We start from the raw sequence: 127,225 nt of genomic DNA on the forward strand, positions 1-127,225 counted from the left end.
TAAACACGTAGTGTAATATAACAAATAATTGAAGTGTTGCTATATACTTGAATGAAACTGTAATTTATGTAAAAAGAAAACAGCTGTTTCTATAAAGACAAATGCATTCTATTAAAAATCAAAACATTTCCAGTCTGTGTGGTTGGTTTCACTTCTGTTTGAGTCATGAAGAATCCTTCTGTGTTGTCGTCTTGTGCCCTCCTCTTGTAAGGGATCCAGTGTTTTCATGTTGCTGATCATGCTCACATACCAGGTTAGCAATTACCAGTTCACTCACTTGCCCCCTGCTCTTTCTGCTAATCTTATTAGAACCTTTGATCAGTTTCCTATGTTTATTTCAGGTTTTCTTGCAGTTACTTCCATGTTTAATAAGAGCATCTTGCTGTACCTTTTCCAAATCAATTCAGGAGTTTACTCAAATAATATGCTTTACACACATCTTACTTCTCAGGAATGTATATCCAGTGTCCCTGTACTATATCTGGTACCATTTTTATATATATTGCAACACATTATTCTGCCACACTGAGTCCCCAGTCTTGCTAATCCCTCTATGAAGACTGCTCTTAATATCTTCCCTTCTCAAATTCCACTTACTCTGCAAAGATATATACAGCATATCATTTTGTGTGTTGGTGCAAACTAACAGAAAAGTTAACACAAGTTGCACAAAAACCAAATATTACCCTTTCAAAAAAAAAAAAAATTACTGATCTACACTGAGTGGAGGGTAAATTTAGACCAAATTAAACACAAAAGTATTTGGACTCTTGCACATCATTCCTGTATTGAGCTTGTTTATGTCATTGCAAAACAATGGGCAGTAGTGTATGTTCCCTTAGGCCACTCCAGCCAACAAACACTTTGTGCACAGAGATCTCAGACTTTGTGCACAGCTGCTTGGACATAGAAAGCCATTTCAGAAAGCTCTCAACACAAAGTTCTTGTGCTGATGTTACTTCCAGAGGCAGTTTGTAACTGCAGTGAGGGATAAAACGGAGGATATGTGATTTCTGCATGCTCTGTGCTTCAGTACTTAACAGCCTGTGAGTTTGCATTGCCTACAGTTTCATGGCAGAACTATTGCAGCTCCTAGATGCATCCTCACAGTACCGCTTAGTCCACCAGAGCAGAAATTTCACAAACTGGAATGTGGCAGTGGTGTAATCCTATGTCCGTGGCATGTTTGAATTCTCTGAGGTCTTCAGTACAACTAATTCTACTGTCAATGTTTGTATATGCAACTTGCATGGCTATGTGCCTGATTTTAAACATCTGTTAGTAATTGGTGTGGCTGAAAAACCTGAACTCAATAATTAGGAGTGTACATATACTTTTGACCAGGCATTAATCATAGTAATAAATAGTGTAAAATAACAGATTGAAACATGGATTAGTTATTCAATAGCAATTAGTAATTAAAACATTGCTTTATACTTGTGGAAATTGAAGGCCATCACACCCACAACCCTATATTTATGGGTAGCTGAATTTAGAAAATCATAGATATTATTGTATGGAACTATGTAATGTTATGTCATATTATGGTAATGATTATGTTGTACGTACGTGTATAGTACGCTAGAGCTGCTCTGGAACGTCTTACTTCCCAATTTGACATCTGTACATTGCATCTCTTATCCACTCGGTGGCGATGTGATACTGTATTGAACCCATGCTGGTAGTAAAGCTGTTTCTTATGGTGTTTTGACGAATGTAGCCTAGTAAAAACAGACCGCATGTTAAAACAATAATTTACATGAACTGGAAACATTATGTGGATTCAAATCTGTATAACACTGTAGTCTAAGTAACTAAGTATTTCTTAGTTTACTCATAATTAGTCTTAAAAACACCTCCACTTTTTTAAAAACCATTTCTTTGATTAATTAAAGGGCTGTAAAATATCTCGCAAATGTCAGCAACCAATATATCCGCAATGGCTTTCCAAAGTCGTTCGCAGCCTGCTCCCAGGAGAGGAGGGACTAAGTATCACAGGGCTCGGCCATGTGCCGTTCACATGATCCAGAGAGGGAACGGAGGGGTTTGAACCTCAGGCTAGAGTGCGTCAGCTCCCTGCCTGTCTATTGTATCCCTCCACAGACAGCCCTCTGTCTGCGCCGTTGGGCTACGTGCCTTTCATTTGGCCAGGCATGTCAACGGGTGGCCTTGGTGATGCCGAGATTCCGACGTTGTGTTTTTTTTTTTTAATGTACCGCATGCTGATGTGAGGTTATGGGATGTATTATCCTCGCGGAGCTCATCCCCAGACAATCCCGTCATGGAGTTTTTTGTTTTTTTTCTCCTCCAGTTTGTTTAAAGGACACCAGTAAGGTCAAGGAACTTGGCACGAGTTCGTATACGCATGTATGTTTATGATTGTTCAGAATAATCCAGTCCATATATTTAATGAAAATCCGTGGCTTCTCCCCAGAGAGAACCATTTTATCTAAGCCCGTGGTCGATGAGTCACATGATGAGAAATTATTTTAGAGCTTGAAAAGCAGCCGGTAAGCACACGTCCCTCTGAAGAACAGATTTATCATCTAATCTTCGAATCATTTCCACATTTCCTGTGGCCTTAATTTGCATACATTAATGTGCTGTGCCGACGGAGGCAACAGCACGTCTTGTCTTGCGGGAGACGCCTCTAATTGCGCCGGTATTTTTGAACTGACCTTGAGAACGTCACGGTGAACAGTCGCTCGCGTAACCACTACCCCCGGGCCTACGTCTCCCACGGGTCCCATAAAAATAATGACTCCAGCTTTTCAGGTGTGGGTCAGTCAATCACGCTGGCCTGTCGCCGTGGCAACAGGAGCTCGAAAAATCACAGCTTCCGCCTTTCTATGTGTGTGTGTGTGTGTGTGTGTGTGTGTGTGTGTGTGTGTGTGTGTGTGTGTGGTCAGTTTCTGTAGTTCTTAATACAGCACATCGGAATTTTAGTTGCTGCTGGTACACTCGATGCCACAGATCATGGTTTCCCAGCACTTTGCATTCATATTCTTCTCTTTGTCTGCTCTGTTCTACAGAATCTTTGCAGTCTCTCAATGACTGTGAGGAGTCTGAAACATGGACAAATGTCAGCCTGTCTTGCCTAGTGGGAAAAGCTAAGTTTGTGTGTGTGTGTGTGTGTTGTGCTCTGAAGCACAACCTGAAGATACAGTGTCCTTTCTTTTCTGCACCATTGGGCTGTCAGGTGTCTGTGGCAGAATGAGGCCACAACACAAACACTCACGTACTCAAAGCATCACAGTGTTCATGACTGTAGATTATAGTTTTCTGCACTGGGGTATCAGTGCAACCAAAGTAGGGTTTGCCATTACACTTTGGGTTAATTATTGTGAGGACCCTCACCCCCCACCCCTCTCCATAATAACTGTCATACATAATCCATGTTGACCCATTTTAGTCCTGTTGTGTGAGGGAGAGAAGAAGTGCATGGGCTTAATTTAATAGAAGTCTGGTAGACGTTAACTGCAGAGTCTTTCAGGCTTTGGGGAAGATTAATTTTAATCACAACATTTATTATCATTTAATCCTTCCATTACCACATTTTATTCATAGATTCCTTAACTCCAGGACACCAGACCACTTTCTTTGTTATAACTTTGTTAAGAAACATATAAATATGTTGCATTCAAACTTACTGGGTTTGATCTGTGCAGATGTTCATGTTATGAAGGAGCAAGAATATCTGAATGTAAGAGATTAATTCATGTAAGAGGTAATTCAATCACTCTAGTTAACGGAATGGTTTGTATGAGGTATATGCCCAGAAGTGAGAGAGAGCTGCAATGATTCACTTTGGAACAGGGTACAACCTGATTGGCTGAGGTAAGCTTTATGAAAAATGTTTGAGTGACAGCACAATGTTTCAGTGTGTGCTCATGGATTTAGTGTCACCTCTTTGTAGATAAATGATTTGTTAGATGGACTAACAAGCTGAAAGGGAGGTCTAAGGCCAGTTAGGACATGCATTAAACAAAACTGGGGTTAGGAGATGTTCGCCTGCTTCTTCTCTGGGAGCAATTTATTTCCCTAAAAAACCCAACCCAGCAAATCTTTCTGCTGAAGAGATCCTCCTGACTAAATTCTAGACTGAGCTCCTGGGCACCTCCTTCTCACAGTTTTAGAGGTGAATTCATTTTCCTCTCTAACTTTTAATTAAAGTGTCTTCACATCAGATGTGCCTGGAGGGCAAGGCCCATGAGCGTTGTGTGGAACAGTGGGGGGACGCTTGTCTCTTTCAGTTCCTCTGATGTGAGAATGAGTCTTCCTTTTAATTACAGACCAAAAAGCCATTACAACACCTTCACTGTTCCTAAAGATTAAAAAAACAAAACAAATTTCAGCTACTCTTGCTGGTCCCAGTTCAGTTGTCTCCTCTTCCCTGCACAGCAGTTCAAGTAAGGATGTGGGGAACTGCACAATCTGTCCTGCACATGGCAGTTTAGCTCTGAATGGTGGCCATAACCTGGAGACAGACCCATAAGCTTTGAATGGTGGCCATAACCTGGAGATAGACCCATAAGCTCCAGGGCAGAGGATCAGCCTCTCGTTTGTGTCATGGAAGAGTGCGCTGGAGGTGCACAGGCAACCCACAATGACCTTACTGGAGATGATGACTCAGTGCGCAGTGCAATACTGGAGCCATTATCCCAGGCCACGACTCTGCCGATGTGTCCAGTATAGCAAGCAGCTCTTCCTCCAGATACTTTGGTCACGTCCGCAAGCAGTTGTATTTTTGTCACTGTGCGTGGAGGGGGTGAGGGTCAGGACAGTTGAAGGGTTAAAATGCTAAGATGCCATCCTAACCGGCAATACTGTGGATGGTTGATGATACATTCAGTGGCTTTTTTATTTAAAATAAATAAATTTAAAAAAATAAGCCGCTCTTACAGACAGCCGGTGTTGCTGACTAAAATAGCAGCTACTGCTGTGTGATGAGCTGGGACAGCCATGTTGAGTCAAACTCTTTTTCCATCAGAAGACCGAAGTGAATTTGCAGTGAGGTGAACACCGTGCTCTTACCTTTATGACTGTTTTCTGAACTATTTTCACTGTATTTTAAGAAATAAAGGAAGTGCCTTTCTTGTTACCGTTCACAGGGTTTTCCACCCCGAAATGAACTGTTGGAATTGTTCAGCTGAAATGAAATTGCTCCTCACAGAACCACGTTACCAAGCTCCGTTCAGGACTTTTTTTTCACCTGAAAACTTTTACACAATTTTCAGTCTCTGCATCGATCACAGTCCTTGTCATGGTGCTGACTTTGGATAAGCACAGATGGAAGCATAAAAGCTCTTTTGGGGTTCAAATGCATGCTATATGCATCTAGAATGAGGTCTACATTCAGCTGTCGCTGTTCTTGATTAAGTCGAGTCCATTGAGAGGCCACTCATATGCCTATTTCTAATGTCCCACTTATGTAGGCAATAGGAAAAAAAACTCATTAGCTTCCTGTAAAAGGCACTAGACTAACTCTTCAAAGATGAAGAGTTTGCTATTTTGACATTTAAATCATAATACTTATGGAGATGCTGTACCTTTTTATCTTAACACTAGTTTTAATATATTAATATATGTCTGGGAAGGTTTTTTTTTTATTGTTTCAGTGTTCAGTCCATTTACTCTCACTTGATGCATCAGCCCAACACAATCAATCTAAAGCTTTTATTTTGGAGCTAGTGACTAATTACTGCACCACATGGCTTGCAATCACACCCAGACTATGTTTCGCGCAGTACGCCGAAGAATCTGCTGAAATCGGTCCACATTAGTATTAGCAGCCCTTGACCACAGTGCCAAGTGTTCTTATTGGACTGTGAAATCCAGCTGGGAGCCACACTAATCCACGACTCTGGCTGTGCACAGCCAGTCTAAGCCAGTCACAACCCTCAGCCCGCTACCTAATCGCCTTTACTTTCTTTTTTTACCCAAATCCAATGTATTGTCAACTGAGCCTGCAAGAGAAACTGAAGGAAAAACCATATGAAAACATACGGAACCCTCTGAATATATGCTGAACCTTAAACCAATCACATGCCTCAGAGCTGTGTTCTAGAATTGGGACATATTTCAAAGGCTTTGGCTGGGTGTGATGGAGAATATAGGAAGAGTCTCGCTTGGAGCTTCTCTGACTGGACTGTGCTGTTAATGACAGCAAGATCATTTGGCAACATATTCAAAACATGAAATTGAAAAGAATAAATCTGTCCTATCATTAGTAATGATGCATAGCACAACCTCTGATAGATTTAGCACTCCTGTGCAGTGTTTCTCCAGGCTTAAACACAGACCAATGGGGCATTCATTCAAAAATCCCAATGAATGCCTTTTTAAAAGCATTCAAAGCATGTTCTGAATAAAAACCATGAAGATGTGTGACTATACTGTACGTTTCCCATATTACTGAAAGGAGATTTATTGAGGGGTTTGAAGTCTTAAATTATTCCCCAACTGGAATGTGCTTAAGTCCAGTGAGAAGCTGCACCAGAGCGCTAAATTCTATGTGTAAATATAAATATAAATGTTACTAATCAATAGTTTTAATGAAGTGTAGGTTGAAAAATAGCTAAACTTTTCCTTCTAAGGCAAACCCCTGCCATCGTATGAATGAAGCAGAATTCCCAATCTCTAGAAGTTCACTTCTTCATTCTCAGCTACAGAACAGAGGCATGTGGGATTAAACCTACTCACAGAAGGTTAACCTACGCTACATAGTGATTTGTGCTTAAAGCACTCATATAAATGCTGGCGTGTTCAATCCGCAGTTGGATTACTGAGTATCCATTCTTGAGCCCTCACAGATTCAGTTAAGTGGCATGGCCCAGAGCATTGACTCTGGATGGCAGGAGTGCTTTATTAGCTCGGACTTTAAAAGAGTGAAGAAGTCCAAAGGTCTTTTTTAATCCAACACTGTCATGGAGTCTTACTGGGTTATGTGTTCTCTCTACTTTAGTGTGCAGCATTACAAATGGCCTAGGAAGATAATAAACAAAGAAAGATTTGAATAAACCAAGTGACACTTGGAGAGAAAGGACAAATAATGTCCTTATTATTTTCTAAGACATGCTGGTTTCTCCATCTATATGAACACAGGTTCGTGATGGCATGAATCACTTTCTTGCTTTTGGCGGTAAAGTTGTTTGCTACCTTTAATGGCTCTCATCATAGGATGTGGTGGGCAATGATTTGCTCCACTGCTGTGCAAGAATTTCTTTTCTGCGGCACATTTAGTGTGTTTCTGCACTTTTGTGCATTGCATTTCCATTCCACGTATTGTCCTGAAGATAGGTGGCGCTAGTGAAAGTTCACAAAGGGTCTTTGAAAGAGGAGGAGTGTGTCTGCTGGCGATGTGGGAACATTTGGTGAGTGCAGTTGTACGAATATGTGCGCCTGTGCAGCACTAGCAGACGATGGTCAAAGTGTGTTTGTGTATGTGGATATGTAGGACATGCTGTGATTTTAATGCATATATGCAGACCAAGAAACACTAGTGTGCAAAACCTTGGTTGATCTAATAAACAGTACTGTGTTCTCACCATACACTCAGGCCACAGAGAGGAGAGTACCAAAAGCAGTATCCTATTTTGTAGCAGTGGATAAAGAGGTGGAAGTGGTGTAAGAGGTGTGTGTCTGTGTGTGTCTGTGTGAAAGTACGAGAGAGGAAGAGAAAGAGAATAAGGGAGGCTTGAGAATATTTCTGTGCCTCTATATCTGTGTGTAGTGTAGGTGGATGTGATCAGTTCCGTCTGTGTGTGTGTGTGTGTGTGTGTGTGTGTGTGTGTGTGTATGTAGATGTCTTTCTGTGGCAGGCAATGTGGGTGCTTCTGTGTGGGTGGTACTCTCTAGCAAAGATAATGCGAAGTGTTAAGGGGAGCTGAAGGGAGGCAAATCATTGTTGGTTTTTTTTTTTCCCTGCAACATATGTACCTGTGCAAGTCTCAAACTGTCATTCTATCAACACACACTGTTTCTGTAGCAGCCCAGATGGGGAGCTGGCTATTGTGAAATTAAGGGTGAACAGCTGCATGTAAATAAACATCATCACATAATCCAACCATTCCAAGAAAGAGAAAAAATTCACAGTGAAAAAAACATCAGAATCTCAGAAACATACAAACCTCTTTCACCACATTTCCCAGACTCCCCTATGCTTTAAGGTCTCACACTTCACAGCATGATGCAAGTAGTTACTTCCTTACTGTCATTCAATTATTATTCACTAATTTGTTTAAGGTAGTTATGTGGAAAGAGGGTGCAAATGAAAAGTGAGAGTTTCTTTGTTCATAATATGAGGGAGATTTTAACAAATCTTTTGTCTGTTGTCCTGATGAAGCTGATGTAATAGTTGGAATGAGTTGGAATCTGCTTAGTGTGTCTCCTGTCAGAAGTTCTAAATCAGGACGACCTTCTACATGCTGGGTGTGTACTCTAGCTGTCACTGCTCCCTCAGTAATTGCATCATTTAGTGTCCAAATATAGAAACGAAACGATCCTCTTAATACAGAAGAAAGGCTTGAAAACGATGGCTCTGGGACTTTTTGCATCAGGGTGTGAACACTTGGAAAATGGTGCAATTTATCATACATCAACAAATGCTTGTGTGCATGCTTTTTTCCTCTGAGATTCTTTAAATCCCTTTGCTCATGTTTCTGTCCTCTGTTATGTGCTTCTGCACACACTAAAGGGGTTTGTAAGACTGGCAGCAGGTCCAGGACCAGTTGTTTACAGACAACCTGCTTGCCAAAGCCAAATCGTTATTTCTTGACAAAAGTCATGTGGACTATAATGTGACACTAAGGAGCTCTAACTAGGCAACCTCAGCCATAAAGTGTCTCAGAAGACAATTTAGACTTAAGAACATTTCCTATCGATCATAAGTGTGGCATGAGTGCTGTCTCAGGGTTGCAGAAATCAACCAACATTATGATTCAGTATAGCCGCAACCTACACCTATGTGACTGATGCTAGTGGTTGACTGAATTCATTATAACTTAGCCAAAGTTCGGTCTCTTTTAATTCCAGGTGACCAGTGACACCAAGGATCAGGAACATACTCAGCTTGACAAAAGACCGTGCAGATCTTGCACGAGCTGCAACTTTTATAGAAACAAGCTTTTGTTCTTCCCTGTTCAGCAGTTGTCATGGAGATACCAGAAGACTTGGTCTGAATATGAGTAATATGCTAAAATGCCGCACAAGTCCACCAACATACTGTTGACTCTTCTCCTAGACAGGAGCGCTGGCTTTCCTTCCCTCCAGAGCAGTCCTGCTTATGTTGACATGCAGCACAAACTCGGCATCTTCCTCTGCTGCATAACTCCACACTTCCACACTCCAGGAGTTTTTAAAGCTAAGTGACAATTAACAAGGATCTTCATTATCAGTGCATATTAAGTATACCAGTGCATGGGTTTTAGAGTGGGGAAAAAAGACAGCAAATAAACTCTGAACTAATGGGCATCCTAAATTATGCTGGCTACATGCTACATATAATGTTTCACTCTCTATGATCTAAAAGGCTCTAAAGGGGAGCTGAAAAGCGCTACCGCCATGTCAATAACAAGAAGTCATTTGCTTCTAAATACCTCTCCGACTGTAGCTGATGCAGTCATGAACCATGATTAGAATCTGTCAGTATAACACAATGGCACAGATACTAGGATAAAAAATCCGAGACATATTTCTTGTTAATAGGGAACTGCTTAATTATTGAGTTCAAACAGCAAAACTGTATGCACATTACAAACATGCAATATTAATAAACAGTGTCTTATTAGCTTATTAAATGGTTCATAAAATCTTCAGTTAATTCTGTGAGGGCCTCACAGGTCGGGCCACATTTAGCCCAAAGCATCCAAATATAAAATACACTTTATACATTGTAACATTTCTTTTCACATTTATAGCCATGTAACACATTACACTGATTATTGCTTTTGCTCGCCAAAATTCTACAGGACATTTGGCGTAATGTGCTTCCTAATTATATAACACCTCCCACACAGACAATAACAGGCAAATGCTAAATAAAAGTGCAACGTGTTGGCGCCCAGTAGCCTCCAAAAAGGAACTTAGATCAATATCCATGTTAAAATGTCTGAACAAAGTAAGTGCTTTCTTGGGAGATTTATATAATTTCTGTGAGTCAGGCAGTGAATCACTGCAGAGGGTGGAGAGAGAGAGAGAGAGAGAGAGAGAGAGAGAGAGAGAGAGAGAGAGAGAGAGAGAGAGAGAGAGAGAGAGAGAGAGAGAGAGATGGAAAAGACAGAAAGTAGATGGAAAAGGGGCTGAGAGACACACAGAAACAGTGGGAGGACAGTGCATTGATCAGGATTGGAGATTAAGTCAACTACATTTACTCACATTTTTTATGACATTAGTTTTAATCTATTTTTTTCCCCACTGAGATTAAAACCTTTTCTAACCGTCTACAGTATCTTGGATAGACCTTACACAAATTTAAAAAGTTTGAATTTCTAAAAATATTTAAGTAACCAATTGTTTTAGAGTATGGATCAGGCTGTTTTATAATCTATAATAAAATACCTGTATAAATATTGCCATGTTTACATCCCTCGAAATGATTCTCTCAAGCTAGAAATAAATATTCCTGGCATCAGAACTTGCCTCTCGGTGTAGTTAACAATATACTGAATGTGCCAACTTTACACTTTTGTTGCATATAAATAACCAAAGAACACTGAAATCTCCCAAAGTACCGCCACATATATAACTGGGTTCCTGTTTTTAGTTCCATTCACACATGAACACACATGCACACCCAAAATTTTGCACACTCATCTTTTTTTGAGGCTTGTAAAGAAACACTTCTGTTAAGGGGACACTGAAGTGAATCCCTCGTTCCTTCCTCCTCACTCATCTGCAGAGGCTGAAGGTGTCTGTTCTCCAAGGCCGTGTCCCTCCGTTAGGGCTTGAAACAGCCAAAACAGCTCATCTCATTGGTCGGAGTCAGCTGGGGCGAGATGGTATCGGGGGTCACTGATTTGAGGATGTCACTCTCACTGGCAATTATGTGTTTGACCAGGAAGTTTGCTGCTTCGTTGATGTTGATGTTTTCCTACAACGAGAGGGTTTTTTTCTTGAGGTCTTATATGTTTGCTTGCTTGCTTGTATTATGGGTGTGGTGGTCTTGTTTATTTAGCCACAAAGTGAGACCAAATATTCTCACCACCTTTGCTAATCATATGTGCTAACTCTGCAATAAGTATACAGAAAACTTTCTGGCAGACACACACACACACACACACACACACACACACACACACACACACACACCCAGCAGACGCCCCAGTATTGAATGGACACCTACAATGTTTATATAAGACTTGTTAGACTTACATAAACACTGTGGGTGTTAATCTGACTTTTTTTTTCTCAGCACTGTTGAGCATAGGATAAGCAGCACTAGATAAAAGTTAGCATAGAACATGTATACCACGCTGATTGTTCTGTCATAACATAATCCAGCCTCTACTGCCAAGTTTGTATGTATTGCCAAGCTATGTCAGTGTAATCACAAGGAGCGCTATATTATGGGACAACACATAGATTAATTCTTGAACAGTATTCAGTGGAATTGTATTTCATGGAATCTAGAAAGCTAATCTTCCTTAAATGATTGGAAGCAAAATGCATGCATGAGATTTATAAGGAATTACATGCAAAAGAGTAGAAAAAGCAACAAACACATGGTGCTACAAAGCTTTCCTCACACAGTCTGAATCTGTTTCCAGCACATCTGTTCTTTAGATAATACCTCAATTATTTCCCCTCTCTCAGAACATAGTTGTGAATTATTAACAGACATCATGATACTTGGTTTAAAACATTTTCAGACTAGCTATTTCAATTCAGATCAATGAAAAGGGATCCTAAGATACATTTATTTATATAAATAAATAAATCCCTTTCCAATGTCTTTTATCTGTCTATTAGATTGGATGAGAGCGCCCTCCCAGATCAGTCCATTTACCTCAGCCAATGCTTGGTGTGACTGTCAGGTGTAATTAGGGCTTGAATATTCATGACCTTTATTATAGGTGTCTAATAGTAGCTTCCTTCACTTTTCCTAATGATGTGGTTCTGGACACCTGACATCCCATTACACTGAATGGACTCTTTGAGGTCCATTATGTTTGAATGACTGGAGGTACACTGTCTCCTCCTGGTCCTCTCGAGTGTCGATAAAACTCTTTAACTTTGAGGTATACTGATCTAAATTATTTTTTAAAGTTTTTTGAGTAAAATAATGTGTTTCATGACAACAGTTTTCCTAATTTAGTGAGGAGATTAAACTCATGTTAATTTGTATTTGATGTCAGCTCATTCACCCTTCACCTGCATCTACACTCACTGGTCACCATAAGTAAGTCATACCTGTCTTAGAAGAGCATTAAAGATATACAATTGTACAAATACACACTGTGACCTATCTGTTGATATGCACAATTTGACAGCCACCCCAACAACGTTCATCAGTGGTCAGTTTCAGACCACATGACTACTGCATGACAAATATTATTTGGGTTTTTGGTCATTCTCAACACAGCAGTGACACTGATAGAGTAGTGGCATGGTTGTGAGTTTTAAGCTCACGTGAGTTTTTACACACCAAAAATATCCAGCCAAAAGTGGTCTATTAGTCAAAAGCCATTATTGAAGAGATAGAGGATGGCTAAAAAACACAGCATAGCAACAGATATGCAATACAAAAATGTGTCTAATATAATGGGTATGTGTAAGTGGGTGAGTAGCTCTGCTAATAATACATAAACATTATTCTAGTCTCAATTTATTCCATAAATATTATAAATCTACAGTTAATGCACAAGGATGGATTAAGTTCTGATTTTGACCTTTGGCACTTAAACTGTTGCATGTACATGTGACACAATAAATGTGTGAGTGAGTTAGTTTATGCATAGCCATTATATTGACTGCCTTTGTAAGCGATGAAGTGAGACAGTATCTTCTGTTAATGTGTATAGTTTGAAGACAGTAGCAGGAAATCTGTGACAGCAATATGCTGTTGAACATTTGATTAAAATTTTTCCAACTTTCCCCATTCCCATTTACACAAAGTACACAAAGAAAGAAAACCCACACAGAGACATATACAAGATTCCCAATGGGCTCTGTGTCATTATTATCCCTTACCTTGGCTGAGGTTTCAAACCATCCCACAAATCCATTCTCTTTGCAAAACTGGTCCACCCTGAGGTCACTACTGGTCAGCAGGTGTCTGCTTTGGTCACATTTGTTAGCCAGGAGCACAGTGGCGATACTTTTGCCATTGGCCAGCACCAACTTGGAGTCCAGGTCGTCCTTCCATTTGGTGACTGCTTCAAATGTCGCAGGCCTGGTGACGTCAAAAACGATGAAGGCTCCCATGGCTTCTCTGTAGTAAACCCGCGTCATGTTCCCAAAGCGCTCCTGACCTTCTCCCGTGACGCGTGAGACAATGAAAGAGAGAGTGAGTAAGCCCATGCGCTCAAGTGCTTATGTTCTTATTCATTTAACTGTTTTACATTGTAAGTGGGAACGTTTCTCTATACATTCATTCATTATGCTTAACATGTAATCAAATTTAAAAGAGGGTTATTACTGTACTCAGATATGAGAATTATTTTGTGCCTATTTCAAAGTTATTAAAGTATTATGCATTATGCAAGGTTTTTTTGAATATAATATTTTTTTGAATATTAAAAGCCTCATACTCCTGCCAAGTGCTGTTGTCACAAGTTGACGGTGTAGTCTCCCTCCTGGAGAACCCCCCACCTCCCTCCGCCCAAATGCTCATGTCTTGACTAAATCAATTTGGTGACAAAAGAAAAGGCTGTTTTGGAGGTCCAGACCTACATGCTGATCCAAGTGCACAGGTCATCATTATTAAGCTAACAAGAAGATATTTCAGAATGCAGACAGCTTGTTACATATATGAGCAATAGCATCTGGTGATATGTCGGAGAATCTTGCTGTTCCTGAGAAAATGACATTGCCTGAGTATAAGTGGAGACCACAAGGACCTCAGTAGTGCAATTTCAATGAAAAAGTGTCCATTAGCCCAGAGTATTCAGATTAAATAGTGTAGCTTCCATAAAACTATGTTAATAAGCAATTAAAAGCACTAAGCAACTAATCATTTTATTTATTGTAAAATTGGAAGCCAAACGGAACGTTTTAGCATCTAGATGACACTATTTCTACTAATCCTTCTTGTGTTACATTTTATTATCCCTAACCACTTTTTTTTTTTTTTTTTGTCAGTGATATTTAGGGGTTACATCCTGGAGGAAGTAGGAGTCCAGTATTAGATCATTTTTCTCTGGTGTGATTCACAGTTATTTTCCCACAAAGATTCCCCTGTGGTTGACATGTAAATCTTACTCACGAATACTAATATGATAGCAGGCATACCTTTACGTGAGTAAGTTCTAAGAATCAAAGATATGGGAGATGGATGTCACATACAACTCATTGTAAATAATTAAAATGAAGGATGCAAATGCAGTCTGAGGGTTCCTTTACCTGGATTAATCTCTGAATCTAAATTCCAAATGGAAACACTTTTCTCCCCAAAACCATCACTATGGCTAAGTTATCTATAACGAATATATCTCCTTTTAGCCACAAAGGTAGGCCTAACCATTCGGAGGTAAACAACTTACTTTTTCTTAACAACCAACTCATATAAATGCCTACATGACTACAGTGCGCTGACACATCTGACATGTTGTAGGTGTTATTACTAGCCTTCAAATGTAGCAGGATAGCATCTTCACCGCTTGATTTAGACTAAAAAACTTTGTGTGCGACGTGATTTTCCTCCAGTCAGTGATGCCTACCTGCTATGTCCCATAGTTGTAATCGTACGGTTTCTGAGTCCCAGTTGAGAACTTTCAGAGCGAAGTCTACACCTATCGTGGCTCTGTAATTCGCCGAGTACGTCTGGTGAACGTAACGCTTAATGATGCTGGTCTTACCCACTCCTAAATCTCCGATAACGAGAATTTTGTACAGATGTTCTTTCCGATTGTTCTGCATGGCTGTTGAAAGGCTGTTACGCGGTCACGCCCCTTGCAATCCTGTGAACGTTTATGCTATACTACATGGGCCACCAGCCTCTTACCTAGTAAATGACACCCAAGGCATGTGTTTGGCAAACTTGTGACTGGCTGTCGCTCTTTTGCGCCACACTTCCTTCCCTGTTGTCAGTAAAGCCAGCTGGAACCGTGTGTGCGTGGGTGTACCGTTTCACAGTGACAGGAAAACAAGTCATTTTTCCCCATACATTTTTCGATGGTCCCCATGTTTCTTAGACATTTTTGAACCCAACGCAACTTTCGCTAAAAACTGCAAAGTAAGCAAGAAGGTTTAATTGGTTTAGGTTACGAAGTCAGTATGATTAGGTTAAGCCACTACTATGCGATTGTGGCTGTACTGTGAGGATCAAGAAATGAAAAAGGAAACTGGACGAGTGGGCATCTCAGTTACCATTTATCTTCCTAATATGATGCTCCGCAATCGTATTTAAGCCAGTTATAAATTACACTGAGCACATACTTCCATTTTTCACACGATAGTCCTATAACTGCAACGGAATAAAAAAGTCACAATAAATGACTCCTTAAATTACTGGAAATGGCATTACAAACTACATTCATCTCACAGTCACAAAGCCTAACAAACTAATGATCATTATTATATTACAATCATGTTACTAAATGAACACAAATATTGAGTAGAAAAATACATAACACTTACAGCCGCTATCTACATTCTCTGGAAAAAAAGAGCAAAAGATGCAAAAGACTTTTAGAAAATGTACAAAAGTTGTGACAAGAAGGGTTAGCACTTACAGATTCAGTTATTGGTACTGTTCTGCATGCAGATGTAAATTCTCATTACAGTACATCCATTCAATAACAAAGGTTGCGCATTATTGGTTAGACTACAGGTTGTAGATAAGCACAGTGCACTCCATTGGTAAAAAACTCTGAGCACTAATCGAAATCTGATACAAAAGGTCTCCTGTTAAAGGATAATCTGGTTTGGTCCAAATCATTTTTACAAAATTAACCATATGTCATTTTTTTATGGTTCACACAAGAGGTAATCAGACTGAACAACACTCAAAAATGCATAATTCTGAAAAGAAGAATGATTTTATAGATTCGGTGCCTAAAGGACTATGAGATGCTAAGCATGTGCAAATGAAGTGAAAGCTTGTGCATTACTTCATTGGGTCCTACATTCAAAAGTATTGCTTCCTTAATACCGAATATCATAAAATCAGCCTAACTGCTTTAGGACATTCTTATTTTTTAGCCTATACAGGGCCAGATTCATAAAACCCTATGATAAGCATGCTACAACATGCTAAACACCTTGCTGCACATTTTATTTCTATTCACCAGTGTCAAGAATACGTCAAATGATATGACCCTAGCTTGAATGTTTTTTTCTTCCAGAAGAGCCCTAGAGTTAGTTGCTGATATAGTTATCAGTGGTTATTAATTAATTTAAGGGGGACATAGGCTATTATGAAAAATTCACTTTTTCAGTGCTTGTGCAGATATATATCTTGAGTGCCAACCCACAAACTGTGAAATAAGACAACCCAGTCAGTTTGTTTGTTTTTTTGCGTGGGCTGCCTACATCAGTAAACATGGGCTCTAACAAGACCTTCAGATTTGGTTCCCCTTTCTATATCACGACAGCAGTTATTAACATTATACTGCCCCAATCTGAATATCTCCATAACTTGAGAACTATTTAATCTTTGCCAAGGTGTGCCATTTTTCTTTCTAGTATGTGCTGAAGAAAGAAAAAGACAGAGCACCTTTAGGCCACAGCCATGCCATGGGGGGAAATAACTGTATTTTCCACTGATTTACATTGCGAACTTATTTTTATTAGTTTAGAGATTAAAATCCCTGATGTAAGGTTTTACATGATTCCAAGATGCAAAACAAATATAAATATCCAAAAAATCATAGCTATCTTAAGTCTATCAACAGACAGAAGGGCTAAAATTACCTATGTTATATTCAAAATAGCCTACTACATACTGTATACTGCACTCAATATATAATGTATATTGAATACTGATCTCCACAGTAGTATGCAGTATAGTATAGAGTATGTAACAAACACAAACCATACTATGAGGTCACATGAATGTATGAAGGTTCTGCCCACTCGAGAAAGATTGCATGATGCGATACAGTACACCACAAAGATAGCTCTGGTTATGTACTGGAATATGAACGTCATCAAAATACATCATCCAGTGTACTTTGCGTATTAGAAGAAATTATTTTTGTTCACAATTGGTATGCAAGTAATATGTAGCAGGCTATTTCGAACCCAGCTGTGGTTGCAGTGCTCTTTCTCAGCAAACAGTGTTTCTCCCAAGATTCACACGGAAGAGGGGTTGGGTGAGCAGGGGCTTATTGGCATTTAAAGGAGCAGGCACTTACACTGCTAGTTCTGAACAAAGCTGTTTCGACAGGAAGAGAAGGGTGTTTGATTCTTGTGATGTTTTAACCAAAGCATATCATAGACATTTCAATAAGATGCCAGGGAACCGTTGACTTGGGTAAAGGGGGTATAATAGGTCCCTTTAAGAATGAGCAGTGATCAGAAAAGATATAAACAAATATAACTGGTCAACAAACAATGCTACTTCATTTTGTACAGATGATCTGAAAAGTTTATTAGGTGGGCCATTTTTTAAAAACTATCTAGAACCTGACTATGCAGAAGGCTTTTCTTTTACTGCATATCACAGATAAGCTTGCCCACAACGTGGTTTACTACGTCAGTGTTAATCATCCAATAAGGACAAAGTGTTAAGTTGATTATGATGATTATTTAAACCATGATTAAAACATCCCACTAATGTAATGTACCTTGTTAACACAAATGTTCTATTGAAGATTTTATATGCAATGCTACTTTTCTATGGAGATAATAAATTGAAAATTTGCAAAATTCATGATTATAGAACCTAAGGTTAGCTGAATGAAGAATATATTAATATAAAGGAAGCAATGCACAAAATATGTATATTCATAAGACAGTAATATGTAAGACACTGTTACATGGACTGATTGTGTTTGTAGAATGTGAGAATATAGTTATTCTGTGTCTCAACTGTCCATCATCCTTCCCTGAAAACACAACAGGTGAGGTGGAAAACGCTGAAGTGTAATCACTACTGAAGCCCCTCACAGAGCCTGCACTGCTGAACTCTCATAGTTCACACAACCACAGCTTACATGTCACAACTGTGAATTCACCTTGTGCACTGAAATCTACATATTGTAATTTGAGTCTTGTTTACCCTTATGTATTTATTCCTCATTGCACTACATATGCTACATACAGTAAATTGTGTTGTTATGTTCTTGCCTTGTGTATTTATTCCATGTCATAATATTCCATAAATATTCCATGTATTTATTTATGTCAGCGGTGAAGTCCAGAGCAGTTTTCATCATACCAAATCAAATTCCTGTACATGACAAGCACTGGTGAATAAAAGTAGTTCTAATTAATATGTAGCAAGACTTGATCTACGGTTGATAAAGGTCTTAAGGTCTTAAGTTGTGATCTTTTGATAAATTGTAAATATCAACATATATATGTCTATATTAAATTTAAATATATATATATATATATATATATATATATATATATAAATAAATTTAAAATCCTACTTTGTGGGAGGATACCTGTGGAGCTCCTGACTAGCCCTGGATGTTTACACATCCTAGAAATGACCTGTTTGTGCTGAGTTCATGACTTCAGTGCGTCTTCTAAATCATGGCAGAGCAGTAAAATTGTACCAATCTGTATCTTTTTATAGTTTCTTCCTCTCTAACACCCAAATTTGCATTTCTTGTTGCAAAAGTTCGTGGAATTCTGAGATTCTACTCAAACAAGTCAGCTTCGTATACAAGACTCCTATTGTAGTTGCACAGACCAAAATGTACCTTTTAAATACATTAGTCAGTTAACTAAATCGGTTCAGGTGCAGAATTCTGTTAATAACTTGCATATGTGACCAAATATTGTTAGAGGAAAAATAATCCAATCCACATCAGCGATTTACCGGTACGTTTATCGTCGGACATGTTCAAGGTTTTTTTTTTTCTATATGCAAATGAGGACAAAATGCGGTAGAACCGCATATCACGCAAACGGTAAAATATACCGGCAAGCCGCATTTAGAACATTTAGAAATGTATTACCGTAAATCTGGTTTTATGAATTTGGCCCATAATGTCTTACTTCTCTCTCTACCGAGGTGAAACGTGTTCACAAATTCTACCATCTTCATATGTCGTCTTGAACAAAACACTATGAAATCTGAGCAAAGATTTTCAAATATGACAGCAGTTGAAATAAACGGGGGTATCTCAGTTTACAAAATCTCAATGTATATGTTATATTTAGTCAAATTTAGTCTAATTTTACCAAGACACGTTCTTTGTCAAAATAGCAAAGGGGCAATTAAATGTTTAAAATTGGGAAACATGAATAGTTTCTAACTAGCTTTTAGCTCCTGTGATTTACATTAAAATGTGAGAATCTCTTTATTTATTTGTTCAGTAAGTGCATTTCAATTTATAGTTTAAATAAGAAACTAATATTTTATAGGGTTTGTAATAAAACATTGTCACTATCAAAATAACAAAATAAAAGTCAAATAAACACTTCTAAAACAACAGATTAATTCCCAGTGAGAGGAATGTTAGTCCGCTATTATGTTATCCTAAAACTTCCTACTTATGTGTATTTGCCATTGTGGTGTGTAGACAGCTGTGCAAGTGTGTAGCTTTACACACAAATAACAAATATAACAATGCCCTATTACATCACATCAACTGTGGTCATATCTTACAGAGCTAATTTTTTTGGAATGTGATCACTGGCTGATCGTCAAGCACACAGAGGTCCACAGAGCGCTCCCAGTTGCCTCTTACCACTATTATTGTCCATGTGCTTCATGCAGAGGTGTCCATCAGCTAAAAGCCCATGAGCTTTGTCACTTTGCTCTGGGACAATTCATTCAAGAACTCATGAACATTTTGAATCCTTTCACTAAGTAAATCTTGCAAAAGCTTGTATAATCTCTCCTCAGCGTTGAATTGAACGAGGACAGAAAGCACCACATGCTCAGTCTTATGAGTGCTTTGTTCTGAGGAGGCTGCACTCACTTCTATTCGCAGTTCAAACCTAAAGCAGTTCTTTGGCCACTTAAACAGCCTTTAACCAGTTTCATGCAGTGCTCTCTCTTTCATCCCTGAACCATCTCTTAGTATGGTCTTGATTGCGATGCACACAATGATGTACCAATCCAACTTGTAAAGTATAACAGTGCAAAGTGGGAAGAAATTTCAGACTAGTGTTTGAAATGCCCTCATACCTTCCCTTTAAGGGTAGAGCCGAAGCCAGTTTGGTTGAATGGGACTCAATTGCCTGGAAATCAAGGCTGTTTATAGCGAAGAGGAGCTTTGGCTGTAGTTACGAAGCATCAGCCGGTCATACTTTGGAGAGTGGGACTCACACAGGGCCAGCTCCGAGCCTGGAGAAGTGGGGGAGTTGCTGGCTGAGCCCACCGAAGAATCCCTGAATGGGGACGGGGGCGTTAGGACAGCCAGCTCCTCCAGTTCGGCAGTCCTGACCACAGACAAGGAGTCATAGGTGCTGCCAGAGAGGCTAGCCGGGGATGCCCTGCTGCTCCCGCCTGTGACCACACCCCCCGTGATGCCCACCGCCGAGCGAGGGGTGGCGTTAGCTGTAGCCACCACCTCTGCATAGGTGGTCACCGTCGTTGAGGGTCGTGCACTCTCACGTTGGAGCAGCGCCCGGGGTCCAGTGGCATGTGTGGATGTGGCCGGGGGTGGAGCCGAGCCAGCCGGCAGCATCATACTGTTTAGCTCGCTGATGTTGGCCGTGAAGCGGTTCACCACGCTGCTGATCTGGTCCATGATGGAGGTCTGCGGAGGGGTGCCACGCACAGAGTGCTCCGTCAGGTATGAAGGGAGCGCTACCACCGGTGGTGGCGGACGCTCCCTCACGACCTCCTCTCCCTCACAGCAGTGCTGCACAGAGCCCCGCTGGCAAACGGTGGGCAGGGGTGAGGGCGTGCGTGGGCGGTATGTCACAGGGTAGCGCTGGCCACTCTGAGGCCTTTCATAGGTGACCTTCACCCCCGAGTTTGGAGGCACATCGCAGCCCTTGGAGAAGGGCTTGATGATGGCCGTTTGGTTAGTCTCCTCTTTCTTCTTAATGTGAATGGAGATACGCTTCCACAGGTTAGGCCGGTAGCCTCGCTCGTTTTGTGCCCAGGTGACCGTTTTGCCATTAGAGCTGTGGGGAGAAATCATAATGCATCATCTTATACGAGTCCATGGAGTCAGTCGCTATCATCTGAGTCATTCTAACCTTAAGCCCTTTTGTCACAGCATAAGATGCTAATTATGCTGTTCCTTGCACATTACACAAGTAACTCCAGGCCACTGACAATACTTTACAAAAACATCTCTACATCCAAAATAGAACAGAGAGCTAGATCACAAATGAATCATGGCAATTCACTGACTTATTTATTGTAAAAAAAAAAAAACTCTTTAGAATAGAAAAGTTACTCAAGTCAGTACTGCAAACATCATTATCACAATTTCTGACTGCTCTCCTTTAAAAAAAAAAAACAACGTCAGGAGCATCAGATAATCTCTGATTCAGTCCATGACGGAATCATTCTCAGGGTAATTGTGTTTGTATTTTTTGGGGGGTCCATCTGAAGGGTTTTTGGTTTTTCTTTACTTTCTTTTTTGTATTCTGTGTTCATTTTCCTTCTCAAACCTCTGGCAGGGAATAATGAAAGTTAAACAGAATTTCTGTGATATTCATTTAATTATCTGTTTATTTAAGGGCTAGCTCTGTGGGTGGCTGAAATAATTAATAAATGCATGTCAGGATTAAGATGAACAATTGGTATTTTTAACATCCGCATACAATATAAACTCACCTCCCACATCAGAAACATGTATTTATTAAACACTTTGTAGTTTTATTGTTAGAGACTAAAGCCCATCTGTTGCCAAATGGAGAAAAACATCCCAAAGGAAAAATATCTGTGTTAGGAGTACTCCATCACACAAAATCATCTCTGATCAGCAGTGGTCCTGTGGTCAGAAACTGAACAGTGATGAATGAGGTAGGGGATGACTAGCAAACTGCATGTCAAGAGAGTTCCTACAGTCTGGAACTGTATACTTATAAGATGCCTCTGTAAGACTGGTGTACTTAAAAAGTGGATAGAGAGGTTGGGAGTGAGACAGGTGTTTCCAAGTAAGTTCTGAATGGTAGACTTGTCACGTTATGGCTCCATCCCCTCCTCAAACGTCTTGGTGTATGTGTGCGTGTGTGTGTTCGTCCGTGTTGCTACGCCCTCATCTCGTCCACCTGTTTGGTATTATGTGTGATCGTCTTTAGTGTATATATATCTCCTGTGTCGTAGTGTGTTTGTTGGCGTGCACAGTGTACGTGCAATAATAGGTGTGTTGTCTGTGTATAAAAATAAAGCGTATGTTTAATTGTGCCCCTTCTCCGCATCCTGAGTTCCTCGTCGCGTCACTTCACTGTAATATCTTTTAATTTCTTTTAATAATCTTATATTAAATGATAATATCTTCAATTTAGGATCAAGTCATATTAGCATAAAAATACTGGCCTTAATGTTTAATCTAGTTTAGTCTCTAGATCCTAGAAATGCTTATTATCAACATATTGGGCAAGTGTTGGATGGTTCCTCATATTCAAGCACTTAAACAACCCGGGTAGTCTGTACATAATTGGACAATGACATGAAACAGCAATGATGAGGTTAAAGTGCCAGATGTCGGCTTGGAAGCAGAAGTATATCAGAATGTCCCCACTCTGCCTTTCCTCTCTTCAGTGCCTACCCCAGCCTAGTCTGTGTCTGTAGCAACTGATTTTTGTTTTGGTTCTTGACTCTGCCCTGCCCCTCACCTGTGGCTCATTTCATACCCTGCCTCTGTTTAATGCTTCTTAGCTGTTACTTGCATCCATGTTCATTTGCATGTTCTCCTGCATGTCCCCAGTCTATGTTTTGGTCTGCGTGTTTGTTTTCCTGTGCATGCTTTAGTGTCTTGTTTTTGTTTGTGTGTCTCATTGTGGTCCTGTTCATTTTCAGCTTGGTTTCTCCTTTGCCTGTATGCACTGTGAATATGGACCCCAGTAAAGGACACTCACACATGCACCTGCTTACCCTGCTTGTGTTGCCAGCTTCCTCATAAAAATTATTACTTGAATGAAAAGGCATTTTGGGATCACGTCCTTTATCCATGTAGTCCACCTTTGTAATAATACCGAAAATAATTGGACAATTCTTTGTTCGGTATTTTTAAATCAGGATGGTTTTCAACAACATTAGTATTTTAAACACAACAGAGCTAAAAGATATTTTTAGTGTTGATTGTATTCAGGGATTTACATCAGGCGTCTGCTGCTATGATGCAATCATTTCGTGCTGAAAAATCAGAAAAGCTAATGTGATAAAGTCAAAACTGTGATTTAGCCAAACTTTAAGGGCAGTTGCATCAAGTACAGAAAGGTTTTGTTTTGTGAACCCTTTGGAATGATCATATATGTGCATAAAGGGCATCTGTTATTGATTTTATCATAATTTAAGTCATAACAACAATGAATATTACTGTGCCTTGTGGTCTTAGTGACAGAAATTCTACTGCAGAATGTTGGGGTGTCAGTCTGTGATCTAAGAGTCAAAAGAGCTTGGGTCATGCAGCCAGTTAATGACCCAAACACAGATGTAAGTCAGCAAAAGAAACACTCAAACAGAAGGAAGTCCTGATTTTAGAATTTTAGTCAGCATTTTAGCCTCAGATGAAGTTATATATGAAGGAAACAATTCTAGTTCCAAGAATGATTCATTGTTTGGCCTTGACTGTTTATTCCATTTAGATTAGATCAAATGTAGGGACCATTCCTGAATAAATGCAGTTAATTTTAAAGTGTTCACAGTTTCTTTCTTGCAACTGTATGTCAAAATACGGTATATTATTAAGAAGCAAGAATGCACTATTGAACTAATAGCATGCAGTGTGGCAGATCATAGAAGACTATAGCAATGGATGACATGAGAAAACCTTAAAGAAAATCTGTTGAACAGTTCGGTAGCACTAAGGAGGATATTAATGTTCAATCCTTCTATGAAAGCAAAAATAAATCAGCACTGCTTCAGCTCGTTTTTGAAGGCAGAAAGGCCAGTTTGGAACAAGGTCTGACAAATATGAAAGACCCTTTAACCTATACTCCAGTGATGGAATGAGGACATTATTGGGGAAAAGCAACATCATACTGCCTCCTCTGTGAAACATGGGTCAATCGGGGTCACCTATCTTTTGTATGATGAGACTGCTGAGAGCAGTAGGGTGAATTCCGAAGTGTTCAAATGGAAGCCGTGTCTGATAACTCATCTGACCTGAACCTCCTCACTCATTTCCACCACCTTACTTAGCTGACCTGAACCCTTACTGAAGACAAGGCTGTTGGCTGACAGCTCTTGGTTAGAAATGAAACTGGAGACTTTACAGGCCTGACATATCACTAGGGAAGATGTCAGTATCTAGTGATGTCTTTAAGTTGTAGTCATAAGCTGAATAGGGTTTGCTGCCAAGTGCTTAACATAATTTTATGTAGGATTATGTTACTTTAACCACTTGCATAAGACCCCCTGAAATGGAGCACTACTGTGTACAAACTGGACTGTGATTCCAAGTTGACACTATACAGGTCATTCCCTTGAATTAAGGCTAATATTTTGTACTTTGACTTGATTGTAAATTTTTCATGTTCAGTCAAAATGAATAAAACTGTGAAACTGTCAAATTGCACACTGCACTCTAACCACAGGTCACATGGGCAACAGGTGAGGAGAAAATTTTAGCACAACAACCGACCTGACGTTGTCGGCCCCGGAGCCGCGGCGTCTCCACAGGTTGGCCAGGCTGCTGGAGCGGCTGGCAGCCGAAGCGGACTTGCCGTCGCCCACGTGCATCCTTACCACGGTGGAGGTGGTGAATGCGCTGCGGACGTTGCGCTCTGGCTTGGCCAGCATGATGTAGACCTTGGGCGCAAACATGCAGCCCAGTGCCACTGTGGCACTGAGGCTCACCGAGAAGCACATGGTGATGATCTTGTAGTTGGAGCCGAAGTAGATGGGCACGAAGGCTAGCCAGATGATGCAGGTGGTGTACATGGTGAAGGCAATGTACTTGGCCTCATTGAAGTTGGCCGGCACGTTGCGCGTCTTGAAGGCGTAGAAGGTGCAGCTGAGGATGAGTAGGCCGTTGTAGCCCAGCGGTGCCACCACCCCCAGCGTGGTGGTGTTGCAGATGAGGTGCACCTCACGGATGGACGGGTAGTCATAGATCACCTGCGGTGGCTCCATGATGAAAAGTGCTACAATGATGCCCAGCTGGAGGAGGATGAGGATGAAGGCAATGACCAGCTGAGCGCAGGCGCTCATGAAGCGCGGCTTCTTGGTACAGATCTTTTTCTTGCTGCCAGCCAGGATGCGGGCGATGCGGTTGGTCTTGGTGACCAGTGCGGAGTAGCTCATGGCAGGGGAGAGCCCAATGCCCAGCCTCTGTAGGTAGCAATACACCAGATGGGGCTTGGCAATGAGACAGAATGTGCAGAGGTAGCCTATGCAGATTCCTGCCAGGATGATGAAGCAAAGTTCTCTACTGGAGGACTTCACCACAGGTGTATCATGGAATCTGATGAAGACCAGTGTCACAAAGATGGTGGTCAGGAGGCCAAGGCAAGCGAAGGCCACCGCGGCAATGGGCTCTGGGTCTCCCCACTGCAGATACTGCACTGGGATGGGCTCACACCCTGAGGAGCAGGAAAGCTCAGTCAAACACACACATTAGGCCAGTGGCACTTTATTTTCAAATGGCTTCACATAGTTTTACCTCTCATTGTACAGTTATACTATTAATGGGTCAGCCACATGAACCAACACCATCAGTCAGAAATGTAAAAAAGAAAATGATTAGGATGCAATAATCTGTGGCTATGAACTGCACATAAGACATTTATCCACACATATCAGAATTCATGTCTAAATTGCAATGGAATGCTAAGTACCCAGTGCTTTATCAATAGAGGAGTAAAGGATAAAACTTCTAGGCTCCATGCATTATGCACTGCAGGCTTGCATAAACTAGTGATGGTATATTTAGCACACTGATTTGCATCAACAGACCACAAATGAAAGGGGATGGCAGAGATTCCTATTGTGGCTTTGCTTCAGTGGACCCGCGAATCTGAGGAGGCTTTGGGCGTCTGGACGAGTGCCCAGCCTGTTCTATGCAGGACAAGAGGAGGAGATCTCAGTTTAGTGCAGGCCACTGGGACCACCTACCGAGAATCAAATAGAGCCCTGCCCTTATGGTGCAGCAAGAAAAATAACAACACAGCAGAAGCAGGAATCTTAAATGCCAGTTGCAAAAAAAAAAACAATAATAAAGCTTTGATTTAAAAAATGAAATGTTCTGAAATACAGAGCATAAAATTACAGTGCAGAAATTAAGAACAGGTCTATCTTATGATAATGGTTTTCCTATTTACTGTAAGATATTTATCTTCATGTCTTTGTGTGTGTAATTACAGAGACAGAGGCCTTGCACTGCTGTTTAATTTGTGCAATAACTTTTCCTTTTAAAAACAAAATCTTGTTCTAAATGTACTAAAAGGAAAATGAAACACCTAGGAATTACCATTGCTGCTCTGTAAAACACCACGCTTGTTCTCTCCTTAATCCTCTTTAATGACTTTGGACTGGTTTTGTGAACCTGGTGAGCCCTGCACAAATGTCACTCAAGGTGTAAAAAACCTGATGTAAACCGCTGAATAAAATTAGGGATTTTTGCTGTGATAAGCTGGTAACACTGCCTAACACCCTGGAATGCATTCCCTAATCCAGCCTAAACAATTTTCTCCTGGCTCGAACACGCAGTGCATGTCTGTGCCCGGTATCCCTGGGTTAAGGATTTCTGTCTTTACGTCAGTGCTATAACAAAATTACATGGTCCCTTTCCTCATAGAATATTTTTATATATTTTATACCTGTGTTTTATGCCACACAATGCAAAATACTCCAAAACAAACAAGAACAGACAGCACTAATAAAAACAAGCCAAAAAAAAATTGAAATCTGTGACATGCCAGAGGAGCACAGTCAGGTAGCTTTTAATGAAAACAAATGTAAACAGTTTCTTAACAAAGCAAAGTTGCACACACATGAAGAGACGACATTAGCTTTAGCTGTAATGTCTTAGCTGTAAACTAATTCAAAACATTAGACAGACGATCCTGTGGGAATAAATAGGGGAAAATGAAATGGATTACAGGTGAGTGCAATTAGTGAGTGCAATTAGTAAATGAGTGACAGGGACTGGGGAAGTGATTGAGAGCTGTGATTGGTGGAGTGTTTGTGTATGCTCAGCTGTGTGCTGACTGGGATGTGACAAAATCTACCAAAACTTAATTAAAATTACACAGAAAAAAAAATCTGCCATGACTTAGAAAGATAACTTGAAACTAGCATACTTAAAGCCACTTACAGCGAGTTCTTAAACTGTTCTTAACAGACAAAATCAATAAATTTGTATTCTTTACAAGCTTAGCAATTAATTAATTTCAGATAAATTTACTTAAAATTAGTATTATGTATTTGAGGAGTTCACATCAACTCCATGGGTAGCTGTGACATTGTTAGAACACTGGCTGTTTTTGACTGCTAATTAATGGAGTTAACTTTACTTTGAGTAGAAAAAGAACTGCACTTATTTTTACAATCAGCAAAACGTTTTGTGCCATGAATATTCACAACATTGACATGACACCATTCAGTCCATTACTTGGCCACCAGATTGTGTCTTCAAACATCAGTCCTAAATTTACTTGAGGCAATTTGCTATGGCCTACTGATACCAATTTTCTTTAACAAGATATTTTGTCAAGTTCAAAAAGTGCTGATTAAGGTGATTTAATTTGAATGTCGTTATTTGCAGTGCTCTTGCATCAGAGGTCCCTACAGAAAAATGGGCATTTTACTTCTGTCAAATCACGTGACCCGTGGACAGGCACTTGAAGAAACTGCATCAGATCCAGATATCGCTGCAGAGCATGCGGCAGCTGTAATAGAAAACACCTTCGGGTGAACCTGAACAAGCCACTTCATGGACAGGAGAGTTACTCTAGCTCCCAGTGAGCCGTAGCACACTTGAGAGGCTGTAGCTATAGGGCTTAGCCACGACAGCCGTTCTGGAATGTTCTGACAAGGGGCTCTGCCAAGTATTAATCTCTTTTTCTGGCACGTAGATGGATTGGTCTCAAAATACAGCTTCAAAGAAGAAGTGGGTCTTCTGTGGGTTTCTCTGACCCAGATAGGAGAGCCATTGTAAGAAAGCTGACCCGGAGTAGTGCAGCCTCTGATTGTTAAGATATGGAGAAAAAAAACTGGCCTGAAGTTAGTACTCCTACTCCGGACCTTATACCAAATGATAATCTTACAGTATGTGGTTCACAAAAAAGCCACTACAATTTTGTTCTTTGTAGTTCTTTAGTAGTTCCTGTTTGCTGCCTTTAATTATATGACTCCATTTTGTTGTTGTTACCCCAGAGTTTGACCAAAATGTCTTAGAAATTGATCTCTGTCTTCTGGAGAAGAACCAGTGATTTTAAAGATAGCTGTTGTTGCTAAAAAACTATCGGCCTAGCTCTACTCCACCCCTTTTATCCAAGGTCCTGGAGAAGGCTGTTGTCTTTCAGTTGCATACTCACTCCTATGACCTATATAAGGTCTTTTAGTCTGAATATTGTGTGTTTCATGGTACTGAAATAACACTGGTAAGGGTTATTCATGAATTCTGATTGGCCTTCTGGTGCTGCTTGACCTGAGTGTGGTATTTGATACTCTTTTGATCATGGCATTCAGCAGTATTTATGAGGTATATGCATCACTGGTCTGGTACTGAAATGGTTATTTGTATCTTAAGTGCAAAAAAGTGTACATTTTCTGATGCCGAGAAACTGACACATCCATTCATTGCTTTTACATTAGACTACTATATTTCCCAGTTGGATGGACTTCCTAAAAAAGTATCCAGCAATTACAGTATGTCCAAAATTATGCTGCAAAGATAAGCCATAGTCCATAGTAAAGAGTCCAGAGATAGTAAGGCTAGTCCATCACATACTAATGATTACATTACATAATCATTACATTCTAGCCCATATAGGAATCTACCCAATAATAATCTGAATTCTGATTTCAGCACATTTTATGGAAATTCAAGCACTTTTTATTTTTATCAAAAGTAATTTGAACTCATTGGTTTTAACTGAGTTATTATTATTAGTTTTATTATGTTATTAAGTATTAAGTATAAAGAAATGATATATTCTTCATGATGATGGACTGCGATTAATTTTGATCGAATGTTTAAAAGCTCCATGCTTTATCCAAGAATCATTCAAATTAATATGACAATAATTATCCTCCTCCCTTTAGTTCTTACCTGAACTGGGGTCTTAGACCGAGTCAAGTCTTAATCAGTACAGTGATAAAGCACTTCTAAACTGTTCTACGTAAGTATATCTGGAGCAAGGAGCAAGAGGCGGACTCACCTTTGAGGTCGTCTGTTGGCCAGGATCCTAGCTCACAGGCTCGGCAGGTGTACTCATCAAACACATACTCATTCTCTTTGCAGGGAGTGCATGTCCAGCAGCAGCTAACCTCACCTTTCCGGATCACCTTGGACGAGAGGAGGAAACTCAATAGTAACACATTACAACTAATTTGGGCTTCATTTTAATGTCATGCATGAAGGGCTAAGTTTGTGAAGAAGGATTTTCTGGGCTGTGCTATGGACTTGTTCGTACCCGAGTGAAGCCCCAAGAACTATAATGTGTAAGCCAGCAAGCCACGCAGGACTGTGGCTTTTTGATCCGTGGCTTTATGATCCCAATATGATTTCTTTTTGCAATCCCCATAATTGTATTAGGAATGTTAACAAGAAATCAAAAACAAGAGTTAAATGAGAATCAAAGTATTATACTGAAGAAGCATGTGACTTCTTCTTTTCCCAATGGTTTCTCACCTTAATCTGAGCTTTTTCACAGGGATCACTGCAGACAGAGCGGATGATGGCACTGCTGTTGGACCAGATCTCATCATCATCCATCCTCAGCCCTCTGCTGTCCCAGCTGCCTACGTGTATATAGCTGTAGTCTTCCTCACTCATCTGCTTGAAGTTCATGATCTCATATCTGAAAAGTACACACACACACACACACACACACACACACACACACACACACACACACACACACACACTGGGTGTCAAAGACTTTGTGCTGTAGGACACTCACTCCAAAATGCGACCTCCTCTAGTGCACTAAAGCTTTGTGACTGAATTCCTCTTAGGCCCACCTGCCGGGGGAATCGCCATTCTCATCAAAGAGCACCACCTCTCCTGAAACTCCAGTGAAATTGGTCCTCATGAGGAATTCCAGAAGCTTTCGTCCATCGATGGGTCTCATGGCATCACACAGACCCAGGTATCCTGGACAGAGAGCTTTCTGCATGGCATGCAGGCCGTAGGCCATGCTGTAGATGGCATTGATGACAAAGCCCATTTTAGTGTCCTGAGCATAGTGCAGTCGGAGGGACTCCTTTTCTGTTGGCAAAAATGTTAGAAATGTATTTCAGGATATTATTTAAAAATGTAAAAATATCCAGTAACCTGCTTCATAAACTGTATACAATGGGATCAATAGGCCGATGTTCATTTAATTGATTCAGGTGTTTATATAGCACAGAATTATTGTTAGTTTATAGCTATACTCACTCACAAATTGACACACAAACACTGCTGACACATCTGTGTGTATAAAATTATGTTTGTATACAGAGTGGCCTTGGACTGGATAGGGACCTGCTGAGCTGCTGGAACAGGCTGGGGGAGTAAAAGGTCCCTGTAAATCAAGGGGTGAGCCCCACTCACTGGTGCACGTGCGGTTGTACTTGATGTTCTCCTGGGGGTGGCCCCTGAGCCGACACTGGAAACGGTGCTGCCAGAACTCAGGGAACCAGGGGTTGCGCTGGTTGGTGTCTGGCTGCAGGTTCAGGTAGTAGTCATCAAACCAGGTGACGTATGCTGACTGCAGCTTTATGGTGATGCCACCGGCCGCCTCCTTCTGGTAGCCGTCAGTCACATCGTAGCGGTCAGCCCAGCCATCGCTGTGCAGTGAGAGGCAGAGAGGAAAACAGAGAGGAGGGGAGGGATGCCACTGTGTTGATGGGGAAGGTATAAGATTGAGAGTAGTTGGTACAGTCTTGCATCATCACTAATGGTAACAAGCTCCTATTATTCCATAAAAACTAGCTTGAGAATCATAGCAATTACTGGCTGACAGTAGTAGTAACACTCATGTCAAACTTCAGGACAGGAGAATATTATTGATACAGCAGCCTAAAGTAACGACTCTGAAGGAAGCCGGTGACTCTTACTGCCAGGCCTGCGGAACTGCAGCGCTGAAAACCTTACCAGCATCTAATAATCTAGTCCACCATGCACTGAACTAGACGTGTGAGAGCTGCAAATGCAGGATCTCTCCAGTGCTGCGCTAGAATTGAACTACACTGAACAAAAACTCAGAATGCTTTGACAGTGAGAATGAAATCATTCATTTCCACCTTACATCCTGATCGCCTTTCCCTTCTCATCAAAGCCCAAATTTATGCGCTTCGTTAATAACCCAGAGAGAGCCCATTAATTTCAGAGTTACATGTGAACTCCATGAGAACTCCACAGCATGAGCTTGTCAAAGCAGCTACAGCTAGCCTGAATAAACAGTCTCATAACCCACACTTTCTAAATGGTGCCAGTGATGTCAGTGTATGCAGCGGAGGTGCGTTTCAGTTAAGCATCTAACTTGCGTCTGCATCTACTACACTGACCAGCAGCATGCATGAAGACATGCAGGGTACATCCCCAACCCCCACTTCTGGAGTAAAGAGTTTGGTACAAAATGTTCCCTGCTGCACTGCACTATGAAGGTAAGGCTGAAGCTGGATACTGTGGATCTCTCTGTCTGTCTGTCTGTCTGTCTCTCTCTCTCACACACATTCACACACACACACACACACACACACACACGCACACACACAAACTATTTAGAGCTGAATCTGTGTGTTTGAACACTTCCTAACCTTGCAGCGCTGGTTACACAACATGACGCGTGGGAGGTCTTTGTATCATTTCTGTTCCCTCAGTAGGGAAGGAGAGGGTTTCATAACTCGTCCTTGGAGTCGAAAGCGATGGGAGAGAAAGCACCAAGGGCAGTGTTCTCTGGAGTTTGGATTTTTTCAGCGCAGCGGGCTGGAGAGCTCAGAAAAGCCCACACAGTGACCCCGCCATGTTGGCCTTCTTCGTAACGCCCCACTGATACTGATGCCATTATAAAAACACTCTGTGCGGGCAACAAGCAGCTTTGGCATGTTCAGCCAAGTTGAACAGATTTTTTAAAAGTGTAAACATTTTACAGATATGCCGAGAAATTGATCATTTCATATTTAGCTCTTTGAGATCCTTAGAGACAGAGACAGCAGAATTTCACATTCATATTACAACAGATGATCAGTCCTCTGTTTTCAGCCTACCAACTCACTGGGCACCCACAAGTAAACAAGAGTATTTTGTAATGATTGCAACCAAGAGGAATATAGATTAATGAAGCATTAAAAATTAGACGGTGTGCTGGTCTATCTTCAAATGAGATTCCCCATAGCTCTGCTCTGCATAGCTGGCAATACAATATAGTGTTTCCTCCCTGATTCACCATAGACAGATGGCCACAAACATGACAGCGGAAGTCAACTGCTCATTACTGAATAATTGAGATCCACTGAGTTGTAAAATTGTGCATCTTGGGCTCTTTTTCGTGGCTGAACTGGCAGCCATGAAAATGTTTTTCTTTTTTTTCTCTTTCTTTTTTTTTGTGGTCAACCATTGTTGGAGAGAGAGCCGAACCCGACAAATCATGCTCACACGTTCATTTTGAGTAATTACAAAGACTATGAGACTATGAGTATCATAAGTTCAATGAGACATTCTGTATTTAAAGAGATAATTTGATTTTTTTTTTCACTGAATGAGAGTATTCTATTGGCACAATCTGAATACAGAAACAGAAAACAATGCAGACAGATCCAGCTTTCATCTGTGTGACAATTGCTCCTTAACAAAAAGACTAAATAACTGCCAGTGAGGAATCCCCCATAACTGCGTAAGAAGCTGCTTTTGGAAAACCTGCCCTTGCGGTGGTGACAGGAAGGCTAGCAGCTTTAGGAAGGAGTACTCTCTCATCCAGCAGGTACACTGGGGCCATGTTTTACACCTCACCCACTTCCTCCAATCACAGCAGGCTGGGAGAAATGAGGGCAGAAGTTCAGACGCCTGTGTTCCCTGCCATCTCTCACACAGGATCCTGCCCGGTGCCCCCATTACTTACACACACACACACACACACACACACACACACAAAGACCAACTGGGCTGTCTGGAGGTCTCAGAGGCTTATGGCATACATGATGCCATTTTCTGAAATAGACACCCTTTAAAAATCCACCACGCATACAAATATACAATATTTACATCAATCTGTCTAAAGACATGCAGTGCTGTGCAAATGTCAGAGATAATCCTGATGTAATCGTTTATTTTATTTCCAGTCAAAAATACCATCAAGTGGAAGTTACAGATCCCAACAAAAGGTCATCCCAAAAATATCACAGATATTATGTTCCCCTTCAGTAAGACCCTTACCTTTATACAAGCAACTACACAAATACATCTTAGCTGCTTTGAAAATGTCTCTTATGTCTACATCTTTGATAACTAAAAGCATTATTTCTGAGGTGATTTCTAAGTATGTAAAAGTCAATGGAAAAAAAGAATAAAATTGATTTTTTTTTTCACTTTTCAAATACAACATAAAGGATGGTCATAGACAAACTCAGTTCCAGAAGGTACATTGTATGATGTAGTTTAAGCAAAAAGATGTCACACTCCCTTTAGAAGCTCGCTGCCTTTCTAACCTGTTTTGAGGCTCACAAATCCATTCTGTGTTGCTACACATGTTTATGCAGATAAGGGACTTGATGGAATTAAAGACTAGCAGAGATTCATGGTATCACACTACTTTTCCCCTATGAAACATGGAAGGCCAGAGGAGCTTTTGGGTGGCATGCACGTTCCTCATGTCACGTATACATATGCTGAGTAGGAAGATTTCCCCTGCTGCTGTGTCCCATAGCAAACACCTGCAATATAACATCTGCCCCCTATAACATAGTGAGCATGGGTTTAACAGCTGAGCTCCTCCCTGAGAAGATGGTTTCCCTAAGACTACATTTTTTTTGTTTTTTTTATTACCTTTATTAGTGATTTTGAGTAAAACTACTGTCAATGGGCTGGCTGTACAGTGCTTCACAGGGGCACAATGCTTGCTCTGTATTTTAGCACACTGGATTTGAAATGAAACAATGAATTTGGAGTTAAAGTGTAAACCATTAGCTGTTAACTGAAGATATGTGCAACCATGTCTAGTAAATCAGATAGGAAACACACCCTTTTTAAATGTAATTTCCATTTTAGGTCATCTTTTTAAGCCTGGATAGATGGCTCTTGGCAAGGCAGATGTCATTGCAGTGTTAGTTAATTCTCAAGAGAGCTTAGAAAAGGTCTGAAGTTTAGTAAATAAATTTAGTAAGTATATTTTATTCATGAAGCACCTTTAAACTAACTCTTGCAATATATAAATAATAGAGAATATAAGGACACAGGGTAATACAAACAAAAAACATAAAAAATAAACTGGATAATTGGTACAGTGACTTTAAAAGCACAGTCACTCTTCAGCCTCACCAAGTGGCAAAGCCAAAAGTATCTCATCGGAGACTGCAGTGGTCATGGGCCATCTCATAGGGACTTGTCAAAACAACAGCAACAAAAAGTTACTTAAACTGTAATAAACAGGGAACCCATGAAGAGAAGGTAAATCTACGGTGATGGTCTCTTTTCTTGGTACCCATAAGGAGTCTAGTACACAAATTGTGGAATAATTGAAGCTAATAACGATTTATTTAATCCTGTATAGAGATAACTACAACTACAATTACAATTTACAAAGAAAAGAAAGGAACTTTTTGATTTTTGAAGTTGTTGATTTGATAAAAGTTATTCCTTACTACAGAATTGATTTGCATGTTAAATCTGAGTTCAGGCTTTAAAAATAGGCAAGATATTTGACATTCAGCTTTACATAGTTTACATAAACTATCTTTGTTTAGTTTCAAAAAGATGTTACTCAGAGGGAGCATATGTAATGAGAAAAGAACAGACACTAATATTGAATCTTCAGGGACTCTATAGCCATTAGTGGCCAATATTAACTGCTTCTCTCACATACATAAGACTTGAACTAGTCTAGAAGCATTCCCTGCAGCTCAGCCATGTGCACAATGTGTTTAATAACAAAGTTGTGATTGACAGTGTCAAAACATGCACTGAGGCCTAATAGAAAAGTACAGCACAGTTACAGAGAAAACTGCAGTCATTTGACACATTCAGTAAGGCAGACCCTATGCTATGAAGGCCTTTACAACCAGACTGAAATGTTTTCAGTATATTATTTTTATTCAAATGAGGCCATAGCCTCCAGGAACTACCTGCTCCATAACTTTAGAGAAACAGCAATTTTGACATGGGCCAAAAATGCAGCATCTGCGTCAAGATTTTTAAAGAAGAGTCAGGGCCATTGCAAGTTTGAAGGAGGTAGAGATGGATCCCAAAGTTAAGCAGCTGTTTATAACAGATAAAACACCTATTACATCCAATGTCTGTTTTATGAGATGAGCAGGTATGACATGATGTATTGGGCTTCACATGGCCTACAATGTCTTAAGAAAGAGAAGCAAACAGACTGGAACTGAACCAAACTGAGGTACACGCTGCAAGTGCTAGAAGATTAGAAACATGGTATGTGAGCTTATTTATCTCGGTAATACAGTCTTTCGTTTTAACGGACACAACTACACTATGCTGTACTAGTGAGCTTATTACATAGTTAACTGTATAGCACTTTTGGTCCCTTGCTTAGAATTTCTGGCTAACATTTTGTTTCAATGGGTGACTGAAATGCAATGAGTCTTGCTCTTCTGCAATCAGCTACGGGAATGCTGCCAATGTAAAGTTTGTAACGGCATTATTTACATAAGCATCTGAGAAATGACAAACACTATAAGAATTTACAGATCGACAGGTTTATAACAGCAGGGATTTGACAAGGTTGCAGCACATTTAAAATCATAGGCCTACAACAATCTGTTACTGTTCTCAGTTAACATGAAGACAAAAGAGGTGTCAACGCCAGTACAGCAGACCTTTATGCTTTTATGAAGAAAAAACAGCGAATTGAATAATAACACTGTGCAGAATGTAGGCAAAGATGTCTTAAAGACTGCAACAAAGACTGCCCTGGTATGACCTCAGGGTTTACCATGAGAGAAACCACTAGAATGCCTCAAGAATGAAATGAGAAGTTTAAAGTCAACTCAGATGTGTATTAAATACTGGCAGAGTTCTGGAACAAAGAATACAAGACAGGGGAGATGCAGGTTAACCTTTATAGGATTGACAGAAAGAGGAAACTGCAGAGAAGCACTCATGATGTAAAGCATGCTACCTCATCTGTGAAACACGGTGGCATGGCTGACTGCTCTTTACTGATGATGGGACTACTGACAGCAGCAGGATAAAGTGTACAGACGCAGCTTAGCTGCTCATTTCCAACCGAATGCCACAAATCTCAGTGAATGGTGCTTTGCCAGGCAGCAGAACAATGCCCTGCATCATAAAGCACTTATGGGCTTTTCAGGGTTCTTTTTTCAAGGCTCTTCACAAGGCAAGTCAATCGATTTTGCCCACAGCTACACAACCATTCAGGATGCATTTAAAGCTGTATCAAAACCTTTTAGTTACTTTGGTCAGGAATCCATGTTACTATGACCAATTCACAAAAAAAAAGTGTAACTATTGTTAAAAAAAAAAAAAAAAAAAGTCAAACAGACGGAGGTAGAAATGATGCAAGCAAAGCACTAGATCTAGCCTGCTCTGGGTCTAGTAACTGGAGTTTCTTTAAAGACCCAGCAATAGATATTATGAATTCACAGAGACTGTTACAGATACATGCTGTACAGATACATGTATAAATATGAGGAACATCCACATCTTTCCCAGTCACAATCTGAGGGATAAATTAGACCCGTAACATATTCCATGTCAGACTGCATCGAATGGCCTTCAATTATGATAACTGTAGAGAATATCAAAGGACATGTTGGAGAGGACCAGCAGACAGGCAAAGAAAACACATCAAATTAAATTAGCGCTACAACACCTCAACTCTGACACATGCCGTGTCAAGGTCTGCAGGCCAATTTATAAGAGACCTGAGAACATTTTCACCACTAACACCTCATTCTCTGATGTGCTTGACATCTTCTGTGCCTGTTTTGATGGGCAAAACAAGGAAATTGCCTTCAAGACCCTGGGTGAGCCCAAGAGCTTCATACTACAAATGAGGTGTGCAATACTCCACAGGGAGCAAACCTTTGCAAGACACCAGGCACTGTGACACCAGCGGTGTTGAAAGCATGTCCTACAGTGCTGTCTGGAGTATTCACTGAATTCTTTAACTCCTCACCGGCACAGGCAACCATCTATCAGTGCTTCAGAAAGATCTCCAGTACCACAAAAAAAAAGAGAGAGATTAATGATTAAATGACAATGGTCTGTTCAATTTAGCCATTTCTCAGAACTGTCATTACTACATACTGAACCTTGTAGATTTTATTTTTATGGAGACTTTTTTCAAAATTAGCAGTTATTTTGTGAGCACTGCTCTCATTTCGCCATGTTGTGCGGTTCTGTGAGCAACTGGATTTATGCCCTAGTATGTTTTAGATAACTGACTAAACAGCCAATATATGATTTGTGCAAAAGGCAAGTAAACCATCTTGATGTTGATCATTGCACTTTTATAAGTTGCTCAGCCTACACCACAGTGAATATTTCACTCACTGAATGCAAGACAAAAAAACCCTGAAACAATGGGAACCTGCAAAAAGCTGCATCACATGCCTGAAGGGCATCTCAGGGTAAGATACCCAGCATCAGATGTTATCATTCAAGACATTAACCAATTTGGCCAATACATTGAAATAAACCAGAATAAGTAAGCTATGCATAAAAATGATTCTTATTTTCTATGATTCGTACTAGATTCAGCCATTGTACTATACTGTAACGCGTGTCAGCCCGAGTGCCGCAGGGCGCGAGGCAGGACGCACAGACTTCCTCGACAGGAACGAACATTTAATAACATAAACGACAGCAGTACTCACACGTATTACAAACGATGAACATGAAACGATTGACGTTAATCAAACACGATACACAAGGCTACATCTAACATAAACACGTTACATTCAGACATTACATCCACAATGACCAACCACGCCGCACACCCTGATGTGAGTTTAAATACACACAGACAAACGCGGTGCAGGTGTGTGCAGGGGTGGTTACAAACGAAAGTCCTCCTACTGCCAACGCTGGCCAAACCACGTGACTCGCGGGAGGCGAGCGTTCCGTGACATATACATGCACGTGCCATTGTGCTGTATTACCAAGCCAAATCAACAACAACAACAACAACAACAACAAAAACTGTCCAGATACTTACAGACTGCACTGGGGAGCCAGATGTCAATGTAGTATGACACGGAATAAATGTTTGTTGAATCAGTGAAACTTATAATGCAGAACTCTCTTCAATCATTTCTATCTCATCATCAAATTCCATATATCATCTATGACTTCAATGTTTAAGATGAGATATAACAGATTATTTTAATTGTTATTTTTGGGAGGTTGGGGATGGGGGTCAAAATATATCTTGGGATATTTTTTAATTACTGCAGTTTTTTTCTCCACCATAGGTCTTAAGAGTGATAACGTGCTGTATTTGGCATCCTCTTTGATAAAGCTACAGACATATGATTTCTTCTCTTAATACCTACAGCTAGATCAGCCAAGACTTAAATGGTACTGAACCTTATAATAGGTCATTTAGATGTCACACTGAGGGGAAATTATAATGTGAGGAATAATCTCTTGGCCTATATGACACTATAAATAGCTCATCAGGGGGTTTTTTTTCATGATGAAGGCTCCTGGGCAAATTCTGGAAATAATCCTGTCACAGGATCAGCCACGAGAAATACACTTTTTTTGTCACTAATCAAGTAGAATAATAATGTCACAAACAAGACATAAACTATTTAATTTTGTTGAGCGATTCAAAGAATACACTGCTGCTCTTTTTTCAGTTCAACATTTTTTTAGTTTTAAAAGCAGAGGTATGGTAATGTTTAAAACCATTCAATATAAGATTCTACAATTGGATATTAAAAAAATTATCTACCCTTTCTTGATCAAGAGTATCTTATAGAGAATGAGTTCTTAAAATAGTGACCTTGAAAAAGCCAGGAAGAGTCAGTAGAGTCCCCAGTGCTGAATGCACACCTGCAGTGTTCAATTAAGGCCTATGGAAGCTCCTTTTGTGTCCTGGACTTATAAACACTGGAGGTGTTAAATTAACACTGAGAAAAGGACAGACATTAAATGAACCACAGAACATGTCAGGGCATTGTTGAGAACAGAAAAACACATTTGGCAGAGAAAAGTAAAAACACTGTATTGTAGATGAATGTCCACAATAAAACCTGCCGTACACAATTCTCTTCATTATGGCAAATACTCTTTAGTTACAATGTCCATAATGGCACTTTCATAAATTGTATTTCCTACAAGCTGTCTGTACATGTAAAAAAACAAAAAAACAAATAATTGATCACAAAAATGAATGTCCATAATGAAGTACTTGAAAGAAGATATGAGATGAAGAAATGATGATGACAATGATGATGATGTTGATGTTGATAATAACAGTCAAGCCAGTGTGGATTTCTGCTGGGTGGGAAAGGGAGGGGTGACTAGTAATTTCGCAATTGGTTTCTTCTCCAACCTGGACACACAGATATGCATATTAAACAGAGGCCAACAGATTTAGACACCCAAAAGGTTGAAAATCCTTAAATATTCCTAGTAATTCCAGTCCTACTTCCATTGTGGACAGGTCTCGTATTAGTTAGGAGCAGATGTAGGCATACCAGTGTACAGTGCACTAGTTTTGGACGACATAAAAGTTACCTGCCAACCAAAAGGAACTTGCCCACCAGGTGGCGCCGTCTCATGGCCATGAGGATGCCACGTACGGTCATGCCCTCACAGAAGCATGCCACTACACGTGCTTTGGGCAGATGGCTGCGCAGTTTCTCCAGCAGCCGATCGAAACTCTGTTGCCCGGCGTTGCTGTATATCTTATCTGAGTGTGCAATGCAGATGCCCTCCTTGGCCGCCATGTCTTTAAAGGCCTCCATTCCGCTCTCGCCATAGTTTCCTGCAGGTTAAGATCAAAAGTACTTTAGTGACCGTTTTACACACTACAGCATAATTAGAGATTCAAAGAAACAGACTAACATGCTGTTAATAAAGTCTAAGGTAAAAGAAACACACCAGTGCTCTGTTAGCAAAGTCTAAAATAGAAAAATACACCAATGTTCTTTTAGGAAAGTCTAAAATAGAAGAAACTCATGTACTGTTAGGAAAGTCTAAAATAGAAGAAACGCACCATTGGGGAAGTCTAAAATAGAAGAAACACACCGTTGGGAAAGTCTAAAATAGAAGAGAAACACTAATGCACTATTAGAAAAGTTTAAATAGAACACACCACTAAGAAAGTCTAAACTAGAAGAAACACACTAATGTCCTATTAGGATGCACTCTCTAAAGGTAGAGCAGGGAGTAAGAACGTTTACGCCTTTGTCTTTAGGACTCAGCACTTGCTGTTAAGAAATGTGTTCCATTGGGCTGTTGCATGGCAAGTGCTGATCTACAGCTCTTCCAAAGCAGGGGAAGATATTGTAAGGCACTGTGGTAGGTCGATATCTGGTATAACCCAGTTGCACTTTGTTTTTGTGAACTGAAACTAAGGTGTTCTCCCTAGTGCTATTTTAGTCTCATTGGTGAATTTGCTTTTAATGTGAATATTTTTATAAGTTTTCAACACGTTTACATTTTATTAAGGTGCCTAAACCAAAAACTGGACTTATGCATGTAGTATATGGTTTGTGAGCTGTGTTTGACCAACACAGGCATATTTTTCACATCATTTTGTTACAAACTACTGTACACCACACTGCTCCTGCCCCGATTTCGCATAGTGTCAGGGGTAAATTCCCCCATATCACAAATCAGGTCACCTACTTTCTGGTTGCTATGTGAGCCCATATAAGTGTTTCAGCAAGAGTGCTGATCTGAAATACATTTACAGTGTGCTGTGAGATATGAAAGCCAGAAACTGATCCCACATAATCACATTAAAACTCTGAGGACTTGGATCTACTCATCCCCTGCTCTCAAGGCACACACTGTGAGATCCAAACACTGGACACATTATATTCTAATGTGCACTACATCTGGCTGCAGATGTAAGGAAAGACTAAAAAAAATATGAGTTTTAATAAAGCTAGACCACCAAGCAGGGAGATACTGTTTTTATCATTTAAAAAGAAGAAGCCTATATAAAGGTCAAATCTAAAACAAGGAGCCACCAAACATACTGAATGTCTTGTGGACCAAGAACGCTCTGTGAGCATGAAGTCTTGATGGCCATTGAGTTCTCAAGTGCAACCAGAAGAAGGGGACCTTCAGCAGGGGTGTGGCGGTCACAGCATAGCCATCCACTCCTATTCTCCTGTCACTACTCCAGCTGAACTGTGGCATGGAGACTGGGCTGGCTGCACTCTGTTAGGATTAATCTCACCTTGAAGCATATTTTTAGCTGGGCCTCTATGAATCATAACCACATTTTTCTCCTCTTCCAAGTTTGCGGCAGCCGTTTTTAAAAACTGAATCTCACTGGTTACGAGTAATCCATTTAGGCTGTCTGTATCTATGTCAGTAGGTCTGCACATTCTGCTTTATGCGGCATCAAATGTCCCAGGTTTTACCAAGTGTTTTTCCCCCAAGATTCCAAGCTATTAGAAGTCACAGATTTTCTTCTCGCCATTTCTCTACCTGTCTCCTCTCATGGGGCAAGTCTTGCTTTCAAAGTTCGTTTCTCCATCTTTGTTCTTCTTTGCCAGAGAAGTGCATGCTTCATGTGTTGAAATGACATTAGCTGACTTTGTTATGAGATGAGACAAACCAAGAAATATGGCGCAGTTTGGCAGCACGAAGAAGAGCCCCAACTTCAGCCACCCATCTTCCAATAGACTGCAGATAACACTAAACACTGAGTGGAAAAAAATCTGAATTTACGTGAGAACTTATTATTAGATGTGACAGGGACTTCTGGTCTAATGTGAAGACACAGCTCATCTTTGTCTTTGGTACTCGCCCCTCCCTCAGAGGCAGAAGACCAGTAGCCTTTGAGCAGTGCACATTCCAGCAGGGAAATTAATTACACTGCATCCAAATGCTCACTGACGGGGAAGAAAATAATGTGAATGTATAAATGGTGATCATGGTTGCCCCTCAGCAAGTGATCCAACCTGTCCTCCCGGATTCTATGGTCTGTCATGACACAAACAAGGAGGCAAAAACAAAAGCAGGTGCCTACACCGTAACCACAGTAACGGTGTCCCACTGTGTCTCAATATGCCCATCAACTGTTTACAGGCAAACAGGGCAGCAGTAATGCTGGGGACTTTCTAAGCAGTTACATGCAGTGTGGCAAACGACAAAAATAAAACATTAACAATTTCAGAAAAGACTGCACAGATCTGAAGCAATCTGGAACAGATAATAGCATCATTATGTAGTAAGCGATGTTATTACAGATAATTTGATGACATGTCATATTCTAACATGTCTCTTTTGCTGCTAATTTAAAAATGTTTTATTTTTACCTGCTTCAATTGCAATGCTTAGTGGGAAGCAAACATTTAACGGCATATACACCACTTTACTTCTGAAATGTTTGCAAGAAATATTTGCAGCACTTGTCATGTTCTACAGTATTTCATATCCTCAGCTCATGATGGAGGTGATCACTAAGGGCAGTCTTCCATACTTAACCAGTGCTGTAATTAACATTTGTCTGCTAGGTCATCTGTCTTCATGTCCACAAGGGCTGCTTTTGGCTTAGAGTGTGACACAGAGTGCATTACTCAAATGCACTAGTGAAAGTTGATGCATTTTGTGTCAACGGACCTACCAATTAATGTCAGAAAGTGTGGGTTCCAGTGCAGATTTATTTGTTTTATGTAATAGAATATCTTAATTTGTCATAGTTTTGGTACAATATGAATTCAACAAATAGGTTGTTTTGCTCATTAGAAAATGGCATTTCACATTTCCACCATCAATAATAGAGAGTGAAGCTGAACGGCCAGTGCTACCACAGCTTTGTGTAACAGAACAATCTGTCTCCTAACAGAAAACGAGAGGGAAGGCGCGACACATTGTTCCAGAAGAGACAACACACGACTCTTTAAAGGCAATCCTTTGAAGTGGACCCCATATGTGCTGTCATAAGTGGTAGGTGAGATACTTATCTGTCAGATTGGGGTTTCTGTCAATGTTTTCTAAATAAATGATAGTTAATCATAAATTAATAATAATTCATTATTAATCTTAAGTCTTGACTAAGAGAAGCACAGCCACAATCCAAATGAAAAGATAAGATTAGTGGCAACTTTTTCAGGGTACATTTTCATCTGAATCAAACTAAACTAAACCAAACCATATTATCCTTTTATCTTTTTTTTTACATCTTCAAACTACAATGCCATCAAAAGACAGTGCACCTTACCCTCGGTGTGTATGGCTGAGACGTAGGTCCAGTTATATCTTTTGACAATGTCCACCATCGCTCTGGCCTGCTGAGCATCTGAAGGCACAACCCTCATGAAGTACTTATACAGTGACTTATCACTGAGGTCCATGCTGGTGGCTGAGTAGGCGATCTGAGGAATGTTGAAGAGCTGGAGAAGGTTCTGCACCTGGATGGCCACGGAGCTGGAGCCAGGTCCAATTAGGCCAACGATGGGTTTCTTCCCTCTCACAGACACCCCTCCACCCTCAGCAGAGCACTTAGACATGCCCTCCTCTTCCTCAGCGGAGACAAGGGTGTCCCGGATGAACTCAATGCTCTGCTCCAGGGCCACAGCTGAGTGCCAGCAGGAGTCGCGAATCTCGCAGCCCAGCGTGATGTTGGGCAGGATGGCCGGGTCGGCGTTGATGCGGTCCAGCGTGTGCATCATGGCCTCCACGCGCTGGATGCCATACTGCTCGCGCACAGCACCACACTTGCGCTCGTGAACCTTGTCTGCCGGCGGCTGGTGGTGCACCGAGAACAGTGCCCCGATGATAATGTCGCCAGGGATGTGGGCCAGGACACGCCGCTCATTGGACTGGGCATGAGCCAGTGTGCCTGGCCTCATGGGCCTGCTGTCCAGCACAAGCAGTGCAAAGAGAAAAGAGACAAGAAATATCCCCATCTCTTTCAGATTTCCTGGTGCCAAAGGCAGGTGAAGGACTCAGGGCATCTGCAACAGTTAATGGGAAAAGAAGTTCAGAACAATTAGAAAAAAAAAATCGCTATAGAGGATTGCCTCCCACAGCTTCTCCATACTATCCTAAAAGACCACTCGATGATGGACATAGAGATGCAGTTAAGATAAAAGCTAACAAAAATTCTGAACAAAAATCTATGCCTCTTTAAATATTAAAAATATAAATAAGATAAATGTTTTCCCCTTAATCCATAAACAGCCAAAAGATTGAATCAAAACTAAACAAATCACTAAATATCACTGCTCTGATTTTTTCACCCAAAATGCATGATTCTTTAACAAGTAAAATATCTCTTGGGAAATTACTAGTCTTGTTTGTGAGAGTGTAGGCTGTGTCGGCATCCAGAGAAAGCTGTGAAGTAATGGTGACTCTTTCAATGCCACTGATCATATATAACAACGCCGTCTGGAAAAGACGCTTGTCTTTTCGAGCAAACTACACTGCAGTGAGAATCATTAACATCGACTTAACATGTCTAAAGTTCTATGAACTTAATACTCCTAAACAATAATCTCTCACTCCGAAAAAAATGCGTCCACGGAGCTGTCCACGGTGCTGAATACTCCGCTCATAAACGGCTCTGTTAGATTCAGATGTAGGTTTAAATCGATAAATGGCGACAGCTAGTAATCCATACATGTTAGGCATGAACTGCAACATCTGCATTTGAGTATGCATTTCAATTTTGAAAATATCTCAAAATAAGGAATAACAGAAGGCTTACCGTTCTCACCTTACTTCGCGCTACTGCCTGTGTCCTAGCAAGCTGGCTTTCTCTGGGTGTATGGTCGCTCACGAGGAGCGCGCACTTAATTGCCGAAGTGTCAGTTCTCGTTCGTCACATGGCATTTTGCCCAAACCACCAATGTGCTTTTATGCGGTACAGATATATTCGCGCCGAAAGGAGTAAAAGAAATGACCCGCGGCACTTTCCTTCTAAGCGCAGTTGCATTCTGTGCAATGCTCGAACCGGGCACTGTAAAGAGCCTAATTCAGTTTTAAGCGTAGGTTGTTTTATGCAGTTAAGATATTCTGTTTGGATTCACCGGAAGTTTGGTTTCCTTTTCTAGCTAGTTGTTATACAAGAACAAACAAATATTGAATTGGATTAATAGCCCATATGTGGCTTCTTAAATTTTTCCTGGCGGTAGTCCTACGGTAAGAAGTCATAAGTCTCTATCCTGCATAATATGCTCAATAACATAACGAGCATAAAAACACCCTTTGTACAACTATACGATATTTTTCATGCACAAAACAAACAAACAAACAAAAAATCATTGTCCAATGAAACATTAACTAAAGAGGTGGTTGTACCTAACAACTATTCTACTATAACCGACAACTATTGTATTCAAAATTATATTTAGATTTAAGATAATTTGTCTCCTAGCAAGATGTGCAGATTAAAACTCTTTTTATTCGAGTTTCTTGATAAATGTCAGTCACCCTAATCTTATGTTATTTGTACATTGCGCCATCATCTGGTTAAATCGAGTACTGTGCATCTAACTTGGAATTTCATGTAATTCCGAATACTGAAGTAAAATTTACTACCAAACACGTATGGCATATCTATCTTTGGGGGATGTTGTTAAAATATGTGACAATGAAACATTTAATGCTTGCAGTTACCTTTTCCTGAAAAATGCAACATTAAAAGGCGATCCCTTTACAAGGACGAGATTCCACTACCAGCAGTGGGCGGATTTCAGTGAAAGAATTTTATCCTGAAATGATCCCTGGGGCAGAGAGGCATGTGATGAGAAGAAGCGGACAGTGGGCGTGGGGCACCGTTTAAAAAAACCCGTAAAATAATTAACCTCAAAGTCTCACTGAACAATCATAGAAGACAGAATGAGGTCACTGATTCTACTGACTTTTTCCCTGCAACTTCTGAAATCAACATATGAGCAATTTCCTCGGCAATGTATAACCAGAGAGGTTCTCGGCTCCAAGGAATGTTGCCCCGTTTGGGAAGGAGACGGGTCAGCCTGTGGGGCGCGATCGGGTCGGGGTGTCTGTGGAGATGTAGTAGTATCCGATCAGCCAGATGGCCTGCAATACCCTTTTAAGGGTATAGACGATAGAGAGAGATGGCCCACTGTGTTTTTCAATCGTACCTGCCGATGCCTCCAAAACTTTATGGGTCATAACTGCGGCGATTGTAGTTTCGGGTACTTCGGAACAAATTGTGCGGAGAGACGCGAGTCTATTCGCAAAAATATTTTCCACCTGTCAGCAACAGAAAGGCAGAAATTTATCTCTTACCTTAATCTTGCCAAGAATACAATGAGCCAAGATTATGTGATGGCTACCGGAACCTACAGTGAAATGAACAATGGCACCATGCCTATGTTTCTGAATGTCTCTATCTACGACCTCTTTGTTTGGATGCACTTTTACGTTTCCCGACACGCAATGCTTGGCGGGACTAACAACGTGTGGAGACAGGTGGACTTTGGGCACTGGGCGCCCGCTTTCTTACCATGGCACAGAGTGTACTTACTACGGTGGGAGCATGAGATTAGGAAATTAACGGGAGACGCCAGTTTCACTATACCCTACTGGGACTGGAGAGACGCGCAGGACTGTGAGGTGTGCACCGACGATCTTATGGGGAGCCAGAGTCGTCTTAATCCGAACCTCATCAGTCCATCATCCGTGTTCTCCTCTTGGAAGGTAATTTTCAAAAGATTTTATTACAAAACTAAGTAATAAAAGCTCATATCCGAAAATCGGAAGAAAAATGCATCAATATTTTACAAGTACAGACATATACTAAGGACATACCCTTTCTGATATAGGCTACTACAAATTTGACATGCTGATATTTAAGATGCCACTGATTCATTTAAAGCTATCCATGGCTGATATGGCCGGTCCAGTGCGATTGCCCAATACTGAGTATTACAGCGGCCTCTACAGGTGATTTGCTCCAGAGCACCAGAGTACAGTATGAGAGGTGTGCTATGCGACGGCAGGGAGGAAGGGCCTTTATTACGGAACCCCGGTAAGCACGACCGGAACCTGGCAGTCGGACTGCCTACGGCCGCTAATGTGGAATTCGCTCTCAACCTGGCCCAGTACGACACTGGAGACATGGACATCACAGCCAACATGAGCTTCAGGAACACACTGGAAGGTTTGATACCATGACACACAGCTCCGCATTTCATGACAATAATCCAGACTTTCTATTTTAATGATGATTAGGATTATTACAGTAGGATACGGTGCAAAATCACCCGCTGAATTTGACATTTGCTGTATTCGTTTGAGAATTTTAGAATTAAAGAACACTAAGTCAGTTCAGCACAGGAAGTCATTTACGTGCAGCTTGCAGAAGTTGTTTTCAAATGAGAACTATAATGAGGTATCAAAGCTTTCCTGCTCAAGGTGTTCTGAATAAAGCTATATAATCATCTAATGATAGCATCTAACTATAGCATATTTTATATTATCTTGAACTGCTGGGTAGTTATAGACTTATATGGACTCCATTCACTCTCACCACCTTGGAATGCTTCCAGAGGAGACTGTGTAGAGTAGGCTTGATCCTTCCTGTGGTGTGCTCTCCCCGTGCAGGTTTTGGAGATCCTCAAACCGGCCTGGGGAGCGCTGCCAAGCTGGGTATGCACGCAGCCGTGCACGTCTTCATGAACGGCTCCATGTCTTCGGTGCAAGGCTCTGCTAATGACCCAATTTTCATCCTGCACCATGCCTTTGTAGATAGGTAACGCTTAGTCAGGAGAAACGGAACACAACCTTCATGTCACAGTTCCGTATTCCTGCTCTCCCATACAATAGTTTATATAATTGCCTTTTAAATTCATAATATTATGTTGTCAATCTAACAAGTACTTAAAACAAGGTGAAGGCCATGTTTGAACCTATGTCCCTTTTTCTGCAGTATCTATGAGCAATGGTTGAGAAGGCATCAACCTGATAAGTCTCATTATCCCACCACCAATGCGCCGATCGGACATAACAGTGAATACTACATGGCACCCTTCATTCCTCTGTACAGGAATGGGGATTACTTTCTTTCTAGCAAAGACATGGGCTATGAGTACTCCTACCTCCAAGATCCAGGTGAAAGCACATTTACATATTTTTGTAGGCTGCATCATGTCTAATTGTCAGTACCGTTTTCACTTTTTAATTATTTTTGATCATGAGGAGCATAAACTTTTTAAACTCTGGGACTCTCCAGAGACCAAACAGATCAATTTGCTTTGAGTTTAATAAAATCAAATGTAATAAAGCAGTCACCATGTTCATGTATCGACTGAAGCACACCACATTAACTTCTGATTTTCTTCCCAATTTTTTAAAAATGTTATAAAAAGTTGGTTTTTTTTTTTGCCTTTTTGCCTGTGTTGCTGCAGGTCAACAGTTCATAGACAATGTGGCGTCATATCTGGAGGAGGTGAGAGTGCTCTGGCTGTGGCTTCTGGGGGCAGCTGTACTGGGAGCCCTTTGCACCAGTGTTCTGGCTATATGGCTGGCTGCAGTCCGCGCCTGCGTACTACAGCGGACAAGAACGCCGCGGGGCCCCGAAAAGCAGCCCCTCATAATAAGTACCGACACCGAAGGCTCTTCCGACTCTTACAGAGCCATGATGTCATGAATGATGATCGGCTTTAGGTGGCGACAACGTCCATGAATCTCATTAGTCAACATTCACGCATGCTGCCTGATTTAGTATTACTTTGAGAAGCGCATAATACGCAGAGAGTCTGCATGCGAAAGTACTAGGCAGAATGCGTCCCTGTGATATTTTTATTTCATTATTTCATTTAAGAATATAATGCAGACATTTAAGTCTAATGTTTCATTCATTTTTGAGACTGTATTTAGCGGGTTAATTCATTCCTCGAAATGTTTTTTTTTTATTCATGTTTCTTCTTAAATAAAAGTTTGGCTTAATCCATCAATACACGCTTTGAACCAATTAATTTAGTTAAAGCACGACACAAACTTGACTACTCATAATGGCTTCCATCAATGGATAATACAAACTCTGCATAGGATATATACTCAAATTATTATAGTTACACCTACAAGGTATTTTCAAAGTGATGTTTCTAATAAAGTAGCTGGTGAAGGCAAAATTAGGCTACCCTTAGTTGCGTAAATTTTGCTGTAAATAGCCGTAGAGCATTTTATATACAATAAGAAAGAACGGGTTTAATACGACATTAAAATATCGCAGAATGTTGAATAGCGTTAAGGGAGAAACCTAATCTCAGGCATACGACAAGCAAACCTCTCTGTACAGTGCCTTTGTCGGAACGATGGACTGTTAAACTTGATTTCCGTTTGGGGTTATGACGTTCAGGGTCTGGCGATTAGAATCACCTGACTATGATTTAGCTCAACAGTTAAATGGTTTCCGCAGGGTGGTTGTTGCAGCAGTATTGCGTTTGAAAAAGAGCAGGGTTTGAACATTTTTATTCCCACGACTTTACTTCTTGTTCAGAATGCCTACTGAAAATTTAACCGACAAACGCATGTCCAAATTCAAAAATAAGGGCAAAGAACCGACGGTAGGTCGGTTAGCTCATCATTTCAGTTGAGTACCTCTGTACATATGGAATTTCTATCCAAGTCATTTGTCTTTGTTTCTGAAGAAAATGCGCGAACGCAGAGTTGCGGAGTGCGTTGAACTTCGTAAAGCGCAGAGGGTGGAGAGTATACTGAAGAGGAGAAACATTTCATCCCAGCCTGATGAAGAGCCCCTGTCGCCAGAGTACAACATTGACAATCAACTGGTTGGACCGTCATTTGTCAGATTATGCGATGACACCACTGCCTTCTTGTAATATCTTTTCAGTATTGTTTCTTTACCCCTGTGCTCCACTCAGGTAATATATGCAACAATTCAAGAGATCATTGCAAATGTCAATAGTGAATGCTCAGAGAAGCAGATGCAAGGTTGTGTAACAGCAAGGTACAGCAACTATGCCTCTAGTTTATGTCCCCCTGCTTGGCTTCAAATGCTTGATGACTTATGGCTTGATTCTATCCCTTTAGGAAGCTACTTTCTAGGGAAAGGAACCCTCCGCTGAAAGAGGTTGTGGAGGCAGGGCTGTTGGCTCGCTTTGTGGCGTTCCTGGGTAGGAATGATGACCCCTCTCTGCAGTTTGAGGCTGCTTGGTCCCTCACCAATGTGGCATCTGGCACCTCGTGGCACACACAGCAGGTGGTTGAACATGGAGCTGTCCCCGCCTTCATTGCCCTTTTGGCCTCACCCATGCTCAACATCAGTGAACAGGCTGTCTGGGCCCTGGGCAACATTGCAGGTAATCCCTGTGACCTGTCATGCTTGCCTCAAATGTTAGTGTAGAACATTTCTAAACAATGGTCCTTTGCTATTGGCTGTCTTTCTCTAAGGCTACAATTTTTTTGGCATTAGTTGTCTATTTTCTGAAGGGATTTGTTCCAAGTTTAGGTGACTAACTTTGTGCTGAGTCTTCAAGACTTGAGTATATACATTTTTGTCCCCTCAGGTGATGGGGCATCATATCGAGATGCACTTATCGACTGCAACGTGATTCCTGCTTTATTAGCCCGTCTAACACCAGATGCTCCAGTAATTCAGTTTATACTTTTCTGTAACCACTGTGGAAGAGTGCTTTGTCATGGTGTAACATTCAAGTAGAAAGGAGGGGGAAAAAGCCTTATGTTTTCTTCAGGTGGGATACCTCCGCAACCTGACGTGGACGCTCTCGAACCTGTGTAGGAACAAGAATCCTTTTCCTCGCTTTTCTGCTGTCCAGCAGATGTTACCCTCCATTATACAGCTGCTTCACCACAGCGACAAATCCATCCTGTCCGATGCAAGCTGGGCCATCTCCTACCTCACAGATGGGCCCAATGAGCGAATTGATGTTGTGATCAAGACTGGAGTCCTACCACGGCTGGTTGAGCTGCTGGGATTTGAGGAGCTTGCAGTGGTGGCAAGTGTTCTTTGCACATGTTCCAAGAATGACTTGTAGGATCATCCCAAGATATACTACCTTGTCAAATACCTGTGATTTGCCTGTTTTTTAAAACCAGACTCCAGCACTACGCTCCATTGGCAACATTGTAAGTGGCTCTGACCTGCAGACACAGATGGCCATTGATGCTGGTGTACTGGCCATTTTGCCCAAGCTGATGCGGCACCCTAAGCCCAGCGTGCAGAAGGAAGCAGCCTGGGCTGTGTCCAACATTGCTGCTGGACCACGTCAGCAGATCCAGCAACTTATAACGTGTGGTCTACTGCCTCCCCTCGTGGAGCTCCTGAAGAATGTAGGTGGCAAAAGGGGGGGCTTTTTATTTCTTTAATGTTATGTCTAGTGTCTCGTTGGGCTGGGTTTGGGCCTGTGTAGGTGTTGGGTATGTGTTGGACCTGATCAAACTTTAGGCTATAGCTTTTACCTACAAAGCTGTATAAACAAACAATACTGTGGTCTATAAGAGTGGTGTACAGGTAAGGCATTTGATCTTGACAGACTTCCAGACCTTGTATGCTATAGAAAGCCATGTGTCTGTTCTGGGTGACTGTCTGTCTAATGGCTAAAACATCCTATTAGGGAGACTTTAAAACCCAACGAGAGGCTGTGTGGGCGGTCACCAACTACACCAGTGGTGGCACAGTGGAGCAGGTAGTGCAGCTGGTCAGATGTGGTGGACTGGAGGCTATCTTAAGCTTACTGCATGTCAAAGATGCCAAGACTGTCCTGGTTATACTGGATGCCATCAGTAATATCTTCTTGGTAAGGGTTCTGTTTGCATATGGCTTTGAACTTGCTGAGGTTCTAAATAACTCTGGTATTGATTCATTTCTATTCCAAGGCATGATTAGCTTAAAGGCATTAGTGTGCAACTTGCAAGCTAGATGCAAATTATTCTCCAGTTACACCAACTTGTGCCTCTTGGGTTTCCTTAGGCTGCAGAGAAGCTAGGGGAGGTGAATAAACTTTGCCTACTGGTTGAAGAGCTAGGTGGCTTGGATCGCATTGAACTACTCCAGAACCATGAGAACAATGCTGTTTATCGTGCTGCTCAAGCACTCATAGAGAAGTACTTCAGTGAGGTGGGTTCAGCTTTATTGACATTAACTTGACATGTTGCACAAAACTGCTATTTGGCCTAATTGCTTCATGTTGAGTCATACAAATTGTATGTTTGGTTCTCTCCCCCTCAACTTGCCAACTCTTAGGATGGTGAAGATGAATGTCTGAAGACTCGGGCCACTGAAACTGATTTTGTTTTTGGCCCTGCTGAGGTCCAGAAGAGATTTGACTTTTGATTACCTTTTTATGCATTTTGTGTGAATAAACTACTTTTGCAGGACTGTTGTCCCAGGCTTCTTTTCATTACCCTGCTCCTCCATTTTGGGCAGCAAGCCATCTGCTAAGCATGGTTCAGAGGGGGTGGGTTTCACTGCACTTCTGCCATCAGCATTACTTCTTGAATACTGGCTTGTCTCAATTGAGTCACACCTATCCATGACCCAAGATTCTAAACTACAGTAATGTGGAGGAACATTTAAGTGCAGGGCTGATGACTGACTGTGCAAGGGTTTAGCAGCTAAGTTGCATGTCTGTTGCTGTAGAAAAATGCACAAGGCCTAAACTCTAAAAATGTAGGGGGTGGGACATGAGGGAAGGCTTAATTGGGCAAGGGCTGGTTAAAACCTTCAAACCAGTACCTCCAAAATAGCATCACCCATACAGCAAATGCTAGCTGATTCTCACAAAACATTCTTTTTATGGGCAATCTCCAGGTATTGGGGATGGGCCACTCAGTGTGATGTACTAAGCCAGACAGTCCTTACTCATTTTAACTCAAGTCCTCTAGCATGTGGGGGGGGGGTGTGTGTGTGGGACAATTATGTAAGTTACAGTGAAATCAGGACCCAAATGCTGGGCTTTAAAGAAGGATGCTTTCATGCATCGTGTCAATCTTGTCAAGTGTTCAGGTTGCAGTCTTCCTACAGTATTTTGCATGCAGTCACTCATCTACTTGGTCATCGTCACTCTCACTCATCTTTTCTTTCTCTTTGGGTGAAGTCACTACAGGTGGAAGGTCCAACCGTGCCCAGGACATTGGCTCAGCTTTCTTCAGTGCAATCTCAATCTTGGCTGCCATCATGTTAACTGTGCTTTTACTTGAGTCAACGACCTACAACAAGAAAAGCAAATATCAGAGACTGATGTGTACTTATTACAGAGATGGTAGGCAATGAATTTGAATACTTACTCCCCATAGGACAATCTTCTGTGCAAATTCCTTATCTCCATCAAATAATATGTGGATATCCAACTGAAATGGGGATTTCTTTGAGAATTATGGTAATTTAGCACAGGCAGGAAATAACCATACTATGACAACTAAGTAGGCTATACCACAAGTGTCAAAGCATACCATTGTACTGTTTCCATCCACGAAGCTCAGCTCAGGGACAGAGTTTTTGGCATAAATGGTTATGATGACCTGACTTCCAGTCTGGTGCCAATCAGATCTGCAAGGCACAGCCTTTTTACCCTGCACACAAAGAATGGCCTCATTTGCATCATACTGTTAAATGTTTCCCTGATGGACCAATTTCAAAAGCTTCCTTTAAACAAGTCATAAAATGCTTTTTTTTTTTAAATTGTGCATGCAGTTAGAGGAGAAATATTTTGTACCATGCATCATTGTATCGATCTGCTTGAATGAAACAAATAAATAAATGCATATTAATACAGTCAAATATAAAAGATATTCATATCTGAACTAGGGACATGTATGCATGTTTGGACCCAGTGAAGCTAATGTGAATTAACTGCAGACCAAACACACAGAAAGGCAAGCAGCCTTTTAGTACAGTATTAAAGATCTCAGTCCTGAGGGACAGAAACACACCGTGTCCTCCTTACGCCACAGATGGGCTCCTTTAAAGCAACCTTCCTGAGACAGAAAGGTGTTGAAGTCAGATGTTTTCCTCTTGCAGCAGCTCCAGTATTTCATTCTTAGGGGTAAAGCAAAATTAAAACCACAAAACACACAGGATGAGTGTTCCTGATCTTAACCAATATTATTTTGTAGATTTTGTAGAAAACAGTTGCTTACCCCTCATGGAATATTGGCACCCCAGCATGATACAAGCAAACTTCTTCATTGCTCTCTGCTCCACAGAAGGTCTGGAAAATGGAATGTTTAATTTATTGTCAGTTCAGAGAACACAACTGCTATTGCTGGGAAACTTTAATTATTGGACATAGTACCTTAGTGCAACCCCCGTTCTTACAAGATGTTCCAATTTTAATGTCATCATCTTCTTCCTCTGTAAAAGAATGAAAGCATGACTGTTTACTTTCTGAAGGAGTAAATGGCAGGAAATGGTTTGGGTACCACACAAATATATCATCCAGTCACCACCAGTGTTATCAGAAAGCTACACAGTTAGAGACTAGCTCATCTGTTGCCATGCACATTTAGTGTTAGCTATACTTCAATGTGTACAAATAGGACAGTTTATCAGGGCTCCTCACGGCAGCACCCTCTCAACCCAGCAGTAACTGATGAATTTAAAAGCTCCAGCAATGCTGCTGCTGTGTGGTGCACTCATACCTTAATATACTCATAAATGTGGAAGCAATCTACATACATACATACATATACACCAACACCCCTCAACTCCTCAGCAAGGGGCTGCTTATAAATAAATTCTCACCATTTCTACCAGGTGCATTGTCAGATAACTTGAGCTTTTCTAATGCCTGTCTGAGCGAAACAGAGACTTTTTGCTGTAGCCTTGAAAATGGTTCATCGGGACTGCATGAAGAACAAAACAAGTTTTTGTTATATGCTTGTACTAACAATGGCGTAACACTTTTTTTTTCAATTTCAGAAGAACCACTTCCTAATATTTAAACAGCATTCTGCCACTACACACAGGTGACTTCTACTATGAATACTACTGTGAATGTTTGCTTTAAACTTTAAGTTTAAAGTATTTTACTCTAACTACACAGCTCTGTAATTAAAGTGTGGGAGACTGCTTTACCTTGGCCGCTGAATAGATTCAACAGGTTTTGGTGCTTGGATGATAGACTCATTAAACTTTGGTTTAAGGCCATCGAGATCCTTCTTTTCTCCAGATGTCTTCACTTCAGGTTTAACAGGTTCAGGTGGTTTCTCCTGGTTATGAGGTCCCTTTGTGCAACCCTGATTAAGAAATGAGCCACTCCAACAATTTCAGTATTTGTCTTTTATGTGAAAGATTATTTTCTCATGCCAAAACACTGTCTAAAAGTTGTACTCACAGCAATACTAAGGAAATCTGAAAAATCAGTTGTCCGTCTCTTACAGCAGGACCAACCCTAGAATAAATGATAAAAATGTATGTCTATAAAAACAGGTTTACGATTAAAGACTGGTTCTAAAAGAAAAAATGCTACCCGACCCAAAAATCTGCATCAGTAACAAAACCACCTTCAGGGCATCATGGAAAACCGGCACTCCAGGATGATACGTACAAGCATCTGCGAACAGGGAGTTAGGTTAGCTAACTTCAAATGGATGTTAACAATCTGTACAAAAACAGTAATAACAAATGAGCAATCTTTGTTTTGTATTAGCCTGTAACTTGTTCTAGTTGGGTATATTTCTAACTTGTAACAGATCTGGTTGGCTGGCTAACTAATTCATCGGGCTGCGCTAACCAGGACAGTTTTAAGATAGCTAACTTCATGGAAGGACCTGCAATCTAACTATTTAGCTAGCTAGCCAAGTAAGCTAACCTGTGTAACTGGCAGACACTTTTAGAGAAATAAACCATATTCTTGATGTCTGGCTGGCTGGTACTGAGCTAACTGATTCATATTAGCCACAAAACTAGCTTCAGCGAGGTAGTTATTAGAGCGGAATCAGTATAACGTTAGTTAGATGTCTCGCTGACATATCTAATTAGCTATAAGTATAAGCATTTGCTAGGTTAGCTAACCTAGCTAGCTAGTTTCCAAGCCGACTGACTCACCATCAGAATTTTTCTCAGGGTCAAAGCGTTGCCCACAACCCTTATTATAACAAAGGACAGACATTTTGTAGCTATGTCTATTTATACAGCTTAAAACGTCCCACAAAACGAGGCTCGGTCGAGATGTAGGTTTGTTTTTTTCTGAAGATGTTGAGTTAGCTACATAGCTATCTAACTAGCTACATGCGGGTCCATACTTCAGCCATAACAACACCGGAATCGTTTCTTTTCCGGAAATATTTCGTTGAGTTTCGTGAATTATCGTCAACAATCGGCCCGCCCATCTCCCTCTAGACTGTCCCATCCCTGGAAGAATAGATGAATCTGATGCTCGGGATGTTTCTACAATATGTATAAGGAGCAGTGGTTACGCGCATATTGTGTATTAATCATAGCGTAAGGCATTTTATTCAAAATGTAACAACATTCATAGCAAAGAAGGTCAGCTTCACAATATAACTTTTCCTAAGTACAAAATAACAAATAAGCATTCTACAAATAAGATTAATGTAAGATAAGTCATATTGCCCCATTCCGCTGTTTTCTTCTCGGGGTTTTACACGTAGATTAAAAACGTGACACGAACGTGGCGCGTTCGTGTTCATTCGTGAGCGTGCATAAGCGACATGCATCCCACAGCGCTTAGTCAATTGTGGGTAGTAGTGTAGTCAGTACGGAGACTGTGCGGCTGGTGTACACAGAGCTATATTTTTGGTTTACCGTTGTTTTTCTCTCCCTCTCACCTGGAGGTAAGATATCTCTCTCTAAACATATTTACTTTGTTCCAGTTGTGAATAAACGAGGTTTGAATTTAGTTTGCAATAGCATTTGTTTGATTCTGAGCACCAGCGCTACAGGGATATTGAAAGTTTCCCTTGATTAGTGCACGAAAAGCCTGAACATAGGATAGCGTGAGAAGGCTGGCTGTTGCTCAATTTTCTTTTATCCAGTGAAGAGTTTTTAACGCACATTTTCTAAATTAAACCTACTTAACCTTTAGATGTTGACACTTTTAATGGGCTAAGCGGTATAGCTTGTATGCGTTAAAATTCAGTGAAATACAAAATTAATCAGTTTCGCTAGTTACACTGCTGTGTAATTGACATTGTAGTATTCCTCTTACTTCTGACGAGACACTGCCATCAGTTTGTTTTGAGTGTCCTTTCCATGTTGAGGTTACATTTACATTTGATGAGTGGTTAAAACGTTTTGAGCCCATTGCCCTTATGGTCAAAGTCTTTTTAGAAATGTACTTTCTTCAGGACTCCTGAATTTGTAGCTCTGAAGTTAATTCCAAAGAATCCAAATAGCAGATGATTCTGGGACAAAAATGGTCCATTAACAGCACTTACAGGTCAGTTATGGCAATGGTAAGTGTGCTGTGGGCCAAAACCTGCAAACAGCACAACCTTGCCTTACCTTACCTTGGGAACTTTTATACAACATGCCTTTTTGGGCCAAAACTGGCACAACTGTAGATAGCCACATTCAAATTGTAGCTGTGTTCCTGCACCCATATTCAAAGACAAAATCATTGCTGGCATTCCACAGCAGCATGTGGGCTGGATGAAAGTAGTAAATGTGGGTCAGACTGGACCATTTTGCTATATAGGAATTCAGCTTAAATACATTTGAAAACTGATTGTCCTGTATTTTCACACTTTAAAGGATATAATGTGTTATTTCCAGGGTTACTGGATGATGGCATGGCCATAAACAGGTTCCCTGGGATCAGTATGGAGGCTCATCTCCTCAGCTTCTCCCTCTTGTTCCTTCACCTCCTTAACTGTTGTTGGGGGCAGCGCCAGGTGCCTGGACCCTCACTATTTCAGTTTACCAGCTCCAACTACAATGCCACTATTTATGAGAACTCTCCTGTTCGGTCCTACGTTAGGAGCAAGAACAAAATGGGGATCACTCTAACACAGTCCATCTCATGGAACATCAGATTCTCTATTGACTCTGGGAATGAGAAGGGGCTTTTCCAGGCAGAGGAGTTTGTCCTGGGAGACTTCTGTTTTCTACGTATACACACTAACAGTGGAGACTCTGCTACTTTGAACCGTGAAGCACAGGACAATTACACATTAAGTGTAAAAGCGGTTACTGAAGATGGCCTGGAGGCATCTGCTACAGTCCATGTGCAAATCATGGACATGAATGACCTTCGACCTTTATTCTCACCCACCAGCTATACCATTGTGGTACCTGAAAGTACACCACTGGGAACTAGTGTTACGCAGGTCACTGCAACCGATGCAGACATAGGCTCCAATGGTGAATTCTATTATTTCTTTAGGGAAGCAGTGGAATGGTTTGCTGTGCATCCAACCAGTGGGGTTATATCTCTGACAGACAAACTTAACGCAGATCAGAATAAAAGATTTGACCTTCAGGTGCTGGCAGTTGACCGTGGAAAGAAAGTGTATGGGAACAATGATGTAAGCAGTACAGCGAAAGTAATGATCACCATTACACGTGTTAATGAATATTCACCCACACTGAATGTGATTGCACTTATTCCATCATTATCAGACAAAGACCCAGTGTATGCTGTGGTCACAGTGGCAGATCTGGATGAAGGGCTAAATGGAGAGATAGAGTGGGTTGCAATAGTTTCAGGTGACCCACTGGAACAGTTTTTGTTGGACAGAGCACCATTTATTAATGAGTACATGCTAAAAACATCAGAACCTATTGACTGGAATGAATTTCCATACGGGTGGAATCTCACCTTCCAAGCTAAAGACCGAGGTATACCTCCCAGGTTTTCAAATACTCAGGTACTTCATTTACTCATTAAAAAGCCACAGCCCATACAGGCAAGCTTTGAGAAAGATATTTACAAAGCCTCAGTTAATGAGATGGCTCCTCCTGGGACCATCATAGAGGCTGTTGCAATTTCTCCCAGGCCACGGTCTGTCAGTTATGGTTTAAGTCTGACCTCAGATTCCATTTACTTCAACATTAACACTTTTACTGGTGTCATCTCAACAGCAAGACAGTTGACCAAGCTGGATCAACAGCTTTTTGAACTAGAAGTGACAGAGGCTATGAATGGTCTGAGAGCCACAGTGCAAATCACAGTGGAGGATGCTAATGATAACATCCCAACATTTACTCAAGCATCCTATCAGTCTTTTGTCAATGAGAGTGCTCCAATCGGTACTGTTATTCTTAAAATATCAGCCACAGATAATGACAAAGGGGAAAATGGATGCATAGCATACAGTATACCAAGTCCCCAGCCTCTGCCCTTCACAATTGACCAGTACACAGGGGAACTTAAGACATCTAAAGAACTGGATTTTGAGTCATCTGTAGATACATATGTTTTTGTTGTCCGGGCCTCTGACTGGGGCTTTCCTTATCGACGAGAGAATGAAGTAAATATTACAGTTCGAATTCTAAATGTCAATGACAACCCACCCCTTTTTGAACACGTGTCATGTAAGGGAATAATTTCTCATGATTTCCCCATAGGGCAGACAATCATCACACTGTCTGCCATTGACATTGATGAGATGGGGTTAGTGAAATATGAGATATTGAGTGGAAATGAACAGGATCTCTTTAATCTTAACCCAGACTCTGGGATATTGTCATTGAGGAGGTCTCTTTCTGAAGCTAATGTTAAAAATGTGCTGTTTAGCTTGAAAATTGCAGCAACAGATGGAGAGATTTTCTCTGAGTCCACCTTTGTCAATGTAACACTTGTAAGAGGAAGAACGCCACTGAGGAATTTTAACTGTAAAGACACAAAAGTTGCACAGACATTAGCTGAAAACCTTCTTAACAAAGCCAACACTGGCAAATCAAAAGATAAAGAAGATTACACTGACCTGTATTCTGTCAACTGGCAGACCCCTCAGTTTGAATCATTTCCTTCTGAGATACTAGTTCGGGAGGATTTACCTGTTGGCTCAACTATTATTAAAGTAAACACCAACGATTGTGACGCAGGCCTTAATGGTCACATTCTCTATGTTATATCAGATGGAAATACTGACAGCTGTTTCAATATTGATATGGAAAGTGGTCATATATATGTCTATCAGCCTTTGGACCATGAGAGGTCAAACTGGTATCTCCTAAATGTAACCATATATGACATGGGTCTTCCTCCAAGGTCCAGCTGGAGGCTGTTAACTGTTAACATTGAAGATGTGAATGACAATAGTCCTCAATTCTCCATGGATAGCTACACGGCAGTGGTGCCAGAGAACACCGTCATTGGCACAGAGGTTATTCAGGTTACAGCCATAGACAACGACCTCGGTAAGAACGGGGAAATCTCCTACACCTTGTTAACCCACACGTCTGTCTTCAGCATGAACGCTTCCACAGGGTGGGTGTACGTCTCTGGCCAGCTGGACAGAGAGTCGATGCCAGATACCACCCTGGAAGTTGAAGCCAGAGACAAGGCTGAGAGTGGTCATCAAAAATTCTCAGTGACGACCTTAAAGGTTTATTTGGAGGATGTAAATGACTGTCCACCCGTGTTCATTCCCAAGATTTATAGTTGTTGTATTCTAGAGGACCTTCCTCTTGGCACTGTCATCACCTGGCTGCAAACGCAGGACCCTGACTCTGGGGCAGGTGGGAGAGTAAAATATGCCCTGGTCAATGACTACAATGGGACATTCACCGTTAATATGGAGAGTGGAGCCATCAAGGTGACCAAGGAGCTGGACTATGAGAAGCAAAAGTTCTACAACCTCTCTGTCATTGCTGAGGACTGTGGCCCCTCCATCCAGCTGTCTTCCTACTCTTTCGTGGAGGTGGAGGTGTTTGATGTCAACGAAAATCTCGACGAGCCGTACTTCTCCGAATTTGCAGTAAGAGCCACTGTTTGGGAAAATGCACGCCTTGGAACAAGTGTGGTCCAAGTCATGGCTAAAGATGATGACAGGGGCAGAGATGGTATAATAAGATACTCTATCAAAGCTGGAAGTGGTCTTGGCTGGTTTTCTATTGATGAAGAGACTGGTATGTTTTTAATAATTACATTCAAACTCATAACTGAAGATCACACACGCCATACTTCATTCGCATGGTGTCAATCATTAGTAACTAATATGCTAGATTAGTGCTAATGCTTTTATTATATAGCAGAATAGCATTTATTTTATGCATTCTTATCTGTATTCCCCTTTCATGTGTTTAACAGGAAGGTAGAAACCCACCCTGGTGTGGCACTGTGTACTCCATTATTTTGTTGTCCTGCTGGAGGTGTATTCAGCTTCACAGGAGTTCATTAGCAGCAAAGTGAAGTCAGCATGATTAAATCATCATGTTTTTTCATCTTGTTATTACAAAATGATTGGTATGTGCTTGCAACAGTCCTTCAGCTCAATATTAGGCTGTATGTTGTTGTCTTATTTGTCTTGGCAGAAAATTTGAGCTTCATTAGATGGAACTGCCTCTATGATATATCAGCGAGACTATTAACCTAGACAGCAAGATTTGTTCTGAGTGTTGTTTGAAAAGGTGTTCTTAAAAGGTCCTTTTTGATTTTCTGACTTTTTGTTTACAACTGCTAGTGTGAGGTTTAATCTGCACTGTAGAATGCAGGTTCAGCAGAAAACAATGTGTGTGATTAGCTAAAAAAAAGAAAAACGATCCACATTTATTGGCATGACATGTTGGGCAGCGACCTGACCATTAATTACACCTAATTACTATTGATCCGATGACCGGAACATCGCAGTGGCACACAAGTGCAGTCCTGAATTCATGTGTCAACTAATTAGGTTGAGTGTGTTAATCATGCAGTGGCTTAGGCTTCAATGAGCGTGGCTGGTCATGTCAGGGCTACAGATGAGGATGGATTTTCCATGGAGAATCAGATGCCCTGTCACCAGCCATGGGTGAATTGTAAGGGAAGCGAGGCTCATGTGCCAGGGGTTTCATTTATCTTCAAAGTTGATGCCCTCTGTCAGCCCAGAACAGGGGTTTCAGCGGTCGCCCACAACACATCCGCCCAAAAGTGGCCGTTTAACTGTCGCAGTGAGTGGCAGCATCATGACCTGCAAGAGAGAGATGCAGCTTGTGAACTTTGGAGAGAGGGGAATTCAGCGTGCTTCATTAAACACATGTAAAATCAAAGGTGCTCACTTCTCTCGCTGTGCAAGTTTTTAAAAAAAGTAATAGGAACTCCCCCTGATCAAGTAGCACCCATGAACTGAAAAGATGGAGGGGATTTATAAAGGACTTATCTGCGCTCCGCTTCCCTGCTTTGAGAAGCCATTGGTATTCTCGCTGGGACTTTGAGAAATAAATCAAAGCACATTCTCACTCAGATTGCTCCCAAGAAAAAGGTTCAGCTCTAATTCAACTCTGAGCCCTGGCCTTTTTTACACTAGAGACAGGTTAAAGCCGCTATATCAAAATCTTTCATACAAAAAGACCATGAGCATAGCACGTCCTCACGGAGGGAATCAAAATAACCCCATTTCATCAAACCTGTTTCATGTTTGGCAGAAATCGTGGGAGAAGAGAACCATTATCACTAGTTCCCAATCTCCTGAATGTTTGAGCCTCAATTATAATTCAGTTTGGACCGCTGCAGGTCCAGCACTGTTGCATATTTGAAATATGTATTTGGAGCAAAACATTGCAACAAAGGTGCAGCGAATGGCATAGAATGGAATGGGCAGTTTAAAACGTGGTTTAAAATACAAAGGGCATAACTGCTGTAAGGAGCATTTGGACGTGGTGAAGCCGACTGGGACGGACTGTTGCTGTTGCTCATGTTTGCTGAAATGAAGGGCAAAATTATTTGTCTGGAAATTTGGAAAAGCATACATTTTGATAGTATATTTCTCGGTATATAAATAAACATGTTTATATGAAATATGCTCATTTAAATGCTGAAAAGCACATTACAAATTGTCAAGTGGCAAAATAAAGAAATTGCATAATATGGTGAAGGTTTGTACTAATACCTGGTTAATATCACATCAGTTACTGTAAACAAACAAACAAACAAAGAGTAAATACATAAATATGCAGGGTGCATTTTTAAGATAGATTCTTGTGGTCACAGTGAAAGATCTGGATCTGTACCAACAGAGCTAGTAACTGAATTTTGAGTTTCCAACTATATATATATATATATATATATATATATATATATATATATATATATATATATATATATATATATATATAAATATATATATATATAAATATATATAAATATATATATATATATATATATATATATATATATATATATATATATATATATATATATATATATATATATATAAATAAATGTCCTGCTTGACAGGACATTTCAGTTTTTCTAAGATTAAACAGTAAGATAAAACAAAAAGCACTTTCAATTACAGTATTACAGAGCATTACAGGATACAGACAATTACATCAGTAAGTAATAAAACTAGTCAACTGCTGAGAGCACACGGATGCTCTAAGGAGAGAATTGGTTAGGTCCTAATGGTTTTTGTTAGTGTTCGAATTCCATTTCCAAATTCAGTGGACTGAGAGATTAAGTGTTTTAAAAGGTGTTATGGCCAATCACGGCTTTCCCTGGTGTGATCCCCTGCCACATGTCATTTTTTGTTAATCTTTAGTCAACACTGTTGTTAGCCTTATGTCTTGCTGTTGAAATTTGTCCTTTTCTGTGTGTGTGTGTATATGTATTTGTATATGTGTGTGTATTCATATCCTCTGCTGCTTCACACCTAGTGCTGAACCCTTTAGGTTTTTAGTTGCAGTCTAGCAGTAGCATGCTGTGTGCCCATTGTGCTGGCGTGGGGTTTTTCCCTGTGTGGCTCGGCTCGGCGGAGAGCCCGTGCTGGAGTCGAGGTTTTCCTCATTCATGGTGTGGCTCGGCTAGCCGGAGCTGGAGTCGGGGGTTTTAGATGCTCGTGGTGTGGCTGGGCTAGCCAGAGAGCCAGAGGCTTTGCTTTCTAGCTGAGTGCTACAAAGCCCTGTTCCCATGTCCTGAGCTAAGGGTGGGCCACCAGCTGGTCAAGCGGACGCCTGGCGCAGCTGTAGTAAATAAGGGTCACTGTCTTCAGCACATCCACCACAGCCGAGATTATATTTACGTGTATTAGCATCACAGGCAGTGTCCTGACCACAGAAGCACATGGGCAGCTCTTTGGTCAGAAACGATTAGATGTTCTATGCTGAAGACTCGAAGGTCATCTGGGCCCTGAGGTGTGGCAGCGGTGCCAGTTGATTTACTCCAAACATAGCAGCGTAACCGGCTGTACCGCATCCAGTACATCAGTTTAGATTACCCAACACTTTAAAAAGCTTGCTGAATGAACGCTTGTTCATTCAGCACTTGAATTCCTGGCACAATATTTCCCCTTCAGACCAAATGTATGGCATTCATGAATAAAGCTCATTTCTCGTGTAGGCCTACACTATTCATTGTGATGAATTATCCTAAATCAGTCATTTATTCAAATTTTTCTGCAAATTTTATTCACAGTTTTTATGCTTTGCAGGAACTCAGCAATAGAGTGATAGTACTGTTATGATGTTAATAGTTAAAATGAGCAATTTTCTACCCATTGTTGGAGGTTGTTTTCTGTTTCCTGGGTAGTTGGGTAAATTTCCCCTGAGAAGGAGTTCAGAGAATTTTCACTTTTTAGAACTGGTCAGCAGACTACTTGTAATGAAACACTATACCATCTATAGTGTTTTGTGTTGTGGTTGTTAGTCAGTGTAGGCTCTACTGACTAACATACAATTTCATACTTTCTTAAGGCTCATCCAGAAGTCAGGTCAGACAGCAGGGTTAGAACATGAACTTAAAGGGATAGAACTGGCAGATCCATAATGATAAACACATATCAGAAAGGTCAAAACCAAAAAAACACAAACTTGGAAACCAGAGTAAAGAAAAGAAGACAGGAAAGAAGGAATATTCACAAATGCATAATACATTGGAAAGACCTCACAAAGAACAGAAGGTAACTGGGGAGCCTGACTGCATGACTAATATTGTTCATAGGTGTGAGTGATAATGAGCATGATGTGCAAAGACAGAGCCAGACTCAGTGTGAGCTAATCAGGTAATGGTGTAGAGTGCCACATGGCAGAGCCCCTCTGACGATTTCAAAGCATCACCAAGTGATTTAGTTTGGGTGTCGTTTCATTTGACGTGCTGTCGTTTCATTTGACGTCCCAAAACAATAACAGAGCTCTTGAATTTGGAAGACTTGAATGCAAACTATGGTGTCGTAGAAAAGTGCTCAGAAGGGTCTACCTTTTAAATGTGTTTAAAATTGGTAAATAAAGGTTTGCAAACGTTTACAGTAAAATGTACTACGCCATTTTACATCTGACATTGTTAAGATAATTTAATGGCTGATTCTTGAGATAAATGATGTTCCTTGCTCTTCCATGATAGGAGTGATCTACACCAGCAGTATACTGGACTGCGAGATCCGGGAGTCGTACTGGCTCACTGTCTGTGCTGCAGACCAAGGTGTCGTACCACTGTCTGCCTCTATTGAGGTGTTTATCCAAGTGGAGGATGTCAACGATAACGCCCCCTTGACTACTAACCCTATCTATCACCCATACATCATGGAGAACTCGCCCAAGGGTGTTTCGGTGGTCCAGATCCAAGCCCATGACCCTGACGACACTTCTTCCACTGACCGCCTCACGTACCGCATCAAGGCTGGAAACCCGCAGAACTTCTTCACCATCAGTTCCAAAGCAGGTGACGGGGAGCTTTGCTGCATTTTGTTAATTTCATGATTTGTATTTTATTCAATACTTAAAGCCCAGGTTTGGACAAAATTGCTCCACAACTATCCCTGGAGAGTAAGATAAATATATATTTGTATAATATATGATAAACAGAATTTTGTGGTAAAGTAATTTTCCGTTGCTGTAGTAAAACCTGGCCAGCCATCTGCAGCAGTAGCTGATTAGCGCACTGGGTAATGAATGCATTTGGGATGCTTGATGAATTCAGGATGCTTAAAACAGAGATAAATGGTTGAACTCCTCAAACAAGCCACTGATTCTATGTATTGCAAACCACCTCATTTACTTCACCTTTCCAGTGGTGCAAGTCAGCCTGCATGCTGCTACTTTTCTGTTTAGCTGTGATTCATCAAAGGTATCCATGATGTTTTCTAGCTTCAGGAAAAGTTATGCTCTCAGATCCACTCTTTCATATGGAGAATGACCAATACTAAATGTGATCAACAGCCTGTTTACTTATTTTGCATGTGCAAAGTATTTTGATTTGGGTATTCAAGCCCATAGCTTAATGCAATGAACTGTATTATTAATCAGTGATTAAGTGAATAATTCTGTTTTAAAGGCACCGTAAAACAAGATTCCAATGTAGTGTAACAATTTATTAATATTAATAAATAATTAGCCTTCACATTATTTGTCATATCAAGAATGGCTGCTTTATATAATTAACTGCTATGAAGTACTGTGCATCACTTCCTTGGGTAGTTGAGCGAGGCCAGTGGCAGCAAAATTGGAGATGAGTGGTAACAGGTATTGATCCACAGTCTCTGTGCACCTTTGCTAGCTGACTAGTAATCACGCTCTGTGTCAGGACCTACTCTGATCAACTACTAACTGCCCCTCTCACACACAGACACATACACAGCTACACATGTGTGGAATTCAATATGCCTCTTCTGCTGCAGAAACAGCATCTGCCTCTCTAACTGTGACAGTCTTGAGTCATGGGTGATAAGTGCATGCAGCTTAATGAAGTAATTAAATTGGCTGGTTGGTTCTACCGGGAAACCTTAAAGGAATCAGCAAATGCGCTGTGCTTTAGCCACGTGGTTTCACTGGCATGCCAAGGTGTTTCATGCATTTGGCTTACATAGATTTGATATTGTGTGATTGTAGGTGTGAGTATGTGTGCTTGTACTTAAATGTGTTTGAGAGAATTAGGATAACACAGAGCAGCACATCTCATGGGTTTTTTTTTTTGATGTTTCGCTTATAGATCGCTTGGGAGCAGCAAGTCTAAGATCTTGTGGATGTAGGGAGAATTAGCATGGAGTTCCACTGTGCCATCTGCTCTGTAAAGGGGGGAGCTCAGCGGAGTCCATAAACCAGTGAAGAACAGAGCAGCTCTACAGCCCAAATAGCAAAAGAATGAAAAAAGAAAGATGAATAAATAACTAATACAGGAAATCAAGTAGCGAATGCAGTAATTCAGTGCATTTGTAGTCTCTGAGGACTGATTTGAAATAATAAATTCCTTTACATTCAGGACTTACCTTTGATTAGTTAGTTTGTGTTTTGGAGATTTGTCTGTAGGCCTAATTGTGCAATGGTGTTTAAATAAAACACATTTGTGTGCCGTTGCTTGATATAAAGTAATGTGCTAACTTACAGGACACATTCCTGAATCTTCCATGGTTTTTTTATGGTCAGTATGTTTAATTTAGTGTGAGTCATGGATCAGTCAACGGTTCATCCATAGAGTTATTCCTTAATTTAATGCTCTCATTAATGTAGACATTTCAGCATATTTGGGTTACATGGTGCATGATTTTAAATGCTTTTCTGTGGTAGGCATCTTTTTATTTTCAGTAGCATACTCTGAATTACACGTTCATGCCGTACTTTGCAGTTGTTGTTGAACATTCACAGGCCACTTCATCTCATGCTTTAATTCTCTCTCTCTCTCTCTCTCTCTCTCTCTCTCTCTCTCTCTCTCTCTCTCTCTCTCTCTCTCTTCTGCCTGTCTTTCTCTCTCTCCCTCTCTCTTACTTTCTCTTAATTTTTTTTTTTATTTTATCACTCTGCAACCACTCTGAGTGCATGTGTTGTGGCGATAGTTCACAGCTGTTTTAATTTGCTTAATTGAGTCTCTCTGGATCAGGGTGTCCCACGTATGGCAATAGTCGCCAGCACAGCTGCGCCCTTCCATCCCTTGTTGCCACAGTAACAGGACACTTTGACAAAGTGGCTCAGGAATGGTCTAACGTGGGGGAGGCCGTTACTTCTACTGTAGGCCATTTCAGCAGCCCACTGTCATGATGGAAAAGCATGTGAAATTCAGTCACAAGTGTGGGGAAAGGCATTTATGCATTAAAGTATGAAGTACTGTGCTCATTCTACTATAAGGCAGAGCTTTCTAAACTCTTGCTTTTTTTTGCCTAATAATGAAGCTAACTAACTCAAAAAACGAATTCCTTGCTATTCCATGCAATCTTATGAAGCTTATAAAGTTTTTCTCAACTGCATCTACAGTTGGAATTTGGGCTGTTTGACCCATTCTGTTATTTAACCACAGCCTCTAAGCAGATGCTCTAGGCTCAAGGAAAAGGTATTATTCTGGAACATCTTGCTTGTCTCAGTCTGGGTCTCATAAAGGTTTTACAGCTTTTGGGAGGCCACAAGGGACTCTAACAAACAAACAAACAAACAAGAACAGCTTGGCAAATGCTCTGGGTTGTGCCATCTGGGTTATGGCAGTGCAGAAGCCTCCTCGGTCCTTCTCCCCCCATCACACACAGGCTACAGCCAAGCTGGCCCTCTGCGCCCCTGCCACATCACTGCTGCAAATCACTGTATAGGCACAATAATTGCTCTGAATATCTTACAGTTTGTTTAGCTTATGAAGCAACAACGTTTTCTTGTAAAGGTTTGACAGTCTTTAAATATTTTGTATTATATTGTAGTGATTCTATTTTTCTTAGGTCTCATCACCACAACTTCAAGGAAACTGGACAGAGAGCAGCAAGCAGAGCATTTCTTAGAGGTAAAGAGTCTCCTGAGCTTTTAAGCTACACACTGTTCCCCAGAACCCTCAGGCCCAGAGGTTACCATAACATTAACACTGATTAAAGGTCTTTAAACATTTAATTGAAAATGATTTCCTTACACAATTTCTTAGTGTATGTAAGTGGTAAAAGTAATTAAGTGGAATAAGACAGCTAAAGTAAATCCATGAGTGAACTCAATAGGTTTTATACTGAATTGAACAGGCAAAGCTATATGCCATACTACTAAACTATACTAAACTCTAAGTTTTAGTGTCGACACAAAGGAAAAGGAGAGGAACAAAAGCTATTGATTATTTGAAGTAAGACGGAGTGCACACAGGATACATTAAGGGGCAAAACTCTGCACTCTTTAATGACTTCATAATGACGGTGTAGATGAGTAGACTATGCAGCAGTGCAGCCCAGTGGGTACCAGAGAAGTCAGACTCTGAGAGGAGACATCGTTCATCCATATCCCATTACGGCACACACGTGTAATTGTTCAAACTCTGATAGTGGGTCGTGAGCCAGCGCTCATTGATCACCCACTGGAGGCTGCACCTTGGCGCAGATCGATGGCATGAGCATGACTGCCCGTGATCCCTTGGCCATGTGTGTGGGCTGGAGGGAGAGCCACGGGTCTGTTTGTCCTGAAGCTACATGCAGCAGGGTAATTCTGAACTCTGTTGTCACCCCTGCCTCAGGCCCTGCTAGGGATTGGATAAAGAGACATCTTCTGAATGTCAATATGTTGCTCAGTGTGACTCTGGGTTTTTCACTATTGTCTAATGAGTATGTGAAACACATGCACTGGCTGTTTCTTGCACTGTCTATATTCATGTTCATGGGTAATGCTTAGATTGACACTGTAAAAAGGTATTGAGAACTTTATTGTGTACCTCAAGTGGTACCTTATCTCTTAAGAGTGATTTTATATCCTGTGACTTAATGTATGCATTGATCATATAAAGCAGAATTATTTAGTGACATTTGCTTCCCATGTGTGAGATCATGAATTTTTATTTCTGACGATGCAAATGTTGATATGTTGATTTATATGTATAGCGTTTCAACATGGACATGTTCTGTAGGTTGTTTGATGGTTTTCTGATATCAGATGTACTCTGGAACACTTCCAGAAATATTTATTTACTTACTTACTTATTTATAGTATTTAATAATTTAACTGCTGTAGAGTAAATATACAGAATGTTATACAGTTTGTTCAGTTGTTCACTGCACAAGCCTGTGACAATATTCTTATTGTTTTTCATGATTGTTGTTATATATTTTGCATATATTTTGCATTTACATTTCTTCATTTATCAGATGCTCTTATCCTGAGTGTTTTGGAAAGCATGCTATAGGCACTATAATACATCTATAATGCACTATAAGACATCCTGTTCAGATTTAGCAGAAAAGCAGGAGAATTGTAGCATGGCTAACAGTAACAGCACTGCCTCCATGCAGTCAACACACTGATGCGGTTAAACTAGTCTATAGCAATTCTGCTGAGAATTCACGGTTAATTGATTTTCTGCCTTTTTGAATAATCTATATCATCTTTTTTAAACAAAAACAAAGATGATAATATTAACATGTCTTAGAAAATGTAGAGCTTATACTTTATTTCTAGCCAATACGTGAATAAAAGTATGTGCATCTAATACATATTTCTCTCAGAAATATGTATTAGATGCGCATACTTTTATTCACGTTTTGGCTAGAAATAAAGTGTGTGTGTGTGTATATATATATACAAACAATACATATTGCACATATATATATATATATATATATATATATAATTTATTTTTTTCTCTATGCACCCGTTTTCTTTTTCCTCAGTTTGGACAGAGCACTCTCAACCATTTCACTGCGAGTTATACTGTGTATGACTATGTATGTGACAAATAAACCGAACTTGAACTAACATCCCAGCTGCTTAACATACATTGTAGTACATATTGAAAACATATTTGTATATTGTAAAATGTATAGACATTTATTTTTCATTATTTTTAGATAATAATTTAAAAAATAATAGTTATACACAACTTTTTCCATGTATATGATAGATTGATTATAAATTATATGTAAATAACTATCCTCACTGATCATTTCCCTGATCTTTCCCAACTCATGAACTAGACATTAAGGCTTTTGTCCGTTACATATATTTTGGAACTTCAGGATACTTAAGTATGCCAAATGGCCTCCTGGAGGGTCATGGCATTGCCAGGTTTAGAATTTTCCAATCTTCAGTAAAGCCGATTGAAGATGTAAGTTCTACTATATTATGTAGAGAACATACTCAAGCCTGCTGTGCTGTAGCTCTCAAGAAATACCGTTTGACACCACCGCTTTAGGGCAATGATTCCATTTCAAATCTTTTTGAACCTTCTGAATTGACGTCCACAAATGCATATCCTTTTGTTTGTTTTGAAACGTTGACATGCATACAGGTGACAATTACAGATGGCAGTGGTGTCCCCAGGCAGTCCACGGTGTGGGTGATAGTGCATGTCCAAGACGAGAATGACAACAAGCCCGAGTTCCCCCAGCCGATCTACTGCATCAGTCTCCCAGAACGTGACCGGAACAAGCGCGGCGAGCCCGTCTACAGAGTCTTCGCACATGACCCTGACCAAGGGCCCAATGCACAGCTCACCTACAGCATAGTGGACGGTAATGAGGACAACAAGTTCTCCATCGATGCCAAGTCAGCCGTGGTGTCCTCCAGGAAGACGGTTACCGCAGGGGACTGCAACATGCTTACGGTACATGAACATGCTGTCATGTAGGACAGCAGACACAGGAACAGTCTGCCCCAGGCAGTGTAGGCTCAATCTCTGACTCTGTTTATTTATTTGTTTGGTTATCTGTTTATTTATTTACTCTAATGTCACTCGTTACCTGTTGCATATCTGCCCATTTGTCCGGCGTGTCGTGTCCTCTCCATGCTGTGCAGATAAAGGCCACAGACAACGGGAGCCCTCAGAAGTGGGCGACTACACAGCTTCATATTGAGTGGATCCGGAAGCCTTTGCCCCCAACACAGGCGTTGCGCTTCACTGCTCCTAGCTATAACTTTGCTGTGGCAGAGAGCACCAGAGTGTCAGAAAGCGTGGGAGTCATCTCTGTCCTGCAGCCAGAAACACAGCTCTGGTTTGAAATCACTGGTGAGCTTCATAAATACGTAGGTTTGGTTGGATGCGAGGTTATGAGTCTGGTTGCATGGTGGTACCAAGTTGTATTTAGGAAGCAGCCTAATCTTTAGTGTGCACTTTGTATGTAGTTTTTTTTTTTTTTTCATATTTATTCATCAATTTAAGGATGACATTCGGCTGTACTATCATTCTGCGATTTTTTTTTTTCCCTTCTCCCCATTTTATTTCTTTTTCATGAAGAGAAGCTGCATCAGGATGTGTATGTGGAGTGTGCTTTTCTGAACCCGAAAACTGAACAAAAGACATTGTAATCTGGCACAGCAGGGCCTCTTTCAATCTCTTTGTGACATTCTGCTTGGTCTCTCTTTCTTCATTTGGTTTGAAAAGGTGGAAGGACGTCACGGGAGAAGTTTTATATTCCTCAGAGCTCCTGTGTTAGAAACTGTACAGATGATGCAGGTAGGAACAATAAAACATATTTTGTTTGGATTTTTGCATTACCCGCTTCATCCCATGGGTTATCCCACTTTCCGATACTTGCTTTTAGAACTCATCTTGCTCAGGGCAAAAGTGCAACTCTTGTTACAGTAAACAGTGAATACCCAGTCACCTGCCAGGGTCTGGGTCCTCTCATCTCAGTTAAGTGCTGTGGAAATTGAGTGGAATTGGATAAGATACTTGCAATGAATACTAAAAATGCCCGGAGAGTGTGCCCTCATCCTACAGCGTGGACTGGAATGGATGATTTGATGAACCGTGGCAGAGGAGCCTGAACCTGCTGGAAGTGTTTGCGTCAGGATGAGCCTGCAACTGATGAGAAAGATGGCAGCGTGAAGTCGCCTGATGTTCTGAAATCCCTCAAACTTTGATGATGTGCCATGCAACATTCAGATTGCATGTCCCAGGGCGGCGGTAGAATGATCGTGTCGATCATCTCAAACTCACCATTACAACATGATAAATATGACACCTGCGAGAACTTATTTTGCCTAAGAGATATGTGTCTTTCATTTGTATTTGCTCATTTGCTGTGACAGGAAGCTATGGAGGTTTTGACATCCTTAGAGGGAGGCGGACTATAGTAGTGGCAAGGCCTCTGGATGCAGAGAGCCAGTCACTCTACAACATGACTGTCCAGGTGACTGATGGGACAAATAAAGCATCCACACAGGTACTTTTACATTTTTTAAATGAAAATCCTTTATTTTAAAGGCTTTATGAAAAGCACTGCTGCTTCAAATACATTATTTCTGCATCCACCTCTTTCACAAGGTTAGCATTTGTTTTCCTCTGCTGGATGTGTTCACGAGGTCTATTACTTCAAAGTCTTGTTCTTTATTAATGTTTAGCGCCTTTTTTTGCTTTGTGAGTGAAATAGGCTTGTGTGTTCTTTGATTGCAATACCCCGCATCACCTTCATACAAGGGCTTGACCAGTAATAACCAATAGACAACAGAGACATAGTGTGCTGACTCAGATAACTTCGCAGAGTTTTTCTCTGCCACTCATCTTTATAGCTATTATATGCGTCGATTTATGTGCCGTGATTTATACATTTTAGTTCATTAGCTCCCACTGCCTCTCTTCAGGTTTATATAAAGGTTTTGGACAGCAATGACAACGCTCCAGCTTTCTCTCAGTCCACACACGTCGTCTCACTTCCAGAGGACACACCAGCAGACACTGAGGTTTTGAAGCTCAGAGCAATAGACAAAGATGAACGGGCCAAGCTGAGCTACTCTGTCCATGGCAGTGGCGATCCAGTCAGCATGCGCATGTTCCGAATCCATCCAGGCACCGGTGTGGTGTACACAGCCGATCGCCTGGACTACGAAGCGCACACACAGCATATCCTCACTATTATGGTGAGAAATAAAATACCTTCATGTTATAGAGTAATGAGCTCGCATTATTCTATTATTACAGTATTACATTATTCCTCGATCTGAAATATTATACTCAAGTTATAATCAAATTACTTCACTGGTGTGTGAAGAAAGTGAAATTTGTAATTGGAAGCATCATGATAGATTTTATGCATGTTAAATGTCAGACAGAAATAATGATAAGGAAGTATCCCACTCCTTACAACTGTCATTATCTACTTTAGTATCCTTTTCTCTATTCCTTTTCTTTTCTCGTTTTGATCATCTTTTTTCTTTGTTTTTCCACACCTTCAGTTTTCCCTTGCAGGTATTTTCTACACCCACTGACCTTGGTTTGAAACAATTACCTTGTAGATACACCTTATGAATGTAGAGAGATTATAGTCTATCTGTATCCAAAATGTTCCTATCGACTCAAAACGGCTTTGGGCCAGATATTTTGGGTGATGTAGCAATATACCACCAAACAGCTTATAATAAAGTGGTTGCTAAGAGTATATCTGTGTGTGTCTCTCTTCATTTTCTTTAGGTGAAAGACCAGGAGTTTCCTTATTACAGAGATCTGGCACAGATCACTGTAAACGTAGAAGATGCCAATGATCAGAATCCCTTTTTCACACACACAGTGTATGATGGGGTGGTGACTGAGTCAGCCTCCCCTGGGACACCTGTGGTACAGGTCACTGCCTTGGACAGAGACACAGGGAGGAATGGGGAGATAGTGTATTTATTTGAAGCAGGTGAGTTACATGCACACATACACACACACACACACACACACACACACACACACACACACACAGCTTGATTGCTCTTCCATTGTCATTCAACTATATGAAATGATTGTTTTATGTCTCATAATTTTATATTTGTTCTGTAAAAGTGTACTGTATCTGGAGTGCATTAAAGAACTACTTATATGTTCACTGCTGTAAATGACCTGTTTTTCCTTGGGTGTCTGTTTCGTTATTCTGTTTTCCTTCAGGCAACACAGGGGGGGTGTTTGGAATCGACTCACTGTCAGGCATCATTTCAGTGGCAAGAGAGCTAGACCTTACATTTGCTGGTCATTACGCCCTTACTGTGCGTGCCATGGATGGAGGCACCCCGGCGCTAAGTGCTACAGCCACTGTTAGAATAACTATCTCTCTCTCAGACCTCCACAGGCCTAAGTTCACTCAGCTGGACTACCAGGCTGAGATCCGTGAGAACGCGCCCATCGGAACCCTCGTCACCCATGTCAAAGCTGTAAGTCGGTCGCTGCTCGTTTATGACATCATGCAAGGGAACAGCGAGAAGAGGTTTGGGATCAACTGTTACACCGGTGTAATCACAACTCAGATGTCCCTCGACTTCGAAGCCACCACGTCCTATGCGCTGGTCGTCCAGGCTGTCAGCATGGCAGGGATTGTTTCCAGTGTTACAGTTAACATTCAAGTGATGGATGAAAATGATAATCCACCCATGTTGAAAAAGCTATGCTACTCTGGGAGTATCAGTGAAGCAGCCCCTTCTAACAGTGTAGTGTTAGACGATGATGGAAGTCCCCTGATGATTCAAGTCACTGATGCTGATAGGAGCCAGAATGCCTTATTAGTCTTTCAGATTGTAGAAGATGTGGCTAGGTTGTTTTTCACTGTGGACTCTGGTACTGGATCCATAAGGACTATTACCAGCCTAGACTATGAGACTTTTAGTGAGTTTCACTTTCATGTTAATGTGAGGGACAGTGGTAGTCCCCAGTTAATCATGGAAAGACCAGCGGAGGTTGTAATCAAGGTGATGAACATCAATGACTCTCCTCCAAAGTTCTCCCAAGATGCCTATGAAAGCATCTTGTTGCTCCCTACCTATGTGGGTGTAGAGGCTTTGAGAGTGGAGGCATTTGACCCTGACATGAGCACGAGAACTGATTTGATATATTCTTTAGCCGACAGCCGCATGGCATTCTTTGCCATTGAGTCCAGCAGTGGAATCCTCACGGTCAAAAACGACAAACTAGCCCAAGATGGCTACCGCTTCACTGTTAAAGCATCGGCTGGACGATACTCCTGCACAGCCCTCGTCACCATCCTGGTGCGAGAGGCTATGGAGAGTGACCTCCTCTTCAGCCAGTCCATGTACTCCTCCTCTGTAGTAGAGAACAGCTCAAACATATCCAACGTGGCGGTGGTGAGCACTACCGGTAGCCGTCTGAACGAGCCAATTAAGTATGGACTGCTAAATGCATGGACACACTTTACTATCTGTCCGACATCTGGGGTCATACAGACCACAGGGGTCACATTTGACCGAGAACAGCAGGAATTTTATGAGTTAGTGGTGGAGGTGAGCCGGGAACATGACCCACTCAGGGTAGCCAGGGTGAATGTACGAGTGCAAGTGGAAGATATCAACGACAATGCTCCTGAGTTTGTTGGCCTTCCATACTACGCGGTGGTGCAGCTTGATGCCCAGCCTGGCTCGTCCATTTTTCGTGCCTCAGCCACAGATTTGGACAAAGGGATGAATGGGAAGGTATTCTATGACCTTAAAGAGGAGTATAGCCATTTTGACATAAATAGTGTCACAGGTGAACTCACTCTTAAAAGAGCCTTTGTAGCAAATCTGTCTAATGCAGAGCACCAAGTGATCATTTTTGCACATGATGCAGGCTACCCATCCCTCTTCAGTGCAGTGGAGCTCCTAGTGACAGTAGTTAACAAAGCCATGCCTGTTTTTGACAAGTCCTATTATGGTGTGTCTGTTAGAGAGGACATATCACTGTCAACTCCTATTATAAGCATCAATGCCACAGGTCCTGAAGGACAGACCATCATCTACACTATTGTGGATGGGGATCCATTACTTCAGTTTGACATTGGGTTTGACAATGGTGTGATCAGTGTCATTTACCCCTTGGACTATGAGACTATTTCATTCTACAAGCTAACAGTCAGGTCCACAGACACACTCACTGGAGCAAGATCAGAAGTGAACGTCGACATTATTGTTGTAGATGTGAATGACAATGCCCCTGTATTTGAGAAGGTGTCTTATACAGTCACCTTATCTGAGAACACAATGATTGGGTCAGTGGTAGTGCAACTCTTGGCAGCAGACAAGGACTCAGAAAAAAATGGTGTCATTCTCTATCAGATTCTCTCAGAAGATATCAATCGCTCTGACTACTTCCACATTGAAAGTAGAAGTGGTCTTGTCCTGACAGGACATCTTTTGGACTATGAAGTTATCCAGAGGTACCAGTTTATTGTCCGGGCAGTAGACAATGGCTCTCCAGCCCAGAGTAGTGAAGTCATGGTCACTGTCTTAGTAAATGACACAAACGACAACCCTCCATCCTTCAACCAGCCACTCTATGAGGCTTTTGTTAGTGTCCTTGTTCCGAGAGGACACTTTGTGACCTGCATTAAAGCCTCTGATGCAGACATTTCAGATGTTGACAGGCTAAGGTACAGCATCCTCTCTGGAGATGAGGGAATGACTTTCACTATAGACTCTGAGACAGGAGTCATCTCCTTATCTAAGCAGTTCAGGCAAGGCATGTGTTCGGTATACATCCTCAACGTGTCTGTATCGGATGGGGTGTTCACCAGCCCGGCACAGGTGAGCATAAGGATCTTGGGGGCAAACGTTTACAGTCCTGTCTTTAGCCAAAGATTTTATGTGGCTGAAGTGCAAGAGAATGCACCTGCAGGAACGAAAGTAATTCAGGTGTGGGCCACAGATGACGACTCTGGGCTTTTTGGTCAGATTGTGTATTCATTCAGCAGTGACCTTGCAAAAACTCAGTTTAGCATAGGAGCAGATGGCATGATCACTACTGCCCAACCATTAGACAGAGAGAATCCACTGAACAGGGACATTGTGTTAACAGTAATGGCTCTGGATGGAGGAGGAAGGGCATCCTTCTGTAGTGTTAGAGTAATGGTAACAGATGAGAATGATAATGCACCATGTTTCAGGGCCAAAGAGTACAGGGTTAGTATTAGGGCTAACATAGCCATAGGATCTCTGGTTACTCAGATCCAGGCTTTGGATCCAGATGCTGGGGATAATGGCAGGATAAGTTACTCCCTGTACAGTGAGGCACGGCTCCCTCTAGTGGATGTGTTAGAGATTGAGCCCGACAGTGGCTGGATGGTCACAAAGGCAAGCATGACTTATTTAAGAGGAACTGTTCTCTCCTTGTTTGTCAAAGCGACTGATAATGGAGTCCCTGCTAAACACTCACTGGTGTCTGCGTTTATCCATGTCCTGCCACCTGATGCCAACATACCAACATTCACTCGGCCCAAGTACTCTTTCTCTGTTTCAGAAGACACACCCATTGGGACAGCTTTGGGTTCAGTGTGCCTGAGTCCAGGCCAGATGGGAGCTTTTTCTGTGATAAATGGAGAGACCATGGAGAGCAACCAGGGTGGAACATTTATTGTGGAAAGAGATACTGGACTACTTAGGCTTGTAAACGCACTAGACTATGAGCTAGTGAACATCTATCATTTCACGGTTTCTGCTACCATGAGGCAAGCTCTGGTGGAATCCATGTCTGTAGTAGATCTGGAGGTGAAAGTGTTGGATGTGAATGACAATAATCCTTCCTTTGAGACTAGCTCATACACGGCTATGGTCATGGAGGGCCTGCCTGTTGGAACAAGGGTCATCCAGGTGCATGCAGTGGACCCTGACTGGGGCTCAAATGGACAGGTCATCTACATGCTTGGACTTACCCTGAACCAGAAGGACCAGACCTCTACAACTGCTGCCATGTTTGCAATTGATAGCAAAACTGGATGGATCTCCACCCTTGGAGACCTAGACCATGAAACATGCCCATCTTACACCTTCAGTGTAATTGCATCAGATCTAGGGAAGACAGTGTCTCTCTCTTCAACTGCTTCAGTTACTGTTGCCATTGCTGATGTCAACGACAACCCTCCTACTTTTGATAGGGGATATTACAGGGGTTCTGTGACAGAGAGTGATGCAATAGGAGAAGTGGTGTCTGTGCTAAGCACTCGAGACCGGGACACGTCGGATCAGAATAGACTCATCAGCATCCATATTACAGGTTTGTATTAAACTAGGCCATTGTGGTATGATTTATAAGTGCTGAAGGCTTTCGGGGAAAAGATTTCCATATTGAAAAGATTTAATTTAATGAATGAAGGGAACAAAAACAATGCCAGTGGAAAAGACATTGGTTTTATGTGTCTTGTCTTTTGTTTAAAGTCCATTTATGAGATGAACAGATTGTCACAATTAAGCTCAGTATATTGCTATATATGCCTTCTGAAGTGTCGTTCACATTGTGTGTGCCAGTAAATGTGCCTGGTAGAAAGAAACTCTGGGTGTCTGTATTTGTATTTTGGTTTTTATATATTGGTGGAAGGATCTATCCTCATTCAAATCATAGTATAGTACTGGAGGCAATAAGATGAACCCTAAGTGGTGCATATTTTAATGGCAAAGAATTCAGACTAATTTGTACATCTTTGCAAAATTGGGAGATGGAAATGTGTTCTTCTTTTTGCATTGTCCTCCTCAACCCAGGGGGAGACCCTAAAGGGGTGTTTGCACTAGCTGCAGTGCAAGGAGAGTGGAAGGTGTTTGTAAAGCAGCCACTGGACAGGGAGGGCCAGGATCGATATCTACTCAATATCACCGCCACTGACGGCCTTTTTATCACCTGGGTTATTGTAGAGGTCACTGTCATGGATGCCAATGACAACAGTCCTATATGCAACCAGGTCTGGATCCTGTCACTTCAATATCTAGAGTGTCAATCTATTCTCTAGTGTATACTTTATGGGTGTACCAGTCAGTCTCTATTTTACACTTTAGGTATTAATTCAGGTGAATTTACTGTGGATGGGTTTTCTTTCAGATTTAAGCTTTATTGTTTCAATTTGTCTTATTCAATGGATCTGTTATCTTTACTGAACTCTAATCATATACATGCAGGTGCTCCATTTTTGTCTAATATTTCTGTTATATATAATTTTTTTTTTTACCAGGCTCTGTATGAAGCCTCATTTCCAGAGGATATTCCCATTAATAATGTTATTCTGAATGTTGGGGCTACAGACTTTGATATAGGCTCAAATGCAGAAATTCAGTATTCTTTATATGGCAATGGAGTTGAAGACTTCTACATGGATTCAAAAACTGGTAAAAGACAGCATACAATACTTAACATTTTGTGAATTTTGGAGCATGATTATACTGGTTTTGGCATAGTCTTCCCTTTGTGGTGATTTAAATGTAATGTTTTAAAAATAGAATTTTTGAATTAGCAGTATTCTTTGTTACAAAGCAATAATACATCTCCTGATACATAAAAAATAACCAGTGAGAGTTCCTACAAGAAAATTATTGTTGTTTTTTTTCTTTTTTCATACATTTTTAGGGGAGCTGAAGACAGCCTCTTTGATAGACCGAGAGAAGACTCCGGGCTATAAACTAATAGCCCAAGCTACAGATGCAGGCGGTCTGTTCTGCCGCTCTGAGATCTCCCTTACTGTTCTGGATGTGAATGATAATGCTCCATCTTTCTTTTTCACTGAGTTTCTAGCCACTGTGTTTGAGAGTGCTGCATCCAAAACCCTTCTTACACGCCTGCAGGCCAGTGATCCCGATGAGGGTATGTACGCTGGTTTTACACTGGCATTTTGCAGGTGTACAGTTACATTATAGACTGTAGCCCATTAGTTGGCATAATTTTACCACAATTTGTCAGTCACCCTGTCAGGACCACTGCTGACTGAATATTACTTGGGTTGACAGATCATTCTCAGTGCAGCCATGACACTGGCACAGTGGTAGCATAATTTTGTGCAGGTAAAGGTGTTATCAGGCACAGCACTTTTGCTACAGTTTTTGTACATCTCAGTGTCACCACTGGGTGGAAAGTGGTAACCCAGCTGAGTTTTCTAGAGAAGAATTAGGTGCACTATAATCCCCTATAATGGGGAATCTGTGCTGAAAGTTCTGAAGTAATCAAAGTGATCTCTTTGTTAACTTCTTTCTTGTCTACCTGGATCAGGCCTGAACAGAAGAATTGTGTATTCACTGGTGGATTCGGCCAATGGCATATTCTCTATTGAACCCTTTTCTGGTGTGGTGATTCTGGAGAAACCTCTGGATCACGAGCTCCAGGACTCATACCGGGTGAGGGTCCAGGCTTCCGACCAAGCTGGGACAGCCGGCTCCCTCTCCACGCAAGTGGACCTCACTGTCCTGGTTCTGGACGTAAACGATAACCCGCCGGTCTTCCAGAAGCAGGACTACTCTGTTACAGTGCCTGAAGATGTTGCTGTGGGTTCAGAGGTGCTGAGGGTCCTTGCTACCAGTGAAGACATTGGGGTCAATGCTGAGATCTACTACAGTATCAGAACAGGCAATGAACTGGGCAGGTTTTCCATTGATGAAACCACAGGTGAGATGAGTTCTTGGTGCTGTTTGTGAACTTTAAATTGGAGGGATGAACTCATTTACTCATATGGTCTCAAAACCACATCAGTCAATCAGGCACAAAGTGTCTTTCCCAAAGTCATTTTCTCTAGGCCACTTCAAAGTCACTACGAGAGAGTGGAACATCCAAGTGGATGTTATTTCCTGCTAGGCATTTCTCTCCGCCACACCTCCAATGGTGCCCTTGATTGTACTGATTTTGACTTACACTGACTGACTTATTTTCCTCTTTTGCATGAATAAAAGGATAAAAACATCAGAAGAATGTTAACAGTGGAGAATAATTTGGGGGATTACACTATAAGAAAGGGCAGAGCACTTGAGTGTAGTGGTTTAAGAAATGAATTATGCATGGGCCATAACCTCAAGCAGCAACTATAATACTACATAGAGTTAATGTTTCTTATTTTAAGTGTGTGCACTGCTGTAGCAAGTGTTTCTGGACTATTAGTGTGGTGGTAGCAGTACTGGAGGCCCCTCTGCATTCTGCTGTTTTTATGTTTTTTCTGTTCTAACACAACAGTTTCAGCTCATGGAGGTCTTGATATTTAGCTAATGATAGCTCAAGTATGCTAGAACCGGATAAATAAAATTGTGTAGAGCAGGCATTCCTCCTGGACTAAAGCTGGCAGACACCAACATATTGGATTAGAAGAAGACATCCAGAAAATCAATGCTTTTAAAGGCACATAGCAAGTTAATAGCTAAAGTAAATTTTTACACATAGGTCCAAATATGCATCTTAATGTTTGCAGTGATTAGGTCACTGATTAGGTCATAGAAGACAGTCGAAAGAAGGCTGGTTTGTGGTCTGCATTGTCATTAATGCCAATTCTCATTCTCATAACCCCAGGCACCATCTCTGTAGCTGGTGAGCTGGACTACGAGGTGTGCAAAGACTACTTCATCAAAGTGGAGGCTGTGGATGGGGGAACTCCTCCACTGAAAACCTCCACCATGGTAACCATTGATGTGATGGATGTCAACGATAATGCGCCTGCCTTCAGCGAAGATGTTTACAATGTTCTGATCAGCGAAGATGCTGCCATTGGAGAGACAGTCACCACGGTAGTGCTCTTTCATCCTAGGCTTTACACTGCTTCAGAAGTGATTAATTAACGTTGGATCTCACCTAACTTTTTACAGCCGGTACTTAATTATACTCCCCCATACGTCTTTGATGAATATTCTGCTAATTTAAAATAATTTGCAGTATATATATGCAGTATATATGCAGTAATCAGTCCAGCTGATTGTGTTGCGTGGGATGTTTGCGGGCTTGTGATGTGAAGTTGTTAGCAGAAGATATGGACAGTCAAGTAAACGGACATATCAGTTACTCCATCCTGAGGGGCGACAGGAGCAACCAGTTCTGGCTCGACCCTGTCACTGCCGTCCTGAAGGTCAACAAAGCACTCGACAGAGAGACGGTTAGAGTTTTAAACAAGCCTGATGATTTTGACTAACCACTCTTGACACCAAATTACTTGCTGCTTAGGATCTTAATTGTGTCCTTGTCCCAAGACATTTATTATATATTCTCAATTATTTTCAAACCAACCACAAAGCCTTCAGTTAATAAGCTTGTGATTCCGTAGGTGGACTGAAATTGATATATGGAACAGTTGCCTGTGGAAACATTGAGAAGCTGCGCACACAGTTCAGCTCCTTTGATTGTCACACTCCATTCTCAGTATGCACTCTTCCTCTGCTCTCCCTCTCTTACTCTCCTAAGGTTTCCAGCTACACGCTGACAGTCCAGGCATTCGACAGTGGATCACCTGCCATGTCTACTGCAGTAATTGTAAACATTGAGATTGCTGATATAAATGACAATACACCTGTGTTCTCACCTGCCAACGCCTCAGCAGTCATTCAGGTATGCTATGGTTTTGGCCCAATGGTCATGGATTAAGGCTTTATAACTACATCTGTCATTTTCTGACAGGCGTGACATGACTTGTGACATTGACTACATCTGTACTTTTTAGCATTTCTGAGAGTACTTTAGAATCTTCACAGCAACTTTATGTTCTGACAGTGATGAATAATTTCTCAGTATGAATTTTTAACAAGAATGTTAATTTTACAGCTGAACAAGCCTGCAGGGACCACTGTGCTGACACTGTCCGTCTCCGATAACGACTCCCCACGAAACGCGGGCCCTTTTGAGTTCCGCATTGTGTCTGGGAATGAAGCCAATGAATTTAGCCTGGATCAGAATGGAGAGCTGTGCTCCAACAAAGTGTTGGATGCCCCTCGGGAGTATGTGCTACAGATTCAGGTACGCCCACAGAACATCCTCAAATAGAAAAATTTGAAAAAATAATAATTTCATCATGTGCCCTTAAATTAATTAATTTATCCATGTGATTTTTTGTATGTGAAATTATGTCATTACTATTTTCAGCTTCTTTTTTTTAACTCCTGACATTTTTCTGTGATTAATATTAAGGCATAATATTTAGAAACTATGATGAATTAGTAACAAAACTGAAACTAATATGAAAGCTATGTAGTTACGAGAGGGAGGAATGTAAGTCTGGATCCAGCCTTGGCTCTTTAAGAGCTTAAGCCTTCAGGGACATGCTATAATGGAAAATGGCTACAGCTAAATCTGAAGTGCAAGAACAAATTTGACTTTGACTGCTTTTGAGATTCATAACCTTTATGGCAACTGCTTCCCCCCTTTGAGGAAGGCCTGGGACTCAGGTGAGCCTCGCCTGTCTTCATCCTCCTTTGTGTTCGTGCACGTGATCGGAGACAGCCTCTTCCGGCTTGTGGTCTTCCCGCTGGAAATCAGCGTGGTAATGGCAGCTGACGCCTTTCCTGGCGGCTTCGTCGGCAAGGTCCATGTCTCCAACGGTGATGAGAACAACGTTCTGTCCTTCATACAGAGGCCACAGCCCAAGAGCCCTTTTACAATCAACCAGCACGATGGCAAGATCGTAGCCCTCAGAAGCCTTGAGCCTGGCAGGTAGCCACGTCGAAAGCACTGAACCTTTATCTCTACTCATCTTTATTCAGGCATTCTGTTGTTTGTTTTACCTTCTTGTGATGCCTTTGCTCAGTTATTAACTGTTGAGTCTAAATAATGATATCTGTGTTCATACTCGGTCCTTGTAGTTATATCTTTAGAAGCAGCTGGTGTGTTACAGCTCTGATGATTTTCCATGCTTTCTAGGTACTTCATGAATGTTACGGTCAGTGATGGACTCTTGTCAGAGACAATTGGTGTGACGGTGCAGGTAGAGCAAGCCACCGAGGAGAAGGTGCAGAACGCTGTCATGCTGCATTTCCACAACCTCTCCCCTGAGGAATTTGTGGCCCTTTACCTCCAAGACCTGAAGAAGACACTGTGGACCGCACTTGCTGGAGCTGATCCAGAATCTGGAGCAGCCCAGATCCCGGGCCTGCTGCATGTCCTGGGCATACAACCGGTGGGACGATCTTCGGAGCTGGAGGTGCTGCTGGCGGTGGAGGCCCATGACGGGGGGTATGTAAGCCCTGGCGAGCTGGTTCTGAGGCTGGGCGAGGCACAGGGGTGGCTGGGTGGAGCCCTGCTTGTGGTGGATGTAGTGGACCAAAGCTGCTCTGGAGAGCTGGACTGTGGGGAGAGTGTGTGCGAGCTCAGCCTGAGGCTGGAGTCCAGCAGCCTGGTCACTTACAGCACTCCCAGAGTGAGCTTTGCCTCACCACACTTCAGCCGGACAGAGAGCTGCACCTGCGCAGGTAGAGACCTCGCTTTCCTCACACGTCACGACTTGACGAACCTCCAATACCGCACACATCTCACACGCTTCACACACGTCATACGTCTCACACACCGCACACATCAGACACCTCACACCCCTCACACGCTTCACATACAACACACTTCTCAAACACCTCACACCCCACAAACACACGCTTCACATGCTTTATGCTTCATACACTTCACACACCTCACATGCCTCACATGAATCATATGCTTTATACAACCACATACCTCCCACGCTTCATACACTACACACACATGCTCACTGCATGCAAAAACTCTTTTAAATAAGCTCCAAAGACTAGTAGCATTCATCTAAAAATGTTTGTCCATTGTTAATTTTTTTCCTTTGTTATAATTTCTGATATTTTCCTGTTTTAAATAGCTAGTGACATAACACCTGCACTTTTTGACAGATGGACTCTGTCCGTTGTCTCTGGAGCTGTGTGAAGGCCAGCCCTGTCCTTCTGACATGCAATGTGTACGTAGCAGTCCAACGGCGCCCTCTGTGTGCAAGTGTCTGCCTGGCACCCTTGACCATTGTGCAGGTTAGAGTGATACTGAGAACTTGTAACATGAGTATTGATGAGTATGCTATTGAAGAAGCAAACATAGTTACTTACAGCTGCTGTATATGCTGTTGTCTTCTGAACAAGCCTGACCCTATCAATTCTGTATAGCTGGTATGGATTTGACACACTACTACTGATATCCATGCATCAACTAATTAGTGCATACCATGGTGTAGTATTGACTGTGTGTGTGCGCGCGCGTGTGTGTGTTTGTGCGTGTGTGTGTGCGCGTGTGTGTGTGTGTGTGTGCACGTATGCGTGCGTGCGTGCATGCGTGAGTGTGTGTGTGTGTGTGTGTGTGTGTGTGTGTATATGTGTGCGTGCGTGCGTGTGTGCGTGTCTGCGTGCACGTCCGTATCTAATTTTGTTCTGCTAGGTCAGACGTCTCTGAGTTTTGCAGGGAACAGCTACATCAAGTACAGGTTGATTCACAGCAGCAAGGGTGATGGCATGAAGCTTGGTCTCAGGATCAGAACTCTGCAGAGCAGAGGAGTTATAATGTATACGCATGCTGAGCCCTGTACTGTGCTAAAGGTGAATGCACACACACACACACACACACACACACACACACACACACACACAAACTGTCTCTCTCTCTCTCTCTCTCTCTCTCTCTCTCTCTCTCTCTCTCTCTCTCTCTCTCACACACACACACAAACTGTCTCTCTCTCTCACACACACACACACACACACACACACAAACTCTCTCACTCTCTCTCTCTCACACACACACAAACTCTCTCTCTCACACACATGAACTCTCTCACTCTCTCTCTCACACACACACACACACACACACACACACACCAACTCTCTCTCTCTCTCTCTCTCTCTCACACACACACGAACTCTCTCTCTCTCTTTCTCTCTCACACACACACACACACATACAAACTCTCTCTCTCACTCTCTCTCTGATACACAGACACACACACACACACAAACTCTCACTCTCTCTCTCTCTCTCTCACACAAACACACACACACAGACACTTGTATGCATACACATGCCCACATACACAAGTAAAGGAATTCTCTCACATGCATACATAAACACATTTTCACTCTCCCTCTCTTTCTGTCTCTCTCTCTCTTACTTTCTATTTTGTAAATAGTTTGACAAAATGCAACTGAGTTACAGTAGAATGGAACAATCAATAAAGTGGTGGAAAATTTAGGATGGGTCTCCCAGCAAAGACAAGAATGCTAACACAGCCAAAACGGAAATGAATTAACATGTCTTTTCTTCTTCACGAACACAAAGCATTCTCTCAGCAATCCCCCCTCTCTCTCTCTCTCTCTCTCTCTCTCTCTCTCTCTCAATTCCAGGTGAGTAACAGCAGTATAATGTAGTAAAAGATGTAGAGTTAGTTAAAATTGTAGTGAAGTACACAAGCTTTCTAGGGAAACTGGACATTTTTGACAGAGGTCCAAATGCTTCTGACGTTGTAGCTGACGGAATCAGTTAATATTTTAAAAAGCTGATGTTTAAATCATAACATTAATTCCATGGTGTTCTAAACAGTGTAGGTCAGGTCTTCTTCTTTGAATTTAATCATTTAATTGCTGAAATGGCATCAACTGACAATGCAAGCAGATACAGTAAAGCTTGAAAGTTTGTGAACCCTTTAGATGTTTCTATATTTATGCATAAATTTGACCTAAAACTTTATCAGATTGTCACACATTTCTTAGGGAGAACCAAATCAGACAAATGAAACAAAAATATTAGACCTATAATATTATATAATGTTATTTATTTATTGAGGAAAATGATCTGATATTGCATATCTGTGAGTGTCAAAAATATGTGAACATTTAGAATTAGCAGATAATTTGAAGATTAAATTTCAGTCAGGTGTTGTCAATCAATGGGATTGCAATCAAATGTGGGCACCCTGTTTTATTTAAAGAACAGGGATCTAGCAAAGTCTGATCTTCACATGTTTGTGGAAGTGTGTCATGGCATGAACAAAAGAGATCTGTTGATGCTCATCAGGCTGGAAAAGGTTACAAAACCATCTCTAAAGAGTTTGGACTCCACCAATCCACAGTCAAGCAGATTATGTACAAATGGGGGAAATTCAAGGAATTTCAAGATCATGCAAGATCATCATCAGGAGCGGTCGACCAACAAGCATCATGCCAAGAGTAAGGCATGTAATAGTCCATGAGGTCACAAAGGAACCCATGGTAACCTCTATGCAACTGCAGGCCTTTCTCACATTGGCTAAATTTAATGTTCAAGAGACCACCATCAGGAGAACACACAACAACAATGGTGTTTATGACAGGGTGGCAAGAAGCCCTAAAAAAGAAAAGACGTTACTTCTCCAACAATGGCATTACTGCCTGCCTGCAGTTTGCTGAAGATCACATGGACAAGCCAGGAGGCTATTGGAAGTGTTTTGTGGAAAGATGGGACCAGAATAGATGTTTTTGGTTTCAATAAGAAGCATTATGTTTGGAGAAAGGAAAACACTGCATTCCAGCATAAAACCTCAACCTTTCTTTGAAACACGATGGTGGTAATATTACGGATTTGGCCTGTTTAGCTACATCTGGGCCAGGATGGCGTGCCAACACTGATGAAACAATTAATTCTGAATTATACCAACAAATTTTAAATAAACTGTCAGAATATGTCCATGAGCTGAATCTCAAGAGAATGGGGTCATGCAGCAAGACAGCGACCCTAAGCACACAAGTTGTGAATAAACTTAAGGTTTTGGAATGGCCAAGTTAAAGTCCTGGCCTTAATCTCAATAGAAATGTTGTGGAAAGACCTGAAGGACCTTTATGTTGAAGGAACTGAGTTGAAGCAGTTTTATACGGATGACTGGGTTAAAATCCCTCCAAGCTGATGTGCAGGACTCATCAACAATTACCGTTTAGTTAATGTTTATTTGCAGCTACTGCTGCACAAAGGGGTCACACCAGATACTGAAAGGTTCGCATACTTTGACACTCACAGATATGTGAGTGTAGCTCATTTTCCTCAATAAATATATGACAGAGTCTAATATGTTCCTCTAATTTGGTTCTCTTTTTCTGCTTTGATGACAATCTGAACTTTTAGGGCAAATTTATGCAGAAGTATACAGAAACTTCCAAAGGGTTCACAAACTTTCAAAGATCACTGTATGTTATTATTGCATTAGCAATAATCCATTAGCATTCAAATTAACCTTACCACTGGAAACAAAAATCTTTAATATGGTCAGCAATCAGCAAGTCTTCTCTTGGTTTCTCCAGTCTAAAGCTGATTACATTTCTTGCAAGTAATATAATGGACAAATCCTCTAGTAATGCATGAGGAGCAATAGGTCATTATTCTTTTTGGTTTATGTTTTCTGGACCCTAATATTACAAAGAAAACAAGCTCATGTATGATTTTAAACAGCACAATACTAATGTAAGCTTCAAAAATCAATATTTTGAGTAATAATCCTGATTTTTAGTGATAGATCACAGCTAAGAGTGGTCAGATATATATGGTAGTTTTCCTCATTTCATTTCCTACCAAAATATAAATTAAATATATCCAGCAATTCAAAATTTCTATTTATGGATAATTCACCTGCTTTTCAAGCATAGAGGCCACCTTCTTTATTTAAAGGTTCTTCTAGGTTCTTCTGCTTTTTGGTGGGATACTTTCTCATGTCAGCCTTAGACCCTGGTCCTTACCTGCATGTCTGTGCTCAGATCAAGGAGGGCCACCTCTGCTTCCAGCCGGACTGCAACAATAGCCTAGACACCCTGGACATCTCGGGTTGGCCTGTCAACGATGGCTCCTGGCACTCTGTGACGCTGGAGCTGACCCGCAACCGCATGCTGCTCGTGCTGGACGACGGCTTTGTGGAGCGCCGGCGCAAGGCCCGGGCGCCCACCCGCCTCTGGCCCCTGGCTACCGAGGGTGTGCTGTTCTTCGGGGCGCGGGTGCCCTACGACGGCAGGGGGGCCCGACGGCCACAGGAAGGCTTCCAGGGCTGCCTGGGTGCCATGATGCTGAATGGCAACGAGCTGCCCCTGCAGAACAAGCAAAGCCGCTATGCTGAGGTGGCTGCTCTCAGTAAGGTCAGGCTGGGCTGCGTGCTTTACCCTGACCCCTGCTTAGGAGCGCCGTGTCAGAATGGGGCTGACTGCGTGAGCCTACCTTCTGGGGGTGAGATGTGGGGCAAGAATGGCTTAGTGTGTGAGACTGAGACGACATATATTAAAGCAGTGCACAATCACTTTTAGAGATCGGAATTAAATATTAGGTACATTTAGATAGCTACATATACTTAAGGATTTGTACTCATTTACAAATGAAAGTGTTCCATAATTATGTATATTTCTGAAGAATCTGCTATTCAGTTTAATTAATTTAAACAAAAGATCAGGTCAAAAAAGATATTTAAGTTTCCAAGATTTGAAAAGTCTTATTTTTGTAGTATAAAATGAAAAGATAAAGTTCAAATGAAATGATAAAGTTGTCACACCTGGACTGCTTTGCTGTTGGTCATAACTTTATCATTTCATTTGAATTTTATCTTTTCATTTTATACTACAAAAATAAGACTTTTTTAAATCTTGGAAACTTAAATATCTTTTTTGACCTGATCTTTTGTTTATTATACTCAGGGTACGGTTTTAGGCTGCTCGCACTCATGTGTGTGTTCATCGCGCTTGTGTCTCCATAGCATTTGCCTGTGGCTGCTCTCCGCAATACACGGGTGTGCGCTGCGAGATGGAGATCACGTCCTGCATGCCCACGCCCTGCATGAACGGGGGCAACTGCAGAGACATGGGGAGCATGTGTGGCTGTCCCCAGGGCCTCAGCGGACCCACGTGAGACAGTCACCTTCCATCGACCAGACATGAACACCCGCAGCAATCACACAACCTCGCATACACACGCACGCACGCACGCACACACAACCTCACACACACACACGCACGCACGCACACACACACACACACGCACACACACACACACACACACACGCACACACACACACACTACATCTGATCCTTCACTTCTTAATTAAATCCATTATAATGTCATTATGGCTGGAAATAATTACTGAGAGATAATGCAATTATTAGGGCTCAGTGATTGGATCCATAATGATGAGCAACAGACTGTGGGGCATGTAGTGAGGTTCTTCCATTAGAGGGCAGCATTGCAATGGCTTTTTCAGTGGTCCCTGTTTATTCCACAATTGATTCAGCCCATTCCTGCAAAACCATGAAAATTGTTATGATTATTTATGATTTTTTTGCGATTTAGCAACGATTACTTTCACGGGAGACAGATGTCTCTCAACATTTTGCCAACATATTAAATAACAAAGTAAAACAAGGTAACAGTATACAGTGTTCAAGCATATGCGATTTGATTTATTAAGCAATTTTCAAATCTAGTTCAGTTTGTTATGAACCAAACCATCTGTATTTGCACAAAAAAGCTATGGAGAGGAGAGCAGTATTTTCCTGTATAAGCACAAGCAGACTTAAAGTACAGTTACTTATTGTAACTTTCACCATGTCTCAGTTCACTTATATCTACATTTACATTTACAGCATTTATCCGTACAATTTTTCATCAGTTCACTTATAGTCTCTTAACTGCAGATAATGGAAACAATGGCAAAGAGGGCAATGTTTGTACTGCAAATTACTGAAAGTCATTCTGAATAATTAAAAACAAGAAGCTCCCCAGTGTAGCCCCTCTCTCAGCTACCATTAATGAAAGAAAATGGATCATGAAAAGTCCAAGCAACCTCCTCTCCACCCTCCTGCCATCCCCCACCACAACACCCTCCCACCCTTGCAGGTGCACCGAGGACGTGAACGAGTGTGAGCAGGAAGAGTGCGAGAACGGTGGCAAGTGCGCGAGTACGTTCGGCGCCTTCTACTGCAACTGCACGGCCGGCTTCGAGGGTCCGCTGTGCGGGCAGGCAGTGGAAGTGGCGGACAGAGGAGGCGGAGCGGCTGGGGCGGAGGCGGCGGACAGGGGGGATGGGGCGCAGGCCGACTCGCTGTCCTACGTGGGCCCAGGCGAGGTCATCGGCATCGGAGTGCTGCTGCTGGCCGTGCTGGTGCTGCTGACTCTGCTCACGGCCTTCCGCAAGAGGCTGCTGCGGAAGGGCCCGGCTCGGGCGCAGGGGACGGCCGCATCCACGGAGACGGCCTACGCGCTGCACACAGTCGGCGTGGGTTCTGACAGCATCGAGTTCAAAGCCATACAGCTGGGCGCCGAGCGGCACGGCAGACTCTGTGATAATGACGGTGTGCGAGGGCCACCGCAGATCCTGGTGCGGCCCACCACCTACACGCTCCCCCACCACCTGGGAAGTCCAGGGGGCAGCAACGAGGGAAAAGAGGCAAGGGGCAGGGCTCTGGCCACCCTGTCCTGCCCACCTCTCTTGACCACCTTCCATGTCGACCCACTGCACATGCTGGGGGCCCCCCGGAGGGGCGTGGCTGTGTGTAGCGTGGCCCCGAACTTGCCCTCAGTGCTGACCACCTGCCCCACTGATCACAGCCCTGTCCCTGTCCACGGTCCTGCACACAGCCCTGCCCGAAAGCCCCCCTGGGAGGAGGATGAGGAGGATGAAGAAGATGATGAAGATGATGAAAACGAGAGGGAAGAGCTCGAATTCCGAGCTCTGGAGTGGGAAGATAGGGACTATCAGGCGGATGGAGAGGAAATGAACAGAGCTCAGGGTAATGTTCTCCCGCACACACACACACACACTCATCTCAGATTGTGTGTAAACTGGGGCCTCCCAGTTTATATGCATGAAATTACATGTATTACTCTCCTTTCATAACTGCTAACATTATCTGTAGATCAAAATTATTTCTGTGACAACAAAAAGTGACTTGAAAGCTTTCTTCTAGGTAATAACGGAAAGAAGATTTTAACCCCATACCTGCAAGCCTGTCCATTTCACCTTGGAAACAGATGCTGAACCACTAATGAATCAGAAACACAAACAAATCAGATGGAACATTAAGAGCATACACATTTCCGCATCTGCTCCTTGTTTGAAACGAATTACCTACCGACTGCTTTACTATAAATATACTATTAACTATACATAATGAATTACCTACCATTATTTATAGTTTTATTTTCCATGGTCTTGCTTTGCCCCGCCTTTTTACAGCTGAGAATTTGCCGTCACAATTGACCAGAGGTTTGTAAACTGCTGCCCAACAATGCAGATGACAGTGCTAAGAGCCATCTGCCATGGTGCACCGGTGGGCTGCAGGAAGTAGAAATATTGACAAGCTATGCCAGGGTAGAAAGCAGCTTGGCACAACGAACACTGGACATTAGCCTTCTTTAAGCTGGTTTTAACCAGGTAAGATGTATTAGGTTAAGCAGTGGAGAACATGCGTACAGAAAACATCTTGGGGCAGATTTACCAAAACACATTAGAATGATTAATGAAGGATTAGCATCAATGGTGCGATGATGATGATGATTAATTGCCAGTCTCCCATTAAGTTACTGGCTTTGTGCAATGGCATTATCATGCCTGTATTGTTTCTTCTCCAAATGTTGGGTTCACTGTATGTGTGTATGTGGGTGTGTGTGGACGTGGGCAATGAACTGAAAGAAGATCTCCTTACAAAATTGGCTGATATAGTTTTGTACCAATAAAGGAAGTGCTCTGAGGTTAAAGTAGTGTTCAGATGTGAGCCAAACACACATTTTATTACTTTTCTTCCATTTGAATTGTTTTATTATATGTATGTTAATGCAGTAAAGCTGGATTTTTGTCTCCTGCATAGGTTCTTGGGTGTCTGTGCATGTTTGTGTAAGAATATGAACTGTTGTTTTACTCTTGTGTAGAACCTGGCAGTCCTGTGGAGGAGACCACCTGTTTTTCAGACAGCAGTACCAGTGAGGGTCGTTTGGTCAGGTCCGACTCCTGCGATGACAGTGGTGAGGCCTGTATCCAGCCTTATCCAACCATTCCACCTCTGCCCTACTCAGATCCAAACCAGCCAGCACCAGCCATCCCCAGCGGACTGGCGGGTTCACGGTGTCGGTGGCGTTTGATATGGTGCCTCTCCTGCTCCCAAATTAAGACCCTCCTACCCTCTCACAGGGCATGGGATAACCTATCTTATTTTAGAAACATGTTTTTCCTGCAAAATCATACCAAGGTTATGGTTTTGGGTGTGGGGGAAGGGTTCTGTTTGTTTGGGGTTTTTTGGTGGGGGGGGGGGGTTGGTTATAAACTTTTTTTTTAGATTAGCTAGAACTGAAAATATTCAGTATAGTCAACACTAGCAATAACCTACAGAATAAAAACAATAACAATTATTATTATATGAAATAAATGACACTGATGGGTCTGATTAGGTGGCTGGTGTAAATGTGTGTATGGGTATTTGTGTATGTGTATGTAATTTTGCAGTGTGAGGTAGACAAACAAAAAGGGAGACAGACAGACTGAAAGGTAGACAGACACACAGGTATAACATGAATTAGGGCTTAATGTTAAATTGTAAGACAAGGTAGGTTGTGGTGGATAAACTTTGTATGTCGGACTCTAACCAGTGTATATGACTGTGCATACCTGTACGCGTGTGTGTGTGTGTGTGTCCACAGCACAAGTCATATGTGTATATGCAATCATTAAAACGTGTATATGTTGGTGTATGTATATTATGCACATCATGATTGATATGAGTGTTTGTTTTAGTTATTATTTGCTAGAATGGGGAGATTACTTAACAGGTTCAGAAAATAGTGGCTAATTTAAAATGATTGATATGAGTGTTTGTTTTAGTTATTATTTGCTAGAATGGGGAGATTACTTAACAGGCTCAGAAAATAGTGGCTAATTTAAAATGATGGAGGATTTATGATTCTATTCAAAGATGCCCATAAATGTTTGAATATTGTCATTTTTATTCTTTTATTTGGCAAATGATCTTTCCAGTAATACTGAGAGTGCTGAGAGCTGAGAGCTGAGAGCTGAGAGCTGAGAGCTGAGTGCTGAGTGCTGAGTGCTGAAGGAAGGTTTTTCCAGTGTGGAATATATATGGACTTCCTGACCTTCCAGTGCTTGAAGGATACTTTTTTGACCTCTACTTTTCAATGGTAGGGGCAGTGAATATAGGGCTAGTGTACCAGACATGGGGGGTCTATATTTATATGATCACCCAGCAGGCAAAGCGAGGTGGCTAGTGGGATGTTTTAGCCCAAGGTGAGGCAAAGTGAGGATGTTGTAGCCCAGAGTCAGTGACAGAGGGCCAAATTACTGTATGGGTAGGCATGTACACATAGCATGAAAACAGTTATCAGGAGTATTTAGAGGGCAGTAGGAGTTGCTGGGTTGTTCTTGGTTGCTTTAGGCCAGTGATCACCAACACAGTCTTCTCCATGGTTCACCTCCTGCATGCAACACCTGCATCAGCCAAACAGGATTTTCAGATGTAGAATTTAAATCCTGGGTGGGTTACATGAGGGATTGTGCTATTTATTTATTATATATTAATATATAGTATGACATTATTACTACTGTGCACTATAGCATGTTTGGCAAGACAGGCTGGTTGTGCATGTGACAAGCGCAATGTTTTCCTGCTAACAGTAGCATTTATATATCGTTATTATGGAATCTTTTGCTCAAGATAATTGTCCACTGAAAATCTGATATCTTGACAGCTCTACTGTGTAGTTTCATTTGGCTGCTTGACAGACAAGTTTGATAATGTTGTTCTTTTGTTGCCTGGTTCTGTTCCATTCTTTGCTTCATACACATTAGCTTCCATTGTGACGGTGATACGTCTTGTGAACAACACGATGGACAGCATTAAAAACGAAGGTATGCAAACTATATTTTATAGCTATTTAACTCATTTTAAAAGGAGCACTAAAGAGCTGTGATATATGAAAGCATGCATGAATATTTTAACAATACAACTATATCCAATGTGATTTAGTAATGAAAAAGGTACAAAAATTCAGAATTTCAACTATACTGGATTGCATTACTGTGAGAAAGAAACAACGAGAGAGAGAGAATGTGTGTGAGTGTGTGCGTGTGTGTGTGCGTGTGTGTGTGTGCGTGTGTGTGTGCGTGTGTGCGTGCGTGTGTGTGTGCGTGTGTGTGCGTGTGAGTGAGTGTGTGTGTGTGTGAGCGTGTGAGCGTGTGAGCGTGTGTGTGAGTGTGTGTGTGTGAGTGAGTGTGTGTGAGTGAGTGTGTGAGTGAGTGTGTGAGTGAGTGTGTGAGTGAGCGTGTGAGCGTGTGAGTGTGTGTATGTGTGTGTGTGTGTGAGTGAGTGTGTGTGTGTGTGTGTGTGTGTGTATGCATCTCAACAATGACCATCTTAGAAACACACATTTAGGTCAGATCAGAAAAAAAGATTAACATTAAAAAATGTGTTTTGTTTTGGGTTTTTATTGTTTGTTTGTTTGTTGCCGTTGCAGTCCTGAATAATGAACCAACATATAATAGTACTAGTAAGTGAAGTTAAAGTTTTATATTAGTCCTTGACCTCCTAACCTTAATTTCAAGTCTATGTTCTGTTGTCATATATATATATATATATATATATATATATATATATATATATATATATATATATATATATATAATTTGTACATTTATCTTTTTATCATCTCATTTCAATTGCATAATTTCGGTGGTGTGTGTGTGTGTGTGTGTGTGTGTGTGTGTGTGTGTGTGTGAGTGCATGCGCACACACACACATCTGTTTGTGTTTGTATTTGTATGTTTGTTTACAGCAAATTCCCATATTCACTGTGAGGATCAGATATGTGTTAAATACATCAAGGAATATTTTGTGAAATTTAAGGACACACATTTTTGTTAACTCTAGCCTTGCAATTATTCCCTTAATACTTATACTAGATTAAACTACAAATTTAAAGTTGAAAAGATGATGTCAGAGAATTATATATGGATGTACCCACTTTTAAAGTTGTGATCAGGATTTTAAAAATAATTTCTGGGTGTATCAAGTTTCTTTGCTCATATTGATTGTCCATGCTTTAGGTTTCCCAATACAATTATTTCACCCCACTGTGGGCCACGCAATAATCTGAGGTTACCTTTCCAATACACAGTAAACAAATCTCTATCTGTGAAAAACAGATGTTTAGGGATGTTTAGACCACCCATTTGTTTGAATGATTTATTCTATGCAGCAAAGGACACCCAGTCCCTTAAATGATTTTGATCATAACTGGCTCACCTACCTGTCTCTGTCCCATAGCGTGCCACTGGGAGACTACAGAATGGCTCCCTGATGCTTGCATGCCTGGCCTGGAATCTGCAGTCTCCTGCCAGGCCAGAGACCAGCCCCTGATTCCCCCACCCCCCCCAATACCAGCACCTCCCACTCTATCTGTGCCACCACCTCTCCTGACCCTCAGCCCCACTCGGCTGGGCAGCTGCGGGTATCCCTGGGGCAGCGCATGCAGGGTGCAGGCAGGGTACTCACTGCCCAAGTACGAGGGCCAAAGAGACTTCTCGCCGGTCCCGTCCCGGGATGAGTGTTCTTCCCCCGTCTATGAGGGGTACCGGGAAAATGAGGAGCGTCGTGCCAGAAAGCCCATGCCGCTTCTACCCTGTGGGATCCATGAAGGCGAGGGCAGACCTGCGTGCTGTCAACCCTCCCATGGCTGCCCCCCGTTGCACCCTCCCCTCTGGGCCTGGGAGGAGAGGCCCACCACCTGGCTGAGATCTCACCCCTTAAGCAGCCTGAGGGAGCCCGGCAGACTCAGCGAGAGGCACGCAGGTGGGGAACAGCTCAGCCCGCTGAGGGTGGTGCCCACAAGGGGCCAGGATGACCATGACTAGCTGCTACGTCACCCAGGTCTGGGACAGCATAGTGAGATGGGCGTGGGCCATGCGACTGCACTGCAGGTTTCTGCCTTTACCTCATTGCCATGTTTGAACATTTCTAATACACAACATTTCTAATACTTCACAAGTAGATTACCTGTTTGAATTATGGAATTCCAAAACTAGACACAGTACCCTGCTGACTTTATTATGCACCCTTACATATTCCAAATGTTTGGTATTACTAAATAAAGCAGCATTTACCAGAGGTATGGAGAGACTTACCAGTCTGTGGAACTGTATGCCAGTGACTAAATCTGGAGTTACTCTGGGAACACCCTGAGTGTGTCATTGTGTGCTTTGCAGTGACTGGAATTGCACTAGAATTGTTTGAAAACTAGTAGCCCTTACATTACACATAGTGGCCAGTATATGGACTGTATGTAGATGTTCATGGAGACTTACATTCTGGTCTGGTTAGGTGCACATGCAATGGTCAAAAAGGCAGGAAGCGCTACCAAGCACCACACTGAAGTAATATCAGTATTAAAAAGCAGACTTAAAGTAGCTTTCTAGGAGGTAACCTAAGTGTCAAGAGTTTGATCAAAAAACTCGAATCATTTTGTTTCAAATTTTGAGTAAATGTAATTTTTAATGTTTCGAGATTCAAAAAGCAATGAGAAATAACATGAGAGAGAGAGACAGAGAGACAGACAGAGATAATACCTTTGTGCCTGTGTTGGACAGGCACTGTTAGAAAGGAGTTGCTGGCAGCATCAGTCCCACATGCTGTGCCGTGGAGGGTTCTCTGTTCCTCTGCCACAGGAGCACAACTAGCATCCAGGTTCAAACACAGCACTCTCATGTCTTCTGTTTTTGTCCTTTCAGCTAACCTCCTGCAGCAAGACATCAAAACTGCATAGATAAATGTGATAGGAAAACCTTGAGCCACATATTGACTATTAGTGTACTGTGCTGTGAAAGATCTGTAGATGTGTTTCTTTTTAGTGCAGTGCCAAAACAACACTTAGCTAGCCAGTAAAGAAAATGGAATTTACCATGTAATCATATATGAAGTAAACATGAATATTCTTGATTAACATCAAGATATGTATATAAGAAGTGAAGGTTTGAAGATTTTCCACAAGCTGAGAAAAACCTACTGTTATAAATAACACAATAAATAGCATAATAATTTGTTATAAATAAGAACTCTGCTTGAGTTCTGTCATTAGGTCTTGTGCCATGTAGTCATTACTGAGCCTGTAACATGTGTCAGTAATGGGAAGCATTAAAGGCAACGTGCTACTGCAAGTGCTTCTGCTCCTGTAAATGACTTTTTCTGAGGCATGTTTAGTGTTTTAAATTAATCATTTTAGTTTGTTTGCTACAAAACATGTGGCCATGACATGTGAATGTGGCCATGACAAATCTGCCAAGTCTGCACACTTCCACTGTGTTAGCTGTTATGGATCCTCAGGTATGTTGTTCTGAGTGAGCTGCTGCTTTATGTAACAGCTTTTAGTTTAAAGGATTATGCCATACCCTATTTATTATTACAAAAAACAAGAGGGGAGGAAAAAAAGTACATTTTAAAGGTAGTTTCACTCTTTGCAAAAGTAATTTATCCATACTTTAATCATGAATGTATTCACATGTATTATTAGTGTAATCTATGTCTAAAGTAAGAAGAACCTCATGTCTATCTGAATATTGCTAAATAATATTGTTAATATTGATATGTATTAATAATGTAGACTACAATTCACTGTTTATTAAAGTAATGAATTCATAAACATCCAGCAATTTTTGCTCTCTTCTGTTACCAAACATGATGCTACTGTGCCAAATTCTAAGGATACTTTATCCTACTGCGTCACATTAATGGGCCATAATTGCATCTTCCAAATGGTCACCTGTACACTGACAAGAAATTACAGTAATCATCATTTATTTATATGTCTTTTAAAGTAAGACCTAGAGCCCTAAGCACAAGCCTTTCAGGTGTCTAATCCAGTAAGCGTCATTCTATAGGGGCGCCTTGATGTAGTCATGTTTCTGCTGATCATTCTTAGTGCATTTTAACTCTAAAGGCGATGTAAAAAAAAAAAAAAAAACCAGGATAAAAATAATTGCAAGAGGACATACCTGAAACAGTGCCAGCAGTTGTAGGTACTCTGGACATTTGCATTGGACTAATTTCTGATCAGTCCAAGATGACAAAATCAACAATGCAACCAGAAGCCTTGATCTTAAGATTATGTACTACAGAGGTTCCCAGGGTTAGGCGTTTGTAAAATGTGATTTTTATTCCAGCATTTGTTCAATAACATTTTCAGGAAGATGCTCTGTTTGAGGGCAATGGCAGAAGAGGATTCACTGTTTCCATTTCCAGTAATGTCTACAAGGAATTTTGTGATTCCTTGAATTTGTATCCTGGATTGTCTATTGTACTCTATAGATTTGCCTCATTGTGGACTGGAGTAGTTCAGATAAATGATGGTTAAATGGCAGTATCTAATATCTTATCTTCAAATGAAAGAAGATTATATTGATGTTCATTTCACCTTAACTTTTATAGGTCTGTGCTGAGATCATAAACTTAATACTGTAATAAACTTGCTTCAGATTCGATTCTGAATCCCACAGTCCAGCACAAAAAGCCTCCAAGCCCCCTTAACAACCTTACTGAGACTGAAAAACCTGCTTTCAATATGTATTCCACAAGATACCTTCGATTAAAACTAAATAGAGAACATAAGATAAAGATACAATCGGAACAAAGTCCTTGTTGGTGTTTATCACTTTTGAACACATGCATATTTTTTAAATGATGACTATATTTTCACCTAAAGAATGACTTCCAATCCCGAGGTCTTCAGTCTTTCTTTATATAAATATAAATTCTTTAGTTATTTTTTTCTCTTGGGTTTGAATGGAATCATACTGCTTAAACACTTCACATATCCACGATTATTTTTCCTCTACCGCTTTTCAGTACAATCCTACAAGCAATCGCTATATTTCTTGAATCTGTCTGTCAAATTACCATTTATTGCATTATAATTGAACACATTATTAACTTTTATTTTAAATAATATGTTCCATAATATGTTAATGTATTTCATTAATCCTCATGTTTAACACATTGGAAAAGATCCTGTAGTTGGGGGCTCTGGTTGCTGATGGACTCTTTAAAGGCACCCAGAGAGAGGAACCGTGAGGTCATCACTCGCTGCCTGAAGTCTGCAATGAGACACATAATCTTAAAACCAGCAAGTGCACTGTACCAGGAAGCCAAACTAGCCCTAATCTGTGTGCAAGCCATCATATGACAGTTGGGCCAAATAGCCATACAGAAGGCTGAGCCTCAGTGAAGCATCTGATTCTTGCTAGGGAGTTTTCTTTCCAATTTAGCAACCAGACAGAGAGAACAGTGGACAAAGAGTGTGATGAACTGTTATATAAACGATGGGCTGAGCAGGAGAGGCAAGGTGGGAGAGGAGAGGATTACTGCTCCCCCATTTCCACTTCAAGACATGAAACAGTTACGGGAGTGATTAGACCCACACAATTTACAGGATAAATCTTAGATTAGACACATTAATCCGTTCTCATCTTCGCACAAAATATCTGCCTCTGCTACCAGTTTCACACAGAGATACATATACTCAAACACACACACGGCAGGTTGTACACATCACTTTCAGATGCCTGTGTATATGCCACATACTAAAAGCAGCTTTATGCACATAATAGAGATATCTAATGAGAACACAATGTTCCCAAGCACTCTTCAGTGCTTTGCTGCTCTTCACTTGTAAAAGAAAGGGGTCTGTAACCTCAAACATGTTGGCAGTGGAACAACGGCTATTTGTAATCCATATATGGTTGAGTAGAGCATTCTGAAACTGCTTTCTGTAATATTTTGGTATGTATTTAATAATGTTAAGGTGATAATGAGAAACATTGTATGCTGTGCTGTCACCAGTAAATGAAAAAATTTTATTTTTCTTGTAGACTAGTGTTGAAGCCACTCTGTTAAAATCATGTTCTGAGCAACTCTAAGGTTTTTATGGAATTTTGAGACAGAAAATTGACTACGACTCAAAAATGTTTCTTCATGTTTTCTTTTTCAGAGAATGTTTACTTCACTGATGTCCGACTGAGTGTGGAGAGACGTCAGTGGGCAATAGTCTGTCATGCAACAACAATGCTGGTAGATTGAAATGCTATATTTGGTATATCCAAGTGTCTGAAAGTGTTCCAAACCTTTACAGAGCAGAAAGGATGTAACACAAATGATTGAATAGCAACACTGAAAAACAGATCAATGAACTACACATACTTCTAGGTGCTACAAAGTGAATCGATATTTGTGTGTGTGCGTGTGTGTGTGTGCGTGTGTGTGCGTGCGTGTGTGTGCGTGCGTGTGCGTGCGTGTGTGCGCGTGTGTGTGTGTGTGTGTGTGTGTGTGTGTGTGTGTGTGTGTGTGTGTGTGTGTGCTCATGTAAGCAGAATGTGTGAAATGCCTCAATTAATGAATGACTGAACGGTCTAAAGTTCTACCCTGCTGTGGTACTGTATAAAGATCTAGTTATGATCACAACTCTGCATTAGAATACAGTTTGGGCAAGCAAAGTCAGACGCCCGCGGATGTAGAGCGATGGATTTATTGTATTCCAAGTTCGTGGTGGGTGGACAAGTGGTCAAAACCAGGAAAGCCAAGACAGGGGTAATCCAAATCATTAAGGTAAACAGTCTGAGTCAAAAAGCCAGAGAGCAATAACAAACCAGGCAAACTATTCCAAAAAGGGGCAGGCAAAAATCAGAAGACAGAAAAGCAAAAAAAACAAAACCAATACACAGGAGAGAAATCACAAAGAGAACACTCAGTATGCACAGGAGATACTAGTGGCAATACTTCACAATACTGGGAAGTTCTAGTCAGGTTTAAATACAGCTGAATGTAGAGAAATAGATGATATCAATATTGTGGTGATGAGGATCTGAAGGAACGTGTATGATTGGTTGAGTTGTTAGCCGTGTGATGAACAGCATGCTGGGTGTTGTAGTGTGCTTAAGGTTTGGCCGACGTGACATAATGTTGTTGTGTGAATTACATAGAGGAACACAATACACACTGGCATCAATTAAATGCCTTAAGAAATTTGTTTTAATTAATGCCATCAGTGCTTATATTACAGATTCACCTCAGAAACTTGCTATCAAATAAATATCAATTTTGCCCAATCAAGAGGTTAAACTTCATTCATAAACTGTAAATTTAAATAAGACCGCTTTTAAACATGTAATCCAAAATTACAGAAATCCGAACACTTAAACTGCAGTGTCAAGACACCAGTTGGGAAAGTCTTCACTCAGTCATCAAAGCTTCAGCATAAACACAAAAAATGTATTACATGTACAGTTATGTGCAAAATAATAGCAGTGTATTTAAAACAAGTGAGAAAAAGCTCAGTCCTCATAATAGCATTTATTTTCATATACACAAAGGCACTGGAAGCACTGCACATTCAATTCCAAATGAAAACATGAACGAAATATAAATTTTTAAACTGAAAATGAAAAAAGAATACTAATTTTCATTTACAAACTTGAATATTTACAGTATGAACTGAAAGTTTTTTACAGATTTAGCTTTTCTGTTGCTCACTGAACTAATATTTAGTTGTATAACCTTTATTTCTGATAACTGCTGTACATGTGGCATGGAGTCAACTAACATCCGACACCTGCAAACAGATATTCCAGCCCAAGCTGACTGGACTAAATTCCACAGTTCTTCTGCATTCTTGGGTTTTGCATGAAAAACAGCATTTTTGATGTCACTCCACAAATTCTCAATCAGATTGAGGTCTGGGGATTGGACTGGCCACTTCATAACATCAATCTTGTTGGTGTGGAACCAGGATGTTGCCTGCTTGCTGGTGTGTTTGGGGTCGTTGTCCTGCTGAAACACCCATTTCATGGGCATTTCTTCTTCAGCATAAGGCAACATGACCTATTCCAATATTTTGATATATTCAAACTGGTCCATGGTGCCTGGTATGCGATAAATGGGTCCGACTACAAAGTATGAGAACATCCCCAAACCATTATGCTTGCACCTTCATGTTTTACAGTCTTCACAGTGTACTGTGGCTTGAATTCAGTGTTTATGGGTCATCTCACAAACTGTCTGTGGCCTGTAGACCCAATAAGAACAATCTTGCTGTCACTGAGCAAGGGCTAAAACCAGCAGGTACAACATTTGCTACCCTCGTTCGTTAAATAAGGGCCATAATTTACATCTGTTTCTTCATAGAATGAATGACCTCACTAATTGAACTCCACACCGATATTAATTTGAACACACCCCTTTCATTAAATGAGTCAATTACACCCAATTAGCAGCGTGCATGTCATGACTGTTGATTCTGTTGGTTGCCTATTACTCCGCTACACCTAGTCATGAATTTTCTTCCCATGTTATATTATCTTTTCTGCCAAAATCAGTAATTAAGGACATTAGTGATGTTAGACTGCTATTATTTTGCACAGAACTGTATATATTTATTTCTTTTATCACTTACAAAGACTTATATACATTGAATTCTATCCAAATGAGGAATCTATTTCTGAAATGTCTGATTATTGTCACTGTGAAAAATTACGAACAGTCAGAAAGCATAACAAACAAAATCAATAAAAAAAAAAGAATAATAACGTGCTTAGTTAATTAGTTAATGATTCTTTGATAATTGATTTGGGACACCTTGTAAATAGCCTTTAATTATGTTCAAAATCAAAGTACAGTATAATTACTTCTGTCATTTAGGGTATAGGGTGAGCAAAAGGGCTCTGATAAATGCTGGGGGTATATACTATACTGCAAGGAGAGAGCTCTATAAAGACTCTTTTTATGTCAGTTTGCAATACATCTTATTCGTATAGCAAACGTGAACCACTAATTCTCTCCTAGTGCACATTCGGACTCCTAGTGCTTAGTAAGACGCTCCTAGTGCTCAATAAGTCTCTCTTAGTGCTCACTCGGACTATCCTAGCACTCACTCTCCACTTGGTTTTAGTATAAACTTGACTCCTAAACTAAAGAAACAGGGCATGCAAAGAAAACCCAGTTCAAATGTTGCAGGTAGAAAGCGACTAGTCCATTAGGTGTAAAGGGGCAACAGAAAGCAGTTCTGCAGGCCCCTGCACCATAGTTTATGTCAACCACCTTGCACCTAACAGGAGACTTATGCAAGCTATTCACTTGTGGCCTATCCCATTCACTTATGCACTATCCCATTTTGTGACTAAGACTGACATAGTTGAGACTTCTGCAACTAAATAAGTTCTTTGTTCCTGCATCACTCAATGCACTGTCTCAACACTCAAGGATTTGCCATCAGCTGCAGAGCTGCAGTACCAAAGGCATTTTGGTAGGCATTTTCTTTATAAGATTTGCTTATTTCATAAGCTTTTTCTGAATGAAATTTAAAACAGAGTACATGACCCACATTCACATTCAAAGCAGGTATTTCATGTGTTTATGCTTCCAAGCTGGCACCATTGGAAACATTTACAGCTGCCTGTATTATTATTTATTTATTTATTTACATTTAATAATTTACTGGAGCAGACAATGTACAAAACACCCTGAGGGTAATGTCTTATCCTGGGGACTCAGGTTCAGAACAGTGCAAAGTAATTAAGCCAGTTTCTATCCTATATAATAGAGGTGGAGGATGTGTGTCTTTTACCCTGGCAGCCTCTGTTTCCTGTCAATTAGTCCCACTGTGGCCAGATATAGGCATCTAAAGACATGATGGAGCATGGTGCAGTTCATCTGTGCAGCATAATATCCGCAAGGCAAAACCAAAAATGTTGCTTATTAAAATATCATCTCTGTGAAGTCATGATGTGCTGTGAACTTACATGATAGACAGCGAAATACTGAGTGTTTTAGAGGATTTGTTTTTTCAGGTTTGTGCAAGGAGTTTGCGTTAACCCATAGACATTTTGTTTTTAGCCAAGCAAAGTGTTCAAATATCGCAACAGGTGTGTCATCATCAACAAGCAATAAGGATAAGTCGATGTTAGCAAAAAACAGTTAGGGAATGGCTCTGTTGTTAGGATTTCAGCTGTCAGTTTGCATAGTCATAATGGCACTAGCATCTAATGATCTTTACACTACTGCAATAAACAGTTTAGGGGAAGCACACCTGTATGGTTGGCAGGAAAGCATGCAGTCACATCCAAAATTTACCTTGATTTCTGGTAAACAAACAAACAAACAAACAAACCCAAAAAAACAACAACAACAGCAAAGTAATGTGCATATATGTACCATTTTCTGGTAAAATCTTCTTTTTTTTATTTGCAGTTAAACAGTGCTCAGCTATTACCCTGGTCTCAATCCTGTTAAGGAACTACATAACAGAATTTCTCCAGAAACTTAAGAAATGTGGCTATATTCCATTTCATTGCAACTGACAAAAACAAAGCAAGCAAAAAAAAAAAAGAAAGATGAAAATGCTGTTCGTCTCATGGCCTTCCTAATTATTTAGGGGATGGAAAAACTGGAACTGGAACTTATTTCCAACTTCATACCCATTCATGCAACAGATTGAAGGCAGCTAAAACTAAGTTTGCCTCGTCGATGGAAACATTTCCCGCACGCTCCGACCCACTCTGAGCACTAGGTGACTAATTTACAGCGCGTGGACCAAAAATGTACTCGCGCTGTTGACTGCCGCGGGGCAAACGACACGGTCGGTTCGTGATCTGTCCACTCTCTCGACGAACGCCAGACCTTCGGCTGGCCTGCTGTGATAGCGCGATGGATTTGCAATGCAGAACAGTAGCTGCTACTTAAAAATAATTCAAAGCAAGTGGAACGTCGCCACAGGGAGGCACGGCGCGCGGTGGGCTTTTTTAAACGTCCTCACTAGTTTTAAGTGTAGCGCGAGGCGGGAAAAACAGCCACGCTGCACCAGGTGCCAATGTGTGCACGCAAATGAACTAGGTACCAGGAAGATGCAGCGGTTTGCGCTTTGCCGCTTTTCCCTCTCTTTTACCAAACAAATTCGTGTAGGCTATTTCAGTTATGATCAGATTTAGAGCATTTTTCCTAATCCATCAAATGCACTTGCCATTCAGAGAAAGTTTAAAAGTATTTTGAAATTTTAACGGTAATGGAAGAAAATATATATGGACCACTGTAAGTGTTCGTTTTATATAACCCAGGCTAATCTTTTTTTCTCAATAACCACAAAGAATTCATTTGAGCCTTTTAATGTTACAGATAGTTTGAATGATCTACTGAATGTACTGTGCACCGGATCACGGAAGAGTTGTTGACGCCTGAGATTATCCCGGCATGTCAGAAAGCATTCCTCTTCGGAGGAACCTCACGGACCTGGGACCAGTCGGTCGCGCGTTGAGTCCGAGCGCACGCCCTGCCTGGGCTGTAGCGGTTCTAGCCAGCATACTCATCTTCACCACCGTGGTCGATATTGTAGGGAACTTGTTGGTGATCATTTCGGTCTTTCGGAATCGTAAACTGAGAAATGCAGGTGTGTATGATTCTTCTGTTTTATTTTTGTTTACCTAACACATTTTCCTGTGTGACACGCTCGTGTACATTTTTGGTGGAAACTTCAGGTGCGAAGGTCAGGTGAGATCTTTTTCTGTTTGCAAGCCCAGACGATCAGCAGGAATTGCTGCCAAACCTGTGGAAGGGTTTGAGCGTTATGCCTGCTGCACGTGCGGAGTACATATCTGTATGTGTGCTTGTCATTGATGTCGTATTCGGCTGTTCACGTGCCAATGACCTACACATTTTAAAAGGGAATATTGTGGATTAATTATGTAGTGATTATTAACAAACCCACTAAATACAAACCTTTCCATTTTTTAGCGCCGTTTCTGGCTGTCAAGGACCTTGTAATTAAATTTAATTTGTCCGATAATGCCGGAAGATGAGAGAAATTCTTTGTAGAGTTATTGTTGTTAATTATGAGATATGTAATAAGAAATACACTGCAGGTAAACAGATAACAAATATGCAAAAGGACCATCATATGAGATGTCACATATGCAAGATGACAAGAATGATGTCCTCCAGCATGAAAGCTAAAATACCATTAAGTCATCAGTTATTTCTTTGTGTGTGACATATCACAGTCTACTTTGGAGGTGATAATTTCCCCAATAATCATATTTCTACTCCTAAACTCATGCTTCTCTATATATTCTAATGTTTTCAAACATGTTAGTGGTTTTTTACAGACTGTGTGGGTGAATAGTAATTAGGCCTTGACACAGGAGTGGAAGTATGGGTGATGTCCAGAAGATGAGTGAGTAAATCCAGATGCTCACTATGTCTAAAAAGACTTGCTGAAATATGATATTCATGAGTTTGTTTTTTTAATTAAATAAACACACCCATGAGCAAATATTTATAGTTTTGAAAAGTAATTTTTTCATATTCAAATCTGCTTAAAATGAAAGCCGTTTTATTATAATAATGATAGTTACAGCAACTTAGTTTACAAAGCCACTTGTAAATGTTAGTCAGACTATTAATTTGCATTGTGCCCATTTCTAACAAACATTATCAGAAGCATAATGTGTGTAATAGATTAGCTCTTGAGACTGATCGTAAAAATTGGCAGTTTTCTTTGTTTGTTTTTTGTTTTTTGCCTGAAGGAGTTTTTGGATGCTGGTAAATGTTTTGAGATATGAATTTTATTCCAAGGAATGCAACTGTAGAAAACTTGAAATTGAATGTCATTCTTTTTTTAATAAAAAGCTGTAGGAGAACAAGTTCCCAGGAGGGGTGTAAGGAATGTCCATGCGCAAGAAAAAACATTTAACTGAATGTAAAAAGAAATCAAGAAACAGTTTTGTTTGACATTAAAGAATTCTCTAATTTCTTATTTCTCCTGGTATCTTATTATGCAACATGCAGGGATTTGAAGTTGGACTTGATTGCAGTGTGAGGAAGCCATAGGCAGTAGGTTGTATGTATGAGTACAAATATGAGTACTTTTATTCAGGTCAGAGCAAGACTCAGTATCAGAACACAAAGCAGGGGTCAAAATACAGGTGGGTAAATAAATCCATTATAATTCAGAAAACAGGTGTCAAAAAAGTGGAAAAAAAAGCTTTTCTAAGGAATGAAAGCAGCTGGTAAAACTACCATCGAAAGGTAGAACTGATGTAGTGTCTGCTCTGATGGTAACTTTGCTTTTATGGATGTGTTGATTAAACTTACTACAGTTTTTTTAGGAATGGATTTTGGGGTTCAATAGTTGCAAATATACAGCATCTATTTTTACATTAATGTATTGTTATAATATATAGTTTAATGCTGTCATGCAGTTGCCCCGTTTGTAACTACAACTCCTGGCTTCCCCCCGGCACAACCTCACCAGATTCTCGTCACCAGATTTTTAATGTCACCTGTTTCTAATTATTGCAGTCCTATTTATTCTTTTCTGTTCCGTGTAGTCTCTACGAAGGATTGCTGCTATTCTACTGCGTATACTGAGCGTTTCCTTGTGTATTTTCTCACTTTGCCTTTACCAACCTGTTTTGTTTTGCCTGATCTTTCTGTTTCACCTGCTCCTTTGGATTTGTCTGCCTCCTTTGATTGTCTTCTGGTTTTGACTCTGTACTGGTTCTTCTCTGTGATTCTATTATGTCCCTTGGATTTGTTCACTCTGACTACTCTGGCATTGACCCTCTCCCGTTTCATTATCACGATTGCTGATCGCTCCGCTGTAAATAAAAACCCCTTCTATATCCGCAAACGTCAGACCGGTTGGATAATGTTACAAATGTATAATATAACGACAGTAGAAACCTTAGTCATAACAGAAGCAAGCCAGCAACAGAAGGGCCATCACTTTGAATGCCAGACCTAATTGGGTGTGGTTGGTGTTGGGATTTTGATCCAGAGCGCAGCCAGTACTGGGGTTCTAGTTATGACATGTCATCCATTGTGCCCTTAAAGCACTTAATACCCATTCCCTATGTTGTGCTCAGAGCTGGGCCATCATCCAGCTATAAATGTCATATTTCTGCTGTGAAATAAATGAATCCAGTATCATTTGTATAATACTAGCTAATGATATCTCATGGTCCCATCAGAAGAGCTTAGAGGGCCATTCAAGCCCAGCAGTGTAGAAACAATGACTGAACACCAAAGCAGAGGCTCATTGTCATCTGTGGTTATTAAACTACTTTTAGGACTTGAAGCATTCAGCCAGCACTTGTTTGTATAGCTGAAGTCATTTTAGTCATATTGACTGGAGAAGGATGTTGAGAAACAAAGAAAAAACTATTGGACATCGCTATAGTCACTGACTGTATTGCTACTTCCACATTTTATTTTCCCACTCATCTGTATATACGTCATCAAGCTCAGACTACTGCCTGTGTCTACTGAGTTCCCCTCCCCTCCCCTCCATGAGCCATTATCAGGCTGAAGAAGGTGTGAACCCACTGAATCTTCACACCCATCAAACATCACGCCATGCTCACTGCCAATCATGTTTGGAGCGTTGCAGACACACATCCCCACGCTGTTTATGTGATATTGTCAACAGCAAAATAAGAATAAGAATTCCAAATGTGTGTCTTATCATGGTGCCTCAGCTCAGCTGTGAATCAGCTTCATGGTCATATACATGTTCCTGGATGTAAGAAAAAGAATGTTTGGAGACACTATCCTGTAATTAACAGTTCACTCTGCTAAGATGCGTTGTTGTCACCCAAAGCTAAATGCTTTAAATATCTATAAATGAGCATAAGTGGAGGAGACAGTAAAGAAATATCCAAACGAATACATGAATAAATCAATGCTAAGGTGAGCTGATGTCTGTCTTCAGTGGAGAATGAGTACCCCGTGAAAGTAAATGAACTCACTGTCCTATTCAAAAGCGCTTCAGTGCTGAAGCTCAGTTTTCTGCAAACAAAAATGATCAGATTTGTTCAAAAGATGAAAAGGTGACAACCAAATTCTGCAAGTTTCTCTCATTGGTGAAAGACATAGATGTGCTCATTTAGTCCAATTAGGCATTTTTGCATCGGCGCTGTGATGCTAATGTTGTTGACATTCCTATTTCTAGACTGTACTGAGAGGTAATTCCTTTCATGCTTTCTTCTGTCTTTTATTATTCAAAAATGTGTTATTATGGCAAAAATATGTTGATATATAGGCTGATATTAATAAAATACTTGAAATTTGCTTTTTACAGGGTGGAGGGAGGCCCTTTATGTTCAAAACTAAAATGAACTTTTACATTTTCAGTGTTCAGTAATCAGTAAAGTAGTCTCCTTTAGAAAGTGTGAGATGTACCTCTGTCTGGGGCTGGCCTTGTTGAGAACTAACACTAACACTGGTTCAAGTGTATGGCACACTGAGCGTGTGTGCGGGGGGATGAGAGACTGCTTGTGCAAGATGTCGACTCCCTTGGTAGTTTTTGCATCTGCCAAGCGTAGGTGTTGGGGACTTCAAAGTGGGTGCCGAATGTACATTAACAAGACCCTTGCCGGTCAGTTGGGCTTCAAAGACATCCCCCGTGTCTTACATCTCCTTCCTCTGATAGACGTGGCTCTGTCTCCCAGAGTCGGCATTTGCATGCGCCAGACTCTCATAGCAGCTCGTTAGGCTGAAGCGGGAACACTGCCAGATTTCAACTCCCCTCAGTGGGGGACGGAGGGAAATTTTTCCTTCAACCGTCATCAGTCCAACTTTACTGAGATGTGTTCAGTATATCTCACAGGTAGTATTTCTCTGGCAGATAGGTAGTAAGTGTGCATTGGAGCTAAGCAAACTCAAGATGGAAAACAGATGGGTGTAGTTTTTGAGTGCTCGAAGTTCTCGGACTGCAACTGAACTAAAATTTGTTTTTGTTATCTAAAAATGTATTGTACACCTGCGATCTCTACAGGGCAGAAGATAATGTCATTATTGTGTATGATGGCATCATAGATTCTTGCAACCATGGTATTATTATGTGGTATCATTGCTATGTTTTATAAATTGATATTGTTTCCAGCATGTAGCAGATTTGATGAATCTAAGATTTAATTAATTAGACATACACCTAATATTTCTGTCATATACATCTATTTCTCAGATTATTAGGCTCATGGATGAAAGGTGTGCTATATCTTAATCAATACTCCAAAAAAAAGACCTGTTGTGCCTTTAATGAATGGTGGGACCTTTCACCTTTGCCTGGCTTAGTTGAAAAGGGATTATTGTTAGTGAATGGTGTTGTGCCATCAGATGGTGAGATTTCACCATTTACACATGAGTGTGATGGAGGAGAGAGAGAGAGATGTAAAAATGGCACCTTCTGCTGTTAAAGTCTGTACATCCTGTACATCCTGTGGCTTCTTTTACTTCAGTCAGGAACTTCGGAAACTTTTTGAATCATAAAATACCATTTATTTATTTATGATACAGATAATTGATATATAACTGATAACTGACATGGAAATGTCCACATACAGGAGACATTTTTTGCAGATGTCAGACTTTGCATTTTAGTCATTTTTGTTGACTTCAGTTGAATGGTCAGTTAATGATAGTTGTAAGACTTGAGCAAAATTCTTGAAATTCAATATTATTGGTGTAATGCACAGGAACAGAATGAGACACTTGCAGATATTTGACCAATATTTGGCTTCATTAATAAAGGGGTAATCCAGAGCGGAAGTTGTTGGCCAAGCAGAGGTTCAAAGCCAGAGAGAGAGCAACCAGAACATGGGCCAGGCAAAGGGAAAGCTAAATGGGGACAGGTGGAATGAGTCAGTAAGCAGGAGAGGCAAATCTGGTGAGCGTGTGTCTATTGGAAGATCTGGGTTGAGCGACAGGAGAGCTAACATCGGAAGGATGCTGGGAAACGGAGTCCAGGCTAGTAGGTATGACAACTGGAATGTTGAATTTACATTTCCAGAATTTGGCAGACACCCTTGTTCAGAATGACTTACAGATGTCCTTTGTAGTCTCTGTGAAATCCATATCATCATGTGAGCATAAATGGATCAGTGTCAAGAATACTATCAATCAAAGCCCTAGCTAGAGTGAAAAAGAAGAGAATGTGCTTAGTGATTCAGTGCTTTGTGAAGTGGTGAATTGTCTGTTGTTGTTTAAACATATACAGTGTGTCAGCTTTATGGACAGGCAGAGAGAGTTCATTCCACCACCAGGTGCCAGAACACAGAGCAGAAGTTGAACACAAGCTGTGTACCAGTATTCTGCATGAGTTGCAGGGGTCGGATGATACAGGCCTTATCTGAACTGCTTGTTCTATCTCATTCCATAAATATGCAAATGTAAATGTAAGCAAATGTATCATTATTTGATTAACACCTATAAATGTCAGATTGCTTAAATTAACACCTACAAATGTGAGTTTGCTTGATTAAACACATGCAGTGTTCATATAACTTCTGCTGAATAGAAATGAACAGAGGTGTGAGTAGGTGAAAATAAGTCACAAATATGCCTCAAATGCAGTCTCAAGTTAAACAAGTAGTCAAGCAAGTAATCTCAGAGCTCACATTCAAGCAAGTCAAATTGAGTTGCGGTCACTAACTTGCCACTAGTCAAAGTCAAGCCCTGACTGCATTTTCTACGTAAAGCTGAGTCTCACAAATAAGTTACAAATCAGCATATGCATGACTTGAGTTTAACTCAAGTGAAATCATGTGACCTAAGCCTGGCACCCCTTTAAATGGACTTTGTAAGAGTCATTCTAAAAATTGATCCATGTCGTTCTACCCTAAATCCAGATTTGTTGCGGGAATCATGACATCTGGGATCAACAAGACTATGAGTGTAGACTGCCACAGTCAATATTTTCACAGCAATTGCTTTTTACTCTACAATCTGGAGGCTGAGTGTCCAATAGAACTAATCTCAGAAATCTAAGAATCAAAAATAGATGCGTATCAATATACAAAAGATTGGCTCAGTCTTCTGAGCATCGGGCAAAATTTGTTCCAAAGTTCCATATCAGATCATTAAATTGTTGTTATGTGTTAGAGCTCTGAAACTACATTTCCGGAACCTAAATCTTAAGGCTGATTAAAGACTGAATCCCATAGCATTCTGTGACCTGTTTCCATCAGCCCAAAATTAAAATACATAGTCTTATGACTCACTTAAGCTACATATTTTAACATTCATAAATGTGCATGCTAATGCCTATATACAACATCAAAGGAGCAGCTCGACTTGTTAACGCTGCCCAAATGTCAGTAATGCTAGTGTTAATGTTTGCAACATCACCTTCCCAGTTCAGTGCAGGAGAGAGAGAGACATAATGAGCCATCATAATCACGTTGTCCTGACTCATTCATTCCACTTTAAAGAAAACCAAAGGTTGCCATGTTGCCATTTAGAGCCAGGAAATTGGATGACTGGAACCTGAGAAAGATGGGAGTTTTTTGGTTAGAGAGACTGCCATGTGCAGGAGGAGATGTCTTATTCAAGTCGAGGTCTGAATAGCAGCATATGTGGAAAAGAGAATGGCATACTGACGAGGGCAGAGACTTAATAAGACTGAATGTGCAAGTGGTCAGCTTGTGGTAGTGACTGAATACTTTTTAAAACATATTACATTTAGCCACACACTGGGTTCTGCACAAACATTTTACAAATATACAAGTCTTTTAGGGAGAGAAGGGCATTTTTGAAAGAGCGAGTCACCCAGACCACTGCTGCATGGTGGTGCTGAACCAGTAGCTCTAAGGTTGTTAATTAAACATCTTGGGTGAGCTTAAATGAAGGCGTCCTCTTGATTCCTGCTCAAGGCAGGCATGGTGCTGGACTCAGGCTGTAATGCGGCCAATAAAATGGCACATTTTCCATAGTGGGATTTTTATAGAGCTGTGGGTGCAAGCATCAGGGTTTTAAATCAGATATGAGAAGCTACAAGAAGCCAGCAAAGTGAACACAGCAGTGGGGGGATGGGTCTAGCAATGGGAAGGATTAACTAGGATAAGCTTTACATGCCTAAAGGCTTAGCATTTTGGCGGAAGGTTACCAACATATACATCTTTATAATCAATGGATTAAGATCAAATTCAAATTTCATAAACCTTACCAAAATAAGTCTAGTAGCCTCAGTCACTACAAATAATGTACTTCGAACCTCAAGTATGGCCCGGCTTGAAATACCTTGCTTCAGGTCTCATGGACGACAAGCATCGAGACTATTTTCTGTCTTGGCTCCAAGATGGTGGAATGAACTCCCACTTGCTGTCCGGACAGCAGAGTCCCTTGAAGTCTTCAAACGCAGACTGAAGACTCATCTATTTGCAGAATATTTAAAGGACAACTGACCCTGCTCCCATATTGACTGACTAAATTAGTACTTATGGTAGGGTATTGTTTATGTTGTTTAACAAACTCTAGCACTTATTGTTTATTGCACTTATCAATGTTTAAGATAGAGCCTATGTATTTTGTACTTCTAGGTATCAGCATTGATCCCTGTATTCTATAGCATTCAAGTTCATTGGTATATTGGACTCTAACCTACTGTACTGTACTAGGATATACTCTATGAGTAACTGACAAAGAACTTTTGTAAGTTGCTCTGGATAAGAGCATCTGCTAAATTCCATAAATGTAAATATAAATAATGAATCAGATGTTATAGCAGTAAAGAACTTGTAGCTCAATTGATGTTTAATGATTTTAAATTGATGGGATTGCAATTCAACGTGTGAACTGTTTGATTTGAAAATATAATGCAAGCCAAGTGACAAATAATGAAAACAGGAAAACATGTAACCACATAAAGAAGTGCACTATAAACAATCAAGCTTGCCTGGAAATGTGCAACAAAGAATTAACTAACTTTTGCTTTTACTTTCACAATGAGAGATAATAGGTTTCGAGGAAGAGACCGGAGAGGTTTCAAGTTCCTTTTTCCTGCAACTGTGATGAACAGAAAACCAGCGCTAATTAGCGCTCCCATCAGACTGCATGTGATTCTCCATAATGCCGCACCACTCTCTTAGAAGTTGCGCGTTAGTCCCGCAATGGGAGCAGTGTAAAATTTAGTTCAGAGCAGATTGTATGCAGTGGTCAACTGGCTACACTGAAAGATGTGCCCTCGGAATATCCACGAAGGAGCCTTTTTTCATGTATAAAACACCCCATGTGGTACATGAAACAGTATTCATGGTGAATATGAAGCACCATGGACAGCGGCACCCTTAAAGTGAGGCGTGCAGCAGTGCAACATGAAGTGCTCAGACACATCCGTGTGGAAAACGTGTTGGACAGCCAAGAATTCCTAATATCAGCCGAGAATTTCTAATATCTAAAATTCACACAAAATTCACCGCCATGGTTTAACGTTATAAGCGTCCTTGGGAGATTGGACCATCTGTTGTGTTCAAAAAGTGAAAGAAAAGTAGTTTCACAACTAAATAATCTATTTTGTACTGATTTTTCCCACTTCATACAACAAAACTATAGTATCAATTAATTAAAAATTTGAGAATATTATGACAAGGCAAATACTGTACAGCATTCAACCACTTTGACTTTGCTTCATGGTTATCTTGCCCATGATGTTACGCTATGAACCCCTTCATTCTAAGCCTCTATACCGGCTCACACCTTTGTTTAGATTTACTATCTCCAGATAGAGTAATCGCATGGCCCAGTTCCAGTCCATTAGGAGTGCATGACAGAAATAAGTTCCCCTAGCGGGGCTTTGTAGATTTTTTTCCCTTTAAAGTTGATCAGGCTCCTTAAAGAATATTGCGTGAGGGTCAGCTTTGTCTTGTCATCCACCTTCTCCTTGTGTATCTGGTCAGTAGAGGGGTCTGGAGCTGAGGTTGCACACGTCTGAGCATACACAGTTTGACAAGAGAATAGGGGTACATTCCTTTATTCCTATGACCCTCAGGGACATGGTAATCCTCTCTGGCCTTAGTATCGGTCAGCCTTGGACATTCCGCTCTGCTCTCTCATTAAAGGCCTCTATCTTGCTCTCTCTCTCTGTCGTCCCCCCACCCCCACACACACACTGATAGATTACCTCTGTAGCTAACAGAAGGGATCATATCACATCAGATGCTTAGTGAGTAATGAGATTGCTGAGAAAGGAGGGGAGTGTTTGGCTCTCTGACTGACAATGCTGAACTGGGTGGATGTGCGAGTTCCACTTTGCTAAGATCTCTGACTTCAAAATCAAACAGTGAGCTTTTCATATGGCACAGAAAAAAGAACTGAATGTATTTGTATCAGATTAGTCTCATTTTGTCATTATATAAAACAGTTTTTCACAAGTTGACCGTTTTCTTATTAGATTTTCTCAGTGTAAGATATTTTATAAAATTTTGTCTGGGTTGTTATTCTGTCCTCAAGACCTTAACTTAATCTGCAATTATCATTTCATCCAGATAAGTGCATTGAACCTATTGTTTATAACAAATGAGGAAGTGGTTTGCTGTTTAACCTTGCATGGCTATAGGTGTGTGTGTGTGTGTGTGTGTGTGTGTGTGTGTGTGTGTGTGTGTGTGTGTGTGTGTGTGTGTGTGTGTGTGTGTGTGTGTGTGTGTGTGTGTGTGTGTGTGTGTGTGTGTGTGTGTGTGTTGGTGAATGTTTCCATCTTTGTCTGAGAGATAAGGAGATCTAAGCAGTTTGGGGCAAAGATCATGTGGTTATTGGGCATAGCAAGTCACACCCCAATACAATCAATCAGGGTAACCTCATGATACATACTGGTTTGCTTTCTGTGATATATTTGCAGGTGGCTAGATAATCCAGATGCAAATTCATGGAATAGGGCCAGCAATAAGTGGAATAGTATAGTATGGAGCCCAATTGCATTAATCATCCCCAAGTGTTCCTTTGTGATTGGACATAGTCCAATCTGCAAGTGCCAGCATGATGACTAACCAACAAGATCGCAGGTTGAAATAACATGAGCGATAAATGAAGGTAATATATGCAGGGCATTAATTGCAGGAGGGCAGCAGGTGAAAAAAGCTTCCATGGCCTTGCACTGTAAAAGGTTAACCACTGTTATGGTGCAATTATGGTGACCAAAGGACTTCTTGTACAAATGAATTCTGATTCAACCTTCAGCCCCCCTTCTCTCTCTCTATTTTCTTCTTTCTCCTCTTCCTCCTCTCCTCTGTCATTCCCTCCCACTCCTTCTCCAATTTTTCCCTACTCTCTCACTCACTCTTCCTCTGCCCCACCCCCTTCCCCTAGGAAACGTGTTTGTGGTAAGCTTGGCCTTTGCTGACCTGGTGGTGGCCTTTTACCCGTACCCACTGGTGCTATACGCACTCTTCCATGACGGCTGGTCGCTGGGCAACACCCAGTGCAAGGTGAGTGGCTTCCTCATGGGCCTGAGTGTGATCGGCTCAGTGTTCAACATCACAGGCATCGCTGTGAACCGCTACTGCTACATCTGCCACAGCTTCTCCTATGGACGCCTCTACAGTTCGCGCAACACGGTGCTCCTGGTGGCACTCATTTGGATGCTGACTGTGCTGGCCATCTTGCCCAACCTGTTCGTGGGCTCGCTGAGCTATGACCCACGTGTCTACTCCTGCACGTTCACACAGACGGCCAGCAGCACCTACACAGTGGCTGTGGTGGTCGTGCACTTCCTGGTGCCCATCACCGTGGTGACCTTCTGCTACTTGCGCATCTGGGCACTGGTCATCCGGGTGCGTCACAAGGTGAAGAGCGGTGAGCGGCAGCGGGTGCGACCCAGCGACCTGCGCAACTTCCTCACCATGTTCGTGGTGTTCGTGCTGTTCGCCGTGTGCTGGGCGCCACTCAACCTCATTGGCCTGGTGGTGGCCTCTGACCCCGAGGTCATGGCACCACGCATCCCAGAATGGCTGTTCGTTATGAGCTACTTCCTGGCCTACTTCAACAGCTGCCTCAATGCAATCATCTATGGCCTGCTCAACCGGAACTTCCGCAAGGAGTACAAGCGCATCGTCACGTTCGTCTGGATGCCACGGCTGTTTGTGACTGAGACATCTCGGGCGGTGACTGATGGCATGCGGAGCAAGCCTTCACCAGGCGCCATCAACGAGTAAATGACATCCTTGGACAGTGGCTATTTTTGCTCACCTCAAAGGAGACTCGTGGGAAATGTAGTTTGGCCAAGATGGCCAAATCTGCCTTTTTAACGAAAACTTGTTAATTGTCAGTATGCACAGCTCAGGGTGTCTTATCTCTGCTGTTGTGGAGAAATCAATTTCAAAGTAAGTATTTCACAAAACTTACAGTGAAGCCATGTATATTACAAAGTGTTTCCTTTAATTTCATTGGTGACAGATAATCTTGTGATTTGTATTTACTAAAGTGTCATTTTTGTGTTTCATTTGTAAATGAGATTTGACCTGTCCTTATATATATATATATATATATATATATAGAGGCACCTTATATATATAAGGTGCCAAAACATACATTATACTAAATACATGACTGCTTTATTAAAATGAAATCAAGGCTGTAATGTTTTAATACTGAAGTGTGTATAAACAATGATATTTTTAGTCACAGAAAAAGCTCTGTCTCTCAGAAGCAGTAGTGAAGCTGAATGAAGTATACCTTTCCATATCTTTTACTGAGGATTTATATAAACGTTGTAAACAAACAGCAACAGGTAAGAAGCTTCATCTCATGCACTCTGTGGTCATCTCTTTACTCCTTTAACAACTGTTAGTGGCAAAGAAGTGTGAGAACAAGCATAGGGCATTCCTCGAATGCTGCCTGGAAATCGATTGAATATATTTGTGCACTTCAATTAGGCTTGTGACGGTGTAAAATTGACTCCACCATGACACAACGCATGGCCAAGAATCTCGTGTGCTATGTGTGAGCATGATACTTCACTTCTGGCCTCGGTGCTGGGAGGATCCCTATGGAAACAGTGCTGTGTATGCAACAGGTCTCAGTGATGATGAAGGAGTCAGGCCAAGCATCAGACAGAATCAGATGAGACCACCAAACCTTACAGCAGCGGATCTGGAGGGAACTGGACAGCACCTGTGCAGATGGTGCTGAGGAGAATAACTAATAACACAAGCTCTGAGCCAATTCTATAGTCATGTAATAATCATGCCACTAGAGACAGAACTGCTTTCTCTTTAATAAAAAAGCAAACACACACAAACACACCAGTTCATGTCTGGCAGTAGCAGGGGCCAATTATCTAGTCCAGCAGTAGCAGGGGCAGACTCCTAGGCTATTCTATCAAATTATTCCACAGTGAGAGTAGTGCTCCCTTTACACATATACACACACTCACTCACTCACTCACTCACTCATTCACTCACTCTCACACACATACACACACACACACACAAACACACACGTCTAGTTTCATTCACCAAATAAAACACATTAAGTCCTATAGTAAATCCATTAAGTACATTAAGTCCTATAATCCTATTCTGAAAATGAAAAAACTTGGAATCCCATCACACATGGACATAAAGAGTGGAAGGGAGGAAACCCTTTCACACACAATCAACCTCTTTGTTGCTTCACTACAAGAAGAAAATGGAAAACAAGGTCAATGCGGAACGGCCAATGTTTTCCCAGCGCTCTCAGACTGAAGCTCTTATGAAGATCCCCATGAAACATGACAAGCATCAACTATTCAAGCATTCAATCATCCTTTAGCAAGAACTCAGGCAATACAGGCTAAACTCGCACTTAGACAGCACTTATCTGCTGGAGATGTACTGTAACAAATGTTTGTAATGAAAGAGATAGATAAGTAACAGCTCCTCCAATTAAAAATGCATATTTTATAAGCAGGGCAGGGAACAAACTTACAACTTTAGCATACTGAATTAGCTTCTGGTGCAAGATTCTGATAGTAATCTTACCAATTTTCCTCTCAGTTTCCGACTTTTATCTCTTTAACAGGAACACAGGTGAAACACATAAAAATATACTTTCTAGCAGATACTTTTGCAATCAACACTCTGCTTTTACAACCAAACAGCACACACATCGGTGAGAAGCAGCGGCCAATTCCACCCTGGGGGACTGTGTTGGGTGTAGGGAACTGGAGGGTGTATAATACCCAGGACAGAGCACCATCCATCACCGGGCATGCAGACATACAGTCATTCACATACACCGTCACACCAGGACAATTTAAAGTAACCAGCTGACCGAACCATGTTTTTGGACTGTGGGAGGAAACCGCAGACCCTGCAGCAACCCATGCAGACATGGGGACCCAACAGTAAATCCACACAAAACCCTCTCTATCTCCATCTAAAACCTCCTCTCTCTAGGAAGAATGCCCTCTCTCTAGGTTTGCACCCAGGGTCCAGAAAATTCAGTCCTCAACCAAAATTATGCTCAGCTCTTGCCATTCCAGAACAAAATCCAAATGGAACACCCTAGCAACACCCCTGGGCTACACAGACCTGCCACCTGCTTTCTGCACTCTATGTCGCTGACCTTGATGCTTGCTTGATGTTGTTGTCATTGCGTGATTGCATTCAAAGTTTGCAATGAAAGGTGTGTGTGTGTGCAGAGGACGTCCAAAAATAAATTAGGTCAAAATTGGAGACTAAAATGCATTACTGAAATAAACTGAGATAAATGTCCTCCCAGACACACATGCAATGTAGATATTTCTCATCATTTAAGTCCATCAGTGTCTCCATTGAGAACTGTGGTTGTGTCTCTGATCTGCAGGGATTAGGCTCAGATATGCCGCAGTGTTTTTCAGGCATTGTTTCGTTAAAGGGGCACAATACCAACGTCTTATCACACCCCTGAGAACCTGCCTTGCTCCATGGCAGCTTTCCCTTCTTCACAACGCTCCTGTCTCCTCCTTCCTCTGCTCCTAGTTGGCCAAAGACAGCTCGAGGAAATTCGGCCGGAGGATGGGTGGGACACAGAGGGCAGTGCACCATGTCTTCAACCTGGTGTTAATCTGAGAAGGTTGTGCAGTGATTCAAGATTTTTAACAGAATGGCAAACAAGTGGGACACCACCAGCAGTGTCCTGCAAGAATGCTGGCAGCTCAGGCTAATGTGAAGAAGAGTGATGGCATCATTTCATTACTGAAGGGGCACCATCTGCTTCAAACTACGCTTTTGTTTACTAACCTGGAAAATTGGAAATCACCCCTCAGCAAATAATTGCTGCAATGAATTTACCAACACACTGCATTTAAGATTCTATTCTATGCTGTAATAGTATTTTTTTTACTTTTAGAGCCCACAGTGATAGAAGCATTATTCTGCTATAGTTTTGGGTTCTGTAGGTGTACAGCAGAGTTTTTTCACACTATAATTGTACAGCTCCCTTTATGAGTCTATGTGGAAAAACAGATGAAAATATACAAAAAGAGAAGGGCATTTGCTGGGGGTCCTCCCAAGGGTCTTTGCCCATATGTGAAGCTGAATATACTGTCTATCAGTCTTATTCTCTCTGGAAAACAGCAGGAGCGCCATTAACACATGGCTGAGGTCTCATCTGTGATTGTGTGCTGTGCCACTAGCCAGCCAGTATAGGGCCTCTTTCCATTAAGTGGCAGATCCAAACCCATGACAGGCTCCTTTCATCTACCTGCTCTTGAAGAGGATCCATTTGTATGCACACACACACACACACACACACACACACACACACACACACACACACACACACACACACACACATATCTATCTCTATCTATCTATCTATCTATCTATCTATCTATCTATCTATCTATCTATCTATCTATCTATCTATCTATCTATCTATCTATCTATCTCTCACAATATGTATATATATCCTCTTCAAGGGCATGCAGCAGGAATGCAGCAGGGGTTTCTTGCATAACAAGAATGGAAAAGAATAAGAATAATCAAATATTGTTAATAAATGTACAGAGGTGAGGAACGTTCATGTCATAAAACACTGTTATACATTGTTAGAGTGCTCTGAGCATGTTGTAATTAAATGAAAAAGTAGGCTAACAGCATAGCGATCTCCAGTTACAGAGTTCAGTCACTGTTGTTAACACCATAGCAAAAAGGGAAAACATTATTAGCTATTTTTTTAATTAGTGTTCGTTAGTGTAAGCAGCTAATTAAGGAATAGCTTTTAAAAATTAGAATCCGAAAAAACAACATGAGGAGTGTTCACGCTTCCCCCCTCGCGAGCGTCGCGGTGCCCTTGATAACCGGTCTCGTGTCTTTGTTTTGCTTTGTTTATCCCTTTTTCTAATCTCCAACCCTTTTAAATTTGTAAGATACTTCTCGCTTCCTTCTTGTCAGCCCATGTGTTTAAACCCAGCGTTTTCCCTCTCTGCGTACTGTTTGCGTGCCCTTCTTTGCCTGTTTTTGGCTTTCGTGTGTCGATTTCTTACGTTTATCATGTATTCTGGATGCTTATCGTTCTTCGCGACATTGCAAAGAGACACAGATCATAGTGAATTTTGTCAAATGGTACAAAATTCCAGTCCTAGTTCAATCCCACGTCTCCGTGATGTGGTGCCGTAGACGTCTGCGGATCACAGGCACGAGCAAACATTCGAAAGGCAGTCGCGGTGTGTTCCTGTCTATTCATGCCACGCGCAGAATGACTGGGTGTGCTGTCCTTGTGCATGTGGCATTCTCATTATCTCGTCCATAGCCTGTAGCTTTATCAGCAAGCAAAAACCAGAGCATAAACCAACTGAGACTGATATTAAAAGAAAGCAATATTAGCATATACTAGGTGCTCTATATTACACCCTATATTAGACCTAGACAATGTGGATAGTGGCACACTGAAAACCAATAACGCTTACTTTTGTCAAACATTGACAGACTTCAAATTGGCGAAGGTGAACAATGATCAGAAGCCGAAGTTCACCCACAGGAATCGATAGACCCTTATCAGGTCAGTTGCTACAAACGACAAAATGACTCCTCCTGTTGGACGGAGACGGGAATGCAAGCAGAAGACGCGATCAACGGCAAAAGTCTGACGTGAGCTAATTATATTTAGACCAATGCATACACCCACGAACATGCTGACACGTTTTGTATCACGTTTTTTAACTACACGTGCTTACCCAGCTAGCTGGATAAGTCCTCTGCTGTCTTTGTGTGTGTGTGTGTGTGTGTGTGTGTGTGTGTGTGTGTGTGTGTGTGTGTGTGTGTGTGTGTGTGTGTGTTTGGGGAGGTGTTTTTGTGTCTGGTAGGATAAATTGACGTTTTTGTTGTGAGAAAACAGGGGACAGCGTCTGAATGGGGTGGGAGAATGGGTACACAACTACTGTGCTGTGTGTACTACAGGAGTAAGAAAACAGAGCAAGTAAGTGACAAACTGCTTGAGAGAGAAAGATAATGTGTACATTACAGTAACCAAGTTTTAAAAAGAGTTAAAGTTTTGTAGTGATTTTAAAGTTTTTACACAGCACAGAGGAAGGAGGCAAAAAACAGTCAAACACCTAACATGATAAGAGGAGACTGAAACACCTAAAACAATAAGAGGAAACTGTCAAAAACCTAACACAATGAAAGGAAACTGTGAAACACTTAACACGATAACAAAAGACTGTCAAATACCTTAATGCAATAAGTCAAACACCAAACTGTCGCAAGAAAGACAAAGATTTGATTTGTGTTTCACCCTATTCACATATGAGCCGCTAATGAGAGAGCTAAGGTTCTTGGTTGACCTCCAGTAACCTCATTTGCTGCAAATTGTTTTATTGCCAATGTCACACAGGTATCAGTCCTTTGCCTTTGAGAAAGATGAGCATTATCATCAGCTCAGCAAAACTAAACTGGAGTGACCCAAAAATCAGAGAGTACATATGTGCATGAGCATCATTGTGTGATTCAAAGCAGCTGACTGAGATTGCTTTGTTCCAAGGCATCACTGTGAAATGGATGTCAGCTGTGGTTGAAACTGTGACACAGCACATCCTTGCGGACATAGCAGCTCTGATTGAGTGTGTGCAAAGAACACGTAGGTCCAAGCAGACAGGTCAAGACAGCTGGGCTGAAACCAAGTCATATCCTGCAGTGTAGCATGCCACAGAATTAGTCCAACACTATTATTACTACACTCCAGTGGAGATTAACATATATGAAAACAAAAACACACACGCATGCACGCGCACATACACACACATAAACATGGTAGGGGTTTTAGTTATATTTACTCCAGTCCCACTTACCTACAACCAGCATTGGAAATAGGTGCAGAAGAAGGTTTACCAAATGCAAAACCTAAAACATTATCTGACTCCAAATTATTATTAACAAATATGTTAGAAAGAGCCAATTCTATTGTCTAACCCAGTGTAAGTAATGAAAATATGCAGAACCAATTTTATAAAGTTGCTTCATGCCAAAATAGTCCGCTTTGTCAGAGGTTTACTTAATTTACAGTTTAAGCTAGTAAATGTGTGCAATAAATTGGATACATTATGGAAAATTGGTAGTACTAAATTGTTGAAATTACATATTGCTATCTTAAGAGCTAAACTTCAGATGAACACAAGGCAACAAGATTTATTAAACAATTCGATACACACTACAGTTGGTTAAATATTGTAATAAGTCAATACAAATACTGTAATAACTGCATTTTCATTGCTTTGTATTGTAATAAAGCAATACAAATGCAGTAAAGAAAATATTACTTGAAATGCTCATAGATTGAGAGAGAGAGAGATAGAAAGAAAAAGAGAAAGAGAAAGAGAAGCAGAAAGAGAGTGAGGGAGAGAGAGCTGCCCCAGGTCCACTCCAACTGTCCATTTGACCATTTGTGCTGGGGTATCAAAAAAATGACCATTGTGATGTGACTGCCTTTATCTCTATGAGAGCACAGATGTGCACTGGGACTAGATGGGAACAAAACTTCATGACACAGCATTGTAGAACAGCATTTTAATGTGAAGTCTGTAACATTCTCTAATTCTCTAATGAGCTCAAAATGGTTCTCATAAAAATATGAAGATAGTTGACACACTGACTGCTCTGCCGACACCAACAAGACCTATAAGATACAGCGACAGGACCATAAATTCACACCAGATATTTCCTCCCTTTTGCCAGCAGCTAATCCTTAGCAGACTTTGAAATAGAGAATGAGGTTCTGCTGTGTTGCTGGGGAGGGGTTCTTTAGACAAAGATGAGGAGAACCTCAACCAGAGGGGTTTGGCATTTTGTATAGTCCATATCACAGGGTCCTAAATATGGCATAAAAGCAATAAACTGCATTTAAATAAGCTCTCTCTGAATTTGGATATTAAACCTTTTTATATGGTTTCCTTTTTAAAAGAAATAGAAAAATCTAGACTGCAGCTTTTGGGAAGCTGATGTTTTTTTCCAGAGTTTTTAAACACATTATGCACATACACTAGGTGAGGAAAATAGACCACTGGGGGAGACAGTGGCTGCAAGGAGTGGAAAGAGAATCAAGGCACGGGAAGTGCATGTGAGAGAGCATGTGGTTCTTCTGGCCACCATTCCAGACATCAGTTCACTTCAGAATACCCGGAAAAGCACCAGGCTATGACTGCTCGCGGCAATGCGTGCACATCTGTTGCCCTGCAGGGGATAGCAGGCCCAGAGCAGGACAGCAAGATACAGGCCTGCACAACAGTTCGGTCTGCATACATCCACAGCCCAGCAATGCCGAGAAACTTAAAAATGTGGGAGAGAGAGAAAGTGAGAAAGAGAAAGCGAGAGATGCCTCTTTTACAAATGTTGTAGGTGAAGCAGGCTGTTTAGATCGTGTCAGCACTTCAGTTTATACACTGGGATTTGATGTGACCGTAAAAATAGGAGTTTATATT

General features: G+C 41.2%; 7 protein-coding genes across 8 annotated transcripts; 4 read left to right on the forward strand and 3 right to left on the reverse strand.

The window, feature by feature from the left end:
* Positions 1-10,245: 10,245 nt before the first annotated feature.
* Positions 10,246-15,105, reverse strand: rab38b (RAB38b, member of RAS oncogene family). The gene is made up of 3 exons (XM_027016996.2): positions 14,877-15,105; positions 13,189-13,469; positions 10,246-11,089 (listed from the first exon to the last, which is right to left on the reverse strand). Exons 1-3 carry the CDS (start codon positions 15,073-15,075, stop codon positions 10,937-10,939), a joined length of 633 nt encoding a protein of 210 aa, XP_026872797.1. The 5' UTR covers positions 15,076-15,105; the 3' UTR covers positions 10,246-10,936.
* Positions 15,106-18,757: 3,652 nt separating this feature from the next.
* Positions 18,758-45,865, reverse strand: grm5a (glutamate receptor, metabotropic 5a). Its single transcript, XM_027016965.2, has 9 exons — positions 45,658-45,865; positions 44,170-44,905; positions 40,503-40,752; positions 31,170-31,405; positions 30,596-30,842; positions 30,264-30,432; positions 29,791-29,917; positions 25,050-25,989; positions 18,758-21,414 (listed from the first exon to the last, which is right to left on the reverse strand). Exons 2-9 carry the CDS (start codon positions 44,855-44,857, stop codon positions 20,538-20,540), a joined length of 3,534 nt encoding a protein of 1,177 aa, XP_026872766.2. The 5' UTR covers positions 44,858-44,905; positions 45,658-45,865; the 3' UTR covers positions 18,758-20,537.
* Positions 45,866-46,687: 822 nt separating this feature from the next.
* LOC113581657 (tyrosinase-like) lies at positions 46,688-49,873 on the forward strand. Its single transcript, XM_027016961.2, has 5 exons — positions 46,688-47,615; positions 47,862-48,078; positions 48,522-48,669; positions 48,847-49,028; positions 49,325-49,873. The coding sequence occupies exons 1-5, from the start codon at positions 46,791-46,793 to the stop codon at positions 49,564-49,566; spliced, it is 1,614 nt and encodes a 537-aa protein (XP_026872762.2). The 5' UTR covers positions 46,688-46,790; the 3' UTR covers positions 49,567-49,873.
* A 102-nt stretch (positions 49,874-49,975) lies between these two features.
* On the forward strand, positions 49,976-53,658 carry kpna7 (karyopherin alpha 7 (importin alpha 8)). 2 transcript variants are annotated; one of them, XM_027016967.2, is made up of 10 exons: positions 49,976-50,485; positions 50,570-50,710; positions 50,804-50,889; positions 50,973-51,241; positions 51,449-51,531; positions 51,635-51,898; positions 51,999-52,232; positions 52,517-52,699; positions 52,873-53,019; positions 53,146-53,658. In XM_027016967.2, the coding sequence occupies exons 1-10, from the start codon at positions 50,420-50,422 to the stop codon at positions 53,233-53,235; spliced, it is 1,563 nt and encodes a 520-aa protein (XP_026872768.1). In that variant the 5' UTR covers positions 49,976-50,419; the 3' UTR covers positions 53,236-53,658. The 2 variants fall into 2 exon arrangements, with proteins under 2 accessions (XP_026872768.1, XP_026872769.1); XM_027016968.2 differs by having other exon boundaries at positions 51,605-51,898; positions 52,873-53,658.
* Positions 53,659-53,759: 101 nt separating this feature from the next.
* Positions 53,760-57,176, reverse strand: chordc1b (cysteine and histidine-rich domain (CHORD) containing 1b). Its single transcript, XM_027016964.2, has 11 exons — positions 56,950-57,176; positions 56,406-56,455; positions 56,237-56,293; positions 55,978-56,138; positions 55,645-55,745; positions 55,196-55,254; positions 55,041-55,111; positions 54,834-54,939; positions 54,354-54,473; positions 54,189-54,251; positions 53,760-54,110 (listed from the first exon to the last, which is right to left on the reverse strand). Exons 1-11 carry the CDS (start codon positions 57,011-57,013, stop codon positions 53,940-53,942), a joined length of 1,023 nt encoding a protein of 340 aa, XP_026872765.1. The 5' UTR covers positions 57,014-57,176; the 3' UTR covers positions 53,760-53,939.
* A 1,479-nt stretch (positions 57,177-58,655) lies between these two features.
* On the forward strand, positions 58,656-98,402 carry LOC113581688 (protocadherin Fat 3). Its single transcript, XM_035535766.1, has 29 exons — positions 58,656-61,938; positions 66,344-66,661; positions 69,633-69,694; positions 72,167-72,481; positions 72,673-72,883; positions 73,259-73,330; positions 73,909-74,042; positions 74,461-74,736; positions 75,287-75,497; positions 75,743-79,828; positions 80,311-80,507; positions 80,775-80,928; positions 81,167-81,400; positions 81,803-82,195; positions 83,084-83,298; positions 83,523-83,660; positions 83,966-84,109; positions 84,323-84,514; positions 84,930-85,207; positions 85,415-85,962; positions 86,404-86,535; positions 86,936-87,093; positions 90,268-90,727; positions 91,248-91,395; positions 92,384-93,276; positions 94,415-94,507; positions 96,342-96,401; positions 97,007-97,039; positions 97,816-98,402. Exons 1-29 carry the CDS (start codon positions 58,656-58,658, stop codon positions 98,400-98,402), a joined length of 14,025 nt encoding a protein of 4,674 aa, XP_035391659.1.
* Positions 98,403-107,772: 9,370 nt separating this feature from the next.
* mtnr1bb (melatonin receptor 1Bb) lies at positions 107,773-119,501 on the forward strand. The gene is made up of 2 exons (XM_027016995.2): positions 107,773-107,968; positions 118,657-119,501. The coding sequence occupies exons 1-2, from the start codon at positions 107,773-107,775 to the stop codon at positions 119,499-119,501; spliced, it is 1,041 nt and encodes a 346-aa protein (XP_026872796.2).
* Positions 119,502-127,225: the final 7,724 nt, after the last annotated feature.

This window comes from Electrophorus electricus, chromosome 17 (genome assembly GCF_013358815.1).
Source record: "Electrophorus electricus isolate fEleEle1 chromosome 17, fEleEle1.pri, whole genome shotgun sequence".
Lineage (NCBI taxonomy): Eukaryota > Metazoa > Chordata > Actinopteri > Gymnotiformes > Gymnotidae > Electrophorus > Electrophorus electricus.

Excerpts from the sequence above, each read along its gene's own strand:
- grm5a (XM_027016965.2), bottom strand. The coding sequence starts at position 44,857 with ATGGGGATATTTCTTGTCTCTTTTCTCTTTGCACTGCTTGTGCTGGAC. Across the intron at positions 31,406-40,502 it reads AAGTTCCTTTTGGTTGGCAG|CGATGGCTGGGCTGACCGCT; the intron begins GTAACTTTTATG and ends CTCACTGCACAG. Across the intron at positions 21,415-25,049 it reads TCCGGGGCCGACAACGTCAG|CTCTAATGGCAAAACGGTCA; the intron begins GTCGGTTGTTGT and ends TTCTCCCCACAG.
- mtnr1bb (XM_027016995.2), top strand. The coding sequence starts at position 107,773 with ATGTCAGAAAGCATTCCTCTTCGGAGGAACCTCACGGACCTGGGACCA. Across the intron at positions 107,969-118,656 it reads TCGTAAACTGAGAAATGCAG|GAAACGTGTTTGTGGTAAGC; the intron begins GTGTGTATGATT and ends CCCTTCCCCTAG.
- LOC113581657 (XM_027016961.2), top strand. The coding sequence starts at position 46,791 with ATGAGGTCACTGATTCTACTGACTTTTTCCCTGCAACTTCTGAAATCA. Across the intron at positions 48,079-48,521 it reads CTTCAGGAACACACTGGAAG|GTTTTGGAGATCCTCAAACC; the intron begins GTTTGATACCAT and ends CTCCCCGTGCAG. Across the intron at positions 49,029-49,324 it reads CTCCTACCTCCAAGATCCAG|GTCAACAGTTCATAGACAAT; the intron begins GTGAAAGCACAT and ends GTGTTGCTGCAG.
- LOC113581688 (XM_035535766.1), top strand. The coding sequence starts at position 58,656 with ATGGCCATAAACAGGTTCCCTGGGATCAGTATGGAGGCTCATCTCCTC. Across the intron at positions 80,929-81,166 it reads CTACATGGATTCAAAAACTG|GGGAGCTGAAGACAGCCTCT; the intron begins GTAAAAGACAGC and ends ATACATTTTTAG. Across the intron at positions 94,508-96,341 it reads CGACTCCTGCGATGACAGTG|CTTCCATTGTGACGGTGATA; the intron begins GTGAGGCCTGTA and ends CATACACATTAG.
- rab38b (XM_027016996.2), bottom strand. The coding sequence starts at position 15,075 with ATGCAGAACAATCGGAAAGAACATCTGTACAAAATTCTCGTTATCGGA. Across the intron at positions 13,470-14,876 it reads ACAACTATGGGACATAGCAG|GTCAGGAGCGCTTTGGGAAC; the intron begins GTAGGCATCACT and ends TCACGGGAGAAG. Across the intron at positions 11,090-13,188 it reads GGTTTGAAACCTCAGCCAAG|GAAAACATCAACATCAACGA; the intron begins GTAAGGGATAAT and ends CTCTCGTTGTAG.
- kpna7 (XM_027016967.2), top strand. The coding sequence starts at position 50,420 with ATGCCTACTGAAAATTTAACCGACAAACGCATGTCCAAATTCAAAAAT. Across the intron at positions 50,890-50,972 it reads CAAGGTTGTGTAACAGCAAG|GAAGCTACTTTCTAGGGAAA; the intron begins GTACAGCAACTA and ends CTATCCCTTTAG. Across the intron at positions 52,233-52,516 it reads TCGTGGAGCTCCTGAAGAAT|GGAGACTTTAAAACCCAACG; the intron begins GTAGGTGGCAAA and ends ACATCCTATTAG.
- chordc1b (XM_027016964.2), bottom strand. The coding sequence starts at position 57,013 with ATGTCTGTCCTTTGTTATAATAAGGGTTGTGGGCAACGCTTTGACCCT. Across the intron at positions 55,112-55,195 it reads AGAACGGGGGTTGCACTAAG|ACCTTCTGTGGAGCAGAGAG; the intron begins GTACTATGTCCA and ends TCCATTTTCCAG. Across the intron at positions 54,252-54,353 it reads TGGATGGAAACAGTACAATG|TTGGATATCCACATATTATT; the intron begins GTATGCTTTGAC and ends TCCCCATTTCAG.